General features: G+C 41.1%; 1 protein-coding gene across 1 annotated transcript; it reads left to right on the top strand.

Moving 5' to 3' along the window:
- Positions 1 to 34,517: 34,517 nt before the first annotated feature.
- Positions 34,518 to 114,277, top strand: sec63 (SEC63 homolog, protein translocation regulator). The gene is made up of 21 exons (XM_052025219.1): positions 34,518 to 34,943; positions 60,764 to 60,863; positions 67,660 to 67,774; positions 78,311 to 78,423; positions 79,508 to 79,569; positions 81,115 to 81,173; positions 82,896 to 82,946; positions 83,125 to 83,233; positions 85,039 to 85,133; positions 85,700 to 85,832; positions 88,047 to 88,139; positions 88,288 to 88,433; positions 95,547 to 95,694; positions 97,673 to 97,755; positions 97,978 to 98,043; positions 100,117 to 100,311; positions 106,082 to 106,228; positions 108,579 to 108,680; positions 110,474 to 110,572; positions 111,657 to 111,761; positions 113,407 to 114,277. Exons 1-21 carry the CDS (start codon positions 34,820 to 34,822, stop codon positions 113,542 to 113,544), a joined length of 2,283 nt encoding a protein of 760 aa, XP_051881179.1. The 5' UTR covers positions 34,518 to 34,819; the 3' UTR covers positions 113,545 to 114,277.
- Positions 114,278 to 144,179: the final 29,902 nt, after the last annotated feature.

The raw sequence follows: 144,179 nt of genomic DNA, 5'->3' as shown, positions 1-144,179 counted from the left end.
GGATAGACTGAATGAACCAGGGATCTTGTCTCTACTGTTGTATTCATATGTTATTGGGGTTTGGTAGGGCATGTAGGGAAACTTGGAAAGCACAATGCCAATTACCATTGGCTGGAGATCTGGAGTAGTTATATAGCATACTTCACAGAACATACTCACCAATAGAGACTGCTGTCTGAGCAGGCACTTCTAAATGAATCATTGGTGTCTTTGGTGTCTTCCAATCACAAGAGCTCAGGAGCAATGTTTAATAATCTGTAGATCTTGCAGCACATAGGAACAAATTCTCCCATTGTCTGAGGACTTGCAATCTGGTGTTTTGTTGTAGAGGCTTCAACCAGTGTTGTCATATGGTGTTTCCCATTGCCTTTGATTTTCTTTGTTTACCAGGGCTGCTTGATGTCACATTCACTCAAATACTGCTTTTATCCCATGGGCAGCAATGCTCATCTCATCCCAGGAATTTAGAAATTTTGTTCATCTTTGGACCCGGGCTATAAACGAGGAGTGGAATTATGATTCTAGTGGAATCTGCAGTAAGCATCTGGCAGCTGGTCACTGCTGGGTATGTCCATGATTCCTAATACTTTGCCGCTGATTGAGAATAAGCTGGTGGAGGGTTAATTTGGTCATATTGGATTTGTCCTATTTTTGTTTGTGGAAGGGAGATGTGTGAGAAATTTACAACTTTTATGTAGGTGCCAGTGTTGTGGCTGTTCTGGAAGAGATTGGCTGGGGTTAGTTCCATAGCACATCCATAATTCCCCAGAACTGAGGAGGCAGAGAGTCAACCACGTGGTTGGGTCTGGAGTCACATGAGAGCTGACATTCTTCCCTGAAGGACATTAATGACAATCCAATGGTTTTGTGGTTACCACTAGTAAGACTAGCATTTAAATTCCAAATTTAATTTATTTAAATTTAAATTCCCCGGCTGTCTCTGGATCAATATTCCAGAATTTGTTTCTAATCCAGTAATTTAACCACAATGCCACTGTAGCATACTGCCTTGGTTTATAGCTTTATTAGTTTGCTGCTTCATTTTTCAACATGTGTGATGCTGTTCCTGGAGTCTTCTGCACCTCTCATAGAACCAGGCTTGGTCCTCGGCCTTTGTAGCACTGATGGAGAGATTTGCCAGGTCATGATCTTACAGATTATGGTGGAATACAATCCTGATGATATTGATTGGCCACAACCATCTGTGGGTATGGTGGTATTATGGTTAAGTCACAAGACTAGCATTCAGAGATCTAGAGATATCTAGAGATGGCAGCTGAGGAATATAAATCCAAGTAATTAATCAAACCTCAGTAAGACAGAACTAGAATCAGTAATGGTGGTAATGAAACTACTGGTTTGCCAAACTGGAGTTAAATAACCTAACATTAATTAAAGAAATATGTGCAAGTAAATGTGAGCATAAATCCTATGAAACTGGCTCTTTTATTCAGTTCTGTGTCTGACAACCTACAATGACATGCAGAAAACTCTCCTACCTTCCTCTTTGTCATGTCAGTATTTGCATAGTTTAGCAGCAAGGATATTTACTGATGTTTGTAGCCATCTAGTGGTGTTTTGTTGTCAGCCGATTAATGGCTTGAGATTACTTATTGTACATACTATGAGCAAGCTTCTACTTAAAATTGTACTTCTGCAGAAATTGTGGACTCCATAGCATTAGGCCTCTACCACAATGTTTTGACTGGGCCAACAGTGCCAAGTACACACTGACTCTCTCTGTTTTGGATGCCCATTGCGGAAAGGAGAGAGACAGAGGTAGAAAGCGAGAGAAAGACAGTCAGTGGCAGCTGGATTGGTGATGGCAGATGAGTGCACACATCTGGGTCAGGGGTTAATGGCTGCAAGGGCGCAGGGAAAAATGGTAAGTTGCCTGTGGATCTCCTGACAGTCAGCCTGCCTGCAGCTAAGGGACAGTCAGTAAGCCCTGTTTCCAAACTGGATCGGGACAAGTAGTGCAGCCATGCCTCCTCCAGGCTGGGTGTCAGATGAGTTAAAGCAGGCCCTCCTTCTAGGACATCAGTGCCAAGAGATGCCTTGCTTTCCCTTCAATCCCCACTGAAGAATGATGGCTGACAGCTGAGGAAGGGCAGCAGCTGCTTCACAACAGGAGCCACAAGACGAGAGGTTCTAAAGTGATTTTAAAAAGTATTAGGTATTTACCAAGCTTAATTTCTTCTTCCCCTGCACCCACCCGCCCCCAGAAACAAATATGCCTGCCGACTTTTGCAAATTACCTTTATAAATAAAAGGGCAATGTTACTTCTCTGCAATTTTGTCACTTGTCTGCAATTCAGCTGCAGTTTTTTTGAAGTCCATTCTGTAATTTAAAAATGGGGTAATTTCAGAATAAATAGAAGATCTAGCAGTCATCAGATTTTAATCAAAACTAGCTGAAGGAACACAAATATTTGCAGCAGCTGTCCCGATCTTACATTCTTGCAGGTAATGAAACCTGCCTAAGGGTAGCAGCTGCAATGTTGTAAGCTCCAGGGTGAGAAGTGAATAATATGTTGAAGAGAGATCTTAAATAAATCTGATAAAGCTAAGTGACTTAACCAGGAAAAACCTTTTCCATCAGATCATTCAGCTTATTTCCCTGCTGCCATAAGTCAGAATCAGAATCAGAATTATTATCACTGACTTAAATGATGTGAAATTTGTTATTTTGCGGTAGCAGTACAGTACAAAGACATAAAATTACCATAAATTACAAAAATAAATCAATGGTGCAAAAAGAAGGAATAACAAGGTAGTGTTCATGGGTTCATGGACCATTTAGAAATCTGATGGCAGAGGGGAAGAAGCTGTTTCTGAATCTTTGGATGTGGGTCTTCAGGTTCCTGTACCTCCTTCCTGATGGTAGTAACGAGAAGAGGGCATGTCGCGGATGGTGGGGATCCTTAGTGATGGATGCTGCCTTCTTGAGGCACTACCTCTTGATGATGTCCTCGATGGCGGGGAGGGTTGTGCCCGTGATGGAGCTGGCTGAGGCTACAAACCTCTGCAGCCTCTTGCAATTCTGTGCATTGGAGCCTCCATACCAGGCTATGATGCAACCAGTCAGGATGCAACTCAGATTTCTTACTGGTCTAATTATGTCACAAATATTGGCAATTTAACCAATTACTACTGATTGGATCAGCCATTTTCTTGCCCTACCAGTTTACTTTTACCTCTACTTTGGGCCATTGTTTCCTGGATGTTCTGTTCAGCAACTGGGGACAAAAAATAACTTTCTTTCTGTCTTCTATCCACATATGCAGACCGAGTAATCTATGAAATCCTTACAGATGTTATTTTCCATGTTATTTATTTCTTTATTTCATACATCAGAACTGAAAGATCACATCTAAGGCCTTGCAAGCTTTATTACAGTTCCATGATACATAATTTATTACTTTTCAGTCATTGCTTTGATCTTCTATTGGATCAATAAATAACATTTATATCTCTCTGTTTGTACAAAACTGAACCTTCATATTTCAGTGACTATGTAATTTAGATAGGGAACCACTCTGTGTACTATAGGATCATGATAACAGGAGGAAGAAAGTTTTACTATTCAGTTAAACTAGGGCTGATGTGTGCTTCAAATCCTTTTCTCCATATTCCTTATTTCCGTACCCAATATAGTAACCTCAGTTTTTGAAAACATTTGTCCAAATCTTTAACTGACCTCCACAGCCTTATAGATTTCCACTACTTCTTGTTTCCTGAGCCCAGCTCCAATTTTAAAATTTGCCCTTTTTTTTCTGAACTACCAATCCAGGCAAAATAGTCTTCTGGTGACTACAAAGGCAGATCAGAGGTTGGCTCTCCTGTTGTGAGTTACTCATCTCTTGATACTCCAGAGAATTTACATTATCTACCAGGCATAAGTCAGAAACTTGATGGAAAACCCTTCACTTGCCTGGATGAGTGCAGCTCCAATTACTCACGAGAAGCTCGACACCATCCAGGACTGCTTGATTAGTGTTGTGTCAACCACTCTAAACATTCCTCCACAATGGCTGCAACGTGTACCATCTACAAATTGCATTGCTGATACTCCCCCAGACTACTTTCACTGCACCTCCCAAACCATCATCTCCAAGAAGGACAAAAACAGTAGATGCATGGGAACACCATCACTTGCAGCTTCCTCTCCAAGTTGTGCAGCATCTTGATTTGGAAATATACTGCTGTTCCTTCATCATCATTGGTACCAAATCCTGGAACTCCCCGCCCAACAGTACTGTGGGAGTACCTTCTCCAGAGGACTACAGTACTTCAAGAAAGTGGCTCATCACCACCTTCTCAAGAACAGTTCAGGATGGGTAATAAATGCTGGCCTTGCCAGTGATGTCATGATGAAAATTAATTTAAAAAACGACTGATTCCTGTGGTCACTTTAAACACCCCCATAGTCTCTTTAATCGTCCGTATTTAAATGAATACACACCTGTTTCTGGAGCCCTTCATCATTATTTAACTCTTCAAGAAAATAAAAAAAACTGCAGATGCTGGAAATTTGTTTCTCTTTTGAGAAACAGAGATAGCATTTCAGGTTGGATATCTTTTGAATGATATTCTGATTAATCAGTGGTAGACCCCTTCCAAGATTAATGTTCTGCTCCTCAGATTTGATGAAAACAAACTGGACTCAGTACAGCAGACTGAGCCTGGTCATGGCACTGTGCAATTGAAGCATCCTTTTCTCTGTTTGCATTCTAGATTTCTAGAGATAATGATTAACATCATTTTATTACTCTCTCTACCCAGTGATTTATTTCTATTTTGGCCTAATGCTGCCCCTTGGAGGGATAATTACTGTCCTGAGAATCTACTCACATAGGGGAAGGATGTTGCAGTTATATCTGTCTTATCCAAAGGCTGTATTGCCTGACTATTTGCAGGGCCTCTGGTGAGTCCAGAGTGTGGATCCTACAATACCATCATTAGAAATTATCAGTAAAAATTCTAAACTCAGATACGTATATGTTAACTGATTCTAATTGAATTGTTCTTGAGTATTCTACTAAATCAATTTCCTTTTTAGCTTCTGCTTATTAATTAATCTCTGAAGAAATCCAAGTTACTATGTATGATTTCACAAAAGGAGTCTATTCAACACACTGCATTTGTGGTGATAAAGCGATCCTATCCTTTCCATTACTCCTCATCTTATTTCCCTGTGGTCTTGTCACTCATTTCCTCTCACATGCCCATCAGAAACAGAATCATTTTTATCACTGAGTTATTTGTTGTGAAATTTGTTGCTTTGCAGCAGCAGTACAGTCCAAAGGCATAAAATTACTATAAATTACAAAATGGAAAATAGTGCAAAGAAAGGAATAACCAAGTTAATGAGTTCATGGACCATTCAGAAATCTGATGGCGGAGGGGAAGAAGCCGTTTTTAAATTGTTGAGTGTGGGTCTTCAGGCTCCTGTACCTCCTCACTAATGGTAGTAATGAGAAGAGGGCATGTCCTGGATGGTGTGGGTCCTTAGTGATGGATACACAACAAATGTTGCAGATGCTGGAATCTGGAACAATACACAAAAAGTGCTGGAGGAACTCAGCAGGTCAGGCAGCATCTTTGGAGGGAAATAAACAGTCGATGTTTCAGGCTGAGACTGTAAAAGAAGAGGGCAGAAGCCAGAATAAGGAGGTGGGGGGGAGGGAGATGAGCACACACAGGCAGGTGATAGGTGAGTCCAGGTGAGGGGGGAAGGTAGGTGGGTGGGGGAAGGGGGAAAGATGAAATAAACTGTGAGATGATAGGTAGAAGAGGCAAAGGGCTGAAGAAGAAGGAAACTGGTTGGAGAGGGCAGTGGACCATGGAATAAAGGATGGAAGAAGGGAGGAGAGGAGATGGGCAGGTCACCAAGGCGGGGGAAGGGAAGTCATCAATTAGCAATTTTCTTGCCATACCAGTTCACTTTTATCTCTGCCGAAGGCCGTTATTCCCTGGACATTCTGTTCCGTAACCAGGGAACAAATTAACTTTCTTTTTGTCTTCTATCCACATATGCAGACTGAGTATTTTATGAAATCCTTACAGATGTCATTTTCCAGGTAATTTTTTTCTTTATGCCATACATCAGAACTGAAGGGATATGGGAGAAAACGCCTGGTAGAAACCCACACATTCAAGAAGATAACATGCAAACTCTATGAAGACCATATCCAAGATCAGATTCGAACCTGGATATCCAGAACTCTGAAGTCTCGCAAGTAGTTGTTACTAGTACATGCTGGTTTGGCATCCTATTATCATCAAGTTTCCAGAGGCCATATGTTTGCCAGAGGTTAGTTGTTAAACATAGGTGTACTAAGGATTTGCTTCACTGGCAAATATGTTTACACAAACTGCTTTTGAGGTGTCAACAGAAAACAAATAAGTTGGCATGTGGCAATCAATTTTTTAAAACTTTAAAAAATTTTTGGCATTACTGGCAAGAGCATTAATTGTCAATCCCTAATTGCCTTAATAGTAGTGAGCCACCTTCTTGAACCATGGCAATCTGTGTGTTGAAGGTAGTGTTAGGAAGTTCTACTGTTTTCATCCAGCAACGATGAAGGATTGGTGACATATTTCCAATTTAGGATGGTGAATGACTTGGAGGGGAATGTGTAGGTGGTAATCCCATGCACATATTTCTTTTGTTCTGTTTATTAGAAGTCTTAGGCATAGAAAATACTATTAAAAGAGATTTATGGAGTCGTTTCAGTACATACTCTGTGCACATTGTGTGCCGATGGTAGAAGCAATGAATGTTTTTGCCAGTCAATTGTATTGCTTAGAGCTGGGTGCTGTAGAGCTCCTTGAGAATTGTTACTGCTAAGCTCATCCAGGCAAATGGTGGTGGGGTGGGTGGATGGGGGGTAGGATGCAGGGATGGGTGGGGGGGGGGAGTTGGAGTGTGGAGGTTGCAGGGAAAGTGGGGGATTGATATTCTGTCACACACTTGACGTGCCCATAAATGATGCCAGGCAACTGTGAGTCAGGAGTCGTGATCTTTTATCTTCTAACACTCAATAATCTCACCAATTAATAAAGAAAATTCACACAAAGTTAGTTGCCATGGCAGCTGTGATTACTCGAGAGTTGATAGCCTGTGAAATGGGTGGAATTTTGTGACGCAGAACATGGATACCTGACCCAACCCTGAGTGTTAGGTTCAGCTTGGGGAGATTGTCCTGTGCTGGCTAAACTCAGTACCTTATCCAGGTCAGGATGGTTTGCTTTGTGTATCCTCTGTTCAACAGAAAAGTATGTGCAGCACAGCAAGTCTTTAAAGTCATACATCATAAAGCACTGAAACAGGCCCTTCGGCCCAACCTGTCCATGCCAACCAAGTTGCCTACCTGAGCTGGTCCCATTTGCCTGCATTTGGCCTATATCCCTCTAAATATTTCCTATCCATGTACCTGAATGAATATCTTTTAAACATTGTAATTGTATCTACTTCTACCACTTCCTCTGGTAGCTCTTTCCATACATCCACCACCCTTTGTGTGAAAAATTCTCCCCTCAGGTCCCTTTAAAATTTTTCCCTTCTCACCTTAAATTTATACCCTCTAGTTTTAGACTCTCCTACTCTCGGAAAAAGACTGTGACCATTCACCTTTTCTATGTCCCTCATGATTTTATATACCTCTGTAGGGTCACCTCTCGGCCTCCTATGCTCCTGGGAAAAAAGCCCCAGCCTATCCAGCCTCGCCTTATAACTCAAGCCCTCCAGTTCCAGTAACATCCTTGTGAATCGTTTTCTGCACCCTTTCCAGCAGAATGATATCTTTCCTATAGTTAGGCAACCAGAAATGCACTCAATACTCCAAGCATGGTCTCACCAATGTCTGGTAACATGATGTCGCAACTGTTGTACTCAGTACCCTGACCAATGAAGGCAAGCGTCCCAAACGCCTTCTTCACCACCTAGTCTGTGTTGCCATTTTCCGAGAACTATGTACTTGTATCCCTAGGTCTCTCTGTTCTACAATATTCTCCAGGGCCCTGCCATTTACTGCTTAACTTCTGCCCTCACTTAACTTATCAAAATTGCACCCCTTTGCACTTAACTGAGTTAAGTTCCATTTGCCATTCCTTAGCCTATTTTCCTAGTTTATCTAGATCCTGTTGTAATCTTAGATAACCTTCTTCAGTTTCCACTATACCACCAATTTTGGTGTTATCCTCAAGCCTACTAACCATGCCAACTTCATTTTCATCCAAATTGTTAATATAGATGATGAACAACAGAGGACCCAGCACCGAATCCTGTAGCACACTGCTGGTCACAGGCCTTCAATCTGAAAAACAACCCTCCACTACCATCCTCTGACTCCTTTCACCAAGCCAATTTTCCTTCCATTTTTTTGCACATGACTCCAGATTGGGTTAGGTTGGGTCAGCTCAGGTATGATCAGGTTTAGGCTGTGTTCAGATTGGCCATGGTGGGTTGGGTCAGGTTGGATTTTACTTTCATACATAAGGAATCCTTTAGATGATGGTGAGCCATTGCAGTGTAGATCAAGCACTAAAGATTCTCAGGAAATTATTGTTTCTTCTGGCTTCTCCTCTCTCTTGCTGCTTAGTCCATCATTACTCTTGATTGTTTTGCTGTTCCTCAAATAAAATGCCATTCAACTAACTGATATTTCCATCTCATTGATTCCGGGCAGGCACGGTAGTGTAGCAGTTAGCATAACGCCAGCGACTCGGGTTCAATTCTGGCCACTGTCTCCCCGTGTCTGCATGGGTTTCCTCCGGGTGGTCCGGTTTCCTCCCACATTCCACATACGGGTTCGGAAGTTGTGGGCATGCTATGTTGGCACTGGAAGTATGGCGACACTTGCGGGCTGCCCCCAGAACACTCTACGCAAAAAATGCATTTCACTGTGTGTTTCGATGTACATGTGACTAATAAAGAAATCTTTTCTTATCTCTGTCCTTTTTGTTTTCAGATCTCACTCTTACACTGTATCACTCTCTTCAACTTTATGTTTCTTTTCCTCAACATTGTTTTGTATCCTGAAGAATAAGACCAACTTTGTGAAAAATAACTGCTTCCTGCTTAGTGTAATAATGAACATAGATTTCCCTGTGAGTGAACTAGACGCAGTGAAAAATAGTGGAACATGTTGGGTATGTTTTGTATAATGTCAATGAACTATGAAATATCCAGATATGATAAAGTTGTTTATGTGGACTGGACTTTGTTCCAATCTTTACATTGGACTGGAATATGAAGATAGTGCACTGAAAATTTTGATGCATCACTCTCTTGTCCTCTTCCTTTTTCCAATCTGACTGCTGCCATTGTTTTACCTCATCAAACATAGAACACTACAGCAGAAGAATAGGCCCTTCAGCCCATGATGTCTGCGCTGATCATGCCAATCTAATTAATCCCATCTGCCTGCACAAGTTCTCTATCCCTCTGTTCCCTGCCTATTTACCAGCCTGTCTAAATACCTTTTAAATGTTGCTATCATACCTGCATTCACCATCTCCCAGGCAGCATATTCCAGGCACCCACCACTCTCTGTATAAAAAAAACTTACCTTGTAAATCTCCTTTAAACAAAACTTACCTTGTAAATCTCTTTTAAACTTTCCCCCTCTCATCTTAAAGCTATGCCCTCTAGTATTTGACATTTCCATTCTGGGAAAAAGATTCTGACCATCTGCAGTTGTACACTTTGGAAGTAGAAATAAGCGGGTAGATTATTATCTAGAAGGAGAGAAGATTGATAGTGCGGTAGTACAAAGGGACTTGGGGGTACTCATACAAGATACCTTAAAAGTTAACCACCAGGTTGGATCGGTGGTTAAGAAAGCGAATGCTATGTTGGCATTCATCTCGAGAGGTATAGTGTATAAAAGTAAGGAAGTGTTGATGAGGCTCTACGGGGCGCTAGTGAGGCCTCATTTGGAATACTGTGCGCAGTTTTGGGCCCCGCATCTTAGGAAGGATGTGCTGACGTTGGAGAGGGTTCAGAGGAGATTTACGAGAATGATTCCAGGAATGAAAGGGCTTAAGTATGATGAGCGTTTGTCGGCTCTTGGACTGTACTCGCTGGAGTACAGAAGGATGAGAGGGGACCTCATAGCGACATTTAAAATGTTGACAGGTAAGGATAGAGTAGATGTGGCTAGGCTGTTTCCCTTGGTGGGCGTGTCCAGGACCAGAGGGCACAATCTTAGAATTAGAGGGTACAGTTTCAAGACAGAGATGAGGAGAAGTTTCTTTACCCAGAGGGTGGTGAAATTGTGGAACTCCTTGCCACGCACAGCAGTGGAGGCCAGATCAGTGGGGGTATTCAAGGAGGAGATAGACAGATATCTAAATAGTCAGGGTATCAAGGGATATGGGGATAAGGCTGGCAAATGGGATTAGAATAGTTTTTTTTTTCCTCTCTTTTTTTCCCACCCCATTTCTTTTTCCCTTTTCCTTGGAGCAGACTCGATGGGCCGAATGGCCTGCTTCTGCTCCCTTATCTTGTGATCTTGTGATCTTGTGATCTATGCCTCTCATAATTTTATGTACTTCTATCAGGTTGCCCCTCAGCCTCTGATGCTGCAGAGAAAACAGTGCAAGTTTCTCCAACTGCAGTTAAATATGGTCAGATCATGTCATCAGATGGAAAGCTTCAGAATGTCAGTGACACTGATTAAAATACCATGCATGGGTGAGCTCTGTGGCTCCATTGAGTGCCAAACAGCTGATATTTTAACACTGCCCTCCAACCTTCCCATCAGCATCCATCCACCCTTTTCTTGTTGACATTAGGTAGGGATGTTAAATTAGGCCTCAGTTATGTGTTGCAGGGCATACAGTCCTACTGTCAAACATTATTAGGTAATAAATGCAATGCTTATTTATCTTGGCTAATTCTAATAAGCATTGAATTATTTAATCTCTTGGGAGTACTGCAGCCATTACATTGTGCACTTAGATACATCTTTTGACAACCCTGATTGCAACTTGTAATGGAGGCAGATGTTCACACCTAAGGACATGATTCATCTCCTTGCCAGCACCGCTCTCAGCATGGACTGCAGAAATCTCTCACTAAAAAAGAACTGTATGCTTTGTGAATTAGCAGATTTGGCAGTTCCTAGTCATTCACAGCTTCTCCAACAATTAATTAAGCTATGCCAGGCAGCAGCAAGACCTGGATAATATCCACACTAACACTGTCAAACAGCAGGTAACAATCACACCATCACAATCCAAGCTAGTAGCTACCTCAAGCATTTAGAGCTGAGGAACTACACTGTGGGCAGCAAAAATGCTTGGGAAAGCCCTCCTCCTTGTCTCCCCAGCCCAGACCATTCCACTCGTTTCTATTCCAACATGTGACAGTAATGTGTAATAGATTGGCAGTTGTTGCATTGATGCGGTTAGTGGGTCAGATGCCTAATGTGAGGCCACCTCCAGCATGCCTTGATCATCTTTGGAATGGTCACCACCTCTCATCTTCTGGCCAAAAATTAAAAGACTTCATAGGGATATGTGAGCATGATTTTAAATTTGTGCTAACCTGTTGTCCCATTTAGGTCAAATCATGCTGGGTGTGGCTGGTGATTTGATAGGGAACTCCTGGTGTTCATCCACTTGCACCACCTGGATTTATGCAGGCTTGGAGGGACTGAGTGATTGATGCTGGCATATCTGTGACTCAGCTCCGTTGCTGGACACCACTGTACCAGGCATAGCGAGCCAAATGAGCCGATTCTCCAGCCTGCGAGTCAAGGACTGATGACTTGGGATGACCAGGCCTCAACAGGTGTAAACCTGAGGACCCACTGCTGGAACACTCACACAGCCTTAGTGTGTGAGTTTACACTGGAGAATCTGACTCTGCTACCCTGTGTCAACCCATCCAGGCAAAAATGGGAATTCCTGAACTGAAGATTAGGAGGAAAAAAGGTTTTTCTTTACTTTTATAACTTTATTTCAATGTTTTAAATTATTCCTTTATGCTCTAATATCTTTTAGTCAATTTTATTTTTCAAAAGTGAATTTTAATTTTTTTGTCACATTTAAAAACTGTTAGAAATGTTTCCCAGTTTTGACAGAAGGTGAGCCTCCTGTCAATGGTCGTCATGGTGTTTTGGAGGCAGGACTCCTGGGGTCTGCCAGTTGAAGGCTAGGTAGCACCATGACCATGCTGCTCCTTGCTGCCTGACTCCCGGGAGTGGAAAGTCAGCACATTCAACCTTCTGCATTTGGTCTAAGTTAGGGTATTGGCAGGAATTCTGGCTTCAAGCCATAATCTGTGCAATGAAGCAAAATTTAAAACAAGCTGCTTATGAAATGGAATTGTTCAATTTTTTTTATTCTGGTTTTGTTCCTTTGCTTGAGTGTGGCTTTCCTCATAGCAAATTTATTTTAACCATGAGAAATATTGGTACATTTATTTGACACCATATTGAATATCCTGTCCTCCTGCATTACTTTACTCAACACAGCATGAAAATTTTTGCCTCCTAATTTGCACTAAATGCAGATTGATAATGCAATGCAGAATCTACAATCTCATTGAATGATGGGTCCAATAGTTTGGCCTCCTCCTGTGTCATCAGAAATATGTAAGTATGTTTATCTCCTTAACCAATGGGATTTAAGGTTTGACCAAGAAATAGAAGAACGATGGGGAATTTCACTGAACTAGAACCAAATTAGGTACTGCAGAGAAATAGAGAGGGAGGAAATAAGAGAGAAAGGTAAAAAGAAACAGAGTGGAGAAGTACAATAAGTATCTTGATGCTTGTGCAACAAATAATGCCATTACCATCCTTCCATGAGGCTGAGTGTTTTGTAGATCACATGTTTCAGGACATGGTCAATGCACAGCTCTAGAGAGTGGGGGCAGAGAGGAAATGGATGGCAGCTAGACAATTCTAAAAGAGCAGGCAGTTAGTTCAGGAGACCCTGGGGTCACTCCCTAACTAGTATTTAGTTCTGAGTACTGATGGGGCAAGAGGTTTTGCCTGGGGAGTACAGCCAAAGCCAACACCATACCACCATGGATTGTTCAGCTGTACAGGAAGCAATAGATTTGAGAGATTCTATAGCTAGGGTAGCATTCTGATGTTCCTGTGATTATAGAAGTGATTCCAAAATAATATGTTGCCTCCCTGGTGCCAGTATTGAGCATATCACTGAGTAGCTGCAGAAAATTCAGGAGCTGTGAACATCAATAGTGGTTCATATCGGTATCAGGGAGATCTTAAGGAGGTGGAAAAAGATTAAGACAAGGAACTACAAAGTGGTAATCTCTGGACTATTCCCCGTGCATATAGTGAGAGGACAGCACAGATAAATACAGGGTTGGAGAAATGGTACAGGAGGGAGGTAGGATCATATATGGCTGGATGGATTGAATCACAACAGAGCCATGACCATTGTCCCAATGTCCTTGCTGGGGAGGTTCACTCATGAAGTAGAGGGGAAGTTAATTTGCAGAAGGTTAGCCGCAGGATGGTAGCATCAAAAATGAGAAAGAAAGGTACAAAAAGAATTGCAAGGTATAATTTTCATCAGAAAACTTATCATCAGATTTTTTTTAGATAGGACCAGGCTAGGTGAGAGTACAAGACTATATTACTTTTGCAGTATATGTGCATAAATGCAAGGTGTTTTAGAAAAGGTAAGTGAGCTTCAGATGCAATTAACCATGTGGAATTACCATGTTATAGAAATAACTGTCATATGGCAAATAAAAAAGCAGGAATAAGTGATAGATATTCCAGGAAAGATAGGAAAGGGAATAAAGGAGAGAGAGATGCAATATTGATGGAGAACATTGCAGTGCTGGAGAGACAAAATGTACAGGAACAACAAAGGACAAACATAACAAAAAAAAAAGTGATGTTTACACTACTGGGTCTATTTTGTAGGTTGCCAACTAGTGGGAATGATATTGAGAAGCAAATTTACAGAGAAATTCAGAGACAAATAACAGCCTTAGAGCAGCGATAATGTTGGGACTTCACCTATCCAAGTAAAGACTGGGACAGCAATAGTAATAAGGCACAGAGATGGTGCTGAGGGGATTTCTGGGGAGAATGATCTTGAACTACATTTCTGACCCAAAGAGAAAGGCATTGCTGGACTCGGTTCTGGGTATAGAGGCAGGCCGGATTATACAAATACCAGTGGCGGAACATGCCTGAGAAAGGAATCTTATTATCATAAGACTTAGATTAGCATTTAGGAAAGCTGAAGATCACCCTGAGTTAACAATAGTCATTTGAAGAAAGGCTAATTTCAATGGGGTCTGGTCTGGATAAACTGAAATCAAAGCTTGATAGGTTAAAACTGTATTTGAACAATAGGAGGACTGCAAGGTGGAGTTGTTTCAGCGACTGTCCAGGTACAATTCCCATGAGGGAGAAGGTAAGGAAATTAAAGCCAGAGTTCCCTGGATGACCAAAAAGATAGAGTAAAATAAAGCAGAAAACAAAAGCACATGATTTATCTAGATTAACACATGTGAGAACCAGGCTGATTAAAGAAAGTTTGGAGAAGTTAAAACAAAAATAAATGCAAAGAAAAACAACAAGAAAAGACTTACAGCAAATGTGAACAATCCAAAAATAATTCATGGTCATGCAAAAAAGAAAAGGGCTCTAGAGAAGAAAATGTCCAAAATCAGAGTCCATAAAGGAAGTTTACCCATGGAGGCATAAGATATGGTTGAGGTGTTAAACGAGTACTTCACGTTAGTCTTCACCATGGGAGAAGATGTTGCTGGAGTCCCAGCCAAGGAAGATATAATTGATCTACTGGACAGGCTAAAAATTGATTAAAAATGTACCAGAAAGGCCAGCTGCATATCAAATGGATAAATAACGTGGTCCAGATGAGATGTATTCTGGGTTGCTGGTAAGGGAGGAAATTACAACGGCCTGTTGCAATCTTTCAAACACCTATAGATTTGGGTGTGGTGTCTGAGATCTAGAAAATTGCAAATGTTACATTTTTTTCAAAAAAAAGGTGCAGTGATAAATCTAATGACTACAAGTTTAACCTCAATGGTAAGGAAAGTTCTAGAAACAATGATCAAGGACAGAATCAGAAGTCATTTGGACATGTGTGAGTTCATCAGAGAAAGCCAGCATGGATTTGTTAAAAATAAATCATACCTAATTACCTTGATGCAGTTTTTAGATGAAAATAACAAATAGGATTGATGAGGGAAATGCAGTTGATTGTTTTTTTTTGTTAGTCATTTTGGGATTCAGGTATCACTGGCAAGGCAAGCATTGTACCAATCCCCAAATGCCCTTGAGTGATAGTGAACTGTCATCTTGAACATACTATGTCTTTCTGGTGAAGGTACTCCTGCAGTGCAGTTGAGCAGGGTGTTTCAGGATTTAGACCCAGCAACAATGAAGGACCAGTGAAATATTTCAAAGTCAGAATGGGGTGTGACTTGGTAGGAAAATTGCAGGTGGTCATGTTACCAAGCCCTGGGTACCTTGTTCACCTTAGCAGTAAAGGTCACAGGTTTGGATGGTGCTGTTGGAGTAACCAAGATGGGTAACTGCGGTGTATTTTGTAGATGGTACACACTGTAGCCACTGTGAACTGATGGTGGAAAGAATGAATGTTTTGAGTATAAATGGGCTGCCAATCAAACAGGCCGCTTTGTCCCAGATGGTGTAAAGCTTCTTGTGAGCTGATGGAGTTGCAGTGGTCCAGACAAATAGAAAGTATTCCATCACACTCATGTGTCTTGCAGATGGTAAAAGGCCTTTGAGATATCAGGATGTGAGTCATTGGCCACAAGATACCTAGCCTCTGATCTGCTCTCCCACAGAACTTATGTGGCTTTCTGTTAATGGTAACACCCTAAAATATTGATGTAAGGTGAAATAATGCCAATGAATGCCAAGGGTGGGTGATTAGATTCTCTCTTGGTGAAGGTCATTACCTGGCACTTTTGCAGTGTGAATGTTATTTGCCACCACCAGCTTATGTCTGAATATCATCTAGGTCTTGCTGCATGAAGGCTTAGACTACTTGATTAGCTGAGGAGATGGAAATGATGTTGAACATTGTGTAATGATCAGTGATGATTGCACAATTAATGATGAAAGCATTGTCAATGATTTTCAAGATGGTTGTGCATAGGACACTGCCCTGAGGATGTCCTGGAGCTGGGATAATTGACCTCCAACAACCACAAACAACTTCCTTGGTGCACCCCAATAGTTTTCTCCTTGATGTCCATCAACTTCAGTTTTACGTGGGATCCTTGATGCTGCACTCAAGCCAAATAGTGCCTTGATGTCGAGGTCAGTCACTTTCACCTTACCTCTGGAATTCAGCTCTTTGTCCATGTTTGGTACAAGGCTGTGGTGAGGAGTTCGAGCTAAATGGTCCTGGTTAAAACAAAACTTGGCATCTATGAGCAGGTGAGTAAGTCCTGCTTGATGGCACTGCTTATGACACCTTCCATCACTTTGCTGATGATCAGAAGTAGTCTGATTGGGCAGTATTTAGCTGGACTGGATTTGTCCTGTTCATACCTGGGCATTTTTCTGTGCCCAGGAGGCGAGAGAGAGGGCAAGAGGGAGAGGGAGAGGGAGAGGGAGAGGAAGAGGAAGAGGGAGAGGGAGAGGGAGAGGGAGAGAGAGAGAGAGAGAGAGAGAGAGAGAGAGAGAGAGAGAGATTAACATGAGAGGCAACTGGAAGAGAACAAAGGGGTTGTCTGTGATAGGGTGGAGACCAAGATTATCCACCAAAGCTGTTTGTGGTGTCTAAGAGAGGATGATGAATGCTTATTAATTATGGCTGATTTGTCTGCAGATAGAGGGAGATGAATTTGGGCCATAGAGAAAAAAGAAAACAATGCTGGAACTGAGAGATGCAGAGCACAACAGTTGCTGGAGATCTCAAATGAAAGAGGATGCTGAAAATACTCAATAGATCAGTAGTATCTGTGGAGAAAAGAAATGAGCTAATGTTACAGGTGCATAACCTTACATCAAACTGGCCAGTTTGCACATAAAGAGAAGGCTGTTTTTCTGAAATTTTCAATGTTGAGACCTGAGGGCTGCCACATGCATAGACAGCAGGTAAGGTGCTAATTCTTGTACCTACAATGGGCTTCACTGGAAAAGTGCTGGAGGCCAAAGATAGAGAGGTCAGAGAGGGAGTCAGATGAAAAATTACAGTGATAGGCAATTGGAATTTCAGGGTCAGTCTTGTGGACTGAATGAGGATGCTCTGCAAAGCTGTCAACTAATCTGCATTTGGTTTCTCCAGAGTAGGGGAGACTACTTGTGAACACCGAAAATAATACGCTAAAGTGGAAGAAAGTGAATCATCACTTCATCTGGAGGGACTATTTGGGGCTGTTGTCGGTAGGAAGAGATGAGATACAAGGGCAGGTGTTGTGTCTACTGCAATTCATTTTGTAGCAAGTCTATCATTTTTACTGCCTGTACCCTGACTCCACATGTTCTGATTGTCATCAGTAGTCCATGTTGTGGGTACTTTTTCAAATAGTTTTAGAAATGGTAATATTTTACATGTACTCTCTTACTCTTGTCCAACATTACTCCCTTCAAAGAATGCATTGCTTGCTTGGCATGATTTCCCTTTAGAAATCCATGCTGACTACACTTTCAATGTATTTTTAGTTTGTAGATGTTCTTCTATTTTATCTTTAAGTGAAGATTCTACTATCTTTCTTACAACAGGTGCTACTAACTTCTCTATAGGTCACTAAAAATGTTCTGCCTTCTTCTTTAAAGACTTCCAGAAGAGGCAGTCTTCTGGTGCCTCTGCTATCCCTTTCCTCATTTTACTTAACATTTGGGGATGCAATCCTCTCTTTAAGTCTGATAAAATTTATTAATTAAATGTCCTCCTCCACTTTTATCTTAAATGTCTTTATACCTTTTGAAACTTTTTTTAATGTTGTATTAACTCCATTAATTACTCATGCAAAAAATGTTTTTTTACATTTTTACCAAAGCCAGTGATGTCTTGTACGCCTCTTGATAACAATATCACAACACTAATTTTCTTTATTTATTTTTCTGTGAGGTACACATTAATAATGTGTCATTAAAACACCATTATGTGAGTGATATCTGATCCATTTTGAAAAAAAAACCTACATTTAGGACTATGAGTGCTGACAGTGCCAAAAACACTGCTTCCAGCTAAATGACACATATTATACTGAAAGTAGGACTTCGCAAAAAAAAGTCTGATAAAACCTCAGGGGGTAATAACTGTTTGTTGTGATGTAACTGCAAGATGAAAAATGCAATCCTTGGCTTATCAACTCATTTTCTTCAAATTACGAGCTAATAGCAATTTTGAACTGGAAATTACCAAAGTACATTATTTCTGCTCTTAGTATGCTGACCTTTGTGTGGATGATGACAAATGCTCCTTACACTTACTTAAGATAAAAAATATGCATGATATTCTTGTGGTAGAACAGTTATCAGGGAGGCACATATATAGCCTAAGTACGATTTGGACATTTCTTTAGAAATGTGCCCAATTAAAATCTACAGAACAGCTTGGCATCTGATGAAACCCAGCACTTTGAATGACTTTCCCATCCAGTGTTGTTTCTTTGTGCTCAAGCTGCGAATGTGTTGGAGTGATAAACTAAGTGGTTGCTGTTAGCTCTGTAACAGTTATTACTGATGCAGAAGACCCCTACGTGCAGTGCTTAGCAAATACTGCAAAGAAAATGGATTATGTGATCATATTCCAAAATCTGTGAACCCCTTCAGTACTCAGACAGCTTACATAATTATTTTGCAATTGCCACAAATGAAACTTTATTCCTGCCATACCATGGATTTAAATCTTATGTTTCTAATCACCAAAGTCTATACAATAAATAGTGGAAGTTGATTTCCCATTGCAGATAGTGCACATTGAGTATTGTAAAAACATTGCAATAAAATCTCAACAATACCACTATAGAAATATTATTCTTACAGACTATTACTCAGCTGTCAGCATGGGTGTTAATGTTGCTAACGCTTGCAGGAGCCTTGTGAATGACGATTTATCATCATCTGTGAACTGGTTTAAGCTGTTCACAATTCCAGAGCCACTCCATGAAGGATTGAAAAAAAATATATTTTACATCCTGGTCCTTAGAGTTGCTGGTGTCCAGAAGCAAGAAGTCCTGATGGGCTATGGCATGTAACTCTGGCCCTCAACAATAGGGTGCCCATTGTGGCCAAGCGCTTGGTGTCCAGATCAAATGCAAAGAGTTTCCCTTTGTTGCAGAGAATCCTGGTGATAACTTTCAACTACTGCCAGCAATTTCTCACCCAAAAACAGGTGACTGTTAGAATATGGAGATGCTGGAGCAACGCTGGAGCTGGAGGAACTCAGTGGGTCAGGCAGCATCTATGGATGGAAATGGACAGTCAATGTTTCAGGTCAAGACCCTTCATCAGGACTGAAAAGAAAGTGGGGAGATAGTCAGTATAAAAAGATGGGGGGAAGGAGTGGAGTAAGATCTGGCAGATGACAGGTGGATCCAGGTAAGAAGGGCGATAGGGAGGTGAGGTGGGGGGGGTAAGAGTGGGAATGATGAAAGAAGCTGGGAGGTGATAGCTGGAAGTGACAAAGGACTGAAGAAGATGGCATCTGATAGGAGAGGACAGTGGACTATAGAATTAAAGGGTAGGTGAGGAGGGGAACCAATGGGAGGAATGAATGGGAGGTGGGAGGAATGATCAAGAGGGTGGGGGAGGGGGAAGGGATGGGATGATGGGAAAAAAAAGGGACAGAGGGGAGTGATTACTGGAAGTTAGAGAAATCAATGTTCATGACGTCAGGATGGAGAATACCAAGGCGGAATATGAGGCACTGTTCCTCTAATCTGTGTCTAACTTCAACTTGGCAGTAGAGGAGGCTGTGGATAGACATGTCGGTGTGGGAATGGGAAGTAGAATTAAAATGGCTGGCCACTGGGAGATCCCGGCTGGTACGGCAGGTGGAACAAAGGTGCTCAACGAAGCGATCCCCCAATCTGCATCGGGTCTCACTGACGTAGAAGAGGCCACACTGGGAGCACCGGATGCAATAAATGACACTGACGGATTCACATGTGAAGGTCTGCCTCACCTGGTAGGACTGTTTAGGGCTCTGAATGGTGGTGAGGTTGGAGGTGTAGGGGCAGGTGTAACACTTAGCGTGGTTGCAGGGATAAGTGCCTGGAGGGGGATTGGTGGGGAGGGACGAGCGGACCAGGGACTCATGGAGAGAGCAATCCCATGAAAGCGGAGGGGAAGATATGCCTGGTGGTGGGATCCCATTGGAGATGCCGCAAGTTGAGGAGAAAGATATGTTGGATATGTAGGCTCATGGGGTGGCAGGGAACTCTATCCCTGTTATGTCTTGGGAAGGAATGGGGCAAGAGCAGATGTATGGGAAATATAAGAAATACAGATGAGGGCTGTATCGATAGCAGTGGGGGGGGGCCGTTTTCTGAAAAAGGAGGACATCTTGGATGTCCTGAAGTGGAAAGCAAGAATAGGCGTGGTGGAGACGGGGGAAATGAGAACAGGGAATTGCATCCTTGCAAGTGACAGGGTAGCAAAAGGTGTAGTCAAGGTAACTGTAGGAGTCAGTGGGTTTCTACAGGATGTCAGTGGATAATCTGTCTCCCAAAATGGAGACAGAGAGATCAAGAAAGGGGAGAGAGGTGTCAGAGACGGACCAAGTGAACTTGAGGGCAGGGTGGAAGTTGGTAGCGAAGTTGATGAAATTGACGACCTCTGCACAGGTGCAGGAAGCAGCACCAATGCTGTCGTCAATGCAGCGGGAGCATTGCCGGTGTAAGTTTGGAACATGGATTGCTCCACATAGCCACTGGAAAGGCAAGCATAACTCGGGCCCATGTGAGTGCCCATGGCTACATCTATGGTCTGGAGAAATAGAAGTTGTTGAGGGTAAGCACCAGTTCTGCCAGATGGAGGAGGTGGTGGTGGAGGGGAACTGGTTGGGTCTGTTATCCAGAAAGAAACGGAGAGCCCTGAGGCCTTCCTGATGGGGGACAGAAGTGTACAGGGACTGGATGTCCATGGTGAAAATGAGATGGTCAGGGCCAGGGAACTGAAAGCTGTTGAAGTGGTGGAGAGCATGTGTAAGTGTCATGGATACAGGACACAACCAAGGCAGACAAGATGGAGTCAAGATACAAGGATAGAAGTTCAGTTAGAGTTTGGTTAGACTGTTAGGATATGCTCTTTTGACACCCACCATTCACCTGATTCATTTTCATGAAAGGTTTTCAAATAAACACCCTGGACTTCCAGGTTAAAATAGATAATAGGTCTTCTAAATATGCAAAATAGGAATTATTTCACCATGACTGCCATTTTACTGTATAAATGGGTGAAGTGTGCCCTGTGCACTCTGAGTCCTGATGTGCCAGACACTGAGAAGCATGACTAATTATCATTAAATGGTAATACAAAAACAGAATCCTGTAAATGCTGGATAGGGAATGTTCTACATGTTGGGCACCATCTGTGGAGAGAAAGAGAAATCTGTTCCACTACAGATGCTAACTGACCTATTGAATAACTTACTATGATTCTTTAAAGGATCACTGGAGGCTGATCAACAAATAGAATGCAAAATTTTGCTGGGCCCAGAGGAACAGGGGTGCTTCTCGTGAGGCCACAGAACTACAATGGAGCATTACCAACTTCTTCCTGTGCTCCCCCATTTCAAGTTCGGCTCCAACCTGTCCCTCATCAGACCCAGCCAACATTGGCTTGATTTTACCTTTCTAAAGAGAAGGAAATGGCTGTAACTGAGACACAAGATGAAGGGTCCCGATGAAGGGTCTCGACCTGAAATGTCGACTGTTTATTTCCCTCCACAGATGCTGCCTGACCTGCTGAGTTCCTCCAGCATTTTGTGTGAAATGGCTGTAACTCATAGTTTTGTCAGGTGATTTTAATCGAGGCATAAGATTGTTGGTGACTTTTGTTGGTGACTTTGCTCAAGTACTGGATCAAATTTAAAAAATAACATGCTTTGTTTCTTTTTTCCCTCTGTTTATTCTTTATCTTTCTTGTTCTTACAGAATCAGTCCACATCTCTTTTCTTTGAGCTTATTCCCTTCTAATTAGGACACTTATCCTTGATCTTTGTTGTTAATCACATGACTGTAAGAATCTGTACTTTGCTTGCTCGAAGCTCCTCTGTAAGGTTATGCCTCATTCTCACTACTGAATAACCTATCTAAGCAGCTCAAGGTTAATGGAAGAGCGTGCAATTATAAATTTGTTCTAACTGTCACTGCTAATGCTGATGCATTCTTATAGTTCAGGTGACAAAAGATGGCTTCCATGAGATGAATTTGAAAATATATCCTGAATCTACATGCAGCATATGTATCTGCCAAACAGGAGTCTGGGTCTAAATTGCAACTGCTAACTCTGGGGTCTGGAGGACCTAGAACCATAGAACACTACAGCACAGAAAACAGGCCATTTGGCCCTTCTAGTCTATGCCGAAACGGTATTCCACTAGTCCCATTTACCTGCACCCAGTCCATAACCCTCCAGACCTCTCCCGTCCATGTATCTATCCAATTTATTCTTAAAACTCAAGAGCGAGCCCACATTTACTACATCAGACGGCAGCCCGTTCCATACTCCTACCACTCTTTGAGTGAAGAAGTTCCCCCTAATGTTCCCCCTAAACTTTTCCACTTTCACCCTAAAGCCATGTCCTCTCGTACTTATCTCTCCTAATCTAGGTGGAAAGAGCCTACTTGCATTAATGCTATCTATACCACTCATAATTTTGTAAACCTCTATCAAATCTCCCCTCATTCTTCTGTGCTCCAAGGAATAAAGTCCTAACCTGTTCAGTCTTTCCCTGTAATTCAACTCCTGAAGACCTGTCAACATTCTAGTAAATCTCCTCTGCATTCTTTCAATCTTACAAATATCCTACCTATAGTTAGGTGACCAGAACTGCACACAATACTCCAAATTTGGCCTCACCAATGTCTTATACAACCTCACCATAACATCCCAACTCCTATACTCAATACTTTAAGAATGCCAGGATGCCAAATGCCTTCTTTACAACCCTGTCTACCTGCGACGCCATTTTCAGGGAATTATGTATCTGAACTCCCAGATCCCTTTGTTCCTCTGCACTCCTCAGTGCCCTACCATTTACTGTGTATGTTCTACCTTGATTTGTCCTTCCAAAATGCAACACGTCACACTTGTCTGCATTAAATTCCATCTGCCATTTTATGGTCCATTCTTCCAGTTGGTTCAGATCCCTCTGCAAGCTTTGAAAGCCTTCCTCGCTGTCCACTATGCCTCCAGTCTTAGTATCATCAGCAAATTTGCTGATCCAATTTACCATATTATCATCTAGATCACTGATATAGACAACAAACAACAATGGCCCCAGCACAGATCCCTGAGGCACACCACTAGTCACAGGCCTCCAGTCTGAGAAACAATCATCCACTACCACTCTCTGTCTTCTCCCACACAGCCAATTTCGAATACAGTTTACAACCTTTCCATGGATACCTAGTGTCTGAACCTTCTGAACTAACCTCCCATGTGGGACCTTGTCAAAGGCCTTACTAAAGTCCATGTAGACAATGTCCACAGCCTTTCCTTCATCTACTTTCTTGGTAACCTCCTCGAAAAACTCTACAAGATTCGTTAAACACGATCTACCACGCACAAAGCCTGCTGACTATCTCTAATCAGCCCTTGGCTATCCAAATACTTGTATATCTGATTTCTCAGAACACCTTCCAATAATTTACCCACTACTGATGTCAGGCTCACTGGCCTGTAATTACCTGGTTTACTTTTAGATCCTTTTTTAAACAACGGAACTACATGAGCTATCCTCCAGTCCTCTGGCACCGCACCTGTAGCTAAGGACATTTTAAATATATCTGCCAGGTCCCCTGCAATTTCTACACTGGTCTCTCTCAATGTCCGAGGAAATATCTTATCAGGCCCGGGGGACTTATCTACCTTTATTTGCTGTAAGGAAGCAAGCACCTCCTCCTCTTTAATCTCTATATGTTCCATGACACTATTGCCTGTTTCCCTTCCTTCCATATCCACTATGCCAGTTTCCTGAGTAAATACTGATGCAAAAAAACTGGGGGAGATGGGGGAGATCTTAATCTCCTGAGGCTCCACACATAGACGGCCACTCTGATCTTCTAGGGGACCAATTTTGTCCCTTACTATCCTTCTTACTCTTCATATACTTGTAGAAACCCTTCGGGTTTACCTTCACATTATCTGCCAAAGCAACCTCATGTCTTCTTTTTGCCTTCCTGATTTCCTTTTTTAGTATTTTCCTACTCTTCAAGTACCTCATTTGTTCCTAGTTGCCTATACCTGCTATACACCTCTTTTTCTTAACCAGATCGCCAATATCCCTTGAAAACCAAGGTTCCCTATGCTTGTTAACTTTGCCTTTAATCCTGGCAGGAACATGCAAACTCTGCACTCTCAAAATTTTGCCTTTGAAGGCCTTCCACTAACTGAGCACATCCTTGCCAGAAAACAACTTATCCCAATCCACTCTTCCTAGATCCTTTCTCATTTCCACAAAATTGGCCTTTCTCCAATTTAGAACCTCAACCCGAGGACCAGACATGTCCTTATCCATAATTAACTTGAAACTAATGACATTATGGTCACTGAACCCAAAACACTCACCTACACATACTTCTGTCACCTGACCTGTCTGGTTCCCTAATAGGAGATCAAGTATTGCATTCTCTCTCGTTGGTACCTCTATATATTGATTTAGAAAACTTTCCTGAACACATTTGACAAATTCTAAGCCATCCAGCCCTTTCACAGTGTGGGAATCCCAGTCAATATGTGGAAAGTTAAAATCCCCTACTATTACAACTTTCTGTTTCTTACATCGGTCTGCTATCTCACTACAGATTTGTTCCTCCAATTCCCTCTGACTATTGGGCGGTCTATAATACAACCCTATTAGTGTGGTCACACCTTTCCTATTTCTCAGCTCCACCCATATGGCCTCAGTAGACGAGCCCTCCGGGCTGTCCTGTCTATGCACAGCTGTGATATTTTCCCTGACTTATTTGCCCATTCAGACCTGTTAGGTGCTGCAAGTGTGGTACATGACTTACACATTCAAATTCACTGGTGTTCACTTTCTCATAATTTCCAGTGTGAACCAAATAATTTGGGCATGGTAAAGTAATGCAAATACCTTGGCTGTTTTGGGTAGGGGGTAAGGAATGAATGTGATGTTATAAGATTTAGCGGTATGGATTATGGTAAAAGCTATCATTTTCAGCTGCTAGGAACATAGTGGTGCGACCAAGCCACTCTTGGTAATGGACATTGAAATACTCTATCCAGTGAATATTCTGTGCTGTTAGAATCATGGAACCATACAACACAGAAACAGGGCCTTTCAGCCCATCTCATCCATGCCGGCCGTGCTACCTAAAACCACTAATCCCATTTGCTTCCATTAACGCTCTATGTCTTTCCTATCCAAGTACCTGTCCAAACTCCTTTTAAATGTTGTAATTGTATCTGCCTCTACCACCTCCTCTGGCAGCTTGTTCCAGATGTTCACTACCCTCTCTAAAAAATTTACTTCTCAGATCTCCTTTAAATTTCTCCCCTCTCACCTTAAACCTGTGCTCTCTATTCCTAGACTCTCCTACCCTGGATTTTCTCTTACTCCTCAGTGCTACTCTCAAATGATGTGAAACATGGTTCATCATTTGGGAAAGGGTGTTACGCGTTAATTAGCAGGATGTTTCCTTGGCTGTATTTGGATTTATCTCATTAGATTACATGCAGCCTGCAACCAATATTGAGGTTTACTGGAGCTACCCCCAATGATATACCACTGCTGCTACCTCTGGTGGGTCTGTCTTCTGGTAGGGCAGGCCAAACCCAGAGACAGTAAAGGAAAGATTTGGGATGTTATACTCATACAGAATGGAAACTGCACCAAACATCAAACACCTAGCTATGCTAATCCCATTTTCCTCCTCATATCCCGATCAATTCCCTCCTCATTCTCTTGTAACACACCTATATTAGGAGCAATTTATGGTAGTTAATTAACCTATCAACAAGCATGTTTTTGGTATGCAAGATGAAACCAAAGCACTAGTAAGAGAGCCATGGAAGATTGATAACATCAGAAATGATGTGGCAAGTGAGAAAATGGCCTATAGAGACTTGTATATTGGTGCTTTTCTTTGGGCCTCTCCATCTTCATAGAGATATGATGTTCCTGGTGAGAGTTCTACACTGATTTTTTTTTGTTCTTTATCGTTACAATATCCTTCCCTAACAACTTGTGAAATGCCACAAATTCTTATACATCAATTGGGAGCAATTTGGCAGAATAGGAAATGACATTGTAATGTTTGAGAAAGCAAAAGTATTGATAAATTTAAAGTCACATCCTGAAAAGTGCTCAGAAAATTTCTTTTGGGAATATTCTAAAAATGTTTCTGCCTTTTGTTTTGCCCATTTCAAGTCATTCCTTGTTACTCACTAAACACATTCATGTGCAGTAGTGTTCAGATACACCCAAATGGAATAAGCATTAAGGATGAAGCAAGAACATTACAGACTTAATTCTGTGACCCACATTCCCATTGAGCACAGCTCATAGCTAGGAGCACTGAAGCACTGAATTATTTTCATTGTTCTTTTGTTGAAATATAAAACCGATCTCCTCTCAGTAGTATTTACTGTAGTTCTGGTTTTAGTTTTCTGTCTTCAGTTTAGAGCAACTATTTCATTTCAACCAAGAAATTAGGCTGGCGTGGAATTGACAATAGACTTTTTTGGCTTTTAAATCAATTAATGTATTACACTTTATAATTCAATCTAGCATGGAGGGCAGCTAATCAATTTAATCTTAGGAATGTTCTGCATTTTTTGTCCTGGTCTTGTGAAATTAAATTGGTTGAGGCTTCAGAATATTTGACTAACAATATGTATATATTGTATGTCCAGTGATCAATTAACTTCTACTGATCAACACATTAAATCCTTGTAGATTAACCACACAGCAAATAAGAGTTAAATAATATAGTTCAAACATAAGAGAGCAAGTTAGAGGAAGCCATTCTTAACATGTACAGTGTTTTCATCATACTATATCCTGGCCAAAACTCTTACCAAATGAAAGATTCAGTTTTTTGATATTTTGAGATTGAATCTTGATTTAAGGGTTGAATTTTGCAGCAAAGTAAATCTGGCCATTAAAAATAAAAAGGCCGCAAACTGTAGGCACTAAGGACTGTCTATTGAAACCAAATAAGCCAGCTGTGGGAATATCATAACGCGCCATTTCAACCCAAAACAGCAAAGATGTGCTATTTCGTCCCAGGCCCATTATCAGGATGACCAGGGTTATTAAACAGCTTGTCAACTCATATGACTTCATGACAGATGGTTAACTAGGACTCAAAAATATTCTGGAGCGAGAATTTCTATTCATAGAGGCACTGGATGTCTGACAAGAATATGCTTCTCCGAATGGGTCAATTAAGGCAGTTGCTAAAATTCTTCAGTAATATTGTCATGTAAAAATGATAGAAGTAACCTTTCTTAGCTTCCTGCTGTCAGCATTAATAGAAAAAGAAGAGGAAATCTGCATTTGTTAAGCAGTTAGGATTTAAACATAAGCATAAATGACCTGGAGTTAGAAGCTAAATGTGTACTAGATCCTGTCTTGCAAAGCCAGGATATGTGAGATTAGTTTCTGTTGATGGAAGTTGATTTATTGATAATTCTACGTGAGCAATTGCTAGCTGTAAAATGAAGTTAATTTTTTTTATCTGAAAATGCATTTTGGGCTGCCTTCAAGAAAAGTGAAGAAACACATATGAACTCACACATGATATAATATCCAGCTTACATTACAAGAGGGTCCTATTGTTGCACCCTGAGTTACATGATCATATAGTTAAATATTACTTAGTGTATCACATTGCAGAATCCAACATGCTTATGGGAGTGACAGAACTGCTGTTACTGAGGGCATAATTAGGAGTAGACCAAACTTGTAATGGAGACATTTGAGCTTTGAACACAGTGCTAAAACCAAAAGATTGACCCTGAGGACTAAATCATCAGAATTGTGAGGAAGGATTGGAAAATTTTGGACCTTTCAACCTTGAAAGGAGATGAATGACACGTGCCCATACAGGCTGTCCCCAGGTAATGAATGGGTTCCATTAAGTTGATTTTGTCCAAAAGTTGGAAAATATACAAAAACCATTTGATATTTTAACTACACCTCCACAGAATTGTAATGAATGGCATCAAAAGCACGTAAGGCTGTTAAGAAAGAACAATTACCAAAAAAGGAGAGAGGAAACTAGCTCTGCTGTTCTTAGTTACAAATGTATGTATGTACCTTGGACTTTTGAATTTAATAATATTATGGGAGCTCGATTATATGCACGGGTTTCCATAAGTCAGGCATTCATAACCTGGGAACAGCCTGTGAAAACTGCAATCAAAGAGCAAAAATTGCAAATGCTGAAAACTGATACAAGAACAGAAAATGCTGGAAATACTCACTGGGGTCACAAGTTCTAAAGAAAGGGCATTAGCCCAGAACATTTTTTCTCTCTCTCTACAAATGTAACAATGAAAGGTATACAAAATCAAAGTAGTGAAAGGCAAATCTCAATCTGATATCAGATCAGAGCCTAATTTTGATGCAAGGTCATTAACCTTAAATGTTAACTCTGCTACCTGACTTGATGAGTATTTCCATGATTTTCTGCTTTTCATCAAATATTCCATGTGGTTTTATCAAACTTTATTTGAGAACATGCTGGTGAAATGCATTGGATCGTCTTGCATTGTTAAAGGTGAGAACAAATAACAAATTCAAACAAAACATAAGAACATAAGATACAGGAGAAAGAATAGGCCATTCAGCCTCTTGATCCTGATCCATATTCAGTACGATTTTTCTGCTCTACTCCTAAATCTAAAAATCTATTGAGTGCAACAAAAACAGAAAATGCCAGAAATATTCAGCAGGCCAGCAGCATCAATGAAAAGAGAAACACTCAATGTTTCAGATCTGAGACAGAGGGTTTCGGACCTGAAACATTGATTGTTTCGCTATTCACGTCGACTTAATCTCTCCTCATATGGCAGACCAGCCACCTCAGTGAATCTTTGCTATACTTCTTTTATAGCAAGTATATCCTCTTTTAGATTTTTAAAATATTTAGAATATTTAACAATATTCCAACTGTAGCCTCACCTAGGCCCCTATGTAATTTTAGTAAGGCATTTTTACTTATGTATTCAAATCCTCTTTTAATAAAAGCCAACATACTATTTACCTTCCTAACTGCCTGTTACACCTTCATGTAAGTTTCAAGTAAATTGTGTACAAGATTATCAGGTTGCTTTGAACATCAACACTTCCCAGTCTCTTACCATTTAAAACATACTTAGCATTTCTGATTTTTTTTGATTCACATTTTTCCAGATTGCTCTCCATCTGCTTTGTTGTTGCAGAAAATCCAAATACACCACATCCACTCTGTCAGACACATCCTCAAAGAAATCCAATAGATTCGTCAAACATGACTTCCCTTTCATAAACCTATGTTGAATTTGCTCAGTCATATTATTATTATCCAAATGTCTTGCCATCACATCCTTTATTATAGGTTCCAGCATTTTCCCGATAACCAATGACAGGCTTACAGTTTGGTAGTTCCTTATTCTCCTGGCAAAGCTCTTTCTTAATTCATGTGGCCACAGTTGCTACCCTCAAATCTTCAGGAATAACTCCAAAATTTTTGATTTTTTGAAGATGGTGACCAGAGCTTTCACTATCTCCATCATCACCTCTTTCAAAACTCTGGGATGAAGATCATCACATCCTTGGGATTTATTAGTTTACTGTCTCATTAACTTCTCCCGTAGTATTTCTTTTACCAAAACTAATTTCTTTTAATCCCTTTTCTGCATTAGAAACATAGAAAAACTACAGCACAATTCAGGCCTTTCGACCCACAAAGCTGTGCCAAACATGTCCCTACCCTAGAAATTACTAGGCTTACCCATAGCTCTCTATTTTTCTTAGCTCCATGTACCTATCTAACAGTCTCTTAAAAAACCCTATCGTATCCGCCTCCACCACCGTTGCGGGCAGCCCATTCCACACACTCATCACCCTCTGAGTAAAAAACTTACCCCTGACATCTCCCCTATACCTACTCCCCAGCACCTTAAACCTATGTCCTCTTGTGGCCACCATTTCAGCCCTGGGGAAAAGCCTCTGACTATCCACCTGATCAATACCTCTCATCATCTTATATACCTCTATCAGGTCCCCCCTCATCCTCCGTTGCTCCAAGGAGAAAAGGCCGAGTTCCCTCAACCTACTTTCGTAAGGTATGCTCTGCATTCCAGGCAGCATCCTAGTAAATCTCCTCTGCACCCTTTCTATGGCTTCCACATCCTTCCTGTAGTGAGGCAACCAGAGCTGAGCACAGTACCCCAAGTGGGGTCTGACCAGGGACCTATATAGCTGCAACAATACCTCTCGGCTCCTAAATTCAATTCCCCGATTGATGAAGGACAATACATCATATACCTTCTTAACCACAGAGTCAACCTGCACAGCCGCTTTAAGCATCTTATGGACTCGGACCCCAAGATCCCTCTGATCCTCCACACTGCCAAGAGTCCTACCATTAAGACTATATTCTGCCATCATATTTGACCTACCAAAATGAACCACTTCACACTTATCTGGGTTGAACTGCATCTGCCACTTCTCAGCCCAACTTTGCATCCTATCTATGTCCCTTTGTAACCTCTGACAGCCCTCCAAACTAGCCACAACACCCCCAACCTTAGTGTCATCTGCAAACTTACTAACCCACCCCTCCATTTCCTCATCCAGGTCGTTTATAAAAATCACAAAGAGAAAGGGTCCCAGTACAGATCCCTGAGGTACACCACTGGTGACCGACCTCCACGCAGAATACGACCCTTCAACAGCCACTCTTTGCCTTCTGTGGGCCAGCCAGTTCTGGATCCACACTGCAATGCCCCCTTGGATCCCATACCTCCTTACTTTCTCAATAAGTCTTGCATGGGGTACCTTATCAAACGCTTTGCTGAAATCCATATACACTACATCTATTGCTCTCCCTTCATCGATGTGTTTAGTCACATCCTCAAAAAATTGAATCAGGCTCATAAGGCAGGACCTGCCCTTGACAAAGCCATGCTGACTATTCCTAATCATATTATACCTTTCCAAATGTTCATAAATCCTGCCTCTCAGGATCTTTTCCATTAGCTTACCAACCACTGAGGTGAGACTCACCGGTCTATAATTCCCTGGGCTATCCCTACTCCCTTTCTTGAATAAGGGAACAACATCCACAACCCTCCAATCTTCCGGAACCTCTCCCGTCTCCCTCGACGATGTAAAAATCATCGTCAGAGGCTCTGCAATCTCTTCCCTTGCGTCCCACAGCAGCCTGGGGTACATCTCATCCGGTCCCGGCGACTTATCCAACTTGATGCTTTCCAAAAGTTTCAGCACCTCCTCTTTCCTAATATCTACATGCTCAAGCTTTTCAGCCCGCTGCAAGTCCCCACTACAATCCTCCAGAGCTTTTTCCGTCGTGAATACTGACGTAAAGTATTCACTAAGTACCTCTGCCATTTCTTCCGGATCCATACACACTTTCCCACTACTGCACTTGATAGGCCCTATTCTTTCCCATCTTATCCTCTTGCTCTTCACATGTAAAATGCCTTGGGGTTTTCCTTAATCCTGCCCACCATGGTTTACCAGTATTTCTATGATCTTTTGTTTTTTTGAAGACAGACACAGAATATTAGTTTAATTTCTCTGCCACTTCCGTTCTCCCCATTATAAATGGGCTAATAGAACAGTACAGCACAGGAACAGGCCCTTCGGCCCACAATGTTGTGCCAAACTAATTAAACTAATGACACCTAATCCCTTCTGCCTGCACATGGTCCTTATCCGTCCATTCTCTGCATATTTATATGCCTGTCTAAGAGCCTCTTAAATGCCTTTATCGTATTTCCCTCCATCATCACCCCTGGCAGTGCATTCCAGGCATCCACCACTCTCTGTGTAAAAACTTGCTTCACACATCTCCTTTGAACTTAATTTAAATTCATGCCCACTAGTATTAGACATTTCGGCCCTGGGAAAAAGATACCTGCTGTCTACTCTATCTATGCCTCTCTTAATTTTATACACTTCTATTAGGTCTCCCCTCAGCCTCCACCGCTCCAGAGAAAAAAACCCTAATTTGTTCAACCTCTCCTTATACGCATGACCGCTAATCCAGGCAACATCCTGGTAAACCTCTTCTGAACCCTCTCCATAACATCCACATCCTTCCTATAATGGGGTGACCAGAACTGAATGCAATTATCTCTGTCTCTAATAGAAATTTGTCCTCACTAATCATTTTCTACTTATATACCCATAGAGCTTTAACAGTCTATTATTCTGTTTCTTGCTAGTTTACTCCTATTTGTTTTGTCCTTAACCAATTTTTTGGTCATCCTTTAGTGAATTCTAAAACATTCTGAATCCTCAGTCTTATTGCCTTTTCTGGCAAATTTATAAGCTTTCTCATTAGATATAATGCTATTTTTTATTTTCTCTCATGATCCACAGTTAGATTCCTTTTCCAATTGTGTGTTTGAGTTTTAAAGGACTGCATATTTGTTGAAATTCATGTAGTAAAATACAGAACAGTACAGCAAAGGAACAGAGACACAAGAGATTCTGCAGATGCTGGGATCTGAAGCAACACACATAAAATGCTGGAGGAACTCAGCAGGTCAGGCAGCATCAATGGAGGGAAATAAACTATCGACGTTTCAGGTTGACACCCTTCATCAGGTAAAGGAACAGGTCCTTTGGCCCACGATGTCTGCACTGAATATGATGCCAAATTAAACTAATCCTTTCTGCCTGCACATGATCCATATCCCTCCATTCCGTACATATTCATGTACCTACCTAAAAGCCTCTTGAATGCCACTATCATATCTGCTTCCACTACCACCCCTGGCTGCACATTCCAGTCACCTACAATTCTCTGTGTAAATAAACTTGCCCTGCACATCCCTTTTAAACTTTCCCCCGCTCACCTTAAAGCAATGCCCTCTAGTATTCGACATTTCTACCCTGAGAAAAAGATTCTGGCTGTCTACCCTACTTATGCCTCATAATTTTATAAACTTCTATCAGGTCTCCCCTCAGCCTCCAATGCTCCAGAGAAAACAACCCAAGTTTGTCGAACCTCTCCTTATAGCTAGTACCCTCTAATTCAGGCAGCATCCTGATAAACCTCTTCTGAACCCTCTCCAAAGCCTCCACATCCTTCCTGTAATGGGGAAACCAGAACTGCATGCAATACTCCAAGTGCGGCCTAACCAAAGTTTTATACAACAGTAATATGACTTCCTGACTCTTTTATTTCTATGCCCTAGCAATGAAGGCAAGCATGCCATATGCTTTCTTTACCACTGGATATGCTTGCATTGCCACTTTCAGAAAGTATGGACATGGATGCCAAGATCCCTTTGTACAACAATGCTGTTAAAGGTCTGGCCATTAACTGTGTATTCCCCTTACATTTGGCCAACACCTCACACCTACCCTGATTAAACTGCATCTGCCACTTCTCTGCCCATAACGTTTATTATTCCTTTAAATGTTAGCCATTACCTGTCCACCGTCTAAACCTTGTTTTCCATTCTGCCCTGACCAACCTTACCCCCGATCTTCATAAATGGATGAGCAAATGTATAGATAAGCATATTATTATGATATTGTGATGACACTTCTACAGTCCTGAAAAACAGAAATAAAGGAGCAAGAGTAGGCTGTTTGGTCCTTCCAGACTCCTATACCATTCAACATGATCATGGCTGATCATCCATCTCAATATTGTATTCCTGCCCTCTCCCCATTCCTCCTGATGCCTTTGTTATCTAGAAATTTAACTATCTCCTGAAACATATTCAGTGACTTGGCTTCTCCAGTCCTTTGTGGTAATGAATTCCACAGGTTCATCGCCCTCTGAATGAAGAAATTCCTCCTCATCTGAGTCCTAAATGTCTTACCCCATATCGTGACTTTTCTTTCGAGACACTTCAGTCAGAATTTACCTGGCTTGTACATACGAAGAATTTCACAGGACCAACATGTACTTTTTGAATTCAGCGTTTGGGTTTCTCAATAAAGCATTTCTTCTATCTATTCTTCCAGTTCATATTAAAGAAATTTGATTGATCCTTTCTTTTAAATTGCGTTAGATCGCGTACCAGCTTGATTCCGAGTTTCAGTCCCAAATTGCCCGCGTTACCTTTTACAGGGCAGGGAGCAGCCTCACAGAACCGCCGCAGTCCAACCGGCGGGGGCGCGCTCGACGGGAACCCACGTGACACCCGCGCGCGTGCCGGGCGGGCTGTGGTTGCGAACGTCGGGCTGCTGGACTCGCGGACGCGCTCGAGGCCGAGCCCGCGCCGACCTCCCCCACCCCCACTTCCAGCGCGTGTTTGGTAGCTGGCGCTGACGTCCAGTGGTGCGCGTGCGCAGTGCCACGTCCGTGTTGGGAAAGCGGAGCGGAGGCCCGAAGGAGCGGCGGTGGTGTGAGTGAGATAGATAGATAGATAGATAGATAGATAGGGAGAAAAATTGTGAGTGAGGGAAGCCTGCAATGGCTGGGCAGCAGTTCCAGTACGACGATAGCGGCAACACCTCCTTTTATTTTCTCACATCTTTCGTGGGACTTCTCGTCATCCCGGCCACTTTCTACCTCTGGCCCAAAGACCAGAACGACGGTGAGTGCCCCGGGAGGCTGGTGGTGGTGGTGGGGAGACTTGTTCCTGAAATGTTCAACAAAATGTAAACGGTTTCCAAACAAAAAAAACTCAGCAGGCCGGGTACCCCCTGTATGTTCCCTGCTTCTTTCACTTGCTCACCCCCCCTCCCCCCTCCCCCCTCCCCTTCATTACCGCCGATCAGGCCCCTGCAAACATGGATTATTGCTGCTCGACCAGCACATGCGGAGAGGGGAGTTCCCAGAGCAGAGCCTGAGTGCAGGGCCTGCTCCACTCCTGCGACGAGGGTGAAAGCAGGGCGGCTGGTTAAGTGGAGGATCTTACACGGCGCCTGCCCCCTTCTTCCTTTCGCGCATAGACAAACCCAGGACGCTGATCCCACGTGAAGCGCTGTCCAAAAGTTTTTGTGCCGATAATCAGCGCAGTTCAGGCTGCTCGCTTTGAGGCTTTTGGCTATTTTTATTTAAAAAAATACTTTTGACCACAGTCCAGTCAGTAATTGATTTAAACAGAGACTTGTGCAGATTTTTTGACTATTGCATCCAAACAGTTGCGAAATGTTTTTACTTGGGAGAATGGAGGTGTTACTGAAACTTCCCAGCGTATTTTCTTTATCAGTTTTTTTTGTTGTGCATGTGTTTCTGTTTAGGAATTCTAATACTTTTGAGCCTCTTCCAGTGGAGTTGCACTGGTCTTTCTCATAACAGTTGTTTAGTCTTTTAGTATCTATCCACATGAGAATTTCAGATAATGGAAATTTGAAAATATTGTACAGTAGGTAAAGCAGCATTTGTAAAGCAAGAAGTCGAGTCCACCAATTTTCCAGGTGGTTGAAAGCTGCACTTGAAACAGTAAAGACTTTACAGATGCCAATGGATTTTAACTGTTACCATACATTCCCTGTAGTTGAATCTAATGGACTGTGATGACATTTGAAACTGCTAAGTGCAACAAGTTAGTAGACCATCAATGGGAATCAAAGCTGGTTACTAGTGGAGGCTATTTAGCATTTGCATTCGGTACTTTGTAGATGATGTCTTAATGTAAAATATCAGATTCGTTTCATAGTTATACATAAATTTAAATAACTATTGGCTGAACTTTGACCTTGTGTTCATCTAAAATTCAATAAGGTTATTACGAGGTGAATGATGCAGACCTAAGATTTGTTAACAATCTTTCTACTGGATTACTATGTATATTTCAACATGCACAGAATTTGGTGTATTTTTACGAATGAAATGCTGATTTTTTTTCCCCACCCCCACAAATTCTCGTGCTGTACAAGTTCATGAACTTTGAAATATTACCTTAATTCTATTCTTTAATTAAACCCAGGGACTCTAGATTGATGCAGAGAAGGAGCTAGTGCAGTCCTTTGGCAATTTGAAGTTAAGTATGCCTTGGTGGATACATTGGACTATGCTGTGATGTGGCTTCATAATGCAAATATACTCTTGGCATATTTGACTCCTCATGACTGGAATGGTTTCCCTTTGTAGAAACTATTTTAATTTTATGTTTTATCAATATCAATGTGGTTGAATTCACTAAGAACTAAAATGTTATCAAAAGTTCATGCAAGCTTGCTTGCATCAAGGTTAATTTGTTTGTCTGTTTAATTACTGTATATTCACACACACACGGAAATTGGACCTGTACATTCTTATCAGTAATGGTGCCTAATATATGATCATGCCATTTGAACATTGGGACAGAAGTGAAGCTATAGGTCTTTTGAGATATTGAAAACTTCAAATTTTGAGGAATTCCAAAGTTTTGTTGTCCCCTAGTGAATAAATTTCTTCTCATCTCAGTGTTAAGTGACTGATTTCCTATTTTGAGGCTGTGATCCCTGATTCTAGACACCCTGACAAGGAGAAACAACTAGGTTTATCCTGTCAAACCCTGTCAGAATTTTGTGTTCTTCAATGATATCACCTCATTCATCTAAACTTGAGTATAACCTAGTCTGCATAAATTCTCCTCGTGTGACAGACCCACTATTCCAAGAAGACTCAGATCAGCTACCAACCGTCACCAACAGAGACAAATTGGATAGAACCATCAATCCAACTTGGCAAAACAACCCTGGAAAATGTGGACCACTTTCCATATCTTGGAAGTTACCTCTCCTCCAATGTTGACCTTAATGACGAGATCCAACATTGTCTTAAATGCACTGGAACAGCTTTTGGACGTCTCCGAACAAGAGTCTTTCATGATCGTGACATCCGAACAGACACTAAAATGTTAGTGTACAAAGCAGTGGTGATCCCATCGCTCCTGTATGCATCAGAAACTTGGACAACATACCGACGACATCTGAAGACACTTGAAAAGTTCCATCAACACTGTCTTCGAAATATCTTAAATATCAGCTGGGAAGATAGAAGAACAAACGTCAGTATGCTAAATGAAGCAAAAACAACGAGCATTGAAGTCTACGTTATCAAAAACCAACTAAGATGGAGCAGTCATGTTGTTCGGATGAAAGACGAGCGTCTGCCGAAACAAATCTTCTACTCCCAGCTTAAAGTAGGCAAACGTAAAAGAGGCGGACAACAGAAGAGATTCAAAGATGTCTTAAAAGCCAACATGAAGAAATGTAACATTGACATCGACAATTGGGAAACCAATGCCAAGGACAGGAAACTCTGGCAAACCATCATCTGAGAAGGAACAGCAACTTTCGAAGCCAACAGATGTGCAGACTTAGAGGAAAAGAGAAGAAAATGGAAAGAGAGGCAGCAACAACCAAAGCCCGATCTGCCATCTGGAACTACCTGTCCTGAATGCGGAAGAACTTTCAGAGCCAAGGTTGGACTCAAAGCCACTTGAGAGCCCATAAATAGATCAATGGAATGAAGACCATCATCCTCGACCTCGAGGGATAGCCACGATGACGATCCCAAGAATCAGTCTGGAAAACCTTCAATGCACTCCCTCTTTTCAAGAATATCCTTCCCTTGCTAGGGAGACCAGACTTCCACACAATGTTCCAGATGAGGTCCACATAATTGGAGCAAGATGCCTTTACTCAGGTATGCAAAATCTGTTGCAGTAAAGGCCAACATATTGTTTGCCTTATGGTTTGCTGAACCTGCATATTAACTTCTGGTGATTTGTGTAAAGACACCCAGGTTCCTCTGAACACCCGTTGCAATCTCTCACTATTTAAATAATAATCTCACATTCTACTTTTTTCTACCCTGATTGTGAACAGCTGGTGCCACGGCACTTATCTCAGAGGCACCCCACTGATTACAGCCTCCCAACCTGAAAAAGGCCTGTTTATTCCCATGTTTTCCATCTGTGTACCAATCCTCGGTCTACATCGGTAATACTGTACACACTAATTTTGTTAATAATTGTATGGCACCTTATCAAGACCTTCTAATTAGGTCAAATGCCACATTAACTGATTTGCCCTTATTAATTTTCCTGTCATAAATCCACAGTGGCTCTGCCTCATCCTTTCCAAATGTCTTGGTATCACGCCTTTCATTATAGATTCCAGCAAATTCCCCCTTAACCCTCTTTGCATCCTTCTTGCAGCCCATACTGCTATCCAGCTTCACATCATCGGCTAACTTGGATATGTTACAATTGATTTCTTCTCCCAATCATTGAAATAGGTTGTGAACAGTTGGGGCCCTAGCATTGATCCCTGTGGTTTCCACTAGTCATGGCCTCCAGATCTAAAATGATACTGTCTATTCCTATTCTGAATTGGAGGAAATTGATGAAGGCAGGGTGGTAGACATGGTATACATAGATTTTAGCATGGCTTTTGACAAGATCCTGCATGGTAGGCTTGACCAGAAGGTTAAAGCACATGGGTTCTGAGGCGTGTGGGCAAACTGGATCAAAATTAGCTTGGTGATAGGAGGGAGATGATGATAGTGGTATGTTGCTTTTCTGATTGGATGTCTGTAACCAGTGGTGTACACTTGGGATCGGTGATGGGACCTTTGCTGTTTGTCATGTATGTAAATGACTTTGAGAATGTAGGGGTTGCGATTAGTAAGTTTGCTGGTGACACCAAAAATTGGTGGAATCGTAGATGGTGATGAAGTTTGTTTAAAGATGCAGAGTGACGTAGATCAACTGGAAAGTTCGGTGGAGTGGTGCCAGATGAAATTTAATCCAGACACCTGTGAGTAAATCACTTTGGGAGGTCAAATTCTGATAGGATAAATAGAGAAAATGCAGGGATCTTGGGAGTGTTGGTGTACAGAGGGACATTAAGGTGTAAGTCCATAGCTTGCTGAAAGTGGTGACATAGGTAATTAGGATAGTGAAGAGGGCATTTGGCATGCTTGCCTTCACAGGCTGAAGCATTGGGTATAAGAGTTGAGACATCATGTTGCAGCTGTACAAAACATTGGTTAAGTTGCACTTGCAGTATTGTGTACATTTCTGCTTGCCTACACTTCGGGAAGGATGTGGTAGCAGAAGAGGTTCACCAGGATGTTGCCTGGTATGAAGGACTTTAGTTAAAAGGAGAGGTTGCATTGGCTGGGTTTTTATCACATTGAAGGCTGAGGAGTGACCTTGTAGAGATTTATAAGATTGTGAGCGGGGTTGTCAGTCTTTTTCCCAGGAGATGGGAGTCCAAAACTATAGAGAGCATAGGTTTAAGGTGAGGGGGAGAAATTTAAAGGAGATCTGAGTGGCAAGAGTGGTGGATATATGGAATGAACTGTCAGAGGAGGTGATAGAGCAGATTTACAATGTTTAAAATGTACTTGGACAGGATAGGGAAGGAGCAGAGTAATAGGTGCGTAATGCAGGCAAATGGGATTAGCATAGATAGGCATCACAGTTGACGTGGACGAGGTGAGCCGAAGGACCTGTTTCTGTGCTGTGTGGCTCCATGATTTTTTTTTGTTTGTTAACCCAGGTTGTTTATTATCCCTAATACCATGTGCTCTACTTGTGTTGAATAATCTCTTACGTGGCACCTGAAAGTCCATATTGACTGGTTTGCCCTTATATATTCTGCTAGTTACCTCATTTAAAAAAAACTGTTAGCAGATTTGTCAAACGTTGTTTCCCTTTCATGTGCCACTTAGAGACATTGATCAAAGCAGGATTAATAACCACCTGGAGGAAAGTGGATTAATTAAGAGCAAGTTGTTAAGGCCAAATTTTATTTAACCAATTCTAATAGATTTTTTTGAGGGTATATATGTACATGGATTTCCAGAAAGCTTTTGGTAAGGTGCTGCATAACAGGCTTATCAGCAAAGTTGAAGCACATGGAATAAAAAGGGACATTGATAGCATGGACATGAAATTGGCTAAATAACAGATGAAGGTGAATAGTTTTTTTGGACTGGAGGAAGGTGAGTAGTGGAATTCTCCAGGTATTGATGATGGAGCCATTTTTTAAAATCTATATTAATAATCTAGATTTGGAAGTGCAAACCACGATTTTTTTAAATTTGCGGATGACAGAAAACTTGTCAGTATAGGGCCTCCCCAGAATGCCCATCTTATGGACGCCCATCTTATGGACACCCATACCTATGAACGAGTTCCCATAAATATTATTAAATTCAAATGCGAACCAGTCTTATGGAGGGGGTGAGGGAAAAGCTTTTCACATGTAACGTCTGTGCAGTAATCAGACACCAGTTGCTTTAGAAATTGACAAGCAATTGCTTCTATTGATACTTGTAACATCCACTGATACTTCAAGCCCATTGAAGCCAGCCATTGAGCGTGGGACATCCTGATTCTGTACCATTGTAAATAGACAGGGAAAGACAAAAAAATTCAGGTTAATTGGCCTTCATCAACCATTCATTAAAATACTGTTGAGTTATGGTTACCGTATTGAGTGATCTTGTGCATTTTTCGACATGGACAAGATCAACTTACAAACATTTGTTAATATGGAACCCGTTCATAACCTGGAGATAGCCTGTATTGTGAAGTGCAAGGTGGAGAGAGAGAAATTGCAGGAAGATGTGAATAGGCTGGTGGAATGGGAAGACATGAGGCAGGTGAAGTTTAATGAGAAATGCGAGGTGAGTGAGAAAAATAAGAGGCAATATAAAGGATTCTGTTCTACAGTGGGTGTAGGAGTAGTGGTATTTGTAGATATGGGTGCACATTGTTGAAAGTGGCAGTGCAGGTTGAGAAAATTGTTAAGAAAGCAAACACAATTCTGGGCATTTAATAGAGGCATGGAGTTTTTAAAAAAAAGGGAAGTCACATTGAACTTTTATAGAACACTGGTCCAGCCTCGACTGAAGTATTGTGTTCATTTCTGACTGCATCATAAGGATGTGAAGGCATTGGAGAGGTCCGGAAAAGATCTGAGAATGATTCCTGCAACAGGGAACCATGGTTACAAGGATAGAGGTATATAAAATCATGAGGGGCACAGAGTGAATGCAGTCTTTTTCCCCAGGGTTGGGGAATCAAGAACTATAGGTTTAGGGTGAGAGGGAAAAGATTTATTGGGAAACTGAGGGGCAATTTTTTCATCCAGAGGGTGGTCTGTATATGGAATGAACTGCCAGAGGAAGTGATTGAGGTAGGTACATTAACAACATTTAAGAGTCTTTTGGACAGGTACGTGGATAGGAATGGTTTAGAGGGATATGGGCTAAATGTGGGTAAATGGGACTAGCTTAGATGGGTGTCGTGGTTGGTGTGGACCAGTTGGACTGAAGGGCCTGTTTCCATGTTGTATGACTTTGATAGTTTAGAGAGGCTGGGACTTTTTTCTTTAGAGAAATATGAGGGGAGATTTAATAGAAGTATAGAAAATGAAGGGTGTGAAATTAATGAATAATAGGAGCCTGTTCCTGTTGGTGAATGAATTGAGGACTAGAGGTTACAGGTATAAAATAAAAAGAGAATTCAGAACAATGCAGCATGCTTGGAGATATGGCAGAGGCAGATTCCATTGTGGCCTTCATAGGGGAATTGGATAAATGTATAGACAGGAAATAATTTGCAAGGCTATGGAGAAAGGGCGAGAGGCCTCTACTACCTAGGTCAAGCTAATTAGGATATAGTTCTGTTTTCACCCTCCCTCCTTTCATAAATGGTGGGATTACATTTCTACCTTTCAGCCTGTGGGACTGTTCTAGAATCTATGGAATTTTGAAAGAAAATGTTGCTTTTACTCTTGTATTCAAAATCTGGTATGCAGGTTATCAGGTCCTGGGGATTTGTCTTTCAGTCCCCTTAATTTCTCCAATACTAGTTTTTTCGCTAATGTTGTCGTTAAACCTCATTTAGTCTGGACCTGTAGCCCCCCCCCCCCCCCCCCCCCATGTGTTAAGGGAGATTTTCTGTTCCTTTCATGAGGCAGACACTTGCACCATGATTTTATCATCACCAATCTGGTTCATTAATGTCCTTAATGCAAAGAAATCAGCTGTTGTACCATATCTGGCCTATTTGTGACTCCATGCTTGCCCATGTGATTGAGCATTATATCCTAATTGGCTTGAATTGAAGAGACCGTTAAGACTGTATAACCAGAAGGGTGTTAACAAATCCAATGGGTTTTTGTGACTATCTGGTAGTTTTATGGTTATTCTGACTTGGTCTAGAATTGTTAATTCAAAATTTATTTTAATTACTTGAATGTAAATTCCTAAGCTTCCATGGTAGGATACGAACTTCTGCCTCTTAGACTTTGGTTTCTAGTCCTTTAACTTAACCAACCCACTATCATACCTGTTCCTTGTTTTTCAAACTTGGCTATGTTTTAGAAGTATTTTGTTGGCAGTAAAGTACTTGGGGAGGGGGAGATAGAGTTCCTGCTGGGTCCTGATGTCATGAATGAGGCTATATGAAGAGCTCTTTAATATTGGAATGAAAATTTGCTATATCATTTAACATTTCTCATTTTCTTGCTGGTTTATTTAAAGTTGTTTATTTACTTTTGGTTTATTTTCATTGTTTGATCCAGTTACTTAAAAGACCTGAATCTTTGCACTGGGCTGCATTGTTATCATTATGGTTTACTTCAGTATCATTCACAAAATCATGGTATATGTGGTATTCCATCAGTTCTATATGTGGATCACTGAATCAATGCAATCTTATAAAAGCAGGTCCAATTAGGATACATATACAGTACAAAAGGAAACTTGGGTACCTCAGTATATTGATAAAATTACAGTTGGAGGATTGTTAATTTTAACAATCGCATGAAAAAAAGTAGTGATAGTTTATATGTCTGTGGCTATTTTAAAAAGTAGAGGACTGAATCAAATCCTCCATCCTTTGAGACTTTAAGGGTTAATTTCTTTTGGGTTATAATTATATTCATCACCAAAAGCTCCCTGGAACCCTCTCCATTAGGTCCAGAAGAACAAGTATCTTGAGGTAAGAGAACACTAACCATGCTACAGTAATCAACAAAAAAAAGCTTTCTAGCAAGGTACAGGATAACAATCAAATGAAATCTTTCCTATCTTCAGCCACATCACAACGCACTTTCCCAGTTCATGTGGAAGGAGGAGGGGCTGGAAGTATAGCCAAATGCCTCCAGTGGAAGCATTGGGTTTCTTTGACTTCCTTACCTGATTTTGATTTAGACTGGGGGGGGGGGGGACAAGGTGTTAAGTCATGAACTGATTGTATAATTACATATTGTGAACATTCTGTCCTGTTGGCAGCTTTTAACTGTACTATTCAGAATTTAGAACAGCTCTTTGGAAATTTAATCCATGTTTGTCTTAGTTTATGAATGTGTTATTTAAACAATCAATTAATAACATATGAGATTTAATTACCAACATTAAGATTTTTGGTATTTTAAAATGCAGCTATGGAGCATTATAATTAAAGGTCGTATGGTTTAAGATTTTTTTGATTTCTGAAGTTGCTTGTATTTGCTGGTTATGTATATTTTTTTTGGTTTTAGAAATTCCCTGCTTTCTCTTTCCTCTCTGTTCTTAGCTAATTGTTTTCTTTCTGCACTGTGGTTCTACAGATTCAGGGCTGCACTTAGGGGGCATTCTTCATATGTGCAGTTTGGTAATGAAATTGAGAAGCAATTTGACTCATGTGGCCTTGGCACCTGAGCCTATACTAAGCCAATATTCACACATGTACAGTTCCAGTAGGTGGTTGTGATTTCAAAAAAAAAGGCTGACTTGTTTTCAGCATGCTCCCATACCAGTTCATTGTATAAAATGAATATTGGGTGAGCAATGAACAAGGCAACTTTAGAATTAAAATTTCAAATTATAGTTCTCTTTAACTTCATTAGGATTTTTACTATTGTCATATTTGGTTTATTTTGTGGTGTTTCTCAGGTTCTCTTTGTTAGTAAAGAATTGTAAAGTGATTTTTTTTAAAAGGTGTGTGGATTTTAAGCAGACAAAGGCTCTTGTGAATTTTAAACACTGGTTTGAACTTTTTAAACCTGTTAATGCTAATCAATTTTGTGGTGCTTTTCAAGAAATGTATCACCTAGCACAAAGTGGGCCAAATGGCTTCCTTCTATTTTTAAATTTTCTTAGCCTCAATAACACTTTTTCAGGAGGATATTGGTTGTAATGCTGTAAATTGCCAATTTTAGGTATGTTCTTTTGGGATTATTGTCATAAAAATGTAAAATCCAAATGATCGTTGAGTGATTTCCTTGTTTTATTTTGGTCCAAAATTTAAGATAATTCCTGATGTCAGAGTATGGAAATATTCTTTTGGTTTATTGATGTCTATTGAGACTGGATCACTTGTTGGCTTTATATTATCCTTTCTCATCCAGATAGGCTTTGGCATCAATTGAGTTTTAAACAAGTTAATCATGATCATAGTGTATTTCTATGGATTTGTTTACATTTTGTGTGTTGGAGTTCCAGTAATTGCTAGTTATTATATTTTCCCACTGGTAGATGGGAGATATGGACCAGAATTACATATCAGTCAGACTGGCCATAATTTATTTTGTTGGCTACTAAGTGATTTGTAAAATTGTTTATTTTAAGAATAATAGAGTAGAATTTAACTGTGTTGTAAATTTCTTTTATCATCATTTGAATATATTTGAAACCAACAGCACTTCCATTTTCATAGTGCTGTATGGCAAGAATACTTGGTGTAAATCTGAGCTCAGGATCAACACTGTAAACATTGGCTTTGTCTGGAACAATGGTCAGGAAATGGGATAGAATAGATGATGATGAAACAGGGTTTATCTTGCGGTTGTTCATTATAGCTGTGGTTAATTTGTGCAAAATCGGGGCAAATTGAGATTGGGGTCCTCTCACAACAGAAGATGTGGAAAGGTTAGAAGTTTGAGTTAGGCCTGGGAGTTGCCATTGTATTGAGGATATTACTTTGGCAGGGCAGGTTGGGCAATAGGATCACCATGTAGGTAACAAATAGTAATTGAGTTGACAGAGTTTGGAGGGCATGTGAAGTAGGGGTAGGAAGAGAAAACATTTTCTGATTATAGGTAAGGGTAGATCAAGGTGAGGGCTGTTCAAATCATTTGGAGTATTGGGTGGAAAACAATGTATGAGGATGATGGGTTGAATTGAGCTGATGGAAGATGTCTTGAATTTCTTTGTATGCTTTGTTAGATATGGATATCCAAGACGAGCTGGAGCTTGGATGCTGATGCATCTATCCTTTTGCTTTGACTTTGAACTTGCCTTTGAGTTCCTTAGTAGAACAGCGATGGGCTAGAGAAAGGGACTTGATGCACTTTGTATTTACCATCTCAGCTTTGCATGAGGAATGGCAACCCTGTTCATTTGGATGGGATTGCTGACCCTGTGTAACCTGTGTAAAAAGTTAAGTGCTCAAGTTACTTTACTGTTCATATTTTTAACTATTTGTATTTTAAGGTGTTTATTTTTTAATCATCATTTGAATATTTGATTCCTTTCTAAGTGTCTTTGCTGACCAAAAGCCTCCAGTAGTGGCAAAAAGTCACTGGTGGGGATAGGGCTGCAGAATACACTATCAGAGGCCTAATTGCAGTATAGAGACCATTCAACCTTGCAGGGGACTCCTCTGTCTGGAGGGTTAACTCATTCAGCCCTGGACTTCCAGTAAAAGTAAGTATAGATGGATGGACACCCTGGGTGTGAGTCTTGGCTACAGGCAAGGTCCAGGATGACCATTTACGTCAAAGGTAACAGGCAATTTGAGATTGATAATTACTTTGACTGGAGCTGCTTGGGTTTCTGCCCTATACTATAGCAACAAATTGTAAATATTGAGCCATTGAATACAGGATTGGTTTGGGTAATTCCAGTACTATATTCAAGAACCTGGAAAAGGAAGGAGTTGGGAGATGTGAGAGTAGTTTGTCACACTCTTAAATATCCTTGCAATCAGTTTGAAGGGACTAATTGAGAAGTGTTACAGTATTAGCAAACAAGATGAGAAGGATATTGAACTGGTTTTGTATGTTTTCAAAAAAAAGGTCAAGAAAATACAAGTTTAGTTGTTCTTTCTGCAACTCCATTGTCCATTTGTCCCTCCCTACCAATCACCCTCCAGGCACTTATCCCTGCAACCGTGCAAAGTGTCACACTTGCCCCTACACCACCTCCCTCACCACCATTCAGGGCCCTTAACAGTTCTTCCAGGTGAGGCAGCACTTCACCTGCAAATCTATCTGTGTCATTTATTGCATCTGGTGCTCCTGGTGTGGCCTCCCCTGCATTGGTGAGACCCAGTGCAGATTGGGGGAATCGCTTCATCGAGCACCTTTTGCTCTGCTGCAACAGCCAGGATCTCCCGGTGGCCAGCCATTTTAATTCCACTTCCCATTCCCAGACTGACATGTCTGTCCATGGCCACCTCTACTGCCACATTGAGGCCAGGCACAGGTTGAAGGAGCAACACCTCATATTCCACCTTGGTAGTCTCCAACCTGACGGCATCAACATCGATTTCTCTAGCTGTCCTCTCCTAACAGATTCCTCCTCCTTCAGCCCTTTGCCTCTTCCACCTATCATCTCCCAGCTTCTCACATTATTCCCTTTTACCCCCCACCTACCTACCTGTGTTTCCCTTCTCACCTGGACTCCTGCCAACTCGTGCTCCTCCCCCTACACTTTTATTCTGGCTTCTGCCCTCTTCCTTTCCAGTCCTGATCAAGGGTCTTAGCCTGAAACATTGACTGTTCATTTCCCTCCGTAGGTGCTGTCTGACCTGCTGAGTTCCTGCAGCATTTTGTGTGCATTGCTCCAGATTTTCAGCATCTGCGTCTCTCTTGTTTAACAAGTTTAGTTGAGCAACACACGGTGAGCTTGAAGAGGGAGGGAGTTAGGAGCATAACTAGAGAGTTATGTAGGTTCAGCTCTAGGGCATTGGGAAAAGAATATAGCTGACCATCTGTAATTAATAACAAAGACATCCAGGGGCTTTTTGTTACTTGTGCTTGAGTTGAAGCTGGTAAAAGAAGGGAAGAGCAATTTAAGGAGATATTTAGTAATGGGAAAAAGAAAGCTTTGCATTCCAGGATACTCAGGCCAGATGAGACAGAACAGAACCTCAAGCATGCTTGGTACAGTTCAGCCACATTGCATTGTGTGGTTAAACTAATTGTGCTATGTGCAAGATTGTAAAGATCTAAAATTTCAGAGTTTCAAATGAAGGTTCAGAATCAGGTTTATTATCACTGGCTTGTATGTCATGAAATTTGTTGTTTTGTGGCAGCAGTACAATGTGAAGACACTTACAGAATGCATCCAGTCAGAATCCTCTCCACCATACATCTATAGAAGTTTGCAAGAGTCTTTGGTGACATAGCAAATCTCCTCAGACTCCTAATGAAGTAGAGCTGCTGGCGTGCTTTTCACAATTGCATCAATGTTCAGGGCCCAGGATAGATTCTCTGAGATGTTGATGCCCAAGAACTTGAAGCTGCTCACCCTTTCCACCGCTGACCCCTCAATGACTGGTGTGTTCTCCCGACTTCCCCTTCCTGAAGTCCACAATCAGTTCCTTGGTCTTGCTGATGTTGAGTGCGAGGTGGTTGTGGTGACACCACTCAACCAGCCGATCTATCTCACTCCTGTACAGTTTAGGGTCCCAATGAAGATGTCCAATGAGAATCTTAAATCACCAGAATCTCTGTTCTGCCACAGATTGGCCAAGAAAGATTGTTCTACCAAGGCAATGACTGCATTAAATCTTCGAATCTGTATCTTTGTTTGTGTTGCAATAAGAACAGAGTCCTCAAATTTTACTGTGGTAAAGCTTGAAAGTGCTATTCATGCTAGCCTAATAAATGGGTTGAATAACCTCTGAAAATACACTGAACAAAATTTGCACCAGTTCTCTCAGTATTTTAGATATCCTGGTGAGAATAATATCTGGAGATGATTAGAAGAGATAAAGTTTGGGTTTGTATTCCTTGGAGTTTAGAACAATGAAAGGTGACTTTATTCAAACTTAAGAGATAAAGGGGCTTGATAAAGATCTTGAAATGTTTCCACTTCTGGAGGAGTCCTGAACAAAGGCACAAAGCTGAAAATAGGGGGGCCGGTCATCTAAAACGGAGGTGGATAGAAACTTTTTTTCTTTAGGATAGTAGTAATTCTCTGCCTGTGAGTGGTGGAGGCCAGATCATTGGATATATTTAAGGTGGAGATAACTATTTGAAAGATCAAGGAATTGTGTTCTGAAGACTGGTACAGGAGTTGAGGCCAGTATAGATCAGCTATGACCGTGTTGAATTGTGGGGCAGGCTTGAAGAGCCAAGTGGCCTACTTTGATTTTCTTGTGTTCTTGTGATCAAGTGTACATAGATAATGATCAGAGAGATCAGAATTGAGCCAGCCTTTCCTGGCAGGATAATCTTCCAATTTTTGAAAAAGTATCCCAACATACTAATTACCAATTAAGCACACAGAAGCAAGTTAAGATTAGTACTTAACCAAGGATTTGTTTGATAAATACTCAGACATGAAGAGAGCAAGTTAACATTTCAGATTGTTGACCTTTTATCAGAACTGAGAAAAGATAGAAATCAAATATATTTTAATCTGAATGGGATGGGGTGAAGAGAAGAAAGTGATTGGGTGGAGACCAAGAGGGTGAATGAGAGATGTGGTTGTGCAAGTCAGTTTTGGATAGAACCTTATAAAGAACAAAGCAGAAGTTCAATGTAAGCGTTCCTGAGAGAGAGGTGAGAGTGAATTAAACAGTAATCAAAAAAGCAAAAAAAACACATGCTGGAAATCTGAAATAAAAACAGAAAATGCTGGAAATGTTTAGCACGTCAGGCAGAGAATGAAAAAAAAATGAACTCTTTCACGTAATGACCTTGTATTAGATATGAGAGGTTAGAAACCAAACATGTTTTAAGTTGCAAAGGGAAAGTCTTTGTCAGCTTCTTGGCTTTCCTTTCTTGTTTTGTCTTTTCACTCTGGTGACCATTATCCATTACAAACACATTGAAGTATGTTTACTTTAATGCTGGGAGTATTAAGGCTAAGGGTGATTAATTTAGAGCATGGATCAGTACATGGAGCTATGATGTTGTGGCCATTACAGAGACTTGGTTGAGACAGGTACAGGACTGGATGCTTAATGTTCTAGGGTTTCAATGATTTAGAAAAAAGAGAGAGAGGGAGGGAGGTAAAGTGGGGTGGGGGGGTGGAGAGAAGTTGCACTATTAATCAGGGACAGTATCACAGCTACACTCAGGAAAGGTAATGGAGGGCTCATCCACTGTGTCTATATGGATAGAACTTGATAAGAAAGGTGCAGTCACTCTGATGGGATTATACTACAGATCCCCCAGTAACCACCAGGACATTGAGGAACAGATATGCATGCAGATTAGGGAAAGGTGCAAAAACAAGGTTGTTGTCATGGGGATTTCAACTTCCCCAAGAAAGATTTGTACCTCATTTGTGCAAGAGGTTTAGACAGGGCAGGATTTGTTAGGTCTGTCCAAGAGGGTTTCCTAAATCAGTATGTAGATAGTCCAACTAGAGGCGGAGGACATATTGACCTGGTATTGGGAAATGAGCTTGGCCAGGTGACTGATCTTTCAGTGGGAGAATATTTAGGAAACAGGTGATCACAACTCAAGTTTTAAGATAGCTGTGAATAAGATTAAGTATGGATTTTGCAGGAGAGTATTAAATTGAGGTGGGGCAGAGCAAATTATGAGAGTATTAAGTAGGAGCTAAATTAATTGAGAACAGCTGTTTTTGTCCAAGTCCACATCTGATATGTGGAGGGTGTTTAAAGGTTGACTGCACAGAGTACAGGACAGGTACATTCCAGTAAGAAGGAAGGACAAGGATGGCAAGGTAAGGGAACCTTGGATTATGAGAGAGGTGGTGTATTTAGTCAAGAAGAAAAAGGAAGCCTATATAATGTTTAGGAAGCTAAATTCAAACAGGGCCCTTGAGGATTATAATGAAACTAGAAAAGAACTCGAGGGAATTAGGAGAGCCAGCAGCGGCCGTGAATAGTCCTTGGCAAGTAGGATTAAAGGGAATCCCAAGGCATTTTATACATGCATCAAGTGCAAGATGATAACTAGGGAGAGGGTAGGGCCACTCAAGGATAAAGGAGGGAATGTGCTTGGAGTGGAGCACGTGTAAATGAGTACTTTGAAGGTACTGTTTACTTTGCAACTCCCGGGTTCATTATACCGACTGCACTTCCCCATGGATTTGCAGGAGATGTTACACCAGTCCTACCTTTTCCCTTCCTACTATCCAGGGGACTAAACATTGTTTCCAGGTAAAGCAGCAGTGAGCTTGTACTTTCTCCAATTTAGTGTTTCCAGGTAAAGCAGCAGTGAGCTTGTACTTTCTCCAATTTAGTGTATTGCATTTGGTTTCACAATGTGGTCTCCTCTACATTGGAGGAACCATATGTACATTGAGTGACTGCTTTGCGGCACACCTCTGTTCAGTACTTGAATGACCTTGGGATTCCAATTGGGTTTCACTTTAATTCTCTATCCTATTTGGTCCTATTTGGCTGTGGCCTCTTGTACTGTTCCAACAAAGTATTGGTTTATTATTGTCACATATCGTGAAAAACTTGTCTTGCATACCGCTTGTGCAGATCAATTCATTACACAGTGCATTGAGGTAGTACAGGGTAAAACAACAACAGAATAAAGTGTCACAGTTACAGAGGAAGTGCAGTGCAGGTAGACAATAAAGTGCAAGGTCATAACAAGGTAGATTGTGAGGTCAGAGTCCATCTCATCGTATAAGGGAACTGTTCACTAGTCTTATAACAGCGGGATAGAAGTTGTCCTTGAGCCTGGTGGTATGTGCCCTCAGGCTCCTGTATCTTCTGCCTGATGGGAGAGGGGAGAAGAGGGAAAGTCCTGGGTGGCTGGGGTCTTTGATTATGCTGGCTACTTCACTGAGGCAGTGAAGTATAGACAGCCTAATGTAGTTCATGGAACAGCATTCATCTTTTGTCTAGACATGATACAGCTTTCAGGACTTGTGCATCACATTCAGTGATTTCAATTAAGCAATCTTTCCTGTCTATTCTGATGAAATATTATCAATCTGTAATTTAGTTTTTCTCTCTACCATTGCTGCCTGACCTGCTGAACATTTCCAGCATTCTGCTTTATTTCATGTCTCCAGCATCTTGCGGATCCACGTTTTCTATTTCCCTTTCTAGATTTTCATTTACCTTTACATCTCCAAACAGGCTGTGACTAACAAGCCTTCACCATTCCCTCTCAGCTGAAAGATAACCTGAAATGTTAACTCAGTTTTCTTTTCCTTTATCTGCAGTATTTTCCTTTGGGATAAGGACCTTTTCAAATGTTAAGATTAATGTTTCTGCAGTATGTCACTTAACCACTCCAACCAAGCAAGGGAACCTTGGAGTTTATTCCTGCAGATAATAAATTCATTTTTAAAAATGAGTTTTTGTTTTAAATATGGACCTTCTAATTATTGTTTCTCTCTCTTCCATCTTCTTTCCGCTCACCATTGCTCTTGCACCTTATTTGACTCTAATGACCTTATTATGACCATATTTTCTTCTCGTTTCCCTCTGTTTTATCAATCCATAAGACTTCTGGCTGAAGAGGTAGTTGGTCCCATCTTTCAATGAGGGGAAAGATTTCTAAACAGGACACAATGTGAGTAAATGTCACAAGGCAATTGATGCTTTTAATTCTGAAGGCATCACCATGTGAACTTCTGTTCATAATTAGTAAACTTATGAGATGATTTATTTTTTATTTTTTTACAGCATGGTAACAGGTCCTTCCGGCCCAATGAGTCCGCGCCGCCCATTTTAACCCCCCAAATTAACCTACCCGTACGTCTTTAGAATGTGGGTGGAAACTGGAGCACCTGGAGGAAACCCATGCAGACATGGGAGAATGCACAAACTCCTTACAGACAGCGATAGGAATCAAACCCCGATCGTTGGTGCTGTAATAGCGTTGCGCTAACCGCAACGGGAATCGAACCGATATTGTACTTTGAATTTATTCTCAGAAACAATTATTAAGAAACATTTAAGTTTATGTAATTAGGTGAGCATTTCCCTGCAGTTTCCAAATTTGCTTTACTCTAGCAAATGCTTAGTTGATTTTGACTGCAAACAATCGTGCAGGTGATCAATGTTATTCTAAGTCTACATGTTTAACCTTGTAGGAGATTGAATTTCTAATCCATAATAGATCCCTTTTTTTAAAAAAAAGACCTGGAGTAATTAGTGTTGGATATTTCACACTCTTGACCGTGTGTGAAGTTTAAAGGCTCTGTTGCCTATTTGTTTACATATCAATGTCATTAGTCTGTTGACATTTCCTATTCTGAATTCTGAGGAGCCCTTAGTGTGGATTAAGGAAATGTAAGATTGCACTGGGGGAAATGGGGTTGATGATGTGTTTTGAGCTGTGCCTTAGATAAGAGTATGAGACAGTGATCTATTCATTCATGTGGATCTAGTCTTGTGAATATCATTTTAGCCTTATATTTGAGTCTAATAATAGTAAACTTGCCTCCCAAGTGTGGCTTATGCTCTAGGAAAACCCTTGAGTATCTCTGATCTTTGTGTCTCTCTGGTTTGCAGTTATCTAGGAGGCAGTGCAGAAGAGTGACCAGCTTTGTTGGAATTTATTAAGTGCATTTTCTATTCTTCATGTTTTAATCAGCAAACAATTTTTCTTCTGATATTTCTAAAACAAACTAACCTATATGTATGGAGAATGAAACTATGCTGTCCTTGTCGGTATGGATAAATGTGATGTGTATTGAAGATGGATATTATGCTGTCTTTGTGCAGATCAATTTGGTGTTTGAACTTGGGGCACTATGTTAATCTCATGATTTGAGGAATTTAGTGTAGAATTTGAGCTGTTGAGGATTTTGTAATGAGGTTGAGATTTACATTGTTGAAAATGCAGTTAAACACTTGCCTTATTACTCTTGTGAATTTAAATGTAATTTAAATGCTCATAGCAATAAGCACTGATTGAAAATCAAAAGTACAGAGATACCTTATAAACTTGCTAATTACTAGATGGGTGTCAGTGTGCAGATGTGCTGCAGAATTAAATGCAGCAGTTTTTTCAGGATGATAGAATCCTTTATCAATAGGATAATGCAATATTTTGTGTTTGGATTTTGCAAGCTATGAGATCTGCTGTATGATGCCAACATAGAATGTTGCCTATTTGTTTACATACATTACATTAATCTAAAATATTGTTCACTGAAAATTAATGTGTGCCCAAAGGCTTCAGTCTTTTTAAAATTATTCATTCTTTGGGTATTGATGTTACAGGCTGTTTATCCTTGGTTCTGTTGATAAGATAAATGTTGCTTTTTGGAGCAGCTACAGTCCAAGATGGTATAGACAGCTGTAGGAGATTTATATCATACAACCTTCTGATGTGCTTCAATTTGAAACCAGATAGAATTGCAGTAGTGATATAATAGTACATGATTGCTCAAAAAAACTTTGTCAGTTAAGTCAGGTTGAATTAATTTGTTTCCAATTGTACCACACTGTTTTTCTCTGAATTCTACAATATAAAAATGGTCAATGGTATCTCATTCTTTTTATTAAGTGATTGAAGAAAACTGGGTTGTTCTAACACAGGCAATTGAAAATTTATTGGTACTGTGAAATGGCTGAGCTACAGGCATCTTGCATACTGATCAGGTTTGGTGTTGACTACAAATTGGATAGCTATTCCTGATGTGAGGAAAAACTATTTGAAAGGATGGAATTAATCATCTTATGCTATGTGCAAATGTTAGTTTCCCTAAAGTCTTCAGATATTTCATGTAATATTGGCAAGGATGCAGAATTGAATGGACTTCATGGCCATATTTGAAAACATTAAGAGTGTGTTATTTTTACCTGTTCACAACACTGAAGGAATAACAGCCAAAACTAATTCACAGAGGAAACTTTAATTATTTCCTTTTGCTTAGGGAAATAAACCATTACCATTCCAGTTTACAACTATGAAGGTTATGCTACAGGAACTTTCTTCAGCATGTCTATGATGTTTCAAACTTCCTTAACTTGGTTTGTTCCACAGCTCTCATTGCAGAATCTGGAATGTAAGTGTGAAATGAAAACTAAGAACTCAGATCAGAATCAGGTTTATTCTCACTGACTCCTATGTTGTGAAGTTTGTTTTGTGGCAGCAGTACAGTGCAAAAACATAAAGTAATATAAATTACAAAATAAATAGTACAAAAAGAGAGTAACAAGGTAGTGTTCATGGACCATTCAGAAATCTGATGGTTGAGGGGATGAAGCTGTCTCTGAATCATTGAGTGTGGGTCTTCAGGCTCCTGTACCTCCTCCCTGATGTTAGCAATGAGAAGAGGGCATGTCCCGGATGGTGAGGGTCCTTGGTGATGGATGCTGCCTTCTTGAGACACCGCCTCTTGAAGATGTCCTTGATTGTGGGGAGGGTTGGGCCTGTCATGGAGCCGGCTGAGTCTGTAACCCTCTGCAGCCGCTTGCGATCTTGTGCATTGGAGCCTCCTCTGACTGAAGGCTGTGATGTAGCCAGTCAGAATTCTCTCCACCGTACATTTATAGAAATTTGCAAGAGTTTTTGGTGATGTACTAAATCTCCTCAACCTCCTAATGAAGTAGATCCGCTGGCGTGCCTCCTTCATGATTGCATCAGTGTTGGACCCAGAATAGATGCTCCGAGATGTTAACGCCCAGGAACTGAAGCTGCTCACCCTTCTCACCTTCAATGAAAACTAGTGTGTGTTCTCCCGACTTCCCTTTCCTGAAGTCCACAATCAATTCCTTGGTCTTGCTGATGTTGAGTGGAAGGTCGTTGTTGTGACACCACTCAACCATCTGAACTATCTCACTCCTCCTGTATGCCGCCTCGTCACCATCTGAGATTTTACCAACAATAGTGGTGTCATCTGTGAATTTATAGATGGCATTTGAGCTGTGCTTAGCCGCGGTGTTATGCGTGTAGAGAGAGTAGAGCAGTGGGCTAAGCACACATCCTTGAGGTCCGCCTGTGTTGATTGTCAATGAGGAGGAGATGTTGTTATCGATCTGCACTGAAAGTGGTTTCCTAATAAGGAAGTTGGGATCCAGTTGCAGAGGGAGGTGCAGAGGCCCAGGATTTGAAGCTTGTTGATTAATACTGAGGGGATGGTGGTGTTGAACACCGAGCTGTTTTTTTTATTATTATTCCAAAATAAACTTTATTCAACAAAAAAAAACAAACTATATACAACAATAAAACAGTGCAAACCTTTACATTGGTGTATGGATCAATCATTAATGTTACCTTTCTTATTTCAAACGCCACAGCACCAATGCTACTTGTGTGGCTCTCTGGGGTGCTACCCCAATCCCATATTTACTGTATTTAAGGGGCTTCCTCGCCTGACCTCACCCCTCCCTCTCCAGTGGCAGAAGAACCCTAAACTATAGTCATTCCCCACCGATCCCTTGCATTGGCTGTCTTTCACCGAGTTGATGACCTTCCAGCAGTGGTTGATGTCTGTCTCTGTGTGCGTCCCTGGGAACAGCCTGTTACACAGCTGCTGGGGATGAAACGTGACAAGGACCCTTGCATCTTTCGCCACATCCTCCTCGTGAACCCACAGCCTGCAAAGAGGTGGGTGACCGTCTCGTCCCCAGCACAGTCATCCTGGGGACAGAACGCACTAGGAGTGATGTTTCGACCATGCAGGAAGGATCTGATGGGGAGGGCCCCTGTCACTGCCAGCCAAGCGAGGTCTTGGTGAGTTCTAGCGATGAGGCATTCTGCCAGATGGTCTGGACGGTCTGCTCAGGGAACCACCCCACAATATCCATTGAGTACTTCTCCTGCAGAGACTGCAGGATGTTCCGTGCCGACCACTGCCTAATGGACTTGTGGTCAAAGGTGTTGGTCTGGAAGAACTTTTCCACGAAGGACAGGTAGTGCGGCAACGTCCAGCTGACTGGGATGTTGCACGGCAATGGGGCCAGGCCCATCCTTCGCAACACCTGGGACGGGTAGAACCTCGGTACGTAGTGACACTTGGTGCCCACGTACTTTGGTTCCGTGTACAGCCTGATGCAGCCACAGATGAAGGTGGTCCTCAGGATGAGGGTGACATTGGGGGCACTTTTGCCCCCATTGTACAGGGACATGTGCATGGTGACCCCTCGGACCCGCTCCATCTTGGATCCCCAGATAAACCGGAAGACGGTCTGGGTGATTCCCAAGCCAGAGGAGTGAGGAACAGGCCACACCTGCGCCAAGTATAGCAGCCCTGAGAGCACCTCACACCTGATGACCAAGTTCTTCCCAGTTATTGAGAGGGAGTGCCATTTCCACAGTCCCAGTTTCTGCTTCACCTTCCCAATCCGCTCCTGCCAATTTTTGTTGCACGCCCTGGCCTCTCTGAACCAGATCCCCAGCACCTTCAGGTAGTCAGGCCTGACAGTGAAAGGGACGTTGGATCGGTTGGGCCAGTTGCCGAAGAGCACAGCCTCGCTCTTCACGTGGTTAACTCTGGCCCCTGATGCCAACTCAAACTGGTCACATGCTGATCAGTCTGCGAACTGACCTTTGGTCTGAGCAGAAGACAGCGATGTCATCCATGTACAGGGAGGTTTTCACCTGAGTGCCCCCACTGCCTGGCAACGTCACCCTTCTGATGCGCTCATCCTTCCTGATGGATTTGGCAAAGGGTTCTATACAGCACACAAACAAGCCAGGGAGAGTGGGCAGCCCTGCCTGACTCCAGACATAATGGGGAAGCTGTTTGTTTCCCACCCATTGATTTGGACTGTGCTGTGGATGTCTATGTAGAGCAGTTGGATCCAATTCCTGATTCTCTCCCCAAAGCTCATTTTGGAGAGCACGTCCAACATGTACGTGTGTGATATCCTGTCGAAGGCCTTCTCCTAGTCCTAGCTGACCAGGCAGGTATTCACCCCTCTGTCCTACACATAGGCAATGGTATCCCTGAGCAGCGCAAGGCTGTCAAAGATCTTCCTGCCAGGTACAGCACTGGTTTGGTCCGGGTGGATCACCTGTCCCAGTGCAGACTTGACCCTGTTGGCGATGGCCTTGGACAGAATCTTGTAATCCACATTCAACAGTGAGATGGGTCTCCAATTTCTGATGTCCTCCCTCTCCCCCTTCTGCTCGTAGATGAGGGTAATGGTGCCCTTCCTCATGGATTCTGACATGCTGCCAGCCAGAAGCATATAGCGTTGTACACTTCCAGCAGGTCTGGGCCATCCAGTCCCACAGAGCTGAGTACAACTCCTCCGAGCTGCAATTGATAAACAGCAGCCTGCTGTAGGTTTTGCTGTTGTCTAGGTTCTCCAGAGCAGAGTGGAGAGCCAGTGAGATTGCATCTGCTGTAGACTTGTGGGGGTAGGCAAATTGCAGCAGGTCCAGGTCCTTGCTCAGGTAGGAGTTAATTCTAGCCATAACCAACCTCCCAGAGTACTTCATCATAGTAGATGTGAGTGCTACCAGGCGATAGTCATTGAGGCAGCTTACCCAGCTCTTCTTGGGCACCGGTATGATTGCTGCCCTTTTGAATCAGGTGGGAACCTCAGACTGCAGCAATGAGAGGTTGAAGTTGTCCTTGAACACTCCAGCCATTTGGTCAGCACAGGTTTTCAGTACCTGGCCAGGTACACTGGGGCCTGATGCCTTGCAGGGGTTCACTCTTTGAAGGATGTTCTGACATTGGCCTCTGAGACAGAGATCACAGGGATGCTGTGGGGATTCGCACAGGTGTTGTGTTACTCTCCCTTTCAAAGGGAGAGTGCATAAAAGGCGTTGAGCTCCTCGGAGGGAAGCATCACTGCTGTTCATGCTGTTAGGTTTCGCCTTGTAGGAAGTAATAGCATGCAAACCCTGCTACAGCTATTGTGTCTCTAACTTCACACAGAATTACCCTTTTGCTTTCATGATGGCCTTCCATAGGTTGTACCTGGACTTGTAGGATTCTGGATCGCCAGTCTTGAACACCACAGATCTAGTCCTCAGCAGACTGTGAATCTCCTTGTTCATCCAGGGCTTCTGGTTTCAAAGTTTGGTATGTTCTTGAAGGCGCACACTCATCCATGCACGCCTTGATCAAGTCAGTGATGGCTGTGGCATATTCATTCAGATCTGAGGATGAATCTGAATATGGTCCAGTCCACCAGTTCAAAGCAGTCCTGTAAATGCTTCTCTGCTTCCCTTGACCATACTTTTGCAGTCCTCACCCTTTGTGCTGTGGTCCTCAGTTCCTGCTTGTATGCTGGAAGTAGAAGTACAGCCAGGTGATCGGACTTGCCAAAATGCGGGCGCGGGCTGGCACGGTAAGCATTCTTGATGGTGGTGTAACAGTGATTGAGTGCTTTGGCTCCTCTCGTTCTGCAGGTGACATTGTTGGTGGTAGTTGGTCAGAGACTTCAAGCTGGCCTGGTTGAAGTCCCCCGTGATGATTGGGAAGGCATCTGGGTGCGCTGTCTGTATTGTGAAGGGTCATGGTTGTCACGTGACACTGTTGATCACCTGGGTCAAAAGCCTGTCAAGCACTGTCAATCAAGCTCTGGCTCCACCCACCCATTAGTGCACACACTTGACTATTGGCCCCTGTAAACACCTTTGTACTTGGCCCTGAATCATTGGCTTTGAACTACCTGGGCTGGACCACCCAGCCCTCCAGCACTATAAAGAATGCCACATGTGCATGGTTCTTTCTCTTTTGATTGCTCCAGGAATCGCACTTCCACAAGGGTTAGGAGCGTCCCAAGTAGATTCCCAGTAGCATAGAGCCGATGCTTGCACTGAGTCAAGGGGTGGCAGACACCGTATTGTTTCTTTCTTGATGGGTTTGTACCCAGTTTGTTGTGTGTGCGTATCTCGCCCTTGTTGTGATTTCCCCCACGTTCGCGATCACCCGTGTGCATGTGTGTATGAGTGAGTTTGTTCCTGTTAATCCTGTCCTGTATTTGTCTTTGCAAATAAATCATTTTGGCTCCAGAGACTGTCCAGGGTCCTTGCCCTTTGAGACCTTACGAACTTGTCTTACAACATGGTCTTGTGACTGTTGATCACAGTGTACAATTCCTCCAATATCAGTTTGACGTTTGCCGGGGTGGATTGTACACTGCTACCAGGATGATGGCAGAGAACTCCCTCAGCAGATAGAATGGATGATAATTGACTGCCAGATGTTTCAGGTCGGGGAGCAGGACTGAGACAAAACTGCCATGTCTGTGCACCACAATGAGTTAATTATGAAGCAAATGCTGCTGCCTTTGCCTTTTACCTGATGATTGGTACATGAACAGAGTTTACCTTTCATTTGTATCAGCATTGATGTAGTGGTAGTATTGGTGCCTCTGATGCAGATGGTTGTGGGCTGAACCTTCATTCCAGAGACGTGAGCATGTAATTCAGCTTGGCACTGCAGTACTCGGGCCACGTGGGAACTGGGTCTCATCTGCACTCTCAAGTGTATGATTTTATAAAAAAAAATCTGTCACTATTTGTGGAAAAGCAGCGGAAGTCTCCTTTGGCAATATTTATTCCTCAACCAACATCACTTTATTTAAAAATAAATGTATGGCTTGGCTTATTGATATTTGAGAGCCTTTTACAGCCAACTATATACATTTGAAAAGTCGTCAATGTTGTAAGGATTTGGATACTCCGAGGTCATGGGAAATACAACAAAACTGCAAGTTCTTTTATTTCAAAATGCGTTGCTTTGCATGAGATATGCAAACATTAAAAGCTATTATGGGTTTAATAGCTATGTCAGAAACATTGAATGTTGTACCAGTACAACTTTGCACATAATGTACAACTTTGCACGTGATTCACAACAAGCTCTCCTCAGGTATTCCATATATAGGAATTAACAGTGAAAATTAAGTTTGAAGCTTTAATAACTATGGTTGGGTAGAAAGACATCAATTTGATTTATCCTCTTTTGCTGTGGTCTAGATCTTGGATGTTTTGAGTGTGGAGGATATAGAAACCTCCAGTCCAGGTTTTAAAAACAGTGGCACAATGGATTCTGCAGATGCTGGTATCTGGAGCAACACACAAAATGCTGGAGGAACTCAGCAGGTCAGGCAGCATCTATGGAGAGAGATAAACAGTGAACAGTGCAGATGGGCCTAATTGTACTCGTTCAAAATCAAGAAAAGTCGAAAGGCAAAGAGGAATTTTGATTTTTCCAGGTTAAACAATCCACAAGGAAAATGCTGCAAGTGTCAGGTTTAATGATAAACTGGATTGTTTGAGACTGTTTGTCTGTTTACTATACTGTTTGAAGAGTTGGGATCTGAAGAGAGAGAACTATTTCTTATGTGTATGGTTAATCAAATCTTTCAACTTTTCATTTAAACAGAGGAACGCAGAATAAAAACATTAGGAAAAGTACATAGAAAATGCTTATGGTACCAGTTGCGGTCAGGAAAATCAAGTCACAGTTCGATTCCCACATTAAAGTGAGTATTTCTTCCTTTTCAGCTTTTAATAGGAAAAAAGTAACAATCTTGTATATGAATTATTTAAACTTTCTTTGACTCATAAAATTGTCTGTTGACAATTTGTCAACTAATGATTTAGAGCAGTGGGGGGGAGATGTTTTTTGTTACAACAAAAAGTCCATCATACAGCAAACAGTCACTTTACTTAGAAAATAAGTCAACTTTTAAAAGAAAATGAAACATCATTCAATAAAAGGATCACAATTTAACTATAAATATGCAGTGTGCACACCTACAAGCAAATTAAATATATAAAACTTGAGCCACTTAACAGCAGTGAGGTTGCGTGGTTTGATTCATAGGCATATCAGCCAGTCATTCCCACACTAGCTGGGATGAGCAATGTTACTACACAGATTAAAGAAAATTATTTAAATTATTAGCATTTGATATGTACAGTAAACAAAATTACCCAGAGAATTTTGCTACATAAATTCTGTTGCTGCAGATTGAATTTAGGAACATTTAGATACATTAAAACTTTCAAATTATCGTTTGAGTAGCTGGGTCAGTACACTGGAATATCTGGATGCTCTAACTATTGTGATGTTCCAGTACAACAATCTAAATGCAAGGCAGTCAAAGCAAAGTCTCTTTTTAAAATGAACTTTAATAATTGCATAGATTTCTGAAAGAAGAAATGGGGAAAGAAGGGTGTGAGAGAAGTAATGAAGGTAAAAGTTCAAGGAAGCAACATTCCTTACTGTTCACAAGCCAATGATGACAACTTCTTTGCTGCACTTTTTAGAGCATTCTTCAATATTTGCAAAATGCACTTTGGAGGAGCTTATTTTCCTGATTGAGCGTTGCTGCAGCTACAGAATACAAAATGGACGGAGATTGGTATTACATCTTCAAGGACTCACTGGAAGTTATAAATCAATTAGATGTTTTATGTACTCCTATCTATAGACACCATGTTTCATCTTAAAAACTGCTTTTACAAAATGTGATATAGTTTTCTCATAACTTTAAATTATTGGCTAATGACAGTTGGAATAACCAAAATTGATTACTTGTATATTTGGGCAGCTACTTTTCATTCATTGCATGAAGACTTCATCAAAGCCAGAATTTATTGCCCATTCAAAATTACTTGATGCTGGGAATGAGTCACCACCTTGAGCTCGTTATTGAGGCCTATTTAGAGGTTATTTAGGAGTTAATCCTATGAGTTTGGAGTCTAAATTAGGTTGGGTCTGGATTTTTTTCACTAATTAATCTGAATCAGGTGTATTTTTATGACATTTCAGTAGTTATTTTGTCATTATTACTGAGACTGTTTGGAGGTGAGAGAAAGATTGAATGTATTAGGGAAATTCTGCAGCTTTTGCTTAACAGCAGTCTTCACTGAGAATGGATCATAGTTTACGTGCTGTCATGGAACATATGTACAATGGAGACTTTTTTGTGGGCAGCTAAATTTGAGGTAGGTACACCCTCCTGATTGACAGTCAACATTTTTGAGAGGTTTAAAAAGACCACAGATGGTGCTGCTCCCAGCATTTCCCTTGGAATTGTTGCATAATGAAGATCCTCTGCATTTCAAGGTAGAATAAATCCATACTGTGATTTGTGGATCAGCTCTTTGGCCGTTGGCTAGGTGGGAGATGTTGAGGAGAATCCTGGTTACCTTGAGGCACACAGCAGGGATTCAGATCTGCAGTCAGTTGTCTCCTTTATTGAAAATGGTCACAAATTGTGTCAACTTGGACTCCTGGGAATATTCTTCTCTTCATATGTGGGTAATGAGGTTGAGCTTGTTCACTGGTGCATATGAGGGGAAGAACCTTGTACTCAACATCTGCAAAATATTTACCAACCCAACCCTATTGTACAACATCTCTGACACTAAAGATTCATTGCAATACTCTAGAAAACGTAGACCACTTCCTTTATCAGGGGAGCTATCTCTCACCAAAGGCGGATATTGATATTAAAATTTACTATTGAGATTAGTATGCAGCATAGCCTTTTGCTTCTGAGGGAAGATCAAGACCTCCAGTGCTGTCTACCAGGCAGTGATCCATTTTCTATACGCTTCTGAGACTCTGAGTGATCACAGCAGCCAGTTCAAGCAACTGGAGAGATACCACCAATACTCCCCACAAAATTCTCCAAGTCCACTGGCAGGATAAGTAAACAAACATCAGTGCCCTTGCCCTTCCTAGCATCACCAGCATTGTGGCCCTATATGCAGGCCATGTTTTTTGCACACCCAATTTCAGACTCTCCAAGCATGCTCTTTTAAGGGAAGAGATTGGGGTCGGAGGAGAATGTTCAGGCATGTTCGAAAGACTTGTGGGGGGGGTTGGAAATTGCAGTATTTCCACTTCTTCCCACCCAAGGAAACTGTCCAAAGACCATTCGCAGTGGAGGAGGAGCATCGGGGATAGTACAGAAAGGGTTGAATCCATGCATTGGGAACACGACGGTGTAAACAGTGGAAGGAGTGTATTACTTCACAAACAACCCATGCCCATCCTGTCAGGCACCTCCTGCCTTTCTGTGGTAGATCCTGTGGGTCTCACATTAGCCTCATCAGTTGCCTTGGACCCCTCTGGACTGGAAGCAAATCATCCTCAATCCTGAGGGACCACCTAATAAGAGAATAATACTATTGAAAGTAGATTTTTTACATTGAATATAAATTCACTAGTTGCGATTTTAAGATTTATAACTGGGTTACTAGTCTAGCAACGTATCTGCTGTGCAACCACTCCACTTATTAACATGAGTGTTTCCGGAACGTTAACTTAAATCTCAGCTTTGTCTTTAAACCTTTCACCCTGCTTTTCTCTATCCAGTTTTAGATCCAGACCTGCACATTCCAAGCTCTGGCTTACTATTTACTTCTCCACCATTTGAGAGCTAGACTTTCGATACTATTAATCCCTAAATACATTGTCTTGTTAGAGTTTCCCTTCATTCAGAAAAATAAAAGCTTATTTCTTTGCATTCAGATTTCCCTCTTAATTATAGTCACCTCTGAACCTTCTTGCTCAGACTTTTGTATAAGTAAGAATGCCATGATTTTTTTTTAAAATGAAGTTGATGGCCACATTGAAGAATCAGATGTTTTGATTATTTCATATATAGTGCGACTGTCTGGTAAAAGTGATGTTAGTCTTGTGGTTTGGTTCAAGATGGGTTACCTGAGACGTGATAACTCGAATGATGTTTCAAATAAATATTTCAGAAATTAATTTATTAGACTAGAAAATCTAATATTCAGTATAGACTTTGAGCATGTACTTAATTGATCTATTACATTGTCTAGTAAGGGCAGAGTTTTAGAGCTCTGTTCAGTTTGGTTTTGAATTGAAGATGTAATTTGCATGAAAGATTAACTGAATCATCACTCTACAAAAGATGGTCACATAAAAGATTCAAAGGTACTTTTTTTCCTTGAGTTCTCATGTACAGACATTTTTTCTGCTCTTCCCTCTGTAGTTTCTGCAACTGAGCACCAATCTTTGTCACTGTTCCCAGTTCTCTGAATTTTTTTTAATATATATTCATGCCTCTGCTACCTTGCAGTATAGTTTTAGTTTTTTGTTCAATAATTTTTCCCTTTCAGGCTTGATTCCACTAGAGGTTGAGCTGAAGTATATTAAATGACGTATCTTATTCTCTTAGTAAGAACTGGGACAAAATAGTTGATTCTTCTGCCATCTTTTTGCTATTACTTGTGTATTTATCTGGTTTCTCAGTTAGTGTTACAATTCCTATTTTAATTTTCCTTTTTGTATATTTTATGGTAATTTAATTCTCTTTTGTCCTTTTAAACACCTATCAATTCCTTATTTGTTTGCCTTTTAATATTCAAGCACTTTACCTTTCTGAAATTGTTTTCCTTTTTTTTAAACTCCTCCATGGTGTGTCATAACCAGCCACAAGGTTTTAAATTTTAATGGAATCTATTTAATTTGAACCGTATTGCCCTTTCAAAGATACCCAGAATTTTTCTGTCTGTTTCAAGTTTTCTTTCAGTTTATCTTTAGTTTTGACATTTTTTCACAATTTATTTTCAAAGCCAAATTTAATCATGGTGTTCAAAAGGGAACTGGATAAATAAAGGGAAGCAAAAAAAAATGCCAGTGTGTTTGTCCTTGCATAGAGTTAGCATGGATTTGATGGTCCAAATGCTTTCTTTTGTATGGTAACCTTTGTGATTCTGATCTACTGAGTGAGAAAGTAGTTCTATATTTAATGAAAGCATTCCATTCCCTTTTCTCCATTCGCTATTTACTATCAGTTTAATTTGGGGGTAGTTGAAATCTCCAGTGATTACTTTTACTTGCTGCTCACCCTGTAGTTTTGTTAACATATTTCTTCCTCCGTTTCCCCTTCCCTGATTAGTGGTCTCTGTTCTACTCCTATTAATCCATTCAATTCCATTTCAGTGATTACAGCATATTTCCTGTCATTTTTTAAAATTTAAATCATATAGCTACTCCAACCTCTTTATCCTAGTGAAGATCTTACAACCCACAATGCTTCGTTTTAATCTTGTTCACTAGTGATGTTTCCATCATCTCTATATTCTTACTACAAATTGTTTCCAGTTCATCCATTCTGTTTTGAATACTGTTTGTTGCTGTACCAACAGTGACCATTTATATAACACTCTTGTCATAGTAATGCCATCCCAAGGAACTTCACAGGAGTTGTCAAACAGAAGATTGATGTAACACACACAAGGAAACTTTAGGGTGGATAATCAAAATCTGATCAAAGAACGACTTTTTTGTGAGTAACTCTCAAAACGAAAGAGGGAAACAAGTTTTAGCGGGAGCATCCCAGAACTTGAAGGGGCATTGGAAGCTAAAGATGCCAATTGTACAGAGATTAAATTCCACTCAAGTATTGTTCTTGATGGGTCTGGAATTTGATTACGGATACTGTGGAGGGTAATAGGGTTGGAGGGAATTTATAAAATGGGAAGAGTGAAACAATGAGTATTTTGAAAACGAGGATAAAAGTCTTTAAGTTGGCATTGCTTAACTGGGCCTTGAGATAGGACAGCAATAATCCTCTTCCATCTTTTCATTTTCTCTTCCATTCCCCTTATTCATTCAAAGCTATATTTTTGGACCTAGTTTTCCTTTCCACAATGGCCTTGGCCCAAGCCTTTTCAGGTGTTGCATGTCCCCAGAGTGCAGCAGCTTCCCGTCACCCAGTTGTTGGTGTCAGTGTCCATTGAGAGAGAATCTTCCTTCCCACAATACTCATCAGTCATGTTTTGACTTTCTTGATGTTTGTCCCTATGCTAGTTTGTGATGTCCCTTATTTTGGCAACATAACTTTAGGGCTCTCAATTCTGACGGCAAGGAGTAAGATTTTAATTATAGAATCTCCTGCAACTTTGGCCTCTCTTGTTCTCTCTAGATGGGATTCTTTTTTGATTTTTATTTTCCATTTTGGAAAAGGAATTTCTTTGGGTTAGGCTTGAGTTTTAAAAACTGCCTTTTCTTGTTGTCTTTCTATACCAGTTTATTTTCTTCTCTAGGCCATCCATCAACTGATCTGTTTCCTAGGCATCCATAAAGAATGAATGAAAGTCAGTGCCTATTGTTAAGAGTAACTGTGCGATGTATAGTACCCAGTGATGCTTGATATCATGTTCTATCATTTTTACCAAAATACATCTTGTGCTGTATTGCTTCCAAGGTACAAAATCTGGAAAAATCACTGATACACATTAATATCTAAGTGCCTTCATTCTATAAGTACAGAAACTGGATTATAGGCACTTTCAAATAAGTAGCTTTAAATTAAAAGTATTGGATGATTTGATTTTGTCTGGAAAAAATTGTTTTTGAATTGTCATAGGATCATTACAGCACAGGTGGAGGAAGTTCAACCCAACAAGTCTGTTAAAATGGCACAGTAATAAAGCCCTGCTGCTTGTTTGAGTGGATGTTACGTGTTCTTAATATTCATATGGTCCATAAACCCCCTCCAAAAAAAAGGCACAAGGGTAAGCCATAGATCCAATTGCTATGTAATAAGATCATGGCCAATATAGTTGATGTGTTTAACTCCTATTTTCTTGCCCATAAACCCTTGATTCCTTTATAGTTAAAAATTTATCTGTCAACTTTGATTATATTCAGTGATTTCATCTCCATTGGAATAGAGGTTCACAGTTCTCAGAAGAAATTTCTCTTCAACTTGCTCTTAAAAATGAGATTCAGTTCCTATTGCTAGACTTCCCAAGGAAACATCCTCACAGTATCACCCTTTCAAACAACCTCTGAATTGTATGTTTCATCTTTTCTAACTTTAGACATTAAGGTATAATCTACTTGATTTTTATTGGAAAGCATTGCCTGAGGGGGTAGCGGAGGAAGAGATCCTTACAACATTTTAGAAGCATCAGTACAAGCCCTTGAATCACTCTGGCATCCATGAAGAATAAATGAATAGTAGGCTAAGGACCAAGTGCTGGAAAATGGGATTAATGTTGATGGCTACTTGATGGATGGCATAGACATGGTGGGCTGAAGGGTCTGTTTCTGTGCTGTATGACTTCGACTCATAAGACAACCCCATGTAGTAACAAATGGCAGTGGACTCAGGCCACAGTAATGGTTCAAATGAAAAAGCCCACTAATATCTTCTGGGCAACTGGAGGTGAATAGTGAATGCAGTCAATGTCCTCTGTAATCTGAGAATTTTTAAAATGACCTTTTCTAATATTTTAAACTAATGTCTGCAAAGAACCCTAACTTTGCTTTCTTTTTAACAGAAAAATAGGACTGATTTCTGGATGGATACTACTCTGCTGTCTTTTATACAAAGTCTCTATAATAGAGAACAGAGAAAAAGAATACAACCCATATGAAGTGCTTGGGGTAGACCCTGTAAGTAGCAATAACTACCATGTTTTCAGTCCAGCAACAATTATACATTATTGCACTACTGAGAGTTTTACTTGAACCCATTGTTTCCCTCCATTCCAGTTCAGTATTCTTGCTCCAATCTGATTTTTTTTTTGTGTTGGGAAAGAGCAGCTCATATTCTTATGAAATTATTGTGTGGTAATTGTCCATTAAAAATAATTAGAACAGTCTGACTAAATTGCTGTCTGATTTATTTTCCATGGAGATGAAAGGAATTGCATAGATGAGCATTGCTGCTGCCACAAGGCTTGATTTGTGAAGTGACAAATGTCTGAAAAAAACTGCAGCCTAAATTTGACATAATACATCACAGTAGAATAGTATTTGAGAATAGTGAAGGAAATTCCCTTTCTACATAATGAGTGTGCTCCAGTTTGGGCTCCTTAGACTCGTCGACCATGCCAAGATATCTTAAGTGGAATTGCATAAAACTATATTTCTGAAAATAAAACCTCATTTTTCACCACCCGTACCTACCACCATATGTTTTTTTAAGGGGAATTGTATATGCTCTTTTGATAATGGTACTGATCTAATCTTTTAAACACGTATAATAGTTGTTCATTAACGAGAGTACAGAATTTTTTTTGTAATCTAAAATTTCAGCAGGTCTCAAGAGGTTAAAAATTGTACAAGATATGGCTGCAGGTTCCATTTTTTTGCTGCTTGAGTTTTGCTTTTTCATGTGGAAATAGATGCTACAAGTCCCCAATACTTAAGGATGCTTTTGAATTCTTAATATAATGAGCATTGAGCGCTAATTTAGTACCAACTACTCTAAAATTGTACATATAATCACTTGCTGAATGAAAGTATACCTCTTTGAAAATAATCAAAGATTTTGGATTGCTTGGCAATCTTAATGAGCTGCAGCAGAATGTTAGAAAGTGGGTGGGCTTTAACTTGGATCATTTCAGTGCATGGTATGTTAATGTACATGGTCCACCATTGAGCATCATGGGAAGGTTGACCAAATGAGGTTAGGATCGAGCACTCAACCTTTTAGTGCTGAGTACACAAGCAGTAAATTGAAATTCTATCAGTGAACTAGAAACTGCCCCTAAAATATTTATTTTGGATTTCGAGTTGAGTTTTAATTGGTTAAATGGGACATAAGAACCAGGAGCAGGGCATCTAGCCCTTCGAGCCTGTTCCATATTATGGCTGATCTACCTCGGTGCTGTTTTTCAGCACTATCATCGGTGATTCATTTAATGTCCAGGAATCTGTTAATCTGTTTTGAATGAATTCAATGACTGAGCATCTAAATCCCTCTGGAGCAGAGAATTCCAAAGGATCATTGCTCTTTGAGTGATGAAATATTTCCTCATCTCAGTGCTAAATAACCTAGCCATTAATGTCAAACTGTGACCCTACATACTAGATTCAGTCAGGGAGAACATCCTCCCTTCATCTAGCCTGTCAAGTCCTTGAACAATTTTGTAAGATTTGAAGAGATCTCTCATCCTGCTGAACTCTGGAGAATACACTCCTAGTCTCCTCAATCTCTTGTAAGGTCACCAGTATAATGAATCTACCCTGCATTCCCTCTATGGCAAATGTATCCTTTCTTGGGTAATGAGACCAGAAATATTCTTGGGGCACTCTCACTAAGGCCTTGTGCAATTGTAATAAGAGTTCCTTATTATGTAATCAAACCCTCTGGTTATAAAGGCTAATGTATCATTTGCCTTAGTAAATGCTTGCAATACGTACACACCCAGGTGCCTTTGAACATCAGTATTCAATTTATCGCCATATTCAGAAAAGCAGAATATTTGTTAAAGTGTTCTGAAATGGATGACTTCATTATTTTTCCCCCCAGTATATTGCATCTATTATGATCTCACCCACTAACTCTGCTTGTATATATCCCCTTGCACTCTCTTTGCATCCTCTTCTTTACTCACAATCTGGCCAATCTTGGAAATGTTACATTTGGTCTTCTCAGCCAAACCTTTGGTTTAGATTACGAATAGCTGGGGCCCTAGCACTGATCCCTACGTCACCCTACAAATCACAGCCAGACAGCATGAGGAGAATCTTTTTATTCCCATTCATTGTTTTCTGTCTGATAACCAATTTTCTATCCATGTCAGTATATAACTGCCAATGGCATGTACTCCAGTCTTATTGGCCAGCCTCCGTGTGGCACATCATTAAAGACCTTCCCAAAATCCAAATGCACCACATCCACTTTTTCCTTATCTATTCTGCAAGTCACATCCTCAAAGAACTCCAGTAGATTAGTCACATGTGATTTTCCTTTAATCTATTTTGACTCTGCTATTATTCTTTGAGGAGTTCTATTACTACGTCTTTCATTATAGATTCCAGATTTTCTCTACCACTGATAGATCAACTAATAACAAAGTAGTTCTATTTTTCTTAATTCCTTTCTTGAATAGTAAGGTTTAGTTTGTATCCTGCAATCCACAGGAACACTTCCATAAGCTGTAGAACCCTGGATGATGACAACTAGTGCATATACTATCTCTATAGAACTCTGGGATGTGGAGTATCTATGGGATTTTTCAGCTTTAAAACTCACCAACTTCTCTCATACTATTTTCTGAACAATAATTCCTTCTATTTGTTGTTCTCTGATCCTTTGATTCTCTAATATGCCCATTTGGTTTTGGGCGTCTTCTGTGGACACAGCTGCCAAGTAATTTAATTCCTTTTGCTATATTACATTATAAATTCTCCTGCCTCTGTCTTGACAGAGACCCACACCTGTGCTCATAGTTTTTTTCTTTTTACTTACCTATAACAACTTTTACAATGTTTTTTTTGTTTCCCACCAGTCCACTCTCATATTGTAATATATCTTTACTTATCAATATATTGGTTTTCCTTTGCTGAATTCTAAAATGCTACCAATCCTCAGGCTGACTGCTATTTCCAGCAACTTTGAGCTTTTTTTGATTTAATGCTATCTTTAATTTCTCTTGTAAACCTCAGGTGAATTTTGTGTTCTTCCTTTTGAGGTTTTTCTGCCTTGAGGGAGTACATTTCTTATGCAATTTGTTCGTTATTTCTATAAAAATGCTAACATTGTCTTCCCACCAAGTTACCTTTCAATGTGTTCACCCAATCAACCAGAACCAACTCTATTCTTGTGGTAGTAAGAGCTGGGGTTGAGAGTCGGAATGTGGCAATAGCTGGAGGGTGAGGGAATGAAAAAGGAGATTTTTACTAAGTGAAATAGTAATAGGAAATAAAGAACAGACAGAGGAATTATATTACTTTGCATCTATCTTCATAGAAGAAGGCACATAGAGCCTGATTAACCTGTCATTTACCTCTCGTGTTTTACCAAATTTAGTAGTGCACAATTTGGCTTTCATACTTTCGTTCATAATAATAACATCACTTCCAAAAATATACTTTGAAGTATAGAGATATTTCTAAAATTTGATAAATCAGCATGAAAATTAAAGTTACATTAAAAAAAATACTGTAATGCTCTGAAATGCTTAAATAATACAGTAAGTACACATGCAACAGTGTTGGTTGATATATGATGACGAACTAGGACACACAGTTCTAGGACCCACAGATGGGAATCGGATGAGTAGGTCAGAGGAAGAAGGGGATGGAAGAAAAGTCAGATCTAACAGGTAGAGAGGCTTTGAGGAAGGAGAAGCAGAGCACAGGCTATAAAAATAAGGCAGATGGGCTAAAGTACATTTACTTAAATGCAAGAAGCATCAGGAATAAGGGACATGAACTGAGAGCTTGGATAAGTACATGGGACTACAATATTGTGGCTGTCACAGAGACATGGCTGACATCAGGGCAGGAATAGATATTGAATATTCCTGGTTTTCAGTGTTTTAAAAGGGATAGGGAGGGGAGGAGGAGGGGTGGCGATACTGGTCAGGGACACTTACACAGCTGCAGAAAGGGTGGATGATGTAGAAGGATCCTCTCTAGAGTCAATATGGGTGGAAGTTAGGAACAAGAAAGGAGCAGTTACTCTACTGGGAGTATTCTATAAGCCCCCCGGTAGCAGTAGGGATACTGAGGAGCAGATTGGGAGGCAGTTTTTGGAAAGATGCAAAAATAACAGGGTTATTATAGTGGGAGACTTCAACTTCCCAAATACTGATTGGCACCTGCTTAGTGCCAAAGGTTCAGATGGGGTGGCGTTTGTGTGTCCAGGGCGGATTCTTGTCACAGTATGTTGACAGGCCGACTAGACGAAATGCCATATTAGATCTAGTTTTAGGTAATGAACCGGGAAAGGTGACAGATCTATTGGTGGGTGAGCATTTGGGGGACAGCGACCACTGCTCCATAACCTTTAGAATTGTCATGGACAGGGATAGGAGCAAAGAGGACATGAAGGTATTTAATTGGGGAAAGGTGAATTATGAGGCTATAAGGCGAACTTGAGAGTGTAAATTGATGACATTTTTGAAGGGAAATGTACTATAGAGATGTGGTCGATGTTCAGGGATCTCTTGCAGGATGTTAGGGATAAATTTGTCCTGGTGAGGCAGAGAAGGAATGGCAGGGTGAGGGAACCATGGGTGACAAGAGAGGTGGAAAAACTAGTTAGGAAGAAGAAGGTAGCATACATAAGGTGTAAGCAGCAAGGTTCAGACAGGGCTCGTGAGGAATATAGAGTAGCAAGGAGGGAACTTAAGAAGGAACTGAGGAGAGTGAGAAGGGGACATGAAAAGGCTTTGGCGAGTAGGATTAAGGAGAATCCCAAGGCTTTTTACTCGTACGTGAAGAGCAGAAGGATGGCTAGAGTAAAGGTAGGTCTGATTAAAGGTGGGAAGCTGTGGAAGTGGGTGAGGTTCTCAATGAATACTTCTCTTCCGTATTCACCAAGGAGAGGGGTCTTGATGACACTGAGGACAGTGTTGGTAAGGGTAATGTTCTAGAGTATGTAGCTATCAAGAGAGGATGTGTTGGAGCTGTTAGAAAATATTAGGACAGATAAGTCCCTGGGGTCTGACGGAATACTCCCCAGGCTGCTTCGTGAGGCGAGGGAAGAGATTGCTGAACTGTTGGCTAGGATCTTTGAGTCCTCATTATCCACGGGAATGGTACCGGAGGATTGGAGGGTGGTGAATGTTGTCCCCTTATTCAAAAAAGGTAGTAGGGATAGTCCAGGGAATTACTGACCAGTGATCCTTACGTCTGTGGTGGGTAAGCTGCTAGAAAGGATTCTAAGAGATAGGACCTATGATCATTTAGAGAATCATGGGCTGATTAGGGACAGCCAGCATGGATTTGTGAAGGGAAGATCTTGCCTCACTAGCCTGATAGGGTTCTTTGAGGAGGTGACCAGGAAGATCGATGAGGGTAGTGCAGTGGATGTGGGCTACATGGATTTTAGTAAGGTGTTTGACAAGGTTCTGCATGGTAGGCTTCTTCAGAAGGTCAGAGGCCAAGGGATCCAGTGAGGCTTGGCTGTGTGGGTTCAGAATTGGCTTGCCTGTAGAAAGCAGAGGGTTGTGGTGGAGGGAGTGCATTGGGATTGGAGGGCTGTGACTAGTGGTGTCCCACAGGGATCTGTTCTGGGACCTCTACTTCTTGTGATTTTTATTAATGACTTAGATGAGGGGGTGGAAGGGTGCGTTAGCAAGTTTGCGGATGACACAAAGATCGGTGGTGTTGTGGATAGTGTGGAGGGCTGTTGAAGCTTACAGAAGGATATTGATAGGATGCAGAGCTGGGCTGAGGAGTGGCAGATGGAGTTCAATCCGGAGAAGTGTGAGGCGGTACACTTTGGAAGGACAAACTCCAAGGCGGAATACAAGGTAAATGGCAGGATTCTGGGGAGTGTGGAGGAGCAGAGGGATCTGGGGGTTCACATCCACAGATCCATGAAAGTTGCCTCACTGGTGGATAGAGTAGTTAAGAAAGCTTATGGGATGTTAGCTTTCATAAGTTGTGGGATCGAGTTTAAGAGCCACGAAGTAATGATGCAGCTTTACAAAACTGGTTAGACCACACTTAAAGTACTGTGTCCAGTTCTGGTCGCCTCATTATAGGAAGGATGTGGAGGCGTTGGAAAGGGTGCAGAGGAGATTTACCAGGATGCTGCCTGGATTAGAGAGTATGGATTATGAGGAGAGACTAAAGGAGCTAGGGCTTTACTCATTGGAGAGGAGGAGGATGAGGGGAGAAATGATAGAGGTATACAAAGTATTAAGAGGAATAGATAGAGTGGACAGCCAGCACCTCTTTCCCAGGGCACCAATGCTCAAAAGAAGAGGACATGGTTTTAAGGTAATGGGTGGGAAGTTCAAGGGAGACGTCAGAGGGAGGTTTTTCACCCAGAGAGTGGTTGGTGCATGGAATGTGCTGCCTGGGGTGGTGGTGGAGGCTGATACGTTGGTCAAGTTCAAGAGATTGTTAGATAAACATATGGAGGAATTTAAGATAGAGCGATATGTGGGAGGAAGGGGTTAGATAGTCTTAGGAGTGGTTTGAAGGTCAGCAGAACATGGTGGGCTGAAGGCCCTGTATTGTGCTGTATTGTTCTATGTTGCTGTGGAATTTTGAAAGTTGCATGACCAGGCAAGTATGATTATTTTAATTGCTCATTAATCGAGTGGACTTTGCACAGTTTTGGCAGCAGTGATGTGCATGTCATAATACAATAATAATGATGCGTTGTAGGTATACAAGAAAATATTCTGAGGGGAGAGGGTGAGCAGCCAGAAGTCTTGGTACATGTAGGTACCAATGACATAGGTAGAAAAAGAGAAGAGGTCCTGAAGGAGGAATACAAGGCATTGGGGAGAAGGTTGAGAAGTAGGACCTCAAGGGTAGTAATCTCAGGATTACTACCTGTGCCACGTGTCAATGATAGGAAGAATAGAAAGCTCTGGCAGATGAATGCGTGGCTGAGTGACTGGTGCAGGGGGCAGGGCTTCAGATTTTTGGATAATTGGGACCTTTTTTGGGGGAGGCATGACCTATTTGCTAAGGATGGGTTGCACCTAAACTCCAGAGGTTCCAATATCTTGGCGGGAATGTTTGATTTAGTTGTAGGGGAGGGTTTAAACTGATCTGGCAGGGGGATGGAAACCAGGATGTTAGGTTACAAGATGCTAAGGTAAAGGAGGGAGTTTATAGAAACAAGTCCAATGAGGATGGCAAGAAGGACAGGCAGGTGAGAAGTCAGGATAATTTGCTGAATAATAGAAGTACAACAAGTCAGGATGTTAGGATACAGAATGTTAGGATAGGGGATGAGGTATATAGGAACATGTCTAAGGTAGTATGTAGTGAAGATGGTAAGAAGGATAGACAGGTGGAAAGCCAGGATAATCTGCTGAACAATAGAAGTACAACAAAATTAATAGCAGATACCGGACTAAACGTACTATATGTAAATGCACGTAGCATTAGGAATAAAGTAGATGACCTAGTGGCACAACTACAGGTTAATAAATACGACATTGTGGCAATCACCGAATCATGGCTTTATGATGGATGTGATTGGGAACTGAATGTCCAGGGGTACACAGTGTATAGGAAGGATAGGCGGGTAGGCAGAGGGGGAGGTGTGGCCATGATGGTTAGTAGTGATATAAAATCGATAGAAAGGAAGGATATTGGGTCAGAGGAGGTGGAATCCTTGTGGGTGGAGCTAAGGAATAGCAAGGGTAAAAGGACAATAGTAGCAGTCATATATAGGCCCCCTAATAGCAGTCAGCAAGTGGACGATAAGTTGCAGTTTGAGATAGAAAAAGCATGCTGGAGTGACAGTGTGAAGACAATTATAGGGGATTTTAACATGAAGGTGGACTGGGAAATCCAGAATGGCGGTAGTACTCAGGAGAGGGAGTTTGTGGAATGTCTAAGGGACGTTTTTCCAGAGCAACTTGTTGAAGAGCCCACCAGGGGATCGGCTGTTTTGGATTGGGTGCTGTGTAATGAACTGGAGGTGATTAGGGAACTAAAGGTAAAGGAACCACTGGGAACCAGTGATCACAATATGATTGAGTTCAGTTTCAAGTTTGAGAAGGAGAAACTGATAACTGGTGTATCGATATTTCAGTGGAACAAAGGAAATTACAATGGTATGAGAGAGGAGTTGGCCCTAATTGATTGGAAGAGTAAGCTGGCTGGAGGAACGGCAGAGGAGAAATGGAAGGAATTTCTACAGGAAATAAGGAAATTGCAGGATAGATATATACCAAGAAAAAAGGTTTTTAATGGAAAAAAGGCACAAATGTGGATAACGAGAGAGGTGAAGGCTAAAATAAAAGCAAAAGGGGCGGCGTACAAAGAAGCAAAAATTAGTGGGAAAACAGAAGACTGGGAAGCTTTTAAAAACCTGCAGAGAGAAACTAAGAAGGTCATTAGGAAAGAAAAGATGAATTATGAAAGGAAGTTGGCGGATAACATTTGAAAGGATACTAAGAGTTTTTTTAAATACATAAGGAATAAAAGAGAGACACGGGTTGACATAGGACCAATTGATAACGGTGCAGGAGGTATTATAATGGACGATAGAGAGATGGCAGAGGAATTGAATGAATATTTTGCATCGGTCTTCACCGTGGAGGACATCAGCAATGTGCCGGTTAGTCAGGAGTCTCACGAAATGGAATTGAGTTCAGTTAAGATTACTAGGGAGAAGGTGCTAGGAAAACTAAATGGACTAAAGACTGATAAGTCTCCCGGACCGGATGAGGTGCATCCCCGGTTTCTGAAGGAGGTGGCTTTAGAGATAGCACAGTCATTGGCGATAATTTTCCAGAAATCGATAGATTCCGGCGTGGTTCCGGAGGACTGGAGGGTCGCAAATGTAGTTCCGTTGTATAAGAAAGGTGGGAGGCAGCATAAAGGAAATTACAGACCTATTAGTCTGACGTCAGTGGTGGGAAAGTTATTGGAATCTATCCTCAAAGACGGGGTTACGGAATACCTAGAGGCGCAGGGCAGGATAGGTCCTAGCCAACATGGTTTTGTGAAGGGAAGATCCTGCCTGACCAACCTATTGGAGTTTTTTGAAGAAATTACAGGTAAGGTGGATAAGGGAGAGGTGGTAGATGTTGTGTATTTAGACTTTCAAAAGGCCTTTGATAAGGTGCCTCACAAGAGACTGATTAATAAGATGAGAGGTCATGGAATTACGGGTAGGATAACAGAATGGGTGGAGCATTGGCTGGTTGACAGGAAGCAAAGAGTGGAAGTAAAAGGATCTCGTTCTGGTTGGTTACCGGTTACTAGTGGTGTGCCACAGGGGTCGGTGTTGGGACCGCTCCTTTTTACCTTGTACATTAACGATTTGGATGATGGAATAAATGGTTTCGTGGCTAAGTTTGCGGATGACACCAAGATAGGGGGAGGAGTAGGGAGTATTGAAGAGATAGGAAGGTTGCAGAGGGACCTAGACAGTTTAGGAGAATGGGCAAGGAAATGGCAGATGAGATTCAATGTAGGGAAATGTGCAGTTGTACACTTTGGAAGCAGAAATAAGCGGGCAGATTATTATCTAGGAGGAGAGAAAATCCAAAGCACGGAAGTACAAAGGGACTTGGTACTCGTGTAGCATTCCTTAAAGGTTAACCACCAGGTCGGATTGGTGGTAAAGAAAGCGAATGCTATGTTGGCATTCATTTCGAGAGGTATAGTGTATAAAAGTAAGGAAGTGTTGATGAGGCTCTACGGGGCACTAGTGAGGCCTCATTTGGAATATTGTGCGCCGTTTTGGGCCCTACATCTTAGGAAGGATGTGTTGACATTGGAGAGGGTTCAGAGGAGATTTACGAGGATGATTCCAGGAATGAAAGGGCTTACGTATGAGGAGCGTTTGTCGGCTCTTGGACTGTACTCGCTGGAGTACAGAAGAATGAGAGGGGACCTCATAGCGACATTTAAAATATTGATAGGAAAGGACAGAGTAAGTGTGGCTAGGCTGTTTCCCTTGGTGGGTGAGTCCAGGACCAGAGGGCACAATCGTAGAATTAGAGGGTACAGTTTCAAAACAGAGATGAGGAAAAATTTCTTTAGCCAGAGGGTGGTGAATTTGTGGAACTCCTTGCCACGTACAGCAGTGGAGGCCAGATCAGTGGGGGCGTTCAAGGAGGAGATAGATAGATATCTAAATAGTCAGGATATCAAGGGATATGGGGATAAGGCCGGTAATTGGGATTAGATTAGTTTTTGTTTTCTTCTTCTTCCCCCATTCCCCATTTCTCATTTCTATTTCCCTTTCCTTGGAGCAGACTCGATGGGCCGAATGGCCTGCTTCTGCTCCCTTGTCTTGTGATCTTGTGAAAATTTAGTTTTTATATACATAAAGTGTAACACCTTTGTAGCTTTAAACAAAACCCAGATTACCACAGTTTTAATCTCTTGATCATAAAGAGTGAATAGCTTCCATTAACTCTGAAATGTAAAATTCACACTCCCAAATTATGTATCCAAAAATATCCAAGTTTTAGGTTGAGAAAGGATGACGAATTGGGTATTTCAATAAATAAATAATAGTCCTGTTTTTATTTCATAACTTAGGGAGCCTCTGTGGCAGAAATCAAAAAACAGTACCGCCAGTTGTCACTTAAACATCACCCAGATAAAGGAGGCGATGAAGTCCTGTTTATGAGGATTGCGAAAGCCTATGCTGCGTAAGTAGTGCATCATGAGTTACAAAAATGGAAAATGAAATGGAGCAAATTGTGGCAATTACCCAGCCCTGGTGTTATGTTTTTTTTAATTCTGTGCTTGTGATGCCCAGGCAGACTGTACTTAACTGTCAATTCCTAGAATCCTTAGGAAAATGGTAGTAGCCCTTTTCTTGATCACTTGTAGGCCAGGCCAAAGAAACCATGTAGGACAGCATTTGGACAATTTTTTGGTCACTATTGTTGAATTGCAGAATTATTTAGTAGCTCTTCACTCTGGAATTTGGGCTTGCTCTCTGAGTTGCTAAATCAGTTTTAAAAGTGCTGCACTTCTGCCTGAATTGCTGATTGGCCCTATGTACTGTGCCTTTTTTTTTCCTGAATAAAAGTGCCGTTGTTATGTTTGATCATTGAGCAATCCTAAATGTTGATCTTGCTGTTCAATCATTTATAGTACTTGCTGATCTGTGACATTATTAGCATGCTCAACTCTTGTGGAAACAATATTATAACATAATCAGAGAATAAGTCACAAAATTCTAGGATCTTACTAGTGTTTCAGAAATTGCTTTCCAAAATCCTTGTGTTTTCTATGAAAGTTTGTGATTGGATCGCAATACTTTATTCATTGTGCATTATCAAAGATGCTTTGACTAAATGTATTTCCTACCAGTGAAAATTCTAAGTTGTTGAAATGTTAAATTAGATTTTCTTTTAAGTAATTGGAATAAAATGATTGGGATATTGAAGCACCTGCTTCTGAAGTACTTTTTGTTAAACTTCATTTGGAGCTTCAATATTTGTGGCTGTATAGTTTCAATTAATGTACTGTACAGTAGTTACTCATCATTTTAAAAGAATGGATATTTTAAATAGGCTCATCTTCTGTTAATGTGCTAATTTGTCAGCACACAAATTACTAGCTATGCTGTGTGAACAAACAATGATGAAACCTGATCATTGGGTCAAAGGTTAAAACCTGGAAATTAATTACAACCATATTAATTGTAGACAAAACTCAGTTTTACTTGTATCTTTGGAGTGTTAATGATTTCAGTGTTTAATATTACAGCTAATTCTCTTTCAGTTTAACAGATGAAGAGTCTCGTAAAAATTGGGAAGAATATGGCAATCCAGATGGTCCACAAGGTATTTTGGCACCTTGATTGTTTCATTTTGCCTGCAAATTCGTATTTGAAAAATCCATTTCGTTTTGTCCTTTTTTCTTTGAAGTTTTCTTCTAGTTCTGTCATAGAATTATGAATTTCCCAGTAGCTGGCTATATTGTCATTGAGTAATACAGCACAGGAACATGCTCTTCGGCCTAACTTGTCCATCCCAGCCAAGATGCCCATGTAAGCTAGTTCCATTTGCTTGCATTTGGACTATATCCTTCTGAATCTTTCTTATCCATGTACCTGTCCAAATGTGTTTTAAATGTTGCTATTGTACCACCTTCAACTATTTCCTCTGGCAGTTTGTTCCATATACGCATTGTGTGAAGAAGTTGCCCCTTGGGTCCCTTTTCAATCTTTCCCTTCTCACCTTAAACCCATGTCCTCTAGTTTTTGATTCCCTTTCCCTGGGAAAAAGACTATTATATTATGGATGAAGGTGTTTGTACAAGACACTCACCAATTAGGCATTTAAAAAGTAATTTTATGCTCTTCAAGGCATGGGATATCACTTTGGGGGAAAAAAGAGCTCTAGAACACTTAATACCCAGGTTCAGATATAAGATACATGAAACTATATTAAGATTTCCTCCACTCTAGCCCAAAAACATTGCGAGTCTCTAAGCTGTGAAGAATGCCAGCTTTTCGAAATGTATGCCTTATTTTCAATTTCCAACCATTTTTAAACTTGTATGAATCAAAATTGCTAATTAATTATGGTGTGAACTTGCCCCTTCTCAATTGGAGAGAAAAGTACCTTGCATTTTTTTAGTGCCTCATTTGATCTTGGGACCTCCCAAAAGATTTCACTGCACTTTCTTTGTAACTGTAACTCTATATTTTGCATTCTATTATTGCTTTTCCCTTGTACTACCTCGATGTACTGTTGTGAAATGATCTGTATGGATGGCATGCAAAACAGTTTTTCATTGTACCTCGGTACATAGGATCATAATAATTAATTATCAAGCTCAACAGCCAGTGACGAGTTGAACTTGTCACCACTGAGAAATCTCTGGACTAGTTAGAGCTGTGCAGCCAAATGAGAGGGAGTGACATCATTTTCCATCACATCTAACAGGAGATTGTGAGAAACTGAGTTGGGCTGTCTGTCAACATATGGCATACCTGCTTACAGTACCTACAATGTACCACACCACTCATCCCAGCTTTCATAGGCAGATTCTCTATAATGTCTCAGTGGTTCGCATTACACCTCACTGTGCAACAGTGTGATCACTAATTGTTTCATTGCTGCAAGAGCATCAGTGGAGAGCTGAGGACTTAACCTGGTTCCTGGCACAGCAGTGCAGAGGGCAGGGAGTTGCATTATATTCGTGGCACATCAAGGCTGTCAGTAATGTGCCTCTACGTTTAATTGGTGCTGATATTGTTATTTCTGCAAATGAGTCAGTACTAAATGAGGTACCATTGTATTTCTATGTACCATGCCATAATCACACGTTTCATGGGATTGTTTAGCATAACTAAATGAATGGCAATAACTTTTTTGTTTCAGCTACTACTTTTGGTATAGCCCTTCCTTCATGGATCGTAGATCAGAAGAACTCCATGCTGGTATGTAATACTGAATGGTGGTTAATTCATTCCTCCATTTGTAAAGAGTATTGATTTGAACAAATAAATCTTTGCTGCAGCATTTAGCTCCAACATGATTGCATTACTAGACACTTATTCCCCTCTCCCCTTACTGTATTTCAAAGGGATCATTCCCTTTGTGACTCTCAGGTCCACTTTTCTGTCTCCACCTAATACTTGTTTGATATGACATTTCCCACGCAACACCTGTCCATTAACCTCTTCCCTTCCTGCTAACAGTCTTTCTATGTGAAACAATGATTTGCTTGCACTTCCAGTCTAGGGAACTGCATTCGATGTTCACCATGTGGTCTTTTCTACATTGGAGAAACCAAACGCAGAATGGGTGATCACTTCTGTGTTGTTCAGTCCACAGTGGTGACCCTGACCTTTTAGTTGTCTGCTGTTTTATCTCGCCATCCCATTCCCTTTCTTTTTTTTTCCCCCTATGACCTCTTGCCTTGTTACGCAATGAGCTCAATGCAAATGTGAGGAATAACACCTAATCTGTCTGGGCAGGTTGCAGCCTTCTGGACTTGGTATCAAGTCCTCCAAGTTTTGGTGACTCTCTTTTATGTCTATATTAGAGCTGGCCACTTCAACTTGTCATCATTTGGGCAACACATTACATAGATAAGCATAATCTGATCCTAACTGCTGCATCTACTGCTATCTTTACTCGTTTAATCTCTCCCTACCTTATTTCCTTTCTTCTACCCATCTCCTCCTTAACCTTCTCTACCACTGAAAATTAACTCTTTTCTCTTTCGCAGTTCTGTTGAAGGGTTCTGAACCTGAAACGTAAAGTTTCTCTTTCCACAGATGCTGTCTGACTTGCTGACTGTTTCCAACTACTTGTGTTTTTATTTCTGTAATTTGTGAGATTTGTTTTCGTCATAAAGGTGTGGCTAGACAAACATCACATAGAAAGTCCAAGCGACCATCACATGCCTTAATGTCACATGCTTAGTAGGATTTGGATTTATGCATTTGCAGTTATCCACAATGAGAAATCTTGGCATGGTATGGAAAATTGGGCGGCACGGTGGCGTAGCGGTTAACGCCACGCTATTACAGCGCCAGCGATCGGGGTTCGATTCTCGTCGCTGTCTGTAAGGAGTTTGTACGTTCTCCCATGTCTGCGTGGGTTTCCTCCGGGTGCTCCGGTTTCCTCCCACGTTCCAAAGACGTACGGGTAGGTTAATTTGGGTTTAAAATGGGTGGCGTGGACTCGTTGGGTCGGAAGGGCCTGTTACCACGCTGTAAATAAAAATTTAATTTAATTTTAATTTAAGAAAAGCAGAACTAAACATTTAAAACCAAAAGATATTCCAAAACAGAATTTTAGGGGGTGAAAGGGGAAGTATTATGTTAGGTTGTAAACAGTAAACTTTCTAATTTGATCTTGTTGGCATCCCAGTTGAAGCAAGATGCTCATTGTCCAAAGTGATTTCACTTTAGTTGTGACTATTCATGCAAATACTTTTGAAATGATGTGGTTTTGTATATCAGTTGATTTAAGTGCTAGTGAGCACTGGGTCTCAGTTGCAGCCAAATAGGAAGTAAGACCTTTCTAGTTAAGGTCAAGTAGGTGTTCATTTTAAATATAATTTGAGAAAATGAACACATACGTAATATTTTGGGGATATTTGACACTTAACAAGAAAAGCATAACAGTTCTGCCTTTATTACATTTTGTAGGTTTTGGCTGTGTATGGATTTGCATTCATGGTGATTCTTCCAGTGGTTGTGGTAAGTCTTTAGTTTCAGTTTGAACATCATTCAGCTGTTGTATGTTTGGATAATTTGTTTGATGTCTATAAATCTGAGGCCAGACTGTATCTCACAATACAAGATTGTTTAATTTTTCTAGTCTTCAGTGGATCTGTGTGCAACTTTAAACTAATTTTCTTTTTCTTAACTTATAAAGGGAACATGGTGGTACCGTTCTGTTCGATATAGTGGTGACCAGATTCTTATTCACACAACACAGCTGTACATGCATTTTTTGAACAGAACCCCCAATATGAACATGAAACGTGAGTAACTAAGTTTGATATTTTAATAACTTTGATTTCTTGGATTGTTAGTTACTCTTTGAACCATTGTAGTGTTAAGGAATATAAGTAATTGCAGAGCCTAATTTTCTTGAAGGTTTGATGTATTAAAAAGGTAAAATACGATATTTTATTTTAACACTTGTTTATTTATCACTCATTAATATTTGCTCTTGAAAGGTAGCCTTGTGTCGCTGACTTGTGCTGCATTGTGTATTTTTTTAAATGTTTGCCCCCTCCTGCTACAATTTAAAGTTATATCTCTCTCCTTTTAGGTCTTGTACCATCTTCAGTGCACACTTTCAGGAAGTTGTTTTCATATCTCTAAGTCTTTTCATCTGCACTATCTATTGATTTTGTGCAGTTAGTAATGAATTTTCCTGTCAAAATCCATCACTGAGGTTTTATTGGTGCTCTCTCTCCAAAGCCTATGCATATAGCTACAGTTTTTCTTTAATATGAGGCTGTGCCCATCCTTGCAGTAGTTTTTCCTTCAATGAAAGGAAAGCAACTTTCTCCTCTGAGGCTTGGTGAGGACTGCAGTAGCAAACCATGACGGTATGAACTGAAGTGGTAAACGTCTGGAATTGCATTGATCTAATCCCTGGCGCAAATATGCTCATCCCATCTGGTTCTCCCAGTTATGGTTTAATTATAAATGTTGGTAGCAAGGATGTGCTTAAAAAATTTGGTGTAGTTCAATCAATGTTCATTGTTTAAGAAGTGAAATAAAATTAGATTGATCAACAGGAGACTCCGACACCTTTACAATCCATAATTCAGAATGGAATTAGCAAGCACTTAGAATTGTACGGAATAATCAAGGACAGTCAGCCTAAATATGTTAAAGGCACATTGTGTTGATTTAATATTTATTGGTCTGGAGATTTCATAACAACACTTCACAGGACCTGTAAAGCAAAATATTTTAGATCAGTATTCAGCAGCCATCGTGTTTATGAATTTTTAGGGAGGTGAAAAAGATATTTTGTGCAAAGGTAGGGTAAAGAAATTAAATTCTTTATGTAAATAGAGCATAAAGAATGTATTGTCAAAATCTGTTGATGACACATTTAGGGGGAAAAGGTTTGATAAAGCAACAGGGAGAACAGGAAAAGTGCAGGAAAGTGAAGTATTTTGGTGCTGAAAATCTGAAATTAAAATTGCTGGAAGCATTTGTGGAGGGAGAAATTGGGGTAAAGCTACCGCTTAATTCAGATTAATAAAATGAACAGATGGGGCAAATATTTCATGTGTATAATTCTGAATTAATACATTTTTGGGAAGAAAAATAAGCATGCTCAATAGCACAGTATATGGGATTAGAAAGTAATTTTGAGGCCAAATTTGAAATGAACATTTTGCATTTGAGCAGAGAAGCCCGAGAAGAGATTCAGAAGGTTTTAAAATAGTTTAGAGGGTGAAAATGAAAAGAACATTTTGTTGGAGATATGAAAGTGAAGGGTTAACAATTTAAAACTCTTGGTTAGAATAAGGAGAGGGCTTTGGAAAGACATGCTTTGAATATGAAATTCTTTACCTTGGCACGGTTGAGGCCGAGGTCTGAAGGAAGATTACTTATTTGAAATAGAAAAAGGTGCGGAATGTAATTAGTAGTTTTGAGCTACTTTAAGACTAGTACGTTGCTTTGTGATTTAGGATGTCATATACTTACGGTGTGAAATATTCATTTCACTCACCTCTGATTTGGGTTTCATTTTGCCTGCCACCCTGCTCTTGTGATTAAAGAACACTGAGGTTATGTCATCTTTCTCCTTTGCTTTCAGGCCTTATAATGGTACTAACGGCTGCCTTTGAGTTTGATCCACGCAGTAACAAAGAAGCAGTCATGAGACCAACAGACAATGTTGAAATACCTCAGGTATGAATATTGTTGTGCATGTGGGTTTGTGCTTAATACTACTTTTCAGTCCCAAATTAGTGATATTAGATTGAGTGGTAAATGGAAAGTTAGTTCATCTTCTAAGGGGAAGGAGGGAATCATTAAGGTCATTTGAATTGGAAGTTTTCATACAGTGCAGATCATGGCAAAGTTTCCAGTGTTCTAACAACAAACCTAAACTGGCTTTGGAAAAATCCTACTTTTGATATTTTTGTTTCTTTCTTCAGTTATTTGTGTCTGAAGTACTACTTGAAAGGGGTGTTTTGCTGTTCTGTTTAGCCTGTGGGAATTGGAATAAGAATGCCTAGGAAGTTCATGTTAATTCAATTGGCTTGGGTCAGATTCACATGGATTAAGTTAGGCTCAAGTCCAAGTATGAAAGGTATGTTGTTGCAATCCTCAAAATGTTACTATTCAAATGTTCTCAGTGTTCATATTCAGTAAAATATTACTACAATACATGCAAGTCCAGATTGCGCCTTTTTTCCTTCCATTGAAATTCTTATTTAAGATAGTAATTTTTACTCCTATTTCTTAAATTACAGCTTATTCGAGAACTTGGTAATGTCAATGAGAAGAAGAAAGAACTTCCATTTTGTTTACCATACAGTGTAAAATCCAGAGTTTTGCTGCTTGCGCATCTTTCCAGGCTGGAAATCTGTCAAACTCTGGAAGAAGGTGAAATATGCTTAGAAAAGTAATAGGTTGGGCTGGGAATGAGTAAATTACTTTTACATTTCTAATAGAAATTAAAACATTGTTGACAATCCATGTATACTATTCGCCCTCAATTCACGATGTAATGGCCATAATTTTGCAGGCTTTTGTATTGTGAATTGACAGATTTGTACAAATGGATCCTCAATCTTCAGTCCTGTATAAGCACGTCAGGATACCAGCCCTCACTGGCATCAAGGAAACTGCTCTCAAAGATATGGCATGGATCTCTCCTTTCTGTACTATTCTGTTATTAATTAGGGGATCTATGGCTTCCACCAACAGATCAAACAGGTGTACTAAGTCACTTGAAAATTTCTCAAAGGAAGTAAAAAAGAGAGTAATATTCAACTATATTTTAAAAAAAGTGCACTAGAATTGGAGCACAAATGTGAGATCAAAATACAAGGTGAAGTAATATATATTAGAAAACTTGGAATTCCAAGATGTCTGAGGGATTAGAATACACGGTTTTAGTTTTTAAAACCAGAGGGGTTGGTAAACAGTAATTATGGCTTGTTATGTGCATTACCAGCAGTTTCCCAATTTAAGAAGGCATAAACTTCCAGTTTTTAACCCTAGAAATTCACAGTTCATGGTTGAATCTGTTCAATTTGCTAAGCACATTGGAGAAAGTTGCAGAATCACACCACTGAAGTAGCAGGGAATTATTGAAGTCGATTTCTGGATTTCCACATTTGTGTTCCCAAGAAATGCTTGTTTCTAAATTTTCTCCATCATAAGTTTGAGGATTAACCACACTGGTATCTCAATTGCAGATTCTGGGGCAGTATATGTTGCTTGATTTATGGTTTTTGTTTTTTTGTTTAATATTTGGGAGAGAAATTTAGTACCCTGCCTCACTATAAATTTTGGCAAAATTATTGCATTCCTATAACTTCATAAAATGAAAGAGCATTGATTTAAAAAGTTTGTTCCATAACAGATTGGAGGAAATGCTGCTTTATAATTGTGCAATTTCACAGGACAGTGTTGGTGCTTGATGGGCCTTTCTGGACGAATATTGCCTTGCAGCTAAGATGGAGTTATGTTTAATGTTGAGTGTTGAACCATTGATGCAGGAGATTATGAACATTGGGGAAGTCTTTCTGCTTGAGGAGTTATTGGAAAATTTCCATATTTCTCTACAACATGAGAGATGCCATTTGGCCCATCAAGTCTATGCCAGAATTATTCCATTCCCTACTATTTTCCCCTATAATCTATTTTCCTTAATTCCCATGAACGTAGAACATAGAACAGTACAGAACTTTCTCCCTGCCAAGATTCTACCACAAGGGGCCTTTCACTGACCAACCCACATAACTTTTGGAATTTAAAAGGGAATCTACACAGTCACAGGGAGAACATGCTAACTTGACACAGATGGCACTTGAGGTCAGAATCATACCTGGATCACTAGTGCTCTGAGGCAGCAGCTCTAATAGCACCATCACTATACCTATAAAATGGTGTTGTTCAAGTTTCTGCCAAATTTAGTTATTAATCACAAAGATAATGTTCCGTGAGCTGGTGTGGTAACATGTATCCCTTCCATTAAAGTATAGCCCTTGATGTATCTGATGCAATTTTGTTAGTACAATTAAAGATGGGTTTATCAGCAGAAGTAAACTTATTTAGTTATATCTATCATGCACCCTTGAAAATCTTTTGAAAAATTACCAGAAAGTACTTGAGAGCTGTACTCGGTCTTCGTTACCTGCTGATTTGCTGTCCCTGGATCCACATAGTGGTGTGGTTGATCACAGAATGAACAAGCAAGTCCATGTACTTTAAATAAAAATATGGAACTCTTCAATGCAGAAACCATTGTTATTTTAGAACTTTGTTCAGTCGCTAATAAATTTAATTCCTTGCCCATTGTATCTGAACTTTGTGACTCTGACTCTTAGGGTTGTCCTTGGAGGGTAAATGGCAATGAAACCAGATGCAGTGGGTAGGGAATTAAATTTACAAACCATTGACAAATAACAATGGATTCTGCATTGAAAAGTGTCATTTTTAAAATAAAATATCTGTGGAAACGAAAAGAGGTATTTGTGCATTTTCTTTTGCTGTACATCTGATAAGTTGCTTTTGACAAATCCTTTGTAATCGTTGTAGCATTAAGAACTTTCCTCAGCACTAAATGGCCCATTTGTTTATTTCTAAAAGATTACTGGTTTGTAATACGGAAGTGTCCTGTCCTCCTCCAAGAAATGATTAATGTTGGATGCCAGCTGACTCTGATGGCCAATACCCGAGGTGGTGAGTGATCTAATTGTGCTAATTAATAATAAATGCAATTCCTCCAGCTTTATTTGGGACACAGAATGTTAACGGGGAATAGTAGAAGTGAATAGTTTTAATGAGTTATTAATTTTTTTCATACATTTAAACTTGTGACTCTGGTTAGGAATCCACGCTCCCCGTTTGGAGTCCATTGAGAACTGTATGAAGCTGTCACAGATGTTGGTGCAGAGCCTATGGGAATCTAAATCCCCTCTACTTCAGCTTCCACTTTTTGAAGAGGAAAATCTCAAATATTGTTTGTCTAAAAAGGTAATAAATTATGTAGATACTATTATTTGCTTCCAAACTGTACTGCCAGTTGTAAAATATACAAATGTTCCACATTCTTTAGCTAGCTAGATTTGAGTAGAGAAGATTGATGCAAGAAATCTTTCATGTTTGTATTTTGGTAGGCCTTGTGATCTGCAGAGAGAGTGGTCTTGATGCACTTTTATCATTATGTACTTTTTTAATTCAGAGGATACTTGGCCAATTTGGGGGAAAACTTTTTTTGAGGAAAATATTCTTCATCTTGACATTTTTTGAACATATATTTGCATTTGTACGTGTGTATTTATGTTGTTGTAAGCAGTGTTCTTTGAGCTTGCATTGCTACACAGGATAATTTGTATTCAATATAATAATTAATGTAGGTTCTCAGATTTCTGTTCAGTGCATTAGAATATGGAACATTACAGCACAGCACAGTACAGGCCCATCGGCCCACGATGTTGCGCTGACATTTTATCCTGCTCTAAGATCTATCTAACGCTTCCTCCCCCATAGCCCTCCATTTTGCTATCATTCATGTGCCTATCTAAGAGTCTCTTAAACGTCCCTAATGTATCTGCCTCCACCACCTCTGCCGGCAGTGCGCTCCATGTACCCACCACTCTGTACAAACATTCCCCCCCCCCCCCCAATACCTTCTTCCAATCACCTTAAAATTAAGCCCCCTCATGTTAGCCATATTCACCCTGGGAAAAGGTCTCTGACTGTCCACTCGATTTATGCCTCTTGTCTTGTACACCTCTATCAAGTCGCCTCTCATCCTCCTCCGTTCCAAAGAGAAAAGCCCTAGCTCACTCAACCTATTTTCACAAGACATGCTCTCCAATCCAGGCAGCATCCTGGTAAATCTCCTCCACACTAGCTCTAAAGCTTCCAAATCCTTCCTATAATGAGGCGACCAGAACTGAACACAAACCTCCAAGTGTGGTCTAACCAGAGTTCTATAGAGCTGCAATGTTACCTCGCGGCGCTTGAACTCATAACCCCGACTAATGAAGGCCAATCCCCCATAGCCTTCCCAACAATCCTATTGACCTGCGCGGCAACCTTGAGGGATCTATGGACGTGGACCCCAAGTTCCCTCTGTTCCTCCACACTGCTAAGAGTCCTGTCATTAATCTTGTATTCTGCCTTCAAATTTGATCTTCCAAAGTGTATCACTTCACACTTTTCTGGATTGAACTCCATCTGCCACTTCTCAGCCTAGCTCTGCATCCTATCAATGTCCTGTTGTAACCTACAGCAACCTTCTACACTATCCACACCACCACCAACCTTTGTGTCATCTGCAAACTTAATAATCCACCCTTCCACATCTTCATCCAAGTCATTTATAAAACTTACAAAGAGCAAGGGTCTCAGAACAGACCCCTGTGGAATACCACTGGTCAATGACCTCCAGGCAGAATACTCTCCATGTACAACCACCCTCTGAGTTCTATGGGTGAGCCAATTCTGAATCCACACGGCCAAGTTTCACTGGATCCCATGCCTCCTGACTTTCTGAATGAGGAACCTTATCAAATGCCTTACTAAAATCCATGTACACCACATCCGCTGCTCTACCTTCATCAATGTGCTTTGTCACATCCTCAAAAAAAAATTCAACCAGGCTCCTGAGGCACGACCTGCTCCTCTCAAAGCCATGCTGACTATCCCTAATCGGCCTGTGCTTCTCCAAATGCTCATAAATCCTGCCTAAGAATCTTCTCCAGTAATTTGCCCACCACTGAGGTAAGACTCACTGGTCTGTAATTCCCAGGGTTATCCCTACTCCCTTTCTTGAACAAAGAAACAACCTTTGCCACCCTCCAATCATCTGGCACTACGCCTGTGGCCAGTGAGGATGCAAAGATCGTCGCCAAAGGTGCAGCAATTTCTTCCCTCACTTCCCTTAATGACCTTGGATATATCCCGTCCAGCCCCAGTGATTTATCTATCCTAATGTTTTACAAAAGTTCCAGCACATCCCCTTTCTTCAAGTTGACATGCTTATGTGTTTTAGCCTAGTGTACACCATCCTCACAAACATCAAGGTCTCTCTCACTGGTGAATACTGAAGCAAAGTATTCATTAAGGACCTCCCCTACCTCTTCCGACTCCAGGCACGTTTCCTCTTTTATCCCTGATCGGTCCTACCCTCTCTAGTCATCCTCCTATCCTTCACATACGTGAAGAACGCCTTGAGGTTTTCCTTGATCCTACTCGCCTAGGACTTCTCATGCCCCCGTCTAGCTCTCCTAAGTCCATTCTTTAAGCTCCCTCTTGGCTACCTTGTAACTCTCCAGAGCCCTGTCTGATCCTTGCTTTCTAAACCTTAGGTGAGCTTCTTTCTTCCTCTTGACAAGATATTTTTCATCTCGTCAACCATGGTTCCTTCACTCCACCATCCTTACCCTGCCTCAATGGGACAAACCTATCCAGAACCCCCTGCAAGTACTCCCGAAACAACCTCCACATTTCTGCTGTGCACTTCCCCAAGAACATATGTTCTCAGTTTACGCTTCCAAGTTCCAGCCTTATAGCATCATAATTCCCCCTCCCCCAATTAAATACTTTCCCATATTGTTTGCTCCTATCCCTCTCCAAGGCTTTGGTAAAGGTCAAGGAGTTATGGTCACTGTCTCCAAAATGCTCTCTCACCGAGAGATCTTTTTCAATCTTTTTTTTATTAGTTTTCAAATTAATACAGATTGATATATAGCATCAATATTTATACATGTAATACAAAGAGATCAGGATGACAATTATAGCATATATAATCATAAAGAACAATAAAATATTTTTTAAAATCTGTAGATCCAATGATCTCTTAGTAAATATAATATAAAAGGAAAGAAAAAGATTTATTATATAAATTTTAAAAAAACCCAAATCAATAAAAAAAAGTTATAAACAATATAAACTAAACAAAAAAAACTTTTTAAAAGAAAAACAAACAACAAAAAAAAAGAAAAAAAAACTGGGCTAAAATTTCTCAGTAGAAACAAAGCAATACTATGTCGTCAAGTCTGTTCCTCCAAGTTGGAAAGTTATTGAAAGGGGATCTACATCATGTGAAAATATTGAATAAATGGACTCCAAATATCTTCAAATTTAAGCGAAGGATCAACAGTACCACTCCTAATTTTTTCCAAGTTTAAACATGATATAGTTTAAGAAAACCATTGAAAAGTAGTAGGGGGTATTGGATCCTTCCATTTAAGCAAAATGGATCATTTGGCCACTCACCAAGAGATCTGAAACCTGATCAGGCTCATTGCCTAGTACTAGGTCCAGTATGGCCTTTCCACATACTGTGTCAGGAATCCTTCCTGGACACTCCTAATAAACTCTGCCCCATCTATCCCCTTTACACTAAGGAGGTGCCAATTAATATTAGGGAAGTTGAAATCACCCATGACCCTGTTATCTTTTGCACCTTTCCAAAATCTGTCTCCCAGTCTGCTCCTCAGTGTCTTTGCTGCTATGGGGGGGGGGGGGTGGGAGCACAGGGGTCTGAAGAATACTCCCAAATTAAGTGATCACTCCCTTCCTGTTTCTGACTTCCACCCGCACTGACTTCCATCCACCCAGTAGACGATCCCTCCAGGACGTCCTCCCTTTCTACAGCAGTGATAGCATCCGTGATCAGCAAAGCCACTCCCCCACCTCTTTTACCTCTGTCCCTGTCCCTTTTGAAACATCTAAACCCTGGAATATCCAGCAGCTGTTCCTGCCCTTGTGACAGCCAAGTCTCTGCAACGGCCACAACGTCATAGTTCCATGTACTTACCCATGCTCGAAGTTCATCACCCTTGTTCCTGATACTTCTCGCATTAAAGTAGACACACTTCAGCCCATCCAACTGACTACAATTTTGCCATTTCAACTGCCTATCCTTCCTCAGTCTTCCTACATGCTGCATCTACTTGTACACTAAATCTACCAACCTCTGACTTATCACTTGGGTTCCCATTAATGTGATGAATCTGCTTGTGTAGTGTTTGTTATATATCTTTAAAATTTAAATATTCAGATATTTAAGCACTTGAGTAAATTTTTTGAACTTTATGCAGTGCAATATTTTTTGATCAAAATTTGTTTTAAAGCATCTGACATGTCTGACTTTAGTTTTTATAGTTGCAAATAAATGTCTGAAATGTACTGAATCGGTGTATTTTTGCATTATCAGGATCTTAAAAACTTTATCCTGCAGTAAAAGTAGAAGAATGATAATTTTCAATCACTTCACAAAATATTTGCTCCTTTGTACTTAATATTTCACCATTTGGCTAATATTTTGCGCAGAAAGACACTTTGTGAAGGACGCATACTTATGTACTATAAAATGAAAGCAATCTGTGCTGCTGCTGCTCATGGGTGTACCGACCTTCATGCTTTTTTGAGGGATGGTGATGGTATTACAAATCCGTAATTTAACACATTGTTAATTGCCCTTGAAGGTTGTAGTGAGTTATCGTGTAGTTATTGTTTTGAAGGTAGGGAGTTCCTTGTCTTAAGGATTGGTATTATGTATTCTAGGCAGGATGAGGTGTAACTTGGGGGGAGCTTGCAGATGTTGGTGGCATTCTTGTCCTGATGCCCTTGTCCTCTAAGTGGTAGAGGTCACAGGTTTGGGAGTTATTGTGCAAGAAGTCTTTGTGAGGTGTTGATTCTTGATTGTACTGACGAGAGCCATGGTGCATTTGTGATGCAGCAAGTAGATATTTAGGATGATGAACAGTTTTTTTTCCTGAATGGTGTGAGCTGCTGTAGTGTCATTGGAGTGTCACTCATGTAGGCTATTGGGAAAGAAATTCATCAAACTCTTGGTGTGCCCTGTCATTGATGACAAGATTTTGGAATCCTCTTCTTGTGGCCATAATTTTTATGTAGCTTGTCCAATTAAGTTTGTAACATTGTACCCCAGCATGTTGGTAGTGAGAGATTTGGCAACGTTAATGCCATTGAATATCACGGGATTAGATTCTCTTGGAGATGGTTATTGCCTGACACTGATGTTAACTATCTCTTTTTAGCACAAGATAAAATGTACATTCTTGCTGCATTTGGTCATTGGTTCGTTACGTAAGGACTGATGAAAGGAATTCAATATTGCAGTCATCTGTGAGCATTCTTCTGGAATGGATGGATGGTTATTGATCAAAGAGGGTACATAAGTATGTATATGAATTAGGAGCAGGCTTGGTCTGTCAATGATCTGATTGTAACCTCAACACTGCATATCTACCTACCAACCTCCACTTCCCTAAGCTTTGATCACCTTATCAAGAATCTATCTAACCAAGACTGAAACTTTCTTCAGTGAAAATGGTGCCATTTAATATTTTTAAAAGACTCTTGGGGGGGGGGGGGTGGGGGTGAAATCACCTCATTCTCTTAAATGGATAATTCCTTTTTTTTAAATGGTAACTCCAAGTTTTATATCCTTCTGTAAGGAACCATACTGTCCACATCCATCGATCAGGATTTTGTTTTGATCAAGTTGGTCTTCTAAGCTCTAGCAGATACAAGTCAAGCCTGTCGAACCATTCCTCATAAGACAAGCTACCCATTCTAAGTGTCAGTCTGACCCATGTATATTCTTAAATAAGGAGCCTAATCCTGTATGCAGTAATTCAAGATGTGGTCTCATCAATACCCTAAATAACTGAAGCATTGCCACCTACTTCACTATTCAATTCCCTTGGCAATAAACAATGAAGCTTTTTTTTTCGCTTTCCTAGTTACTTGCTGTGCCTGTATCTTGGCCATTTATGAATCATGCCTCAGGCACCCAGACCATTTGCATCTCAGAGGTCTCTAGTTTCTCAGTAGTTAATGAGGTTTTCTATATTTCTTGCCAAAATGTACTATTTTACCACATACGCACTTTGCTAGATCTTTGCCTTCTCATTGCATTCCTTTGTAGCCTCCTTATGACCTCTTCGCAAGTTATTCTCCGACTTATCTTTGTGTCATCAGCAAATTTAGCAACCATATCTTTGGTGCCTTTATACAAGTCATTTATATAAATAAATTGAGGCCCTACTACTGAATTCTGTGGAATATCACTCATGACATCTTCCCAACCAAGAGAAACAGCCATTTGTATCTACTGTACGTTTCTTGATAGCTACCTGCGTTTTATCCATATCAATCTGTGGTTTTATTTTTCACAAAACCTTTGGTTCAGCGCTGTAGCAAAAGCCTTCTGGAAATGTAGTTCCCTTTTATCCATATTACTATTTCAAATGTATTTTCTAAGTTCAAAGCTGTAACATCTTTAATAATACCATAAGGCACAGCCAGAAATGTCCTGGGCTGTGGATGGCTTCCACAACAGGTAACAGACAGATAATGGAGGGTTTTCTGTTTGTTGTTCACTGACTTCAATTTTTACTGGGGCTTTTCCATGCCATGCATTCTGAAGTCCTGCCTTAATGTCAAGGGCAGTCTTCCTTCTTTCCTGGAAGTCAACATTTTTGTCCAGGTTTAGATAAAAGTTGCAATGAAGTGGTCCTGGAAGAACCTTGAAATGACTATCGGTTTCTGGACTTTAGATAAATGTAATTTGACAGTACTATCAGTGTCACCCTGCATTAAATTGCTGAAGATTTGAGAATAGACAGATTTTATAGTTAGATTTAGTTTGTCATTTTCATGGACATGAACTGGATATCAGAGCAGTACCTGTATTGTAGTTGTACTGAAGCAATTTGGCTGGAGGCACAGCTAGTTCTGGAACGCAAGTTCACAGCACTTTAGTTGAGGCTTTGTTAGGACCTATCGGCTTTACTTTATTCAGCGTACCTTGGCTATTCTAGATACTGTGTAGTGTGTTGAACTGGTTGAAGGTTGGCTTTTATTCATTTGAGCTGTAATCCAAATCATGGCCATTGTAGATTTTGTTTTAAAAAGCTGTAGAACACAACATAAAAGCAGCACAATAGTAAAGTGTTTTATTCTACATGACTTTTCTTGTAATACATCAACTGGAACTATATGTATTGATCATTGGTTTAACTTGCAGTTCGTTATTGAGTATTGCTGTTGAAAAACTATAATTTGTTAAATATTAGAGTTCCGTTTTCTTTATTTCCACAACAGTACAAAGTCCGAACAATTCAAGACTTGGTTAGCATGAAAGATGCTGATCGTCGTAATATGTTGCGTTTCCTGAGCGAGGAGAAATATGGTGAGGTCATGGCAGTACTTGGGAGCTTCCCACATGTTAGCATGGATATAAAGCTGCAAGGTATGAATCAGTAATACAAGAATTGTCTGTTAGTGTGCATTTTTAAGATACTGGGAGAATTATAATTTGCTATTACTTTTGCAAAGTATCAAGTCATATAATATTATGTAACGTACCAGCAACAAAAGAAACACGGAGTCGTGTATAAGTGTTAGAAACAATTTTATTAATAACTACTTATGATAAGAAAAATAAAAATGTTAGATCTTAAGCATTAACCTCAAAAGCTAAACTTGAAGTGTGTGTGTGGCAAATTCCCAAACTCCAAGTCCAGGAATAGTTCTCAAAGTTCAGTTCAGCAAGCCATAAGGTGAAACGTGAGCAAAGGCTTTTGCAAAACCACCGTTGACTGAAGAGAAAATGTAGAGAGAGAATAGAGAAATTACGAAATCCAAATGTTCCACAATGAAACCCATATGACACCTCTGTCGCTGATCTCCACTGCTTTGTTCCGAAGTATCTGCCACCCCGAAAGGCATTCGAGATGTGGCTGTCCACACAAATACCTGTTTCCTTCTACAGGTTAATGCCAAAGTGGACTCCACTGAATTATTCCAAAAATCCATACGTGGATTGTAGTGACAGACACGGTTATTGTTTTCCATCCATCGATACAGAGACCAGCAGGCAGTGTTCCTCTTTCTCCTCTCTCTGACTGAACCAAAACGTCAGTACGTTGTTATCTCCTGTTGTTGTCCTAATAATGCCACACACACACACACACACACACACACACACACACACACACACACACACACACACACACACACACACACACACACACACACACACACACACACACACACACACACACACACACACACACACACACCCTGTATTATTCCAATTAGCAACCATATTTGTCATTAGTCTGCATTTTAGAGTTCTGGGAAAGTCCAATAATGTCTGGTGCAAGTTGGTTGATGCTTTCCAATGTTGGAAGGCCTCCTACAAAACTGACCTTGTTTCCAGCATCCATGGTTTCTTTTGTGAATTTTTATGCTGAGAAATGAATTTGTGTTTCTGGCATCATGTATCAGGATAAAGTATTCTCCAGGCCAAACGTGGTAAAGCTCCTATACTGACCAACAACTCCTCTTTATTTCAAATTAACAGCATTTCTTCCAGCGTCACTTCTGCCTTCTCTTAGAGTGGGCACTGATTAATACTAAGTTAACAGTTTTATGGTGGATTGAGACAGGCAGATGCATGCAAAGTTCTGGGTTTTACCAGTATCTTTTTCCCAGGGTCAAAATGTCTAATACTAGAGGGCATCCACAAAAGGCGAGAGGAAGAAAGTTGAAAGGAAATGTGTGGTGCACGTTTTTTTTTTACACAGATGTGCCTGGAATGTGCTGCCAAGGGTGGTGGTGGAGGCAGATATGACAAAGGCATGTAAGACGCTCTTAGATAGGCACATGAATATGCAGAGGGATATGGACCCATGTGCAGGCAAGAGGGATTAGGTGTTGTTGGCTTAATTAGTTCAGCACAACATCCTGGCCGTAGGGCCTTTTCCTGTGCTGTACTGTTCTACGTTTGGAACATTTTCCTTTTAATTGAGAGGAACTTGGAATGTTAGAACTAGAGTGAGGCTATTTTTACGTGGAATTGCTATGCTCACTGGGAGCAGACCTCATTGCAGCCGTTTGCCAGCACGGCTGGTGACATGGCAGAACTGAACATAATGGGAATCTTCACTATATACTGTATTAGTATGCCCTTGAATGCTGCTCTGTAGCATTTAGAAGTGATCACAGGATTGAATAAATGCCATATTGAGAAGTTCTTAAATTGATTCATAGTTTACAATCTCTCATATAATGTGAGTGGAGATCTAGTGAACTTTTTATCTTTCTCCAAAATCTGGTAACCAACCTGAGTATTCGTTGGTGAATTATGTTGCACTAGAAGAGGTTTAGAGATGGAATGTTAAAGGAATAAATCAGAAATCATATTTTGTTTTGCTCCTCCTCAGTTTTGGATGATGAAGACAGCAGCAACATTACTGCAGGATCAATTGTCACTGTCACTGTGACGCTTAGCAGAGAGGATATGGCTGTAAGTACCAGTATTCATAAGAAAGATTGTGGATTGCAATTACTCTTTCACAAGATTTTTATAGCACCTTCCCCACTTTCTGCTTTCTGCAAGACCACTCTCTCCGTGACACTCTGGTTCGCTCATCCCTACCCACCCATCCTTCCCCTGGCACTTGCCCCCGCAATTGTAGTATTTTGTGTTCCATATTTTGTTTCAACTTTTTAAAATCTTTTTTCAAAGGCCATCTTTGAAAAGGAACAAGAACATGGTGCTTGTATAAATGAAGAGCAGGACACTGATGACATAGTAAGTTTAAATGACAATTATGTCTTGTAGGCGAATTTTAGCCAATTATGTCTTGTAGGCAAAAACTGCAATATTTACATTCGTTATGTTTGAACTTTTTGCATGTAATTTCAATACACCTTGTGTTTATTGTATTTTAACCTGTGCTATTCTTAGGGGAATCACAGCAGGATGCTCATTTTTTATGAAAACAAAGTTAAATCAAAAGAGTGCATTTTTAATTTGTGCTTTCACCCTTTTGAACAGGCAGTAATTTAACTATTTGTCCCATTGCTGGTCAGTACACTTCAGAAATATTTTGAGTTCTGAATGGCAGAACTTCATCTACAAGTATACTCTAGTAATATTGTGACCAGTTCTAGCTTAACAGCTGGCTTTGATTGCAGCTGTTTTCAAGTAACTTGCCTGTCCTGCTAAGTCTGCACCATCTGATACTTAAATTCTTTTGAGATGAGATATCTGTTGAAGTGCAGTATGTGCATTTGTATTGGTTTCCTTTTCCCCCATCCCACAGTACTTTATCATGGGAGTTACGTGGATAGACTGCACAGAACTTCTATTCTTCATTATAGAACCTGGTAATGTGTCTTCTATTTGAATAAGGGTTAAGTGCATCTACTTTGCATTGTTCATATCCATGTTTATTTATAGTAGCCTAGCAGAGCGCTGTCATTGGGTGGCACAGAATTGTGTTTCCATGTAAGATGTGTGCAATGTCAAGTGATCTAGTAATGCTTAGGGTTTTTCATGCTCACTTTTATGCTGAAAACTATGCTTAAATTTGCCACAGAATTGCATCCACCCATCAGTAATCACACTGCAATGCCTCCACAAAGTATGCATACTAATAGTGCATCAAGATTACAAATTACCATAAAAAAGAAAATGGTATAAAAATTTATAATGTTGACAGTATGTAGGTACAAGATTTCTATTATAATTGATGTACAGTGGCATGACGTGATTAAAAAAAAGAATGTGGTCTCTCTTGCTGTCTTTGGGTTATGGTTTCTCTTTGACTGTTCCATCTGTTATCTTCAAATTTTCTTGTTGTCTTTCAATTTTTGATGGTAGGTGGTGGTATCAGGAAAAAGCTACTGATAGCATCTGACTATTATTTTGTGTGGAGTTCCAGGAAAACCCTTTCCAATTTCACCATCAATCATTCATGCTTCACTCTTTCTCTCTTGTGACCCTTTCTCCTTGCCAATCAAATACTTTGCCATTACTGTTATGCACATAATCCCACCATTGTTCTTATTGCTTCTTTTCTGCACCAGGATCCCAATCCCTTTATTTTCCCCATTCTTTTACTCTGCTGCTTTATTTATTCAGCCTTAATGTATTTATTCAGCCTTTCACTCTTCAACCATCTCCCCAACCTCTTCACACCCATGATATCTACAAAAACAACCAGAGAGAGGAGAAATTTCCCAACAGGTCAGTTATCCATCACCTCATATGTTCCCCTGAAAATTCTTGGTTGTTAACTTCACTTTTTAAAAAGGGGAAAAAATGCTGCTCTGCTCTCTGCTTCTCCACCTCTGACTCTGTTGTAAACCAATACCACTTGCCTGAATGTTAATAAAATATAGATGATGGCTCTTTAGGAAAATTGAAAGTAAAAGAAACCATACGTTTCTACTTCCTTCTTATTGTAATGACCTCTTTACCTGCCTTTCACAGACACTACCTCACCAAATGCCCTAGGGGCTGTCCCTACTCTTTTTTCTCATGTTCCTTGGCTAAATTGTTTTATTCTCAAATAATTGATTTAATAGGCTATTCTGAATGCATAAATATTCAATACTTTGTGGTATTCTACTGCTCTTTTATGAAATAAATTAGGACAAATAGAGAAGTTATAAATATTTTCTGACTGAGGAATTTTAAGCACACCATTGAAGTTTAATATTTGTGCCTTTAGATATTGGGATTAACTATCTATATTCTGATTCTTTTGTATTTGATTTTAAGCTACACACTGCCGTGCACTTAAAATTAACACCTATAAATGTATTTAGCACATGGAAGTTTGCAATGGTTTAATATCATTTCACATTGGTTTAACAGCAAGGAACTGGTGGTGCTAAAAGTAAAAAGAAAGCCTGGCAGAAGAATAAAGGAACCAAGAAACCCCCTAAATCTAAGAAAAAGAAACCAACCAAAAAGAAGGGAGCCACTCAGCCAACACAACAGCAGCCAACGGAGCAACAGAAGCAGAAACAGAAGCACAGTCAAGCTAATGGCTCAGTTGTAGCAGGCAATGTATGACACATGCTCTTTCTTCAAATCTTTAAGTCACCTGAACTGCTTGGTAATTTTAAGAGATTTGAATGAATCCATGTGCAGCACGTGGGCCTTGGGGCCCTGACCATAGGTTGGATCTGATTCCATAATAGCAGTGGTTCCAGTACTGATTCCAATGACATCCCACTGATTGCAGGCACCCAATCTGAAAATAACCTGTTTGTTGTTTTCTATCAATTAACCTTTTCTCATTCCGTGCCAGTATCTTGTTACAGAATACCATGTGTTCTAATTTACTTCAGTAAACTCTTACATAGCACCTTATCAAAGGCTTTCTGAAAGTCTAAATACACTACATCAACTTGTTTACCCTTGTGTGTTCTGCTAATTACAACAAGCAAATTCCAGCAAGCTTGTCAAACATAATTTCCGTGTTATAAATCCATGCTGACCCTGCCCAATCCTAATATCATTTTCCAAGTGCCCTGTTACCACTTACTTGAATAATCGTTCCTAGGTCTTTGATGTTGATTTGTCTTGTTAGATCAGATATATGAACATTTGGACTTTTGGGTGATTTTTTTTCTTGGTGATTTGTACCAAGGCACGGCACATTTTAGTGGAAAGGAAACATAGTAAGGGTGTTGTTGCAGTTTACAAATACATTTATGTTTTCTGCTTGTCGGAAAATCTTTCCTGCCTTTTATTGCTTCCTAGCATGTAATCTTTTAATGTTTCTGCATCAGTGGATTAGTGTGTTCTTCAGGGTAGATTGTAAATTTGACAGCATTGAAGACGCTTCACACATGAGGGATCCTCCTGTTCAAGCATGACATGTATCAGTTTTACATACTTAGAGCACCTGTAAAAGTATTTGGCCGCAGGTTAGATCTCATTCCATATTGCAGAATAGTTTGAGACTAGGAAGTTAAAACTTTCAGAATGTTGGTAGGCTGTTTCTCCTTGTGGTCTGTAATCAGTCCAAAGTTGACAGGAATATTCCTCCAGTCCATTAATTAATTCATGCTGACTTCTTAATAAGTTAGTTTGTATAGATTAAATCCTATCCCATGTGTGCTACCAATTTTTTAGTACCTCACGATCTAATAAGCAGGTAGGGAATTACTGTTGCGGGGAAACAAGAACAAGCTGCTGGAGGAATTCATGGGTCAGGCAGCATGTGTGGAGGCAAAGGGATAGTCGATGTTTTGGCTTGAGACTCTGCATCAGGACTGAGTGTAAAGGGAGATAACCAGTATAATGAGGTGAGAGGGAAGGATGAGTCAGGAGCTGGGAAGTGATAGGTAAATCCAGGTTGATGGGCAGAGTGAGCCAGGTGGGAGGGGAATGGGTGGAGATAGTGATAGAAGCTTGGAGGTGATTAGTGGAAACATCGAAGAACTGCTGATTATGAAATCTGATAAGAAAGGAGGGTGATGAATGGAATCAGATAAGGGAGGATGCTGGGCAGAAGGGAACAGTGAGAAGACCTGTGTGCATCAGGAGGAAAGAGAGAAAGGAACAGGGGGTGTGGATTACCTGAAACAAGGGAATTCACTGTTCATGCCAATGAGTTGTAGACTACTCAGGAGGAATATGAGGTGCTGTTCCTCTAGTTTGCGTTTGGCCTCACCCTGGCAGTGGAGGAGGCCGAGGGCAGATGGGTCTGTGTGGAAATGGGGAGGGGAGTTGAAATGGCTTCAACTGGGAGCTCAAGATGGCCATTGCAGACAGAGCAGGTGCTCTGCAAAGCGGTTGCAAACTGAGCCAGTTTCAGGTAACCCACACTTCCTCTGTCCCCTCTTTATGCGCCCAGGTTTTCTCACACACTGTTCCCTTCAGCCCAGTATCCCTCCCTTATCCAGTTCCATTCATCACCTTCCTTTCTTATCAGATTCTGTAATCAGCAGCTCTTTGTCTCTACTGGTCACGTCCCAGCCTCTGTCACTATCTCCACCTCTCCCTACCCCACGTGCATCCATCTGCCCATTAACCCCTCCATACCTTGATCCACCTAGTGTTCACCAGCTCCTGCTTCACCTCTCCCCCTCACCACTTTATACTGGCTATCTCCCCATTACACTCTCAGTCCTGATGCAGGGTGTTGACCTGAAATGTCAACTATCCCTTTGCCTCCATGGATGCTGCCTAACCCACTGAGTTCCTCCAGCAACTTCGTTTTCTGCAGATCTCAGCATCTGCAGTCTCTCATGTCTCTGGGGAATTACTGTTATTGGCCTAAAGAGAATAGCAATTAATTTGCTTCAACATTGACTTCAATTGTTTTATTTAATGAGGTACCCAAGTTCCAGCATTCTTAGAAATCCTTCCCTAAAGACGGATATATTTGCCACAAAGGGAATCCAGAGAAAATTCATAAGACTGGTTGCAGGTTTGGCAGGTTTGCCTTGTGAGGTGAGATTGAGTAGACTAGGCCTATATTCTTTTGTGTGTAGAAGAATGTGGGGAGATGTCATTGAAACTTACAAAACTCTTATAGGGCTCAACAGATTGCATGAAGGATGCCTACTCTGTCTGCAGAGTCTAGAACCAGGGATATAGTCTTAAAATAAACAGTAAGACATTTTGGAATGAGGAGAAATTTCTTCATACAGAGGGTGGTGATTTTTCAAAATTCTCTTCCCTGGAGACTGTGAAGGTTCAGTCATGGAGTTTACTCAGAGCAGAAATCAATAGATTTCTGGATATTAACAGGAAATGAGGGATATGGGATAGTGCAGGAAAATGGCTTTGAAGTGGAATATTGACCATGATCTTGATGAATGGCGGACAAGGCTTAAAGGGCCAGATGGTTGGCCTACTGCTGTCGTCTTCTGTTCTTATGCATGTTAAATTTAGAAAAATGATGTTCTTTGAACTTTCAGCAGAAAGCCCTCAAGGTGGCAGCATTGTAGTATTTCCAACTGAATTTAGGCACTCCTCTGGGATCAAGGATGATTTAAATTTAAAAAGCTCCAGGAGAGGGAGGGGGGGTGGGAAACATCAGAACGTTCTCTACTCCCTCCTTGCAACCTCTGCTTGCAGAGGGCTCTGTCTTTTCCCACCTTTTGAGTCACCTGGGCAAGTTTAACACCAATTTGTCTTCCTCTGAGCTGCGGACCAGGAGTTTGGTTTCATCTATGGCTACCAAGGTTGGGTCATGTGAACCGAAGGATCATGAAACGTTTACTAACTCCACAGGGGATGGTACTGACCAGACTTCATTGTGAAGCCCACTATATGGAGATGGTGTTCCTCTTCCATTTTGCCTTTCCAGAAGGTGGTTTATCACCACCTTGTTCTCTCAGCTGACCACCTTCTGGCTGTTGTATCTCATTCAGGGCAGCAATGTCAATGCCAAAAATTAGTTCCCAAACTGGCAAAGTGACATTTGGGTCTGCTGCTGTTAGGACTGCCTTGAGCATCCCGATGTTCCACCTCCTGAAAGTTAAATGGTGGCGTGGTAGTTAGCTGTGTGTGCTTTCTTTAAAAATAGGGTAGCTATTGCACACCAGCTACCCACATGTACTTGAAAGTGCAAGGCATTGTTCCAACGCTAAGAGATACTGAGACTAGCGGAAACCAAACTCTGCTACTTGGATGTTAAATGCTCAGATGTTGTAGGACAATGCAAAGGAGGTACTCAGCACAAACATACTGTCACTATTTTTCATTTGCGTGTGCACGTGCACTTGCAGTCTCGTTCATACACAAGCCACACAGAAACTCCGATACAGGTGTCTCTCCCTCACTTCTCCACCCCACCTCATCCATCTTGCCCTAACCTTGCCCCCTTCCTCCCCCACCTCAGCCCTCCTGATTTTCGAGTAGGCACAATACCTTTTTTTTAAACCCCCCCACCCCCATCCTGCCAATGACCCACCTAGTCCTTCCAATTTCCCTTCAACCCCTACTGCTGCTTCCCCCCCCTCTGGGCACTCCTCACCCACAGCCATGCCTTGGCAACATTCTGGTGCCTGGCTTGTGGCTACATATCAGCCTGGGTTCCTGGCTACACTATACTCCCCAGCTCCCAATCCTGACCAAGCTCCAAGCACCTAGCCTTGTTCCATGCCATGCACCCGCCACACATCTGGCTTCGCTCCCAGCCCTGCATGCTGCCTTGATACGTTGCTGCTCTTGCTTCATATATTTTGAAAAGGTGTGTGAGAGAGGTCAAAAATTACAAGAAAATTCAAATTTGTCCCAAAGCATAAAGTTAGTGTCAGTTAAAGGTTCTCTTCTTACTCATGTTCTTCATTAAAAAATTCCTGAAGTAAATCTCAATGCATTTTTGTTTTGATAAATTCTGAGACAGTTTGCAAAAGTTAAAATCACATCTGTGGTGCTCCCATCTTAGGCAATTCCTAAGATCGAGGAAGTCTGTCTTGCTTTCTAGATGTGTGGGCTTTGATGTGGCTGATGAGGACTGTGTGGGTTCTGCAGACTTTGGCACAGGTGAGACAGTGGGTGCCTGATGGGGCTGGTGGCTGCATAATTTGGGAGGTGCTGCACTTCTGTTGGCCTTGGAGAGATTCTGTTGGTTTGCTTATTATGCTAGTGAATTTGGAGGATTTATCTCCAGTGACGTGAGGTGCCTGCTGAAGGTAGTCCAGGTTCCAGAAATGAAAAAGAGGGAGGGTTGCTGCTGCCAGGTAGACCACGAACTTTGCATGGATTTGAGGTCTTGATCTTCAAACATTCTTTTCCTCAGATGACTAAAGACTTAGTGGGTTTCATTGTCAATGTTGCCCTTCACTGGGAGGTGTCTTTTGAGATAAAGGAAATAATCCATGTTATCTGGTGTCTCATTGTGGACTTTTATCGTTAGAGAACAGTGCTGTACAGTGAGGGCAGGTTGGTAGAAGATCTTTGTGTTGTGAATGTTAAGTGTGAAGCATGTACTTCACTGAATGACTGGTGATGACTTGGAACTCGGCTTCCAAATGTACTGTTAAGGAAGTGTCTGAAAGTTGTGGTGACCTTGATTCTAGAGTGGAGGTGTTGATGGTTGAAAAGTTTCCTATTTGTTGTGGAGTTTAGTTTCACTCTAGCATCTCGCCTCTTGATGGCAAGAAAGAGGAGGAAAAATGTTGAGGCGATTGCACAGCTTGTTTGGGACCACTATACTGAATATTCTGTTGTGTATCCATAGTTTAAGATCACAGCTTGTATGGCATCAGGTAGCAGACATAAGATAGAGATGAATTTCTGCAGGTAGCCAAATTGAGAAAGATGTCCTCTGAATTGATGAAGTTAAAGGCTTGCGTAAGGTTTTAAAAAAAAAAGCCATTCAGCCCACTGAATCTATACCAGCTCTGAAAACATTCCTATCAGTAGATGCTGCTCCATGCATTGCTCTTGGAGCTGACAATCATGCCCATTGTGAATCTATATTAATAGAATCCACACTGTGGTTTGGGCCACTGTAATGAGACAGTTGATGACTAAGGTAGTGACAAAGGCTTTATTAACTTGAGTTTTACAGGATTTTGGGAATATTAACCTTCAGAAATAGTATATATGGCAAAAAAGGACGATACCGAATGATTGAACAATGTTACTACAGTGCACACAAACTTGAGGAGTTGGTAAACCTTATTTAGTCAAACTGAGAGAGGTAGGTACCTAGTAAGTACATTGTTTTCTTTGTTGAAGAAATGAATATTTTAAACTTTCTCCTTTTGGGTTTTGTCAACTGAATTTTGTAGTCTCTCCATTTTATAATTTCCTGCTCTGTTTACATAGAATGAAAATTAAGCATTTATTTTGTCCTATGTCATTCTAGGATCCATCAAACCGAGATGAGGATGAGGACGATTTATCAGATAAAGGGAGTGATTCTGAAGAAGAGACAACTAACAAAGATTCCCAGAGTGAGAAGGAAGATGACAGTGACAAAGAAACAGAACACGAAGAGAAGGATGATGAAGCTGTAAGTCAATTTTTCTTTCAGCAGTAAAACCAAAGTACCTTAATTCTGCAGTGAGGGAAAAAAACAGTTCCAATTAATCCTTGAGACCCATGCAAGGAATATGAATGAAACCTGTTATTGTTTACTTGGTTCATTATAAAGTGACTTACATTGGCGCAATTGCAGCTACTTGAGCACTTTGGTGCAGTGTTATGTTTTTGTGTACTGGTGATTAGTGCTTTAGTGGCATTGAGTAGATTTGTATGAAATTACCTAAAAAGCAACAACTTGTATTGGTATATCTCTTGTATAGAAAAACTTCCCAGGTGTATTTGGAAATTTTATCTTATTATGATGTAAAGAAGATCATTCAGCCCACTTATCCTCAGAATTCTCATCAGTCCAATTCTCCCACATGCCCACCAATCTCTGAATCACCTGCCACCTTCCTACACTAGGTGTAAATCACATAGCTAATTAATCTACCAATGATGTGGGAAGAAACAGGCGCACCCAGGAAACCCACATGGTCACAGCAATGTGTAAACTCCACACAGCACCCAAGGTCAAGATTGAACCCAGGTCGCTGGAGCTGTGGATCAGCATCACAAACTGCAATGTTTCTGCGCTGTCTACTTAAATGGTCAAAGACTACTGCAGGGATTAAAAGTGAAGTCATTTTTTTTAATTGGCTTGTATTCCCATGGGTTTAGGGGTGATCTAATTGGGGTTCCTAAAAAGATTAAATAATTTGATAGGGTGGATACAAAACAACTACTTTCTCAGGGACAAGTTAGTTTCTGGCTCTCACTTGCTTCCTAGATTATTAGAGAATAGAACTGAGGATCCCCAAATAGGCTATCTACCCATTCATTTGGTAAAGTACTCATTTGCAATTTGAAATCTTTTCCATATCCTTCCAGAGCTCTCTTCTACTAATTTTGTTGTTGCTTGCCTTTAGAAATGTTATGCAATTATTTTTATTGTAAATCATGATTAAAGCTTGTGTGAAATGTAATCTGAATTTAATGCCTGTTTAAAAAAAATTACAAAATGTTGTCCCTTTTCAAAGTATAGCCAGTCTGTAACTTGGAGCTCGTTTAACAGTTTGAAGAGATTTGTATCAGTAATGTTAATTTTTATTGGCTGAGTTCTGAACAATCAATTTTGAGTCTGTTATTTTTCATTGTCATCAGCATTGAGTTTTTTTGCCAAAATTCTCATTATTTAAATAAAAAAAACTTCTGAAGTTTAGCAGAACATAATTGGCAGCTCTCATCTCACCATATCCTAGCCCATTTTGGAGATGATTCAGAATATGGAAGTGATTTTGTTACTTTTTTTTTTCAGGAAGTTCAACTGGAGTAAACCCTGAAAGACTAGTGGTTGGGGAGAGCTTTTTATTTAAACAGTGAAAGTAATGTAGCATGTAATAAATTTTAAAATGGCAGTTTTACTTGACAGAATTTCAAATTATGTTGTCAAGTATTTTTTATCCCTGAAATAACTTTGAAGAGGCTTTCTTATTCTGAAGGTTTCTCACTAATACTAAACTAAGTTTGCGAAAGACCTGTCAAGATCCACAGACGAACTGCAATTACCTGTTCCAGGATGTCATCTTTCAGCTTCAGTTTAGTGTTTGAATTAGTCCACTTACACAATAACTCCAGCAAAGGAATTATTTGACTTTGCTGTTATTGAGAGAAGTTGTGTATTTTGTATCGAAATAATTCATTTTGTAGCAACTCACCATCCGGGCAAGCGAACTGGCTCGGCAGTCAGGTCGCACGGCGTCGGAGCAGCGAGGCCCAAGATGGCGGCGGGCCTTCGTCTTCCCCGAGTGACGGGGAGAACCCGCGCGAGGGAAAGACTTGATGACATAGCATATACGTCATTGCCGGTTGCATTGGGCGCGAACAGTCTCCCTTAAAAGGCCCACACAAGGCGGGAAAATAAACCAGTTCTATTCTGAAATTCTACAACTAGTGTCTTGTGTTCATTCCGCGGTAGCAACCGCTACAATTTGTTGGTAGGTTATTTGGGGTGACCATTGAAATTAATTAAGGAAAGACTTCCATGAGGCAATTAGGTTGAGAAATTATGGTGAGCATACTGGTATTTGTGAAAAATATTAAATGGGGCATTCTTTGCTTGTCCTTGTGCTCTTTCTATTTTAAAGATTTGATGATGCCTTGGCCAGAAAAGTGCTGCTGTTTTATTTATGATGGTTCACCTGGTAAAGTTATGGAGACTAGAAGGATATCTGGATTATTATTTAATCTGTGAGAATGTATATGATTTTATATACAATCTCACCTGTGTAATATGTCTGAACTGCATCAATTTCATTGCATTGTATCTTTTCAAACAGGAATGGGAAGCACTACAGCAAAGTATCCAAAGAAGAGAGAGAGCCCTACTTGAAACCAAATCAAAGATCACCCACCCAGTACATACACTATATTTCCCTGAGGTGAGTGCAAGTCATGTTAAAGAACTTAAATAATAATCTAAAGTCAAAACTGTATCAAAAAGTAAGCTGTTTCTCTGCACAGATACTGCCGTGCCTGCTATGCCCAGGAATTTTGTCTTCTGTCAGGAATCCAACATCTAAAGTATTTTGCTTTTGGAGCAATAAATGTCTGTATTGGACAAACTATTAGAATGTTGTGATTGGCTTTAGAATCTGAATACATTGGCACTAAGTCATCATACTGCTAACTTCTGTAGACACATTCTAAAGTATATCTTTCTATGTGCTACTTCAGATCTTTATATTTAGTCTTCAACAAAATAGTTGGAAGAACAGAAGTTGTGCAAGGTTGTGCATGCTTGAGGATGGAGTGCAAAGAGAGTGCTGCATGTAATGACGCCTAAACAACCAAAATAACAGGAACAGTAACTTGCAAATATGTTGTCATAATGGTGCAGCATTAGTGTTGCTGCCTCACAGCTCCGGAGATCCAGGTTCAAACCTGACCGTTGCTCTGTGCAGAGTCCGCACATCTCTCCATGACCACATGGGCTTCCTCCCATAACCCAAAGATGTGCTGGTAGGTTAATCACAGATCAAAAGGCAATATACTATTTGCCTTCCGAATTGCTTACATGTACCTGCATGATAATGTTATTGTTTCTTGCACTAGATTCCACTGAGCACCAACATTTTACTAGCTTCTCATATTTCAAAAAAAATATACCATTTCACTTCCTACTTCTTGTTCATTTTGGTAGGATGAACCATCTAGTTTTCCCACATTATATTCCATCTACCACCATTTTGTCCATTCATTTCAGCTGTCTGTATCTTTGTGTACTCTTATGTCGTAGCTCATTTTTCAACAGAGCTTTGTGTCACCCAACTAGGAAAATATTGTAATTTATCTGGTTGGTATAAATGGTGAATTGCTGAGGGCTTAGTACTGATCCTTCTGACACTTGTAAAAGCTTGCTAACCTGAAAGTGGCCCACTTATTCCTGATGTTTTCTGTTCTTGAGCAAATCCTTTAACCATGTTAATGTGTAATCCCCAACCAGTGGTACCTAATCAGATGCCTTTTGATAATCCAGCTATATTATCCACTGGTTCCTTCTGGTTATATCCTTTTGTACATTTGGTAAAACCATGTTTGCTTTGCCTTGTCATACTTTGATCTGCTAACGGATTCTAGCATTTTGCTAACAGGTTCTAGCATTTTATCAATTAATAAAAGGCTAACTATTCAGTAGTTCCTTGTTTGCTCTCCAGTCAGAACTATGATGCACAGTTCCCTCAAATTCTGATGATCAACAATTTGACATATTTTGACAATCATCTCTATTTTACCAAAATACTTTACGTCAAATTGTAGCCAGGCCATCAATATCTGTAGTTGGAGACTCTGAAAACTGAAACTTGGTTCATGGCAAAGACTGTCCTCACTGTTGCTGATTCAATCCCTGGTCTAAATTCCACAGTATACAATCCTAATTAGTGTAACCTCACGGGATCTGGGGCTCCTGGTAGTAGAAAGGGAGTGTGTGGAAACTACGTGAGTTTCAGGGCAAAATCACTTGGGATTTTTGAATAGTCAGATAGTGGATTATTGTATTTTTACTGTATAATAAAACTTTCTCTTCTGATGACAAATAAACTGAGATTAAATGCAAACATCATCATTTATTCTACACTGAATTTTGTGACTTGACTAATTTTCCAGTCATTATCAACTTACTGTAGATCCCAGCCCTCCAGGTACTCTCACAGTAAACTTTCTTTTTTCACAGGAGAAACAAGAATGGTGGTGGCTCTATATAGCGGACAGAAAAGAACACGTGCTAATATCGATGCCGTGTCATGTATGCACTCTCAAAGAGGAGGAGGAGGTAAAATGTCAATTCTTTTTAAAACATTGAACATTTCCTCCATAAAGTCAAAATATGTAGCTCTGAATGGATTCCATAAGGTACAATGAATATCAAGTGTGTAACAGCTAGGTTTCCCATGTTGTTCTAGTGTTAACTTTTCTAGGTATCTTGCAGCTTGACATTTTCTGTATATAAATGACTCATTTAGGACAACAGTAAGAGGTACTTAGTTCAGAGACAGTTTCTACTTCAAAGCAATACTGTTTGGTCTAATTTCATGACAAGGTGGGAATGGAGAAAATATTTCAATGCTCAGTAGATTTTGAAAGCCTATGAATATAAAAACTGAGCTTGCATGCAAGTTTTAAACCTTTAGTATGGATGATTGTAACCATCTGTTTACTGCAAAATATTTATTTCTAACACTAGCTTTTTGTTGGATCATTTTGTCCGCCAGAAGATTTATTTTCCATATGAGCATTTTGGTTCAGATGAGCAGATTCAAGATCCAGGCATGTCTTGGTTGGTAGTACTGAGTCAACAGGTTATAAGTTAAGGTTGCATTCCAGGAGATGTGAGCACACATCCAGGCATATTCTTGTGCAGTAACTTAAGTATACTGCACTACCATGGACGCCATTTTGCAGATCAGACTCCCACCAGAGTTCCCATCTTGGGTGGTTGTAAGAAATTAAGGGTCCCATAGCAGGTGAGGTGCATCTACTGTCTGGAATGATAGCTATTCCTCAGCCAACAGTACTACAATGATTATCTGGCCTTTATCCTATAGTTGTTTGTGTTAGATGCTGTGCGTAGATTACTGTTATGCTCTCTATATTAGAGCTGTGCGTAGATTACTGTTATGCTCTCTATATTAGAGCAACCCCACACACACAATTATTTTGTGGGCTCTAAAACATTTTGAGGCAATCAAAGTTAGTGAAGAATGCGGTGTAAATTGCACGTTCTTTTAACAAGCAATTTGGATCTAAATTAATTTGGCTAATTTTATGCAAACATGGAACAAAAAATTACTTTTTAAAAAACCTATTTTTATTAAGCTAATTTCATTTTTTAAACATTTAATTTCCTTCCATTTCAGATTGAATTGAAATTCCCTGCGCCATATAAACCTGGCAATTATCAATACTTTGTAATTCTGAGGTCCGATTCTTACATGGGTTTAGATCTAATCAGGCCATTAAAGGTAAGTTGTTTTAATGTTACTTTTGGAGTCATAGAATCATAGACTTTTGTCTTTCCGACTTTCTGTGACTTCTTTCCTGTGCTCTTGTAAACAATTTCTGTGGCTTCCAGTGGCCGTACCACATGGTAAATTGAGTTAAGCAGTCTTAAGATGCCCACATTTTGCTACCCCTACTTTGCATTTGCTCAGTTTCAGTTTTTATAAAGGAAAACTGAGATGCCACTCGAGATGCTTGCCATAAGAATTCTTGTTTCTCTAGTCTTAACACAGCACTTTAAATGCCATCTTTTTGTTACATGTGCCCCACTATGTAATAATTCAATGTGAATTAGTGCTAGAAAAGTTTTAAAAAAATGTGAAAGAAATGATATTCAGAGAACATTAATGTTGCAGAAAAGGAGAAAAAGGGGTTTGCAGAAGCAGAATTGGAGGCATGAAAAGAAAGATACTGGAACAAACTGTCTTTTCTATGGTGATGCCATCAGAGATTCGATTTGCCCCGAAAGGTGGACTAGGCTGATATACCAAAAAAAATGCAGATACCCAATTCAAAAGAATTTGGCTTCCCTCATTTAATATGCTAGGTCATTACTATTGAGACTTCATCTATAACATTGAAGCATTATTTAACTGTGTCACAAAATGGCACCATATTCTTCCCCATTACATCCTGTTAGGAAAGAATATTTCAGTTATTAATACTTAAAGAATGAAATTGGGCTTGTCCCTGAGGTGGTGAAAATTGTCCAGCCATTGTGGAATATCAAACAGTTAATTAATAGCCAATGTTGGGAAGTGAGATATTGCAGTGAATATGGACTGGAAGTGTTAAATGGCAGATTGAAATTCTGCAAGGCATTTTATGAAAATTATTTAAAAATTGCCTCATTGGAGTTGTAGTGGTGAGAGTGGTCAGAGAATTGGCATATGGTGTTCCCAAGAATCTGAAGTTCTTGAGTATTGAAGGTAAATAAATCTGCTGAAACCTTGCTCCCTGAGTATGGTTAATTGTTAATCATCCTTGCCATTGGGAATTATTTCTGCTTCTCTGTAATACTTTAATTTGGTCCATAGCCCATGATTTTGTCCTGGACAATTTTTGTGGCTGCAGTTAATCTTTGCAGCCTATAAGGTCCAATTGTCCTGGAAGCCTGACTGCTGCAGCCAGCTTGCAAAATAGTGGGCTGCGTGCAGTCCTGAGGCCCTGTCCTGGATGCTCAGAGACATTTTTAAAAATTCAATTTAAGCTATTTTAAAAGTGCTAGAAATCAATTAAAAAAATACAGAAAAGTCATTTTGCTTATCTGCACATTCCCATCAAAGTTGGTGACCCATTTTGAATGAAGAGGGTCACACAACATACAACAGTCATTTGTAGCATAAAGGTGAGGGATCAGATATACAGCAGGGCTTCTGTGATCTGTCACTTGGTGATGGCAGATTTGGAGACCAGCTACACTAGCATATGACACCAGCATGAATCTGACTTCTCCATTGCATTACTCTGATGTAGAAGTCAGAGACAAGTTGACCTACATTCTGAAGTCAGCTGGCCATCCTCGAATAAATAACCAACCAAAGATCAGGATGTTTTGGCCCAAAATGTAATAAGTTCTAATTGCATTTTTTTCGATTTTTAATTCAGTTTGAAGTCCAAGAGGCCAAGCAAGTACCAGAAACTCATCCACAGTGGGATATTCCAGAGACGGAAGAGGAGGAGGAGGATCAGGAAGACAGCGAAGGAATTGAGGATAGTGAAGAAGAGGAAGAAGAAAATGATTAAGCTAATTAGTCCTCTTTCTCAACAACAACAACACAAAATGTTGCACACAGTTCCAACAACTGCTATTCTGATTAATGTAACCATGTACAAGAAATAAAAAGGGGGAAGAAAAGGAACATGGTATCCAGTCCGTGTCAGTAATTTCAGCAATAGGCCGTGCAGTTTTTGAAAATGTGTTTGCGACACGTACTCTAAAGCACAGGGGTTCTGTTGTCTGACACAGCGCCATGACACCTTTTATGAGAGTGCCCTTAATGCCGCTTAAACTATGTGTGGAAAATGGGGGAATTATTGCTTTCATAATCATTTTGTTTCTTTTTCCCATTTCTTCCCTCTCCAAAAGATTGAATAGATTTTTCACTACAAAAAAAGAACTGCACCTGAGAGCCAAGTTGTATCCTGTACTAAACTCTGGAACTGCTTTGGGACCATGTTTGAAGCTTTTATTTAGTGTTCAACCACAGTCAGGATAAACTAATGGATGATCGACTTTACTGCAAGTGTTAACAGGTCTAAAGAGTTTGAGGTTTAGTTAGTATGGATTAGCACGAACTTTTAATCAATAATACACAAAAACTACCATTCAATTGACTGGTCAGATTGGGGAAAAAACTGTTGTATACATTTCTGCTACTTTTGTTTACATGATATTATAAATGGGGAAATATATCCGTCTATATTCTTTGTATTTAAAATAGTTGCAAATAAAATGGCAAATGTTTTTAAAATGTAATATGTTATTTTGTAGTTTTTGTCCAGCAGCAAGCAATCTGGAATGAGGTACAGGTGCAGAGAAGACCAATGATATCAAAGAATTGCTATTCTAATAAACACATTTGGAAATGGTATTTATTAGTTTTATTGCATTCTGAGTACTTGCATACATTTTTCCAGGGTTTCATTTGCAATATTCCATATTTATTGATCCTGATTACCTTCATTGAAGTATTTTGATACGAGTTGGTCTGATAATTTTTGAGTTCTAAGTTTGCCTTGTCATTGAACTTGTTAGTTGGTGGAAAAAATACATGGAACATTATCATTTAAAATAGTTTATTTTCATGTAGAAGATACTTAGCACATTAGACATCTGTGGACAGGGAAATAGTTTCAAACCTATGATTTCTTTTTCATCAGAACTGGAAAGATAGGTGTGTCCAATGTTAGGATGCACAGTAAAGTGGTTTGGGGAAGGAAAGGCAAAAAGGCAGGTAAGTGCCAAGGCAAGGAAAATTAAATGTCGAATGGATGTCTGTGCAAGGCAAAAGGGGATGATGGTAATTGGCTATAATGAAATAAAAAGGTAAGTGTTACTGGAAGCAGATAGGAAATATTTGGGAGCACAGAGGATTCAGTGATTGGGAGTAGGAGGGCAAGTTCAGGAGTCATGTAGGAAAAAAATCATTTAATAATAAGTAGTTGGCATATTAATTCCAAAACATGATATTGTATATCTGAAGGGTTGCCATTGTCCATGCCTAACTTCTAGATCTGTATTGCATAATTTTGAAATGCTATCACCAGGATGAAAAGTAACTTCATTGTATGTGGTGTTTAATTATGGCTTTGTTCTCAGTTACTTATACAAAATCAAGATACTCATTTCAGTTCCTGCAATGTTCATGGGTGCTTAAGCTAGGCATTCTGGTAGCAGTTTGCAAAAAATAGACATTATTCCAAGGTCGAGCCCGAACTGGCATTTGGCCAGGTTGATGGTGAGTCCAAAGTCACTCAAGTGGGAGTAGAGCAGGCGGAGATGGGACAGGTGTTCCTGGCGATTGCGGCTGGCTATGAGGATGTCGTCCAAATAGATGAACGCGAAGTCTAGGTTGCGCCTGACGGCATCCATCAGCTGCTGGAACATCCGTGCAGCATTCTTCAGGCCGAAACGCATCCGGAGGAACTCGAACAGGCTGAACGGAGTGATGAGCACTGTCTTGGGGATGTCTTCAGGATGTACCGGGATTTGATGGTATCCCTGGATGAGGCCCACCTTGGAAAAGATGCTCGCCCTGTGCAGGTTTGCTGCAAAGTCCTATATGTGGGGTATGGGGTAGCGGTCTGGGGTTGTGGCCTCGTTCAACCAACGGTAGTCGCCACACAGTCTCCTGCCCCCAGCTGCTTTGGGCACCATGTGCTGGGGGAAGCCCATGGGCTGCCTGACCTCTGTATGATCCCCAATTCCTCCATCTGCTTGAACTCCTTCGCCAGGTGGAGCTTGTCTGGAGGAAGCCGTCGTGCGCGGGCATGGAGTGGTGGTCCCTTGGTCAGGATGTGGTGCTGTACTCCATGTCTGGGTATGGCTGCCGTGAACTGCGGTGCCAGAACCAATGGGAAATCTGCCAGAATTCGTTGTCCGACAGCATGACGGAGTCCGGGTGTGGGGCTGGCAACTTGGCTTCGCCCAAGGAGAACATTTGAAAAGTTTTGGCATGTACCAGTCTTTTCCTGCGTAAGTCAACCAGTAGGCTGTGGGCCCACAAGAAGTCCATTCCTAGGAGTGGCTGGGCCACAGCAGCCAGCGTGAAGTCCCATGTAAACCGGCTGGCGCCGAACTGCAGCTGCACTGTGCGGGTGCCGTAGGTTCGTATTGTGCTGCTGTTCGCGGCCCTGAGGGTGGGCCCTGGCTCCTTGTTGCCGGTGTCGTACCCCGTCGGGGGTAAAACGCTGATTTCCGCTCAGGTGTCAACCAAGAAGCGGCATCCCGATTGTTTGTCCCAGACGAACAAAAGGCTGTCTTGGTGGCCAGCCACCGTAGCCATCAGTGGCGGCTGGCCTTGGCGTTTCCTGGGAACTCTCAGGGCAGGCAACACTGGTGGGCTTCTGCGCCCCACCGCTGGTGGTAGAAGCACCACTGAACGTTGGCTCCCTCACTCCTACCTCTAGGTTGCGCATGCTTTGTTGCCGGGCCTGGTCTGGTCTGCTGTTGGGCCTGTGGCCTGTTGATCTGTGCGGCAGACACCTCGCTTTCCCTCTTGGACTTCCACAGAACGTCTGCCTGGGCCGCCACCTTCCGGGGATCACTGAAATCCGCATTGGCGAGTAGCAGATATATGTCATCGGGCACCTGCTCGAACATGAGGCAGGGCTTGTGTCCGTCAGCCAGGGCCAGCATTTTGTTCATTAGCTCAGACGGTGGCCTGTCCCCCAAGCCGTCCAGGTGCAGCAAGTGGGTGCCGCGCTCCGGCCATGAGAGGCCGACGGTCCTTATGAGTAGTGCTTTGAATGCTGTGTACCTGCCTTCGGGGGCGACTGAATGAAGTCCGCCACCTGGGCAGCTGTCTCCTGGTCGAGGGAGCTCACCATGTAATAGTGCGTGGAGTCGGAAGATATCTGTCAAATCTGGAACTGAGCCTCTGCTTGATCAAACCACAGTTGGGCCCGCAGCATCCAGAAAGTTGGCAGTTTAAGTGAAACTGTGAATAGCTGAAGGGTCACTCATCTTCGGTCCAAATTCCATTTGGACCGTCGGGGTCACCAATGTAGCGAGGTGTTACGCACTGAGCTAAGAATGAAACACGCAGTCGGAGGTCTGAACTCGAGACATTTATTTTTCAACTACCCGCGCTAGCTTTTAAACCTGATACAGATCCCGCCCTCTCCGGGCGGAAGTGACACCTGTGGTACATCACTGAACTCTTCCCGCATGCGGGCTTTCTCTCTCTGTCGAAGAAGGCGGCCCGGCACCATTTTGCTACTGGCCTTCCTGCCGATGCACGCTCCCATTCTCGGAGCCGGTTCGTTCGCTTCGGAGGTAGGTTGCAACAGTATATCAATTTAATCGCGGATATAAAATTTGGGCTAAAATTAAATTCCTCAAGTGTATTAAATAAATATTCCCATTGGACTCTATCAAACGCCTTCTCGGCATCAAGCGAGATAACACGTTCTGGAATTGTAGATGAAAGGGTATGTACAAAGGTTATTGAATATTGTATATACCAAATACTAAAATGCAAATACTGATTTTTAATAAATCCTGTCTGGTCGTCAGAAATTATATGTGGAAATACCTTTTCCAGTCTAGAAGCCAATATTTTGGAAAAAACATTTGAGTCCACATTCAATAAAGAGATAGGTCCGTAAGATGCACATTCAGTAGGATCTTTTATCCTTTTTGAGAATCAAAGAGATAGATGCCTCATAAAAGGATTGTGGTAACTTACCTACTGATTGGGCATCTTTAAAAATTTTACCTAACCAAGGAGAAAGAAGATCAGAAAAAGATTTTTAAAAATTCAACTGTATACCCATCAGGACCAGGTGTTTTACCCGAATTCATTGAAGAAATTGCTTTCTTTATTTCTTCCTCTGAAATGGGTGCATCTAATATTAAACTGTACTGACTCACCGTCTGAGCAAGCGAACCAGCTTGGCGGTCAGGTCACGCGTCGTCGGAGCGGCAAGGCCCAAGATGGTGTTGGGCTTTCGTCTTCCCCGAGCAACGGGGAGAACCCGCGCGTGGGAAAAGTTTGTAGCGCAAACGTCATTTCTGTTTTCGGTGGGCGGGAACTGTTCCTCTTAAAAGACCCGTGCAAGGCAACTCATTGACTAGTATCTTACTTTCGTATCGTGGTAGCAGCCGCGACATTGGTGACCCCAATGGTCCAAACAGATTTTGGACCCACACAATGAACGACAACTCAGCAGCCAATGCAGTGGCACTCAAGCTGCCGACCTTTTGGATGCTTCGGCCCAGTGTCTGGTTCAACCAGGCTGAAGCACAATTCCAACTTTGGCAGATCAGCTCCGACTCCACATGGTACTACCATGTGGTCAGCTCCCTGGACCAGGAGACAGCTGCCCAGGTCGGAGACCTCATCCAGTCTCCTCCGGAGGAAAGCAAGTACCCGGATTTCAAAGACCTTATTCGGACCTTTGGCCTCTCCCGTCGTGAGCGCGCCGCCCGCCTGCTTCATCTCGACGGCCTGGGGGACAGAGCCCCATCGGCCCTGATGAATGAGATGCTGGCCTTGGCTGAGGGACACAAGCCCTGCCTGATGTTCGAACAGGCCTTCCTTGAACAACTACCTGACGACATTCACCTGCTGTTGGCCGATGCCGGTTTCAGCAACCCATGTGAGGTAGCCGCCCAGGCAGATGTCTTGTGGAAGGCCAAACGCGAGAGCAGGTTGTCCGTTGGCCAAATCGCCAAACTGCAGGCCCAACGCCTACCTAAACGAGTCCCAACAACCGAGCGACCACACCACAGAAACACAGACGACGACACTGGCGACCAGCTGTGTTTCTACCATCAGAGGTGGGGCGCGGAGGCCTGTTGATGCCGCCCACCCTGCAAGTTTCAGGGAAATGCCAGGGCCAGCCGCTGCTGATGGCAATGGCGGCTGGCCACCAACACAGCCTCCTATTTGTTTGGGACAAGCAGTCTGGATGTCATTTCCTCATCGATACTGGAGCAGAGGTCAGTGTTTTGCTCCCGACCGGCCCCGACACTCGTAGCAGTCAACAGGGTCCCGCACTCAAAGCCACAAACGGCACGACAATACGAACTTTCGGTACCTGTACAGTTCAATTACAATTCGGTGACAGCCGTCTTACCTGGAACTTTACCCTTGCTGCTGTCACCCAGCCACTCCTGGGAACCGATTTCCTTCGGGCCCACAGCCTGTTAGTCGACCTGTGAGGGAAGCAGCTGGTGCACTCCAGAACTTTCCAAACCTACTCCCTGGGAGAAGCCAGCCTACCAGCCCTGCGCCTGGACTCCATTTCCGTGTCTGGCAACGAGTTCACCAAGCTCTTAGCCAAGTTCCCATCGGTTTTGGCACCTCAGTTTACAAATTCTATGCCCAAACACAGGGTGCGACATCACATCATTACCACAGGGCCACGCCTTCATGCCCAAGCACGACGACTACCTCCAGACAAGCTCTGCCTGGCAAAGGAAGAGTTCCGCTGCATGGAGGAGCTGGGGATCGTTCGCAGGTCGGTCAGCCCCTGGGCCTCCCCCCTGCACATTGTCCCCAAAGCCACCGGCAGGTGGAGGCCCTGCGGCAACTACCGCAGGCTGAATGATGCCACCACCCCAGACCGCTACCCCATCCCTCACATCCAGGACTTTGCGGTGAACCTACACGGGGCCCACATCTTCTCCAAGGTGGACCTCGTCCGGGGATACCACCAAATCCTGGTCCACCCTGACGACGTCCCCAAAGCTGCGCTCATCATTCCATTCGGCCTCTTCGAATTCCTTCAAACGCTGTTCGGCCTTAAGAACGCCGCACAGACCTTCCAGTGGCTGATGGACGCGGTAGGCAGTGACCTGGACTTCGTGTTCTTTTATTTAGATGACACACTAATCGCTAGCTGTGACCACCAAGAACACCTTTCCCACCTCCGCCAACTGTAGTTCCATCTCAGTGATTTCGGCCTCACTATCAACCCGGCCAAGTGCCAATTCGGACTCGACTCTATTGATTTCCTCAGCCACAGAATCACCAGCGAAGGAGCAACACCCCTACCCGCCAAGGTCGACGCTGTCTGCCATTTTTCCCGTCCCAACACAGTCAAAGGCCTGCAAGAATTCCTGGGGATGGTCAACTTTTACCTTTGGTTCATCCCTGCAGCAGCCCGTATCATGCGCCCTTTGTTCTCGCTGATGTCTGACAAGGGCAAGGACATCGCCTGGAAAGACGAGACCGTGGCTGCCTTCGTTAAGGCCAAGAACGCCCTGGCAGATGCCGCGATGCTGGTACACCCTAGGACAGACATCCCAACCGCCCTCACGGTGGACGCATCCAACACCGCAGTCTGGAACAACTAATCAAAGGCTGTTAGCAACCCTTGGCATTTTTCAGCAGGCACCTTAGACCATCCGAACTGAAATATAGCGCTTTTGATCGGGAACTTCTAGTGCTATACCTGGCGGTCCGGCATTTCTGGTACTTTTTAGAAGGCAGGGCTTTCACCGTTTTCACTGACCATAAGCCTTTGTCTTTCGCCTTCTCCAAGGTCTCCGATCCCTGGTCAGCTTGTCAGCAGCAACATTTGTCCTATATTTCCGAATTCACAACGGATATCCAACATTGTCTCCGGAAAGGACAATGTCGTTGCTGACGTGCTTTCCAGACTGACCATCCACAGCCTGTCCCTGGGTGTTAACTACACGGCCCTGGCTGATGCACAGCAAGCTGACGACGAGCTGCCCAGCTACAGAACCGCAGTCTCGGGCCTGTAGCTTCAAGATTTCTTAGTCGGTCCAGGTCAGCAGACCCTCCTTTGCGACGTCACAACAGGTCAGCCCCGCCCTATAGTTCCTGCAGCCTGGCAGAAACGCGTTTTCGACTCGGTACACAGGTTGGCGCACCCGTCCATCAGATCAACTGTCTGACTGGTCGCCAGCAAGTTCGTCTGGCACAGCCTGTGCAAACAGGTCAGTGAGTGGGCCAGGACTTGTCCCCACTGCCAGACATCAAAAATCCAACGACATACCAAGGTTACACCACAGCAGTTCGAGCCTACCCGTAGAAGGTTCGACCACATCCATGTTGACCTCGTTGGTCCCCTGCCAGTTTCAAGAGGAGCCCGGTACCTCCTTACCATCGTGGACTGGTTCACGAGTTGGCCAGAGGCAACCCCTCTATCCGACATCACAACTGATTCCTGCGCCTGGGCGCTGCTCACAACTTGGATCTCGCGTTTTGGTGTTCCGGCCCACATCACTTCAGACAGGGGCGCCCAGTTTACCTCCAGCCTATGGTCTGCATTAGCGAACATGCTAGGGACGCAGCTGCACACCACGGCCTACCACCCTCAATCAAACGGGTTGGTAGAACGTTAAATCAGCCCTGATGGCCCACCTGTAAGGTCTTAACTGGGTCGACGAACTGCCTTGGGTCCTGCTCGGCATACGCACTGCCCCCAAGGAAGATCTCCATGCTTCGTCAGCTGAAATCGTGTACGGTGTGCCCCTGGTCGTCGCGGGGGAATTCATATATGCCCTTCGGGGGCAAGAGGAACAATCCACGGCAGTCCTGGAAAGACTGTGCGAGAAGCTCGGCAGCTTGGCACCAATTCCCACCGCGGCATGGTCAAGCCCCATCCTGTGAGCCCAAGGAACTACGAGACTGTAAGTTCGTTTTCATTCGCAGGGGCACACCCCGGGCACCGTTGCAATGACCAAACGAGGGGTTGTTCCGGCTCATCAGGAATAATGGGTCCACCTTTATTTTGGACATTGGGAGCAAGGAAGAAGTCTTCACGACGGACCGCCTCAAACTGGCCCATTTAGATCTACAACAACCAGTCAAGGTCCCAACACGGCGACGCAGAGGCCGACCTCCTAAGCAACGGCTAGCACAGCCCGTGAACCTTGGGGACCGTATTGCCAGTTCTGGGGGGGGGGGGTGGAGAGTGGGGGCAGGGGCGTTGTGTAGTGACTCACCGTCCAAGCAAGCGAACCGGCTCGGCGGTCAGGTCACGTGTCGTTGGAGCGGCGAGGCCCAAGATGGCGCTGGGCTTTTGTCTTCCCTGAGCGACGGGGAGAACCCGCGCTTGGGAAAAGTTTGATGACATAGCGCATATGTCATTTCTCTTTTCGGTGGGCGGGAACCGTTCCTCTTAAAAGGTCCACACAAGACGGGAAAATAAATCAGTTTTGTTCTGCAACTCATCGCCTAGTGTCTTACTTTCGCATTGCGGTAGCAGCTGTGACAAAACGTTCATTAAGTGATAATTTCAGAATCTTCAATTTCCTTAAAAATGTAGAATCCTTAGGAAATTCTGATTGATATAAAGAAGTATAAAATTCTTGAACAGATTTATTAATTTGATCATGGTCCACTGTGCAATTACCATCTCGTTTACGAACTTTAATAATCTGACGTTTAGTCAAAGCAGCTTTCAGTTGATTGGCCAATAATTTACCAGATTTATCACCATGTATATAAAGTTGACTCCTAGTTTTGAATAGTTGATTTCCAACTGGAGATGTTAATAATAAACTGTGTAACGGTGTTGCAATTGAAATTCAATTCTATTTTTATAAAGCTCCAAATTAGGAGCAGAATATTTTTTATCGATTTCTTTAATCTTATCAACCAATATACGTAATTCATTATTAGTTCTTTTTTCAATCCAGCAGAGTATGAAATAATTTGACCACTGATATAAGCTTTAAAGGTATCCCATAATATCCCACTGGAAATTTCTTCCATAGAATTAGTTGAGAAGAAAAAGAAAATCTGTTCTTTAATAGAATTAAAGAAGTTTAAATCCTGAAGTAGAGAAGAATTGAATCGCCATTGTCTGGCACCAGAGGCTACATCCACTAATTTGATTGATAGTTTTAATGGTGCGTGATCAGAAACGGCAATTGCATCATACTTACAGTCAATAACAGATGGAGCTAATCGAGAGTTGATAAAGACGTAATCAATTCTAGAGAAGTCGTGATAGACGTGAGAAAAGAATGAAGACTATCATATGGGTGTAGAAATCTCCAAACTTCTAAAATTCCAGAATCAACTAAAAAGGAATTATTAAAAACAACTGATTTGTTTGGAAGTACTTGATTCGACGCAGACCTATCCATAGAACCATAGAACAAAACAGCACAATACAGGCCCTTCAGCCCACCATGTTGTGTCGACCTTCAAACCGCTCCTAAGACTATCTAAGTCCTTCCTCCCACATATCGCTCTATCTTAAATTCCTCCATATGCTTATCTAACAATCTCTTGAACTTGACCAACCTATCAGCTTCCACCACCACCCCAGGCAGCGCATTCCATGCACCAACCACTCTCTGGGTGAAAAACCTCCCTCTGACGTCTCCCTTGAACTTCCCACCCATTACTTTAAAGCCATGCCCTCTTGTATTGAGCATTGGTGCCCTGGGAAAGAGGTGCTGGCTGTCCACTCTATCTATTCCTCTTAATACTTTGTATACCTCTATCATTTCTCCCCTCATCCTCCTCCTCTCCAATGAGTAAAGCCCTAGCTCCATTAGTCTCTCCTCATAATCCATACTCTCTAATCCAGGCAGCATCCTGGTAAATCTCCTCTGCACCCTTTCCAACGCCTCCACATCCAGAACTGGACACAGTACTCCAAGTGTGGCCTAACCAGAGTTTTGAAAAGCTGCATCATTACTTCGCGGCTCTTATACTCTATCCTACGACTTATTAAAGCTAACATCCCATAAGATTTCCGAACTACTCTCTCTGCCTGTGAGGCAACTTTCAGTGATCTGTGGATATGAACCCCCAGATCCCTCTGCTCCTCTACACTGCCCAGAATCCTGCCATTTACCTTGTATTCCGCCTTGGAGTTTGTCCTTCCAAAGTGTACCACCTCACACTTCTCCGGATTGAACTCTATCTGCCACGCCTCAGCCCAGCTCTGCATCCTATCAATATCCTTCTGTAAGCTTCGACAGCCCTCCACACTATCCACAACACCACCGATCTTTGTGTCATCTGCAAACTTGCTAACCCACCCTTCCACACCCTCATCTAAGTCATTAATAAATATCACAAAAAGTAGTGGTCCCAGAACTAATCCCTGTGGGACACCACTAGTCACAGACCTCCAATCCAAATGCACTCCATCCACCACAACCCTCTGCTTTCTACAGGCAAGCCAATTCTGAAACCACATTGCCAAGCCTCCCTGGATCCCTTGGCCTGAAGAAGGCTACCATGCGGAACCTTATCAAATGCCTTACTAAAATCCATGTAGCCCACATCCACTGCACTACCCTCATCGATCTTCCTGATCACCTCCTCAAAGAACCCTATCAGGCTTGTGAGGCAAGATCTTCCCTTCACAAAGCCATGATTCTCTAAATGATCATAGATCCTATCTCTTAGAATCTTTCCTAACACCTTACCCACCACAGATGTAAGGCTCACTGGTCTGTAATTCTCTGGACTATCCCTACTACCTGTTTTGAATAAGGGGACAACATTCACCATCCTCCGGTACCATACCCGTGAACAACGAGGACTCAAAGATCCTAACCAATGGTTCAGCAATCTCCTCCCTTGCCTCATGAAGCAGCCTGGGGAATGTTCCATCAGGCCCCAGGGCCTTATCTGTCCTAATATTTTCTAACAACTCCAACACATCCTCTCTCTTGATAGCTATATACTCTGGAACATCACCCTTACCAACACTTTCCTCAGCATCATCAAGACCCCTCTCCTTGGTGAATACTGAAGGGAAGTATTCATTGAGAACCTCACCCACTTCCACAGCTTCCAGGCACATCCTCCCACCTTTGTCTTTAATCGGACCTACCTTTACTCTAGCCATCCTTCTGCTCTTCACGTATGAGAAAAAAGCCTTGGGATTCTCCTTAACCTTACTCACCAAAGCCTTTTCATGTCCCCTTCTCGCTCTCCTCAGCTTCTTCTTAAGTTCCTTCCTTGCTACTCTATATTCCTCACGAGCCCTGTCTGATCCTTGCTGCTTACACCTTATGTATGCTGCCTTCTTCCTAACTAGTTGTTCCACCTCTCTCGTCACCCACAGTTCCTTCACCCTACCATTCCTTCTCTGTCTCACTGGGACAAATTTATCCCTAACATCCTGCAAAAGATCCCTGAACATCGACCACATCTCCATAGTACATTTCCCTTCAAAAATGTCATCCCAATTTACACTCCCAGGTTCTCGCCTTATAGCCTCATAATTTGCCTTTCCCCAGTTAAATATCTTCCCATCCTCTTTGCTCCTATCCCTGTCCATGACAATTCTAAAGGTTATGGAGCAATGGTCACTGTCCTCCAAATGCTCACCCATCGATAGATCTGTCACCTTTCCCGGTTCATTACCTAAAACTAGATCCAATATGGCATTCCCTCTAGTTGGCCTGTCAACATACTGTGTCAGGAATCTGTCCTGGACACACTTAACAAACTGCACCCTGTCTAAACCCTTGGCACTAAGTAGGTGCCAATCAGTATTTGGATAGTTGAAGTCTCCCATTATAATAACCCTGTTATTTTCGCATCTTTCCAAAAACTGCCTCCCAATCTGCTCCTCAGCATCCCTACTGCTACCGGGGGGTCTATAGAATACTCCCAGTAGAGTAACTGCTCCTTTCTTGTTCCTAACTTCCACCCATATTGACTCTAGAGAGGATCCTTCTACATTATCTACCCTTTCTGCAGCTGTAACAGTGTCCCTGACCAGTATCGCCACCCCTCCTCCTCTTCTCCCCTGCTCCCTATCCCTTTTAAAACACTGAAAACCAGGAATATTCAATATCCATTCCTGCCCTGATATCAGCCATGTCTTTGTAATAGCCACAATATCGTAGCCCCATGTGCTTATCCCAGCTCTCAGTTCATCTCCCTTATTCCTGATGCTTATTGCAGTTAAGTAAATGCACTTTAGCCCATCCACCTTACTACTTTTGTAGCCTGTACTCTGCTTCTCCTTCCTCAAAGCCTCTCTACCTGTCAGATCTGATTTTTCCCCATCCCCTTCTTCCCCTGACCTACTCCACCGGTTCCCTTTCCCCTCGCAATCTAGTTTAAACCCTCCTGAACCACGCTAGCAAACCTGGCTGCAAGGATATTAGCCCCCCTCTGGTTCGGGTGTAACCCATCCTCTCTGTACAGTTCCCACCTTCCCCAGAAAAGATCCCAATGATCCAAAAATCTAAAACTCTCCCTCCTGCACCAACTTCTCAGATATGCATTTATTTGCCATCTCCTCCTATTCCTACCTTCACTATCATGTGACACTGGCAGCAATCTCGAGATCGCTACCCCTGAGGTCCTGTTCTTCAGCCTTCTCCCTAGCTCGCTAAACTCACTTTGCAGGACCTCACCCTCTTCCTACCTATGTCGTTGGTACCAGCATGAACCACGACTTCTGGCTGTTCTCCCTCCCGCTCTAGAATCCTGTGGACCTGATCAGTGACATCCAGACCCCGGCACCTGGGAGGCAACATACCATACGGGATTCATGCTCACTGCCACAGAACCTCCTATCTGTTTTCCTGACTATCGAGTCCCCTATCACTACTGCCTTCCTCTTCTCCTCCCTTCCCTTCTGAGCAGCAGGACCAGTCCCATCGAACATCCATCAAAGGGTTTAAACAACAATTGAAATCTCCACCCATAATCAACGTATATTCGTTTAAATTAGGAAAAGGTGCAAATAAATGTTTAAAGAACTTGGGATGATCAATGTTATGTGCATAAACATTAACCATAACAACTTTTTTGTTAAAGCCAGTAATTAATAAAAATCTACCATTTGGGTCTGAGATTGTTTCATGATGAACAAATGAAATTGAGGAGTCTATAAAAATAAAGACTCCTTTCACCTTCACTTGTGAATTAGAATGAAACTGTTGACACCCTCCAAAATCTAAAAAAGGCACTGATTATCCTCTCTCCTAATATGAGTCTCCTGGCAAAAATAATCTGAGCGTTCAATCTATGAAAAACTTTAAAGATCTTCTTCTGCTTGATTGGATTATTTAAACCATTTGTATTCCATGAAACAAAATTAATCATCATATCCATTTTAATAAACTAAAACATATGGTGTGTAAAGGGTTAACCTTGCTGCATAGGAGACTCATTAATAGGAAGAGGAAAAAGGGTTCAAAGAGGAGCTGGATATGACAACAATTCTGACATAATTGTAGTTTTAAATCAGTCCAGAATGAAAAAAAACTAAACTAAAAACAGCCCCACCCTCCACCCATAAAAGCCCAAAAACTGGCCAATAGACAGCCAGAATGGTACTTATTAAGTCCCTTAACCTCACCTCCTTTGGTGGCAAATTTCCAAGTTAAAAGGAATGCAAAACACCACCAGTACTCAAAACATGGAGATACAAGTATCAAAAGCATTTCGAAAATATAAACATTGAGACAAAACTGCTTGCTGAGAAAATTCTATGCAGTTAAAAATACTGACAGCCGACATTTAAAAAATACAATCTTACTATTATTTCAAAAGATAAAAGGCAATCACCCAATCAGATTCTTAATTATTACAAAAATAAACAATTAAAAATATTAAAGTAGAATAATAAAAGGGAAAAAAGAATTGTAAAATAGAAACATGATAAGTATCCATGTTCCAGAACCAAACACGAAAGTGTTAAAATAGGGTAAAAAAGATCTCTGGACTTAAAATGTTCAAATCTGTAAGTTAGTTATTACCTTGTAGACCAAATAGGTGTAAAAATCAAAGAATAGCACATTCATTAAACATCTGGAGTCAAAAGTTAATCTTTGAGAAATTCTTCAGCTTCATCCATGGAATTAAACCATTTACGTGATTTGTCAGGGAGTACAATCCTCAGATGAGCTGGGAACAGAAATGCAGGTTGATAGCTCTCTTGATAAAGCCACGACATAATCGGTTTATAACACAATCTCTCTTTCATCTGGACTGTGATCTTCAACCAGACGAAACCTTCAATCTTTGTATTGGATCATTCCTTGACGAAGAGCAATTCAAATCAAATGCTCTTCAGTGCCCACATAGTGAAATCTCAATATTACTGACCATGGTTTTTGCTCTGCCAGAGGTTTTGTTCTTAACGCTCAGTGAGCACGATCAAGTATGGGACGTTCAGAGAAAACTTCAGAGCCAAACACATCCATCAGAAGCTTGCAAAAGAATTCAATAGGATTACCAGTTTCGGCATCTTCACGAAGGCCAATGATCTGCAAATTGTTCCTCTGACTTCGAATTTCTAAATCAATAATCTTCTGTCTTTGCTGTTCCAGTATTTGGGTAGTTAAAGTTAAATCCTTTTCCAATGAGCTCAGTCTACGATCTCTCCCTTTGCCAGTTTCATCCAGTTCAGCAATTAATTTCTGTTGTTTAACATTTTCCTGTTTAAGTGTTGTTAGTCTGTCTTCAATCTCCTTTAACAGCGTTTCCAAAGTGGAAAAATTTCTGATCAAGTTTTTCATCCAGGAGTTTAGAAATAGCTTCCAAAGTAAGTTGAGGATCTCCATTCCCCTTGCTTTCAGCTGCACCTTTAGCTCTGGTGTTCATTTCCGGCAGTTAAAAATCAAAATCCAATCTTATAAAAGTATTATAATAGTCTTATTAAAACTTTACCATGGATATTAAGACGGTGGTGAACAAAAAATTAGAAAGTGAGTGGAGCAGTGCCAAGATGCAACCTACTCCATCTAGCGCCATCAAGAGCGTCTGAGGTGTTCTTTTCATGAAATTCTGCACCCTTTTTTCTTCAAACATACCTTTGCTCATTGCGGCCAAAAAATTCTATTTTAACTTCATCAGTCCACAGGACTTGTTTCCAAAATGCATCAGGCTTGTTTAGATGTCCCTTTGAAAACTTCTGACACTGAATTTTGAGGTGAGGATGCAGGAAAGGTTTTCTTCTGATGACTCTTCCAATGAAGGTCATATTTGTGCAGGTGTCGCTGCATAGTAGAACAGTGCACCACCACTCCAGAGACTGCTAAATCTTCCTGAAGGTCTTTTGCGGTCAAACAGGGGTTCTGATTTGCCTTTCTAGCAATCCTATGAGCAGTTGTCTCAGAAAGTTTTCTTGGTCTTCCAGACCTCAACTTGACCTCCACCGTTCCTGTTAACTGCCATTTCTTAATTACATAATGAACTGAGGAAATGGCTATCTGAAAATGCTTTGTTATCTTTTTATAGCCTTCTCCTGCTTTGTGGGCATCACTTATTTTAATTTTCAGAGTGCTAGGCAGCTGCTTAGAGGAGCCCATGGCTGCTGATTGTTGGGACAAGGTTTGAGGAGTCAGCGTATTTATAAAGCTTTGAAATTTGCATCACCTGGCCTTTCCTAACGATGACTGTGAACAAGCCATAGCCTTAACAAGCTGATGAAAGTCTGAGACCTTGGTAAAAGTTATCTGAGAGCTCAAATCTCTTAGGATGCCCAAACTTTTGCATGGTGCTCCTTTCCTTTTTTCACTCTAAAATTGTACAACACAAAAATAATACACTAATCTTGCTTAAAATATTGAAAAGAATGTTTCATCTTTAAATTTGACTTTTGGAGTTCAGTTCATCTTCTACTCACTTAGCTATTCACAGTAACAGACATTTTGACCAGGGTGCCCAGACTTTTGCATGCCACGGTATATATCTGCATGCTGAGGTCTCTTTTTTTTTGATGGGCCATGAAAGCAGAGAAGAGTAATTTAACTGGATTGAAGAATGAGTTTTCACCTTCAATGATGAACTGGAGGATCATTTCTACTCATGATTAACCCAGAAATACAATTAAGTGTGAAATTTTATTTCTGGGTGACTTCTGAGTAAAACATTCTTCTAATTCTCTTTGGAGGGATTTCTCAAATTAGTTTCCACAGTAACATACATTTCTCTGATTTATAGGATTTAAATCATAAATTACCAAACGGCATGCAAAACAGCCCATACTCCTTCTGGCCAAAGAATGAATATCCAACCTAGTCCACTTGGTATATAGCCATGAATAAGCACCTGAAGTGCTGAGAGTACATTTAAATGCAATAAAGAATTCTACCTGTATGACATTTTTCAGGCAGAGATCCAGACCCACATATCCTCTGTGTGGAACTATTCTCTCCTCACTAATCTTTCTGCTGTCATCAAAGGAAATGAACATTGATGGCAAGGCTAGCATTTACTGCCCATTTCTAATTGCCCTTGAAGATGCTGGTTAATTGCTAATGGCTTGAACCATTGCATTCCATCTGATACTCCCACAGTGGAACAGCTTTATCAATACAGTGACCTAGGTTATTTTAGAGAGCAGTTGAAGTCCACTCTTAGGCAGGGTGACTTCTCTGCTAAGGGAAATGGGTCCTTCCAGGCCACTGCCTGGCTCTTTATACTCAGTTAAATCTTTCCTAGGCCCTATATTCCAGTAACGTTTCCCGGCCATTTGTTGTTGAAATTCTGGTACCATAAAATCCCTCCTCAATGAGACCAATCATGTATGAAGCACTTCTACTGGCCCCCAGTGCAGTTTTGTAGAACCTTTTCACAGGCTTTCAAGTTCTTCTCGCACAGGGTGGTGGGTATATGGAACGAGCTGCCAGAGGAGGTGGTAGAGGCAGGTACAATTACAATGTTTTTTGAAAAAAAACCACTTGGACAGGTACATGGTTAAGAAAGGTTTAGAGCAATTTGGGCCAAACCAGGTAATGGGATTAGTTTAGATGGGCATCTTGGTTGGCATGGATGAGTTGGGCCAAAGAGCCTGTTTCTGTGCTGCATAACTATGAATCTTCTCAGCTCTTACATTCTGTGACACAGTTAATGTGGGAGAGTTTCAGTGCTGCCTTAACCACCTTGCCTGGCTTATCATCATAGATTTGTTCCAATGTCTGTTCTCTGCACTTGTCATCCTGTATTGTCCATTCCCTTTTCTAGTTTCCACCCACCAATATCCCCACTTGCCATCAAATACATAGACTCACTTCTCTAGATTGATATCCATGTGTGATTTTCTGCTCTTGATAAATCCAACTATCTTACTACAGGCTAGAGCTTTCTTCTACATAAGCAATGTTGTTCTTCTACAAACTTAACTCTAACCTTTCCTTTGTCTAAATCATTTATATATACGAGAAAAAGCAGAAGACTGGGTACTGAGCCCTGCAGTACCACATTGGAAACAGCCTTCCAGTCACCATGAACATGACTGCTTCCTGTCAATGAGCCAGTTATGGAACTACCTTCTTTATTCTACAGAACCAAATGGGCTTTACTTTTCTGACCAGTCTAGCAACTGGCACTTATCAAAAGTTTTAAAGTGCATGAAGTCCCTGTCAAGCAACTCATTACCTGCTTGTGTAATTATTAGATTGACAACCCATTTATAACACATTCATGTTAGCTGCTTTTAACTTGTGCCTGTATTAATAACGATTTTCACCATCTCTCCTCTTTCAATTAATCACCGCTGAGATTAGGCTGACTGGTCTGTAATTACTTGGGCTACTTGTTTCTCCCTTTTTAAATAATAGTACAATGTTAGCAGTCCACTGGCACCACAGCTGTAGCTAGTGGATTAGAAAATGGTCATTTTCTGCTGTTTCTTCCTTTGCTTGTAACCAATGGGGATATTATTTATTAACTGAGATGCAGGATACAAGTACAGGGAGGTTAAGTTAGAACTGTACACAACATTGCTGAGACCACAGCTTGAGTTCTGGTCACTACATTATGGGAATGATGGGATTATACTGGAGATGGTGTGGAGGAGATTTAAAAGATGTTGATAAGACTGGAAAGCTTCGGCTATAAAAAATATAAGATTGGCTTGTTTTGAACAGAGAAGGTTGTGCAGACCTAAGGGGCTTAGCTAAGGAAAATAGGAAGCATTTATTTCCCCTAGCAGAGGGGCTGAAAGCCAGGTGAATAGATTTAAAGTAGGATAAGAAGGGAGCTGAAGATCCTTTTCACCCAGAAGGGTCAGCAGCTCACTGCCAGATCGGCTGGTAGAAGCTGAAACCCTCATCATGTTTGAAAAAGGCTTTGACATGTACATAAAGAGCTGTGACCTGTACGGTTATGGACATTGTGCTGAAAGATGGGACTAGGTTGGGTAGCTCTTTGTTGATGGCACAGAAATGATGGACTGAATGGCCTTGTGTTGCATATTTTCTATAATACACCTGATGCTTTATTCCCTACACAGGTGCTGACTGACCTGTTGTTTCGAGGAATTTTTTATTCTATAATCTAATTTGTTGATACCTGTAACTCTTCTCCTTTGGTTGGACTCCAATAAATAGATGCTGCATAATTTCTCAATGTGTTTGCTGTGCACTGTTTAATGCTGCACAGAGTGCATATTATTGATTATAAAGGAATTACACCCCTTGTCCCTATTGGCTGTGAATGAATAAAGACAGCTAAGACCATTTATTCTCTGCATAGATTTTATACTACTGTAAATTGCATTGATTTTAAGTACCTTAAATACCATGTATTGCATCTTCCAATACATTGTATACAGTTCAAGAAGCATAACTATGGCTAGGATCATACTTTGTATATTCCTACGTATTGCGCACAATCCTATAAATCTTAAATACCCTAGACGTCCCGTACAGTATATTCCAATGTGTACAGTATAAACAAATATGGTATATTCTTGAACCTGTAAATATCATGCTATATATTCTGAAAAAATGCTATCCTATACATTTTACACTGCATATACCTTGTATTTCTCCTAAATGCCTTCACTATGCATTTCAGTAAATTGTAGGTTTATACGTGTCCAAACAATAGATACCAGTCCTTGCAGGTGCCTAGAGACTACCTAACTATATACTACCTCTCTAATCTTTTAGGTAGTATGCAGCGCATACTAGCAGTGCATTGTGCAATGTACAATCATGGAAGGAGCAGCCTCGCCACCTGCAGAAAGTGCAGTGTCCTGCAGAACCCAGTGGAGGAGAATGACCTGCTATCTGTGACCAGGCACCGGACAGCTCCTTTAAACCACAGACCCTAATACGCCCATGCACAATGAGGAAAAATGTCATTGCAGTGCTGAAGTAAGTGCGCTACATGCCCCCAATAAACTAAAGCAAATGGAAACGATGCAATCCTGTTTTGTTATTGCTCAGCCCCATTCTGCGTTCATTAACCGAATCAACCCTTCCCTCTCCTCATCAACATGAAGCAAGCAGCTGTGGCAAAACAAAAAAAAATACAACTAGGGCAGGTAATTGTGTTGTCATCAATTGTATAAGTCACCTGTTATGCTTTCTCTGTGAAGGGTCAATGGGGAGAGGGCATTGCCTCCAAACTCAGCAATTCACTCAATAGGCAGCAAAGAAGCATTAAGGGAGATAACTCTGTTACATGTTGTTTATATTTAGGGGAGAGGGCAGAGGGCGGGCATATGAGTTATATACAGCTGCACAGAGGCTCAGTGAGGTGAGGACACACATTCTTGGGTACTCCTTGGAATATAACAGTTTGGGATTTACTCATCTCCACCTCCACATTCCACTCCCATCACTAGAGGAACCATCAAACCCTTCAAAATGCAGTGGAACTTTGGCATTTAACAAATCATAAAGTATATGATATTCAGTCAATATTTAGCATTGGGTTTGATGTGATAAGTTACTTTTTTCAAAAAACATTGTCCATTACGAACCAGCTTTTCCTTTGTGGTTTAACATTTTACTATACAGTCTGCAATTATGCCTCGGAGCTTAAAATATTTGTGTAATGGAAACATCTGATAGTTCCTGGTAAATAATTATTATGTAATGATCTTAACAGTGAATGCAGAGCCTGGGAATTATCTTTAATCAGAAACATTTACCTAACAATCTGCTAAGTTGAATTGAATCTTCATAGTCTCACCCTAATTTTCTTTAGTGGGTTTACAGTGCCACTATTTCCTATGTATTTTATGCAATATGAAAAGCAGTTTTAAAAGTAGTTTCCAAAAGAGATTTGCATATAAGGATAAAAAAGAATAAAAATACAGAATTACGGGGAAGGTGAGGAGCAGCGGAGTATTTGAATAGATATTTGAAAATGGCTTTCTGCTATGGTGCACAATTTCTTGATTCTACCAGGATGCCTTTGAGTATCAGAGCCAAGTACACAATAAAAGTTGAACCATCTAAGCGTGAAGATCAAGTCGCATTGGAGCTGAAATTGATAATGATCGACTATTTTGTTAATCAGTAGATGTAGCAGTTACTGGATGTCACAATTGAATTTTTACAGCACTCTAGTCAGGCCGCATTTTGAAAACTCTGTTTATGTTTGGCCATCAGAGCACAAGACAAACATTCTAGCCCTCCAGCAAGTACAGAGAAAAGGCATCAAACAGATCCCTACTGTTTGGAAAATCCAGCCATACTTGGACTTCAGCTCCAAATAGAAACATTTGAAGGTGAATCTTATGTATAATAATAAACCCTTTTGTAAATTCCATGTGGTACTTCAAGATAAACATTGGCATTTGGAAAATGAAATGTAAGTTAAAACTGGTGATAAGCTTATGTAATACTCATATTAGCAAGGTCATACAAAGAATGATCAACACTAGCTTTGTACTTCTAGACAGGATAATGGGACATTTAGTCTGTGTGTCTGTGTGTGTGTGGGGGGGGGGTGATTAGGATCTTCTAAATGGATGAGCTCAGAGGAAAAGAAAGAAATTTCTCATCTGTATTTGAAGGCAAAAGAAAATAGCCTTGCATGTTACAAAGCAGTAACGTATCTTTTGGACTACAATGATAAAATGTGTAATCCTTTTATATAACTTCAGTCACTTCATGTAATTCTACTTTATAACACTTCCAAGCCAATGTATTGCCTCAGTTTTAAAATTCTGAGTTCCTGGAGCATAAATTTGTAGAGTGAATGTCAATTATGACAACACTGGATATTCTTAATATTGATATACACTGTCTAACTAAATAGTATAAAGCCACCAGTTCAATGAAAATATATCTTTGTTCCACAAGTGACAACAATCTTTTTTTTTACTTTAGAGATTACATCTTGATGAATAACTGTTGTATTGTGTACGAGGAGAAAATAATTTGTAAAAACTGGAATTGGTGTTCAATTTGTGAATGAATTTAGTCCATAAGTAGAGTATATAAGGAGTAAGAGAACGCTAACTATTTCTCCTAAGTGAGACTGATTACTGACAAAATTAAAAGAATATTCATAATCTTTCTGATAAAGGGTCGGTTACCTGAAACATTAACTCTGTTTCTCTGTCCACAGGTGCTGCCTGACCTTGTGAATATTTCCAACACTTGCTGTTTTTATTTCATATTTCCAGGATCTACAATTATTTACTTTTCAATTCATAATCTTCCTTCCATTTAACATAAACTGAAATTTTAATGTTTATATAGTTGAATTGCAGGTTCTTTTGATAAACATTTGGTACTTGATTGAAAAGAGAAAATCTAATGTCACAAGACTTCTGAGCTACCAAAATGTGACATGCAGCTGTAACATTTTTAAATAAATTATTTGTACAATGCGTTGAATCACCAAGATGTAGAATTCAAATCTACAGTTCCCATTTCCCCATGTGGTAAGTTGTTTAGCTTAAAAACAGAAATTACTGGAAACACTCAGCAAGTCAGGCAGTATCTGTGGAAAGAGAAACAGTTAATGTAACAGGTTTATGACCTTTGATAATAACAAGATTAGGCAAGAAACATTTGACCCTTTATGTCTGCTCTGCTAGTCAATAAGATCATGCCTGGTCTTTAACCTGACCTACTAACTGCAAAGCCCTCAATCCCCTTGATATTCAAAAGTATATCAGTCTCTGTCTTGAATATATTCAATGACTAAGTCTCCACAGTCCTCTTGAGTAGAGAATTCCAAAGGTCCATTACTCTGGGTGAAGAAATTTCTCCTCATCTTAATCCCGAATTGAGAACGTGAATATATTACATGATCCTTTCATCCAATCATTGAAATAAATTGTAAACAGCTGAAGTCCCAACACTGATCCCTGTGAACTGTTGTACCCCACTGAGCTCCACTAATCAGACCTTGTATGGTGCTGTTATCATTTCCTTAATAATACATTCCAATGTTTTTCCTACTGTTGAGGTTAAGCTAAATGATTTAAAATTCCCTGCTTTATACCTCCCTTCTTTCTTATGTAGTGAAAATACATTTGTCACATTCCAATCTGTGGGAATTTTGGAAGATGACAATCAGTCCTGAGCCGCCTCCTTGAAAACCCCGGGTAGCAGATCATCAAGTCCTGCGGAGTTATTGTCCATCAGTCCCATTAATTCCTCCAGTACTAGTTGTTTAATAATGCTTAGGGCCTCTCATTGACTCTTAGGCAAATTGTTCTTTGCTATTTCTGAGTTTTTTTATGACTTCTTCCATGAAGACATACACAAAATACTTCATTTCCCCACCCAATAAAATTTTTCCTCTTACAATCTGTAGGGGATCATGTTAAATTTAGCTAATATTTTCCTTTCTACATTTCTATACAAGTCTTCCAACCCATTGTTATGTTTCTCTGGAGCCTACTCCTGCATTCAGCTTTTCCTTTTCTTCTCAATGTCCTGCTTCTCCTTTGCTGCATTCTGAAAATTTTCCAATCTTCAGGCATACTGCTTTTTTCCAGTAATGTTATGTGCCTTTTCCTATCTTTCCTATGTTTCCTTCTTCCAGAAGAAAATAAAATTATATTATTTGTTTGATCACCTAAGTATTTGGATTGTACACCATACCAACGTGGGCTGGAAGGGTTCAATGACACTCAGTGTTGAAACCAGACTATTGACCCTCCTTATCTCTTAGTGGGAGTCAGGGTCATACAGCACTGAAGTAAGCCCTGCAGCTCATCATGTCCAGGCTGACCATTGCTACACATCTATCTTAATCCCATTTTTGGCACTTGGCCCATAGCCTTAGTAGGAAAGAGAAAGTATCAGTCTAAGAAGTTAAAGTTAATTTGTTAGTAGTCAGGAAGGCTGTAATTCCTATTTGGAAGTCAAAGAGTGCTAGTTACCAGTATCTACAAAGTAATAAAATACAATTTGAATGAAGTATACAAGGATGGGTGGATTGTCCTCTAGTCCTTTTATTTTCTTCTTTCTTCAATAGTCCATTAATATTTTCTGATTGAGTCATCTGTCTCCTACTGCACCTGCCTCTCCTGCCAGCCCATTCCAACTGTTGATAAGAAATCAGTGTCTAAAGCAGGTATTTCAGACACGTGTGCTAAGTCTTCACAATTCCCACTGCCTGTGTTCTTTGGTTTCGGTGTGGCTGGGTAGATGAAGAGTAAGAGGGCAAGCTCCAGCTGCAGCACCAACGATGGCAATGTTTATCCAACAATAGTCTGACTGCTTGCATCAGGGATTACTGGCGAAAGGTCTGCACCAGTACAATGCCTGATTTTACGCCCCTCTGATGATAATTAATGCCACCAGAACTGAGATCGGTTTCATTGGCACTGGTCAGGAATCAGGCTTGGGCTTCACGATCTGTGAGGCTCTGCTGTATGTTGGACTACCAGGAGTTTTAAAGAAGGAATTGGGACAATAACAGAGTATCACCATGCAGGTATTTCCTTTTGTAACATTTAAATTTAAGTAAGATACTGAAATTGGGTAACCATCTCAAAAATGATGATGAAGCCTATCTTCCCTTTTGATATCAGTCCATGATTCTTAACTTGTGAATGCTGCTCTAAATGAATCAATTCCATTCTGTAGAGAGGACAGGCACCAAGAAGTGGAAGCTTCACTCAAATCTGTCTGTCTTGATTCTACAGGCATGACAGAGGTACACATAAGTGAGGAGTGGGTGTTGCCTTTTTGATAAGAGAGGACATAACAGCAGTACTCAGATGACACTCTTGGGGGATCATCCAGTGAGACCATATAAGTAGAACTTAGAAACAAGAAGGGGAGGGTCACTGTAGTGGGGCTATATTATAGACCCCCCAATAGTCAACAGGAGCTTGAGGAGCAGGTGTGTAGAGAAATTGCTCATAGTTGTAAGAATAATAGGATTGTATTAGTGGGAGATTTTAATTACCCCAGTATTGACTATGCAGAGTGTTAAGGGCTTGGACAGGTGGAATTTGTGAAATGTGTCCAGGAAAGTTTCTTGACTCAATATATAGAGGACCCAACTCAGTAGGGTGCAATACTGGACCTTCTCTTAGGGAATGAGGCAGGGCAGGGAATGGAAGTGGCACTCAGGGAGCACTTTGGCTCTCGTGACCATAATTCTTCTAGTTTTGAGATAGTGATGAAAAAGAACAGGACAAGTCCACAGGTTAGGGTCCTAAACTGGAGCAGGGCTAATTTTGGGGAATAGGGTAGGATCTAACAGATCAATTGGGTGAACCTGTTTGAAAGGAAAGGAATGAATAGCAAATGGGAGGCTTTCAAGAGCGTGAAATCAAGAGTCCAGAAACAGCCTGTTCCTGTTAGGGTGAAGGGTAAACTTAGCAAGTTTAGGGAACCATGGCTGAGGAGAGATATTGATGCTCTGCTCAAGAAAAAAGGAAGCATACATTGGGTTTAGGAGGTTGGGAACAAGTGAATCCCTTGATGACTGTAAAAAGATCAAGAATACTCTTAAGAGGGAAATCAGGAGGGCAAAGCGAAGGTATGAGATGGATCTGGCAGGTAAGGCTAAGGAAAATCCCAAGAGGTTCTATAGCTATATTAAGAGTAAAAGGGTGTCCAAGGAGACAGTAGATCCCCTTAGAGATCAGCAAGGCCACCTATGTCTTGAGCTGCGGGAGATGGGTGGGATTTTTAATGAGTTGGTGTTTACTGAGGAGAAAATCATAGTTGCTCAAGAGATAAGGGAAACCAATGGGAATGTTTTGGAGAACATTCTTATTACCAAGGAGGAGGTACTTGCAGCCTTACAATGCATTAAGGTGGATAAATCCCCAGGGCCTGACTGAGTATACTGTATCTTCGGGCTTTGTGGGAGGCTAGAGGAGAAATTGCAGAGACCCTTGCTGAGATATCTGCTTCATTGTAAGCCACTGGTGAAGTTCCCAAAGACTGGAAGGTAGCTAATGTTGTTCCATTGTTTAAGAAGGGTAGGAAGGACACACCAGGGAACTACAGTATCTACCAACATTTGGAAAGGCAGAGTCTGATTAGGAGTCGTCAGCACGGTTTTGTGTGTGGAAAGTCGTGCTGTCATAGAGCAATACAGCATGGATACAGGCCCTTTGGCCCAATGATTCCATGCTGATCATGATGCCCACCCATATAGTCCCAAGTTCCTGTGTTTGGCCCATATCCCTCTGAATGTACCTATCCAAGTGCTGCTTAAATGATACTATTGGACCTGCCTCAACCACTTCCTCTGGCAGCTCATTCCATATACTCACTACCCTCTGTATGACAAAGTTGCCCTTCAAGTCCCTTTTAAATCCCCCCCCCCACCCTAAATCTATGCCCCCTAGTTTTGGGGAAAAGATTGTTACCATCCACCTTATCTATTCCCCTCATGATTTTATAAGCCCCTCATTCTCCTACGTTTCAAGAAGTAAAGACCTAGCCTGGCCAACCTCTCCCTATAACTAGGGCCCTCTAGTCCTGGCAATATACTTGTAAATATGCTGACAAGGGAGGTCAAAGACAGCATAAAAGCAAGTGAGAGGGCATACAATATTGCAAAAATTCATGGGAAGCTAGAGGATTGGGAAGCTTTTAAAAACTAACAGAAGGTAACTAAGAAAACAATCAGGGGAGAAAAGATGAAATATGAAGGTAAGCTAGCCAATAATATAAAAGAGGATACCAAAAGTTTTCTCAGATATATAAAGAGTAAAAGAGAGGCAAGAGTGGACATCGGACTGCTGGAAGATGACGCTGGAGAAGTAGTAATGGGGATCAAAGAAATGGTGGATGAACTGAATAAGTATTTTGTCAGTCTTCATTGTGGAAGACACCAGCAACATGCCAGAAATTCAAGAATCAGCAGGACAGAAGTGAGTGTAGCCACTATTACTAAGGAGAAGGTGCTTGGGAAGCTGAAAGGTCTGAAAATGGATAAGTCACCTGGACCGGATGAACTACACCCCAGGGTTTTGAAAGAGGTAGCTGAAGAGATTGTGGAGGCATTAGTAGTGATCTTTCAAGAATCATTAGATTCAGGAATGGTTCCGGTGCACTGGAAAATTGCAAATGTCACTCCACTCTTTGAGAAGGGAGGGAGCCAAAAGACTGGAAATTATAGGCCAGTTAGCCTGGACTTGGTGGTTGATAAGATGTTAGAATCCATTATTAAGGATAAATTTTCAGGGTACTTGGAAACACTTGATAAAATAGGCTGAAGTCAGCATGGTTTCCTTAAGGGGAAGTCTTGCCTGACAAATCTGTTGGAATTCTTTGAGGAAGCAGCAGGCAGAATAGACAAAGGAGAGTCAGTGGATGTTGTTTGCCTAGATTTTCAGAGGGCCTTTGACAAGGTGCTGCACATGAGGCTGCTTAACAAGATTGGAGCCCATGATATTACAGGAAAGGTACTAGCTGTTATGAGGAAGGTTGTTTTGGATCTTAAAGATAGAGGTATCTGGACACACAGTCTTTGTACTTTAAAAAGGAGGATTTTATTTACAAAGTCCGACATGGGAACATAATATGAAGGAACAAATGCATACTCGCACACTCGCACTTGGGTGATCGCAAAATGTGGGGGATGTCACAACAGGGGTGAAGTGCACACACACACACACACACACGCACGCATGCACGCACGCACGCACGCGCACACACATACACACACAATGAACTAGTACAAATGATCACGGAATGAACAAATATGTTGTCTAAACCCCCTGAATCTGGACAAACAACGGCTCTGCGCTACTGGGAATCTACTTAGGATGCTCCTAGACCCCTGTGGAAGTGCACCCTCTCACCTGTGGTCTCGACCCCGGCAGCAATCGGAAAAGAGAGAGAGCTGCCCACGTGTACCATCTTTTATAGGGCTGGAACTGGGTGGAGCCCGTTCAGGTAATTCAAGCAAGCCAATGATTCAGGGTCAAGAACAAAGGTGTGTTACCAAGCCAATCCTTAGGTGTGATCTTAATGGGTGAGGCAGAGCCGAACCCTTGATTGACAGTGGTGTAGCTTCCGACCCGATGGGCAATGTTATCATCCGACCATGGAGGTCAGTAGTGTTGTCACTGTCATCTGACCCCTGGCCTTTCATATTACATTCCACCCCTTGGAAGTTATACCACTTGCCAATCATGGGGATAGCTATAACTAAGCTAACAGAAATACACGTCAGTGTGCGGACTTAATGGAAAGCAGAAGTGGTTCTAATAATTTGGCATGCACAGCACAAAATGTAGACTGCTATTACCACTAAAACCAGGGTCGTGGCCCAGTGGACGATAGTTGACCACCATCCCCCCAGAGACCCAATCGACCACAATGGATAGAAGATTGGCTAACTGGCAGAAGGCAAAAAGTGGGATTAAAGGGGACCTTTTCTGGTTGGTTGCTGGTGACTAGTGGTGTTCCCAAGGGGTCAGTGTTGGGTTTGCTACTTTTCACGTTATATGTAAATGATCTGGGTGACAGAATTGATGGCTTTGTGGCCAAGTTTGTGGATGATGCAAAGATAGGTGGAGGTGCAGGTAGTGTTGAAGAAGCAGGGAGTCTGCAGAAGAACTTGGACAGGTTGGGAGAAAGGGCAAAGACGTGGCAGATGGAATACAGCGTAGGGAAGTGTATGGTCATGCACTTTGGTAGAAGGAATAAAGGTGTAGACTATTTTCTAAATGGGGAGCGAATTCAGAAATTGGAGGTGCAAAGGGACTTGGGAGTCCTAGTGCAGGATTCCCTAAAGTTTAACTTGCAGGTTGAGTCAGTAGTAAGGAAGGCAAATGCAATGTTAGCATTAATTTCGAGAGGACTAGAATATAAAAGCAAGCATCGGGAAATGTATGGTCATGCACTTTGGTAGAAGGAATAAAGGCATACAAGGATGTAATGCTGAGGCTTTATAGGACATTGGTCAGACCATATTTGGAGTATTGTGAGCAGTTTTGGGCCCCATATCTAAGGAAGGATGTGGTGGCATTGGAGAGGGTCCAGGGGAGGTTTACGAGAATGATCCAGGGAATGTATGAGGAACATTTGATGATTTTTGGACCTGTATTCATTGGCGTTTAGAAGGATGATGGGGGATCTCATTGAAACTTACTGAATATTAAAAGGCCTGGATAGAGTGGACGTGGAGAGGAGGTTCCAGTAGTGGGAGAGTCTAGGACCAGAGGGCACAGCCTCAGAATAGAAGAAGAACAGAGATGAGGAGGAATTTTAGGGTGCTAAATTTTTTGGATTGAATAAATTTAACTTGTCAAGTCCGATTCAATCTAATTTTTTCTTTCAACCATCTAGAGTTGACTCAGCTTTTTCTATATGGAAAAGGAAGGGAATGGTATGTTTTCGTGATTTATTCATTGATAACTGTTTTTCATCTTTTGAACAATTGTCTAATAAATACAATTTGTCTAGATCACACTTCTTTCGATACTTGCAGATGAGAAATTTTTTAAAAGCTACTACACCCTCTTTTCCGACACCACGTAAAACTGAAATTATGGAAAAAATTTAGGTCTTAATCCCTATCAGAAGGGCTTGATAGCAGCAATCTATGATTTAATTATGAAAATTCGTCCAGAACCACTGGACAAAATTAAGAATGAATGGGAAAGTGAACTCCAGACACCTTTACCTACAGAGACTTGGAAGAAAATTCTCCAATTAGTTAATACATCTTCAATGTGTGCCAGACACTCTTTGATACAGTTTAAGGTAGTTCACAGGACCCATTTGTCAAAAGATAAGCTAGCCCGTTTTTATCAACATATAAATCCTGTATGTGACAGGTGTAAATCGAATGTGGCTTCTCTGACACATACGTTTTGGTCCTGTCCTCTTTTGGAAAAATATTGGAAAGACATTTTTAACATTATCTCAACTGTATTGAATATTGATTTACAACCTCACCCTATCACTGCAATTTTTGGACTACCAAGAATAGAGTCTCGCCATTTATCCGCTTCCACTTACCGTATGATTGCCTTTGCCACGTTAATGGCCAAACGATCCATTTTGCTTAAATGGAAGGATCCAATACCCCCTACTACTTTTCAATGGTTCTCTCAAACTATATGATGTTTAAACTTGGAAAAAATTAGGAGTGGTACTGTTGATCCTTTGCTTAAATTTGAAGACATTTGGAGTCCATTTATTCAATATTTTCACATGATATAGATCCCTTTCCAATAACTCTTCAATTAAAGGAACAGAGTTGACGACATAATATTGTTCTGTTTTCATTGAGAAATTTCAGTCCAGTTTTTTTTTCTTTTTTTGTCTCTTTTTTTAAAAACTTTCTTTATAGTTTAGTTTGTTATATTATTTCCAATTTTTTTTATTGATTTGGGGATTCTTTTTTTTCTTTTATATATACAATAAATCTTTTTCTTTCTTTTCTTTTATACTATATTCATCTACTAAGAGATCATGAGATCTAAAGTTTTTTTATATTTTATTATTTTTTATGATTATCTATGTCATGATTGTCTTGATCTCTTTGTATTACATGTACAATAATCGATGTTATATATTAATCTGTATTAATTTGGAAACTAATAAAAAGATTGAAAAGAAAGAGAAGAATTTTAGGGTGCTGAATCTATGGAATTCATTGCTACAGATGGCTGTGGAGGCCAAGTCATTGGGTATATTTAAAGTGGAGGTTGATAGGTTCTTGATTAGTAAGGACATCAAAGATTATGGGGAAAAGGCAAGAGAATGGAATTGAGAGGGATAAATAAATCAGCCATGATCAAATGGAGGAGCAGACTCGATGGGCCGAATAGTCTAATTCTGCTCCTGTGTCTTATGGTCTTGTGGTCTAAATCTTTTCTGCACTCTTTCCAGTTTAACCGCATCTTTCCTATAACAGGGTGACCAAAACTGTACACAGTACTCCAAGTGTGGCTTCACCAATTACTTGTACAACTGCAACATAATGTCCCAACTCCTATACTCAATGCCCTGACAGATGAAGGCCAGTGTGCTAAACTCCTTTCTCACCACCCTATCTACCTGTGATGCCGCTTTCAATGAACCATGCACTTGTACTCCTTCGTCCCTCTGT

Source organism: Pristis pectinata, chromosome 10, assembly GCF_009764475.1.
Source record: "Pristis pectinata isolate sPriPec2 chromosome 10, sPriPec2.1.pri, whole genome shotgun sequence".
In the NCBI taxonomy this organism is placed as follows: Eukaryota; Metazoa; Chordata; class Chondrichthyes; order Rhinopristiformes; family Pristidae; genus Pristis; species Pristis pectinata.
This window is presented reverse-complemented; position numbering and strand designations above follow the sequence as displayed.

What these genes read in the sequence shown, in the direction of transcription:
- sec63 (XM_052025219.1), top strand. Translation starts at nt 34,820, where the DNA reads ATGGCTGGGCAGCAGTTCCAGTACGACGATAGCGGCAACACCTCCTTT. An exon ending in CCCCAATATGAACATGAAAC is followed by an intron (nt 83,234 to 85,038) that starts GTGAGTAACTAA and finishes CTTTGCTTTCAG; the next exon opens with GCCTTATAATGGTACTAACG. An exon ending in CTGTCAAACTCTGGAAGAAG is followed by an intron (nt 85,833 to 88,046) that starts GTGAAATATGCT and finishes TATTTCTAAAAG; the next exon opens with ATTACTGGTTTGTAATACGG.